At 44.9% G+C, this 115,224-nt stretch overlaps 1 protein-coding gene across 3 annotated transcripts; it reads left to right on the top strand.

The window, feature by feature from the left end:
* The first annotated feature begins 3,086 nt into the window (after positions 1-3,086).
* On the top strand, positions 3,087-85,986 carry GRK6 (G protein-coupled receptor kinase 6). 3 transcript variants are annotated; one of them, XM_030213209.1, is made up of 16 exons: positions 3,087-3,177; positions 13,110-13,205; positions 21,077-21,189; positions 34,860-34,937; positions 36,501-36,601; positions 47,117-47,209; positions 58,651-58,714; positions 68,028-68,168; positions 79,419-79,609; positions 81,074-81,111; positions 81,293-81,382; positions 81,623-81,831; positions 82,028-82,165; positions 82,301-82,438; positions 82,746-82,880; positions 84,895-85,986. In XM_030213209.1, the coding sequence occupies exons 1-16, from the start codon at positions 3,126-3,128 to the stop codon at positions 84,943-84,945; spliced, it is 1,728 nt and encodes a 575-aa protein (XP_030069069.1). In that variant the 5' UTR covers positions 3,087-3,125; the 3' UTR covers positions 84,946-85,986. The 3 variants fall into 3 exon arrangements, with proteins under 3 accessions (XP_030069069.1, XP_030069068.1, XP_030069070.1); XM_030213208.1 differs by having other exon boundaries at positions 21,074-21,189; XM_030213210.1 differs by lacking the exon at positions 21,077-21,189 and having other exon boundaries at positions 3,101-3,177.
* The last annotated feature ends 29,238 nt before the right edge of the window (positions 85,987-115,224 follow it).

Raw genomic sequence — 115,224 nt, 5'->3', positions numbered from 1 at the left:
ATGCAACCCTTTAAGTGTTGTTTCTTATATCATTTATTTTCTAATTAGAGATCCTCTGTGTTTATCCCACACCTTTTTAAATTCCATCACAGTTTTTCTTCCCACCATCTCCTTCAGGAGGTCATTCTGGGCATGCACCACCCTCTCCATGAAAAATAATTTTCTGACATTACTCCTAAGTTTACCACCCTGCAACCTTATTGGTTTCTATATTAATAGCTTTCAAGTATTTAAATGTCTATATCATATCTTCTCTGTCCCTCCTATCCTCTAGGGTATACATATTCAGGTCTTCCAATCTCTTCTCATATGTTTTTAGCGCAAGCCTAATATCATTCTTGTCACCATCCTCTGGACCGCTTCGTCTTCTTACATCTTTAGCAAGATACAACCTCCAAAACTGAACACAATACTTCAGGTGGGGACTCACCAACAAGTTGTACAGGTGCATCAACATCTCCTTTTCTCTGCAGGTTACACTTCTCTCAATTCAGCCTAGCATCCTTCTGGCTACGGTCACCGACTTGTCACACTGTTTTGTCGCCTTCAGATTCTCAGATACTAACACCCCAAGATCCATCTCCCTGTCTGTGCATTTCAGCCTCTCACCACCTAGCACATATGTCTCCCTTGGATTTCTGCTCCTTCAGTGCATCACTTTGCATTTCTTTGCATTGAATTTTAATTGCCAAACATTAGACCAGTCTTCTGCAGATTCTTTTTCATGTTTTCAATTCCCTCTGGAGTGTCAAATCTTTATACCAGGCTTCCTAAGGCAGATTACAACAGTTAAAATGAACCCATCAGTAAACAGGATATGCTCACTGAAATTTGGCCATCTATTACTCTATTGTATAGCACAGGGTAGAAAAATTAGCACAAAATACAGCCTTTATTAGTGCTGTCCCACCAGCTACAATAATTTTTGAAGCTGTTTTAATAATACTCAGTTTTGATTTCATGATATTTATATCTACATATGGGAAGCTTTCAAATAAATTAAAAAGCTGTCAAATAACTTAAAAAAATTATATATATATAGTCCTCCACCTTTTAAGGCACTGCCAATGCAACTGGAACAGGTTCTGACTTTTTACAAATTGACCACACATAAGCAGTCCCTTGTTTCTAATATTATTATTATTATTAGCATTTGTATAGTGCTACCAGACGCACGCAGCGCTGAACACCTGACACAGAGAGACAGTCCTTGCTCAATAGAGGTTATGTTGCAGGAATGGATGCATGAATTTGTGATACTTCAGGAGTCAGACAGCACACACCAGAATAAGAAAGTAATCTTCTTTATTTGCCAGCAAACAAAGCAGGACATCAGCATTAAGTCTCTTCTTCTCTTTGTGTCTTTCTCTCAGCTCTCTGTGTCTTTCTCTCAGCTCTCTGTCTCAGCTCTCTTCTTATGCTGTCTTCTCCTTCTTCTGTCTGTTCCTTCTGTCCTTCTCTTTCTTCTGAGCTCCTTCTGACGTAAACTGCTTCTACTCCTACTTAAATACTGTTCTAAGCCCCCTCCTAGCCTGGCCCCCCCCTTACTCTCCAATTGGTTAAGGAATAGATTGGTTACCTGGCCTCAACCAATCATTACTTTTGAAATATCAGTTACATAGGTTTGGTATTCCTCAAACTGACCTCTAACCTGGGGCCCCTTAAGCCAGACATTTGGTCTCCAGAACTCTTATATTCTCATCATGATTGATTTCTCATCTATAGCTTAACCTGGGTTCACTTAGAGGATAATGGATATTCTTACATTTATTATTCTCATATTCCTAGTACTAACTGCTAACTAAACTCTGGCATTCATTAAAGAGGTCAAAAGCCAATCTTACTTAATGGCATTCGGCTATGGTCTGTTATTACTTTCAGGAGGCCAGTCCTACACTTAGCTATAATTAATCAAGACTTTTCCTGACCTTTTTCACCTATCAGCTTATACATTGAACCAGCCAGAACTATGGCTAAGTCAAACCACATGTTGACCTCTTCACTGCAGTCCTTTGCTTAGAAACATCAGACAAAGAATTAATACAGAATTTAAAAAGGTTTCCTACATATTAACTACACAGAATACATATTCTAAAATAAGCATCCTTATAACACATATTCTAAATATCAAAAACTTGTAAATACTAATCTATTGCCTCTCTCTAAACAGTATTTCTATCTAATCTTAAACTACAATATATCTGGCTCATTCCTTTGTCCATTCATAATAATATCCCCTCAAGATTTAATAGTATACAGATGTGCCAGCTAGCATTGGCAATTCACAAAGGACAGAGTCTCATTTCTCACTGACCTTTCCTAACCCAGCCCGGCAAACGTAAATAACCTAAACCAGATGACATTCCTTCACTTTAGTTGCCAGGTAAAAAGCTAGAATTCAAACTTCAAGCTTTTAATATCATTTCTTATATATATAATTATGCCATGGCTGCCTCAGTTATAATCTAAAAATACAGACAGACAAGACAATTAAGTGCGAGGGAAATACTGGATGAGAAGGAACAAGTGGAGGACAATTGAGTAGTGGCTAGGAGCCACAAGCAGTAGTGAAAAGGTGGGTTTTCTGCATAGATTTGAAAACAGGTAGAGATGGAGCTAGACCTAGAGGCAGGCTCAGGAAGTCTATTCGAGGCATAAGGTGCCGCGGGGTGAAAAAGGAACGAAGTCTGGAGTTAGCAGTGTGGAGGAGAAGGGGGACGACAAGAGAGATTTGTCCAGTGAGCGGAGTTCACGGGGAGGAATGTAGGGAGAGATGAGAGTGGAGAGGTAATGGGGGTGGGGGGCTCCCGGGGCTTTGTTTTTTGCTATTGTTTTGGGTGAACTAAAGCTCTGCCTGCTGGCTTCAGTTCCTACAGTGGAGCAGATAGGCTCACTTCGTCTGCTGATTACTAAAGCTCCTTGGGCTAGATAGCCTCGTACGTACTGTTCTCAATCTAACATCCTTGGGGAATCTGCGCGCTGATTGGCTGCACGGGGTGGCGGGGCGGAGTGTGTCCGTGCGCTCATTGGCTGGGTATGGAGGGGGAGGCGGGCTAGGCGATGTATGTCTCGCCTGGGGACGGACGGTTCGGTTGCTCGGGACGGAGTGAGCGCGCGCGCCGGTCATGGAGCTGGAGAACATCGTGGCAAACACGGTGCTGCTGAAGGCGCGGGAAGGTGAGCGGCCACGCGCGGGAGCGTTTCCTCTTTCTGCGCTTGCGCCGTTCGGCCGTTGGTCTGTAAGTGTGGGACCGGCAGGGGTGGGGTTTCCTGCCTCCCGGAGCTCACGGCAGGAGGAGGAAGCGGTGGGTTCCGCGCATCTTCACTGGTTTCTTGTCACCGTCCAAATGTGGCAGCGCGGCAGACCCGGCACCTGCTATCACACAGCAGGGCTTCTAGTCTGCCTCTCATGCTATCTGCTTTCTGTTGCACTCGTGTCTGTTGTGTATTATCTCAGTTGTTTGTAAACTCTTTTCCAGCTGCTCTGTGGCAAAGGCAGACTAAACCTGTAACTAAATATACAAATATTCTCTAAGCATAAGAACATAAGAATAGGCATACTGGGTCAGTACAGTGGTCCCTGCTTCCAGCAGTGGCCAGTCCAGGTCACAAGTACCTGACAGAAACCCAGTTACTAGCAACATTCCATGCGAAATCCCAAAGAGTAGCAACGTTCCATGCTACCAATCCCTGGGCGAGAAGGGGTTTCTCCCCATGGCTGTCTCAATAGCAGACTATGGACTTTCCTTCCAGGAACTTGTCCAGATCTTTTTTAAACCCAGATATGCTAACTGCTGGTACCACATCCCGCAACGATTTCCAGATCTTAACTATTCATTGAGTGAAAAAAATATTTCCTCCTATTTGTTTTAAAAGTATTTCCATGTAATTTCATTGTCTCGTGTCGCTCCATGGGGTGACCTGACCTTGAGTATTGCGTTCAGTTCTGATCACCGTATCTCAGAAAAGGTTTAGTGGAATTACAAAAGGTTCAAAGAAGAGCGACCAGAATGATAAAGGGGATGGAACTGCTCCAGGATAAGGAAGGCTAGCTCTTTAGCTTGGAAAAGGGATGGCTGAGGGAGGATATAATTGAAGTCTACAAAATCCTGAGTGGTGTAGAATGGGTAAGAGTGAATTGATTTTTCACTTTCATTGTTTCCACATTATGCATCATAGGCATCTGCAAAGAGGAGGCTTCTACCAAATGTTTATCCACTGCAGCATCAGGCCACAAATAAGCTGGAGCAGGCAGGAGAGGAGGCTGATTTATTTGGCCTCTTCTACCCAAAAAAGGTGTTCTGCTGCCCCTGCTATACATATTAACATTGTAAATGACTGGAGATAAAGAGCTGAATAGTTTACCCAGCAGTCACACTCATTATCAAATCATGATTAAACCATCAATGATTGTGATATAAAATGCTTGAACATTGTCTCTCTTTCGCATTTTTGGGACATAGACTGTCAAAGTCCACCCAGTCCTGTCCTTAGTTTCCAACTACTGAACTTGCCGTCAAAGCCCACTCCAACCTATCCAAATCTGTCTTGTTACTTGCATGACACACACCGTAAAAGTCTGCCCTGCACTGTCCTCACGTTCCAAATTACTGGAGTTTCTGTCAAAGCTCTCTCCAGCCCATCCTAAACTGGATTGTCATATATGGAACCCAGACCATACAAACCTGCCCAGCACCAGCTTTAGTTCTTCACAGCCAGAGTCGCTATCTACCCCCACTTGATAATGCAAACAAATTCAACATTTAAGTTTTTTTTTTATACCATTCATTTTCTAATTAGAAATCCTCTGTATTCATCCTATTCCTTTTTGAATTTCATCACTGTTTTTTTCTCCACTACCTCCCTTGGGAGGGTATTCCAGGCATTACTCCTAAGTCTACCACCCCACAACCTCAGTTCATGTCCTCTAGTTTTACCGTTTCCCCTGGAAAATATTTGTTCCTGTATTAATACCTTTCAAATATTTAAACATCTGTATTATATCTTCCCTGTCCCTCCTCTCACATTAATGCTATACTGGCTCCAGTGAGTGTTTCCCTGAGCCCTGGTTTTTGTCTCTGAGCAATGGCTCATCAAATTTAAAAGTCTTCAAGCAGAATACATAAAATACAAGATATAGTATCAAAAAGTAAATATTATGCCTTGTCACAAACACATAATTGTCTACTTCCAGGTCACTCAACAGCCATGAAATTTAGTTTTACTGCTGTAATGTAATGTTGCTGTGTTTGTATTCTGTTTTTGTTGTTTGATAATACTGTGCTTTTTCCATTCTATGGAGTGAAAATATAAATTATTAATCAGATAGGCTTAGGAACTTTAACTTAAGAATTTATGGTGCCTTGACTATACCTCTAGATGACCAGGGATTGTAAGGTAGGGTGGGGGTGGAATGGTACGTCACATTGCTGGAGTATCAAGAGTGAGGGCTGGTCCCGTTCGGGAGTAGAAGAGGGAGAGTTTTGATTATGGCCAAAACTAGTCAATGATTTTTAGGGGGTAATCTTGGTTTGAGCCAAAATTGTTAAAACAGTTTTTGCCACAGTTTCAGTTTTGGCTGAAATTTAGAAAGTTGTTTTAGTTGTTCTCTAGACTGAAATGAATGATTCTGCTAGCATTTAGTGTCTGTGTAGGAATTTCTAACCATCCAGCTTGTTCCAGTTTCCCAGTAACAGGTATGTTGGTCTTCTGTGGCCCAATGTAATATTTATTGCACTGTCCTTTTGTAGATGGATTAGGACTGTTATGGTAAATTTGGTCAGTTACATGAGGTCCACCACCTTTTGTGCCAGGTAGGTATCACCTAGATAAGATTTTGGGGAGCAACCAGCTGACTTGTTACATATGAGAACCAAAGACGCAGGAAAATATGAGAGGGAGATTCTGGAAGCCAAATTTAGACTCTTAGGGAGTCTTTTACTAAAGCTTAGCTCGAGTTATCTGCAGCAAGGCACATAGGAATAAAGTGGGCCCTGCTGCAGATAACTTGAGCAAAGCTTTAGTAAAAGACCCCCTTAGAAAGTTGAAGTCCAGAACTTCCAGGGTAACATTTTCAGGCATGCTCCCCGTTTCACATACAGGACCCAACAGCTGGCAGAATTCTGGAGTTTGAATACACAGATGAGACAATGGTCCAGGGAAGAGGAATTTAGATTTAGGAACTGAGCAACATTCTGGGGAAGGGAGAGGCTCTGTTTTCAGGGTGGAACCAGACTTCTGTTTTTAAAGGAGATAGAGCAGCTTTTAAACTAGAACCTGGGGGGGCAGCTGATAGTTGCTCAGGAATGCATGGTTTGGAGTAAGGTAGCTTTTGAAGGTTGCTATCAAAACAGAGAAGTTAGTGCATCCCAATAGAGAGGTTGAAACAAAGGCAAAAGGAGCCTTTAAGGGAAGAACAGAGTAAAGATTACATATTATCCTTATCAACTGCTAAATAGCTTGTGAATATGAACAGAAACACACTTTGAAATGTCTGTATACAAGTGCTAGAAATCCAAAAACTGATTGGAGAGCTAAGAGTTTAGAAATATAGAAACATGGTGGCCCATCCAGGCTGCCCGTCCTCAGCAACCACTAACTCCTCCTTTTCCTAAAATATTTCATATGCCTGACCCACACTTTTAAACATTCTGACATAGTCCTTGTCTCCATGACCTCCACCGGGAAGCCATTCCTTGCATCCACCACCCTTTCCTTGAAAGAGTATTTTCTTAGATTCTTCCTAAGCCTGTTTCCTCTTAACTTCATCGTATGCCCCCTCAGTCCACAGGTGTCTGAAAAAGGCTTATCTCCTGTACATTAATGGATGTGGCCCTTCCAGCCGTCTAACTCCTCAAAGAGGTCCTGTACTTTAGAGGGATAATTGTAAGTCCCCTAAATTAGCGGTAATATTAACGCCCAAGTACTTAATGTATTTGAGTGCCCAAGCAAAGGAAAAGGCAGTACAGGGCTTTCTCTGCCATAATCTACTGTGTTATATAATATGTCTACAAAATCCTGAATGAGTGGGATGGTAAACATAAATTTACTCTTTTAAAAAGTACAAAGACTGGGAGACATGCTTTGAAGTTATGGTAATACTTTTAAAACCAATAGGAGAAAGTATATATATATTTTTCAGTTTTCTCTGAACTCCTTGCTGGCTGATGTGGTAAAAGTAGTTAGCATAGCTGGGTTTATAAAAAGGTTTGGATGAGTTCCTGGAGGTAACCTCCATAAAGTGTTATTGATAGATCATGGAAAGCCACTGTTTTTATCCCTGCGGGTTGGTAGAATTGAATCTTGCTGCTGCTTCTTGAGATTCTGCCAGGTACTTGTAACCTGTCTTGGCCACGTTGGAAGCAGGATACCGGGCTCGATGGACCTTTTGGTCTGACAGAGTTTGGCAGTTCTTACTCAGGTTTTGCTATATAGGTTTTTGTGTTCATTTCACAAAGTATTTGGCCCTATTTGAAAGCAGGTTCTGATACCCAAAATAAATGTTCAAGACCAGTGGTTTCCACATCCTGTAGAGAAACCACGAAACAAAAACCTGTCTGCTTTAAACAAGTGTCTGGCAGTGGAAGGAGTGTGTGCTGGTCCTGAGGTGATAATCCACAATTTGAATATTAGTTGTCCAATCCTGTGGAGAATCCAGACCACTCCTTAGAAGAATTTGTTCCACGATGCTATTGATTATAATGGCAGTTTTACCACTTAACTGAAACTGGTTTGTCTTTGTGGAGGGGGATGAGGGGCATGATGTGCAGAAATAATGCTTTGGCTTGCCCTGCTATTGCCACCCCAAATACCAACTACTACTAATTACGTCTATAGTGCTACTAGATGTACGCAGCACTAAACACATTATATGCAGGTACTTTCTTTGTCCATAGAGGGCCTCACAATCTAAGTTTGTACCTGGGGCACTGAAGGGTTAAATGACTTGCCCAAGGTCACAAGGAGCTGCAGTGGGAATCGAACCCAGGTCGCCAGTATCAAAGCTTCTGCACCAACCATTAAGCTACTCATTTGTCTAGAGGTGCCACTGGATGGACTTTGTTGGCTGTTTTTGTGTGCTTTCTTTTAATTGAGCTTAGTTTTTAAAGCAATCAGCAAGACAATTTTCAGTTTTTTTTTCTTGTACTCTATATTTTGTACATTACAGAGATTGAAAAGGTGCATCATGCTTGATCCAAGTCATGCTTCCAGACCTTTAAATGGGGGGGGGGGGGGGGGGGGAGAGAGACTGAAAGACTGAGCCCAAAGTAGGTGGCCCAAACTTTGCCCCCTGACCCCTCCAGTACTTGTGCTGGTGGAAACCCCAAGCCCCTGCCACCAGAAAAGGTCCTCCACCAGCGACTCTTTCCATTGACTGCCGCCACATGGAGGTGGAATGTTTTGGGTTGGTGCAGCGCTGCAGTGGCCCATGAAAAGGACTGTCAGGCCACTGGAGGAGGACCTTTCCTGCTGGCAGGCCATGGGGATCCCCATTGGCCATAGCAGTTGGTGCTGCAATTCTGGGTGTGCCTGAACCTAAAGTGAGGGGGACCTAGGCTCACCCCTTTGTTCCTGTTCCCAGTGTTATCTCAAAACCTCCTCCTGCCACCCCCACCATCTCCCATTGTAAGACCCCTTTTTGTCATCAGCCCTAGCTGCTTTCCATCTGCCCCCTTGTTGGTTTCTAGTTCCCGTTTCCTATTCTCGGCATCACACCTATTCCCTTCAGCAGCTTTAAATTACCAGAATGATAGGAGCTTGTCTTTTTGTTGCCACTGCTCAGATTGGTGGCAATTGAAAGAGAAGCTCATGTTGCTGTGCAGGTAAGAGAAAGGGGTCAGCTGGTGGAAACACATGTGCTCAGAAATCTGTCTGCATACTTTCATCTGAGTGGAAGGCAATCAGAGGGGTGGAGAGCCCTATAGGCAAAGCCCCTTGCTGGGAGTTACACAGGAGGTGAAAAGTCATAGAGGAGGGGGGTGGAGGGCATGTATGGGTGGAAGAAAGTGGAGGAGCCCAGGAGAGGATATGCAGGAGATGCACACCAGGGTGGAGAAGGGGTGCATAGGAGGTGAAAGCTGCTGGCTGTGGGCGGGGTAGAAAGTAACATGATATGAAATTGGTCAGGATTGCACAAAATTGTTCTCAGAGTAGATAGTTATCTCTGCAAGCATCCTGCTGCTTAGCAGATCTGGTGTGAATGTCTTGATTAACACCTAGTCTTGCTGCCTTTCTTTCAGTAATATGTGGTTGAAGATGCGATGCAGGGTGGGGCTGCGGTGCATGTGCTTCCTGGCCTACAGGTGCATGTGCTTCCTGGCCTGTAGTTGCTTCTGCTATTCTGTACTCTCCCTGTCTGCCACCTTGTCTCTCCCCCGCCCCCCCCCCCCCCCCCCATGCACAAAAATGCAGCTTCCCTTTGTGTTAGCATTGTCCCACCCAGTGAAAGCAGACTTGTCAGATGGTCAGGCACTGGGCAGGTGCTTCCTCAGCTTGTGGCTGTGCTTGTGATTGACTCATGCTTAGCACTGCCACTTGCGTTTTTAAATCTTTTGGGTGCCCTTAGTTCAGTATGGTCAATATTCAAACAGCTCCTGGCAGGTTAAATTCCATGTGCAAGACTTTCCGCTGACATTCAGTGGCATAACCACCAAACACAAAGCCAAGTGTATTTTACAGGCGATCTGGGCAGAGGCAGCACATATCCACAGAGGGTGACTACATTATAGGACCACGTTCATCGTATGGGTTAAGAGCTGAATATTGCACTTAACTGCATAAGTTTTAGCCGGCCACATGCAACCGGATAGTCAATGCCTAGCATTCGATATCTGGACAAAAAAAGGGCTGACCACCGCCAGCTGAATATCGACCCCCTATGTTGCTTGTGACCTTGAGCAAATTACTTAACCCTCCATTGCATTAGGTACAAACTTGTCCCTCTGTTTACTAAGCTGTGCTAATGCTGACACAGCCCATTCATTTTGAACGGCATTGCAGCACAGCTTAGTAAACGGGGGTGGGGGGGGGGGGGTAGATTTTTGAGCCTTCTCTGCTTGCTGTACCTGAATGTAATTCGCAGCATAAGCTAAATCTAAAGGTCAACAAACAATCTCCATTCCGGTTGTTTGGGCTGATCTTCTCACAGACTGACACTCTTGCCTGCAGCCTGTTCTCTTTGGGCCCCAGTGGTCCAATATCTGTGGCTGTAAGCGTCCTCTCTTCTGGGCCTGGCTGCAGTTTTTTCTCTTCAGGATGTTTAGACCAATAGCATTGCTGCTGCCTCGTAAGTTCATGCAGAATTCACAAAGCAAAGAGTACTGAGCACACACAGGAGGAGAATTCTGCATTGCACAGCTGTGCAGATTTCTCCCGGGAATATTAGCTTTTTCTGTACTGATTTAATGAAGAAACAGGTCTTTGTAATGTTAGTCTAAAGCAGCACTTTTCACACCTGTCTTGTGACTCAGGTTTTCAGGATATCCACAAAGGTGTGCGAGAGAAACTTGACTTGTACTGCCTTTCTAAACAGTGAACATTTATCTAATACAAATTCATAGTGGATGTCCCAGAAATTTATTTGGCTCTGGGGTCCTGAAAACTGAGTTCGTAAGGGCTGGTCTAAAGGTTGACCTTTAAGCCTGTTGCATAATAAAGCAAATGCATTTCTTAGCTATGCCACAGGGCATAGTTTGAACTATTGCTTTTGATTTTTAAAGCACTCTGATTCCGAGCCAGCTTACTTACAGTGCAAGCTGGTACATCCCAGGGTGCACATTGCGTCATCACAGGGTTCACTGAGAGTCCTTGATGAAAGACTTGTTGGCAGGCTAGAGTTTCCTTGGTGGCAGCCCCACTGTGGTGTAGACTTACTTTGGGGTTGCATTCTGAAGCAAATGTTTTGAGTTTTATTCCTGCAGGTTTGTCAGTGTTGAGGATGGGTTTGGCTCAGAAGGCAGAAATGGGTTTTTTTTATAAGTACCTGTTTATAATATGTAAACCACTTTGACTAACCACAGAAAGGTGGTATATGAAGTCTATGTTTGTGCAGCACTGCATACACTTTGTAGCGCTATAGAAATGCTAAATAGTAGTAGTAGTACTCTTCCCCTTAATGTGTTGACTTATTTTATGGTGTCAGTAAGCCACTTTGGCTGAGCTACACTCTATACATTTTTGTAAATGGTTTTTTCACCATTGTCCAGCCTTATACAATGTGTGTGTATGGACCTGCCTACTGCAATTTGTGCTACATGGCCAGTATTTTATTAATGTACTCTCTTCTTGGACAAGTCAGTCAAGATGGTGTACAATAATCATACTTCTACATTACAATCAAATGACTTAATTCTTCTTCCTACGAAACAGGTGATGTATTTAAAAACTTTTCTAAATCCCAATGGTGGGTTTGAAACTACACCTAAGGCAAGAGCAGCTGCTGGCACTCTTCCCTTTGAGCATGGGTGTTCACAGCTTAATTCAAAAGTGCCATGCGACACCTCCTGCTTGAGGCCCAGGGAGGTCGCCCAGTTTGCCCAGTCTTGCAATAGCCAGGGAATGACCCAGCAGATCTGCAGAGGAATCTTGCTCACTGTGCTTTAAGTTATGAAGAAAGTAGAGACTTGCACGGGAACGGGGTTTGCAGGAATCCCGCGGAACCCGCGGGATTCCCGCAGGGACGGAAGCAGTTCTGCGGGGATCCCATGGGGACCGAAGCAGTTCCTGTGGGGTTCCCGTGGGGACGGAAGCAGTTCCTGTGGGGTTCCCGTGGAAGTGTATGCTGCACTTCCGCCAGCCTCTCACCTACCGAGTACCAAGTTCTTTGAGTGCTGTCTCCTCCTCCTCCTTGCTTTAACAGCACAGATGTGGAAAGCCTCCATTAAGGAGGTGGTAGAGATACAAATGGTGGCGAAATTCAAAAAGGCATGGGATGAACACAGAGGATCTCTATTTAGAAACTGGAAGTTATAAAAAAACCTAAACTTAAATGGCTGCATGTGTGTGACTGTGTCGCATAGCATTTACATGGTGATTCTGGCTGTGATGAACTAGGGCCGATACTGGGAGACCTGTACGGTCTATGTCTCATAAATGGCAATCTGGTTTTGGATGGGCTGGAAAGGGTTTAGACAGCAACTTTAGTGGCTGGAACATGAGGACAGTTCTGGACAGACTTTTACGGTCTGTGTCCTGCAAATTCTCATCTCCAGATGAATAGGCTGGAGTGGGCTTTGAGGGCAACTCCAGCAGTTGGAACATAAGGATAGGGCCAGGTGGACTTCTATGGTCTATGCCCCAGAAACGCCACAGCAAGACCATAATCAAGTATATAATATCACATTCATTGTTGATTTAATCATGAATTGATAATGGTTGTGACTATTGGGCAGACTGGATGGACCGATCCGGTTTTTATCTGCTGTCATTTACTATTACTATTAATCCTCACTGCTTCCGGGCTGATGCGCAGACCTCAGCTCTGACATAAGCATGAGCATCAGATGTCACCTGACCTACTGGCGCGTGCATGTGGTGATCTCTTAGCACACAGTGCCAGTGAATCAGAGAAATATGTGCGCACCAGAGTGTTCCAGCTTCCGTTCCTTCCTTGCCTGCAGTGCTGCGGCTCAAACCCAGAGACTGAGAGAGCTGACAGGAATTTTGTTTTTAATGTACCATTAAATTCTTGCGGGGACGGGTTAGATTCTCCACGGGGATGGGCGGGGACGGGTTGGATTCTAGTGGGGATGGGTTGGATTTCTGTCCCCGTGCAACTCTCTAGAAGAGAGATCTGGGTTTTTGCTCTAAAGATGATGTAGGATTTTCTGGGTTTGTATGAGGTTACATAATGTCGCTCTCTTTCTGTCTTACCACTGGGCTTTTTAAACTTGTCCTGGGGGCAGGGCAGCCAGCTGAGCTTTCAGGTTATCCACAGCAAATGTGCATGAGAGAAATTTGCAACACTGATCTCTCTCTTACATATTCACTGGGTAGACTGAAAACCCAACTGGCAGTGATTGCCAGGAAGACCTGCTTCGTCTCGTGTTCTTCCCTATAGCAGTGGATGTGTTAGACCAGATTGCAAAAGTCTGGATTTATTTCTTTTGTAGGTGGTGAAGGGAACAGGAAAGGAAAGAGTAAGAAATGGCGTCAGATGCTGCAGTTTCCCCATGTCAGCCTCTGTGAGGACCTCCGATCTGCCGTGGGTGAGTGCAGGGGAGTTTATCAGTACCACTTGTTACCCAGCTGCTCTTTGACACCCCCCCCCCCCAAATACACATGCAATGTAAAACAAGCTGCGAAAACTGTGTGTAAATGTGCTTCTGCACTTTCTGTAGGGTAATGTTGAAAGGGAGAAGAGTGGTGTAATTTAAACACATCCCTGTTATAAAATTTCCTATATATACATATCATGTGTTACAGAATTGGAGGTTCTACTCCAGACTTCACTTACATGTAAAATAAATGTTTGAATGATGTGTTAGAATAATTATAATGGTAGTTTTACTGGTTGATTCAAATTGGCCCCAGGTTTCTTTAATGCATAGAAAGCCTTTGGGATTTTTTTTTGTGTAGTGTCTTTTGTAATTAGTTACAAGGTGGGTGGGGATTATGCTGTGGCTGTGTCAATTTGGCTTCACACCCTCCATGCCTATCTTCAGTGCCAGTGTAAGGATTTTGAGTACACTCACACTCGTGCACACACACTCTGAAGGCAATTCCTAGACGTCAAATGGGCTGTCTGAAAATTGCCCCCTCGTGGCTCCTTGAGCTTGTGTGGCTGTTGGGATCTATTGTTTTTCTTCAAGTGCGTCTGCTCTTTACTGCTGCCTACAGGAGCTGGTACCTAGGCAGTTGCCTAGTTGTGCCCAGTGTTTGGGCCGGGCCTACCTATTCTACCCCAAATATTCTGTCTAGAAATGCCACTGCATAGGATGGGTCAAAATTCAATTCATCCCAGTAGGTATAGAAAGAACAGAGACCAAAAATAAAACAGCCTTAAGGCATTGGCACTAACAAGTTAACTCGGTTAGGAAGATGAAGACTTAAAGATCTTTTGCCAAACACCATTTCACATAATCTTCGTCAAAGAGCCAAAGAATTTTGGAAGTATCTTAATAGGAAAACTGAGCTAAACAATGTTTAAAGCTAGTAGAGCTGCATCTTTTTTTTATTTTAAATAAACACTGACCATGGTATTTAAAAAAAGAAATGTGTACCTTTTGGTGCTGCTGTACAGCTAGGGAGCATTGCTGAATACACATGTACTTACTTTCTCTTTAAGAACTGGAGCAAAGTCCATGGAAAGTACCCATGAACATGAAACCCAGTCTGCCTAGTGGCAGGGCCAGCCCTGGATATGAGAAAAATACCTGCCCAGCCAAGAGGAGCAGATCTGCTTGCATCTCTTTTCTGACCTATAAAATAATGAGTGGAGTGGAATGGGTAGACATGAAGCGTCTATTTATGCTTTCCAAAAATACTAGGACTAGGGGGCATGCGATGAAGCTACAAAGTAGTAAATTTAAAACGAATCGGAGAAAAGTTTTCTTCACTCAACATGCAATTACTCTGGAATTCGTTGCCAGAGAATGTTGTAAAGGAGGTTAGCTTAGCGGAGTTTTAAAAAGGTTTGGATGGCTTCCTAAAGGAAAAGTCCATAGACCGTTATTAAATTGGTCTTGGGGAAAATCCACTATTTCTGGGATAAGCAGCATAAAATGTTTTGTTCTTTTTGGGGATCTTGCCAGGTATTTGTGACCTGGATTGGCTACTGTTGGAAACAGGATGCTGGGCTTAATGGACCTTTGGTCTGTCCCCATATGGCAATACTTATGTATGTACTTATGACCTAGTGTTTAAAGGAAAATCCGTGGGTGAAATGTTGGCCCCCACATGTATACTGCTGTGATGCTTTCACTTTGCTCTGGTGAAGGTCTTGCATTCAGCTGTCTGTGTGTATTCACGCTTTACATTCAGATGAGACAAATCTGCTTACATTCAGAGTGCAGGGAAGAGCTTCAGAACCCTCAGTCTTTGCTGTATTGTATTAAAGAATTATAGCTTGCTTAATGTTGTTAAATACTTGTCTATTTTTGTGATATTTGGTATCTAATTTTGCAGTTACCATCAGTGACATTATGGCTCCTGCATGCTCCACTGGCATCTTTTTGTTTCCCCAATTTGTAAAAGCCTGTTCCATATCATCAAGCTGATCAATCCATAGACTGGTGGGTTGTGTCCATCTACCAGCAGGTGGAGATAGAGAGCAAACTTTTGCCTCCCTATATGTGGTCATGTGCTGCCGGAAACTCCTCAGTATGTTCTCTATCTCAGCAGGTGGTGGTCACACACAGCAGCAGCTCTGGCTAGGCCTCCAAGCCTAATCCTTAGGTTTTGTTGAGGCCTGGGGTTGAGGGCTCTTTTGAGCAAGTGCAAACCTGGTGGTGCCAGGTCCCTCCTTTTCTCCCCCCTCCCGCTGGCTCCGTTTAAAAAAAAAAAAAAAAAATTTTTAAACGTCTTTAAAGGCGTTTAATTCGACGTTTCTTTAAACGTTCATTGCAGCTACTCACTGGGACACCAGTTCGTTACAGCTCGGAGCGGCAAGCAGGTAATTTTACCTTTTTATAGCGGGCAGGGGGTTCCCCGATTCTTCTCCTCGTGGCATATGGCGTCGGAGGGCGAGGGCGCAAAGGGTCGCTCCCCGGATCGCTGGAGCGCTTCTAGAGGGGATGCGGGGGTTTTACAACCTGATTCGCCCTTGATGGGTGACAGTTTAGTGACCGATGAATGTCCCGGTCGTTCCTCCGGCGTGGCGGTTTTTTCCCGCCATAAACGCCCATCCCCCGCTCCTCGCCTCCGCCATCTTGGCCGGCCACGCGGCTCGGACGGCTTCTTCGTGGGCCGCCCTTGAGGTTGGAGACATTAATGCCATGAACGCCCTTAATTTGGGCGACGGCACAAAGCGGCTAAAGTTAAGCGCCGTTCTTCCCGCGCGGCTCCTTCGCGGAGTTTCGCGCCGGACGCCATTTTGGATGCGCAGCATGTCTCTCCCCCGCTATTGCGAGCGCCGGTTGAGAGTGCGTCTAGGGCTGTTGCCCAGGCTGCGGAAGTGCACAGTCTGGGGGGTTTCTCCCCCGAGTTTGTTTTGCTGCTGCATCAGGCTTTCCTCATGCAAAACGCTGCCCCTGCTCCCTCTTCTGATAAAGAGGTTGAGGTTCCCAGAGGTAAACGCCCTCGGGTTGATTTCCAGGCCTTGGAGGACTTTGTCTCCTCCGATGTAGATGAGGGCAGCGTGTCTGAGGTCTCCCAACGGTCCTTTGCGGATTCCTTGGAGGAGATAGATCCCCGCTCGGATGGAGCGGATGACCCCTCTGCAGCGCGGCTTTTTAGCCCAGAGGATTTGCCCAACCTGTTGTTACAGGCCATGGACACTTTGAAGATTTCCTCTCCGGAGGACGTCTCTCCCTCAGCCCCTGTTGGCTCTGCCATTATGCTGGGGACGAAGCGCCCGCCTAGATCCTTCCACGTGCATGAGCCATGCGGCTCAATGGGATGTCCCGGAAACGAGCCTTAAAGTGGCTAGGGCTATGTCCCGCCTCTATCCTTTGGCTGTGAGTGAACGTGAGGCCTATCTGTGGCCTACCGTGGATTCTTTAATCACTGCGGTGACTAAGAAAACGGCGTTGCCGGTGGAAGGTGGCACGGCCCTAAAGGACGCCCAAGACAGAAGATTGGAGGCGGCCTTAAGGTCGTCCTTTGAGGCAGCTGCTTTAAGTTTGCAGGCCTCAGTTTGCGGCTCCTATGTGGCCAGGGCGTGCCTGACTATGGTGCAGCGGGCTTCCCCCTCGGATCTTTCCTTGAGGGCTGATTGGCCGGCCCTGGAATCGGGCTTAGCCTATTTGGCAGACTTGCTGTATGATGTCTTGAGAGCCTCAGCTAAAGGCATGGCTCAGACAGTCTCTGCGCGGCGGTGGCTTTGGCTGAAACATTGGTCTGCTGACCACGCCTCTAAATCCCGCCTGGCTAGATTGCCTTTTAAAGGCAAGCTGCTCTTTGGGGTCGAGCTGGACAAAATCGTGACCGATCTCGGCACGTCTAAGGGCAAGAAATTACCAGAGGTCAGAGCTCGGGCTAGTACTCGTCCCGGTACCTCCAGAGGACGGTTGCTGGAAGCCCGTCGGTACCCGCCCGGGCAAGTCGGGTTCCTCTGCCCCCTCTTCCTTCAAGAGGAATTTCTCCCCCAAGCAGCATTCCTTTCGCAGAGACCGCCGTCCCGGAGGTGCTCCCTCCAGTCCTCCCCCAGGGTCTCGTACCCAATGACGGGGCCTTGGTCCACGCCCCAGTGCAGATTGGAGGACGGCTGTCCTCGTTTCTGGGCGAGTGGACCACTATAACTTCAGACGCGTGGGTGCTGGAAGTCATCAGAGACGGCTACAAGCTAGAGTTCTGCCAACCCTTAAGAGACGGGTTTGTACTCTCTCCCTGCAAGTCTCCGGTCAAGCTGTGGCAGTGCAGCAGACCTTGGACAACCTGATCCGCCTGGGTGCGGTCGTTCCGGTGCCAAAAAATCAGATTGGCAAGGGACGTTACTCCATTTACTTTGTGGTTCCAAAGAAAGGAGGTTCTGTCCGGCCTATCCTCGACCTCAAAGGGGTCAATCGGGCCTGGAAAGTGAGGCACTTTCGCATGGAGACTCTCCGCTCTGTTATAGCGGCAGTGAAGGCAGGAGAGTTCTTGGCTTCCTTGGACATCAAGGAAGCGTACCTGCATATTCCCATCTGGCCTCCTCTCCAACGCTTTCTGCGTTTTACAGTCCTGAGACGACACTTCCAGTTCAGAGCCCTCCCTTTCGGGTTGGCTACTGCTCCGCGGACCTTTTCCAAAGTAATGGGGGTCATAGCGGCCTTCCTGCTAAAGGAAGGAGTACAAGTCCATCCTTATCTGGACGACTGGTTGATCCGAGCCCCCTCTTATGCAGAGTGCGGCAAAGCTATGGACCGGGTAGTTGCTCTTGTGAGCTCCCTGGGATGGATCATCAACTGGAAGAAGAGCCAGCTGCGCCCGACTCAGTCCCTGGAGTATCTGGGAGTTCGATTCGACACCCAAGTGGGCAGAGTGTTCCTGCCAGACAATCGGATTGTCAAGCTTCAGGCTCAGGTGGACTAGTTCCTAGTAGCCTCTCCTATTCGGGCTTGGGACTACGTGCAGCTGTTGGGCTCTATGACGGCCACGATGGAAGTAGTGCCCTGGGCCAGGGCTCATATGAGACCACTACAGCTATCTCTGCTGCTGCGCTGGACTCCGATGTCGGAGGATTATGCGGTGCGCCTTCCCGTGGACCCAGCAGTGCGCAAGGCGCTGAGCTGGTGGACGCAGACAGACAAGTAGTCTGCAGGATTGCCTCTGGTGACCCCGGAGTGGATTGTCGTCACGACAGACGCCTCTTTGATGGGCTGGGGAGCCCACTGCTTGGGAAGGACAGCGCAGGGGCTCTAGTCTCCTGCAGAGGCAAGTGGTCTATCAACCTCCTGGAACTCAGAGCCATTCGGTTGGTGTTATTGGAGTTCATCCCGGTACTGGTGTTGTAGCCTGTACGGGTCCTGTCGGACAATGCCACGGCTGTGGCCTATATCAACCGCCAGGGAGGTACCAAGAGCGCCCCTCTAGCCAAGGAGGCTATGAGTCTTTGCCAGTGGGCGGAAGCGAACCTGGAGCAGCTTTCAGCGGCCCACATTGCCGGAGTCATGAATGTCAAGGCGGACTTTCTCAGTCGCCATACCTTGGAGTCCGGAGAGTGGCAACTATCTGCTCAGGCGTTCTTGGACATCACGAAGCGCTGGGGCCAGCCGAGCCTAGATCTGATGGCGTCATCGGCCAATTGCCAACTGCCGCGCTTTTTCAGCAGAGGACGGGACCCTCGATCCCTGGGAGTAGATGCTCTTCTTCAACAGTGGCCGACACAAGAGCTCCTCTATGTGTTCCCGCCCTGGCCCATGTTGGGCAGGGTGCTAGACCGGGTGGCAAAGCATCCCGGCAGGGTAATCCTGGTGGGTCCGGATTGGCCCAGACGTCCCTGGTATGCGGACTTGATCAGGCTCTCAGTCGACGATCCTCTGCGGCTGTCAGTGGAGCAGGGCCTGTTACATCAGGGTCCCGTGGTGATGGAGGATCCCTCTCCCTTTGGTCTTACGGCCTGGCTATTGAGCGGCAGCGTCTGAGGAAGAAGGGCTTCTCAGACAAGGTCATCGCCACTATGCTGAGAGCGAGGAAGCGCTCTACTTCTACTGCTTACGCCAGGGTTTGGCGTATCTTTGCAGCATGGTGTGAAGCAGGCTCACTTTCTCCCTTCACTGCTCCAATTTCTTCAGTGTTGGCGTTCCTGCAAGAAGGTCTGGAGAAAGGCCTGTCGCTCAGTTCCCTTAAAGTCCAGGTAGCGGCTCTGGCTTGCTTCAGGGGCCGCCTGAAGGGTGCTTCCCTGGCTTCGCAGCCAGATGTGGTGCGCTTTCTCAAGGGAGTTAATCACCTGCGCCCTCCTCTGCACTCAGTGGTGCCTGCGTGGAATCTCAACCTGGTGCTAAGAGCATTGCAGAAGCCGCCTTTTGAACCCTTGTCGAGGGCCTCTCTGAAAGACCTGACGTTGAAAGCAGTCTTTTTGGTGGCTATCACTTCAGCCAGAAGAGTTTCCGAGCTCCAGGCGCTCTCATGTCGAGAGCCTTTTCTGCAGTTCACTGAGGCAGGAGTGACTATTCGCACAGTGCCTTCCTTCCTGCCCAAGATTGTTTCTCGCTTCCAGGTGAATCAGCAGCTCTGTCTCCCTTCCTTTCGTAGGGAGGACTACCCAGAGGAGTACTCCGCTCTTGAATATCTGGATGTGAGACGAGTCATCATCAGATACTTGGAAGTGACCAATGATTTCCGGAAATCGGATCATCTGTTTGTCCTGTTTGCAGGTCCTCGTAAGGGTCTGCAGGCTGCTAAGCCTACAGTGGCAAGATGGGTCAAGGAAGCCATTGCAGCGGCTTATGTGGCCGCGGGGAAGGTGCCGCCTATCCAGCTGAAGGCTCACTCCACGAGAGCTCAGGTGGCCTCGATGGCAGAGGCCGGATCCGTCTCCTTGGAAGAGATATGCAAGGCGGCAACGGGGGCTTCGGCTCATACATTCTCCAAGCATTACCGTTTGACTGTGGCTGCACGGGCGGAGGCCCGGTTTGGAGCTTCAGTGTTGAGGTCAGGGATTTCTATGTCCCGCCCTGGGTGAGTACTGCTTCGGTACATCCCACCAGTCTATGGATTGATCAGCTTGATGATATGGAAGGTAAAATTATGTATAATCATACCTGATAATTTTCTTTCCATTAATCACAGCTGATCAATCCATAGCCCCTCCCAGATATCTGTACTGTTTATATTCTGGTTGAATTTTAGGTTCAAGTTTAGCCTTCAGTTACTTCAGGAGGACTTCGTGTTCAAGTTCTTCTTTCACTTGGATTCTTCAAGAGTTGAGACGAGTTTGTGTTACAGTGAGCTGCTGCATTCCTCTCCCCTCCGTTTTACGGGGCTGGATTGAGACATAAATTCTGCCGGCACTCCCTCCCGCTTCGTGCGGCTGTAGGGCAGCTTTGTACCCCTCCCGCTTCGGCGGTGTTAGGGTCAGTCAGCTCCTCCCGCGGTTGCGGTTGCAGGATAAGCCAGATCCCCCCGCATCGGCGGGTGTGGTGTCCCTCCCCCGCTCCGCGGGGATGAGCTGGACGGATTCCCCTCCCCCACTTGTGTGGGGATGAGCTGGGTTAATTCCCCTCCCCCGTTTCGGCGGTGGTGAGCTGGGCAGAGTGTCCCTTCGTGGGTGTAATTCTCTAAGTGCTGAGTCCTGCGGATGGAGCTTTGATATCGACATACTGAGGAGTTTCCGGCAGCACATGACCACATATAGGGAGGCAAAAGTTTGCTCTCTATCTCCACCTGCTGGTAGATGGACACAACCCACCAGTCTATGGATTGATCAGCTATGATTAATGGAAAGAAAATTATCAGGTATGATTATACATAATTTTACCTTGTACTTGTAATTTAACAGAGAGAGATTACAAGAACCTGTGTGAACAGCAGCCGATTGGACGAATGCTCTTCCGTCAGTTCTGCGAAACACAGCCTGAGCTATCACGATGTGTAAAGTTCCTGGATGCTGTAGTAAGTAAGAAGTATTTTCGGAAAACAGCCAACTTTCTTTTGACTTTTTCAGTGTTAAGTGTGTGGAGATTCCGACAGTGGTGTGGGTTGAAATTGATAGAAGAAACTGAAGACAGTAATTAAAAATTCAGATATTTTTGTATTTCTCATGTCATAAAAAGAATGATCTACCTGGGGTGCTCTCCCTACCAGCACTGTTCATTATTCAAATATTGCCTTCTCCCCTCTTTGGCCGAGATGCACTAAACCTTAACGACCCTTTAACGAAGAAATTTTCAACCATAGCATGCATTAAAGGCCATTTTCCGACGACGCTAGCAGCTAATGAAAACGGAATGCAAACGAGTAACTACCATTGAAATGTGGACAATTCGGGATGCACTAACCATACTGACGATTGCAACGAATCATTTACCGTGATAAATTTAACGTGAGGTCAGACCTGTCGTTAAGGCCTGAGCTGTCATCTCCCCGCTTCCCCCTGCAGCATAAAAATCCAAGCTGGCAGGTTTAAAAACAAAAGTGAGATAAACAACACAAACACGCTTTCCCCTGCATAAAATTGAAAATCAAAACAAACATCAAAAAAGGATTGGGAGGGGGCAAAGGCGCTCATCAGGAGCGTCCTGTATGGATGGCCTTGCCCCCCTCCCCCCCCCCCCCCCCCCCCGCCCGAGGTCGCCACTGCTCCCCGCTTCTCCCTGTATTAAATAAAAACTCAAAATAAAAATCAAAACTTTTGCAGCACCGGGCCCCCCTCCCTTCCAGTCTCTCTCTTTCTCCTTCTCCCACCACTGCCCCGCCCCCCTGAGGTCGTCTCCACCAGGCCCCCCCTCCGCCTTTTTGGGCCCGCGCAGCGCTTCTCACCTTTTTGTGAAGGCGCTGCATGGGCAAGAAGAACAACAGCTGATCGATGCGAGTCTTCAGGACGTCTCTCCTTCCCTGACATGGGCACACCCCCGTCTGACGTAAGCAACCAACGTAGTTACTACGTCAGACGGGGGCGTGCCCAGGTCAGGGAAGGAGAGATGTCCTGAAGACTTGCGTCAATCAGCTGTTCCATATCATCATGCTGATCAATCCATAGACTGGTGGGTTGTGTCCATCTACCAGCAGGTGGAGATAGAGAGCAAACTTTGCCTCCCTATATGTGGTCATGTGCTGCCGGAAACTCCCCAGTATGTTCTCTATCTCAGCAGGTGGTGGTCACACACAGCAGCAGCTCTGGCTAGGCCTCCAAGCCTAATTTTTAGGTTTTGTTGAGTGCCTGGGGTTGAGGGCTCTTCTTGAGCAAGTGCAAACCTGGTGGCGCCAGGTCCCTCCTTTTCTCCCCCCTCCCGCTGGCTCCGTTGAAAAAAAAAAAAAATTTTTTTTGAACGTCCTTAAAGGCGTTTATTTCGACGTTTGTTTAAACGTTTATTGCAGCTACTCACTGGGACACCAGGTCGTTACAGCTCGGAGCGGAAAGCAGGTAATTTTTACCTTTTATAGCGGGCAGGGGGTTCCCCGATTGGTCTCCACGTGGCCTATGGCGTCGGAGGGCGAGGGCGCAAAGAGTCGCTCCCCGGATCGCGTGTGCGCTTCTAGAGGGGATGCGGGGGTCTTAAAGTCTGATCGCCCTTGTTGGGTGACAGTTTCGTGACCGATGAGTGTCCCGGTCCTTCCTCCGGTGTGGCGGTTTTTCCCGCCATAAACGCCCATCCCCCGCGGCTCGCCTCCGCCATATTGGCCGGCCACGCGGCTCGGACGGCTTCTTCTTGGGCCGCCCTTGAGTTGGGAGACATTGATGCCATGAACGCCCTTAATTTGGGCGACGGCACAAAAGCGGCTAAAGTTAAGCGCCGTTTATCCCGCGCGGCTCCTTCGCAGAGTGTTGCGCCGGACGCCATCTTGGATGCGCAGCATGTCTCTCCCCCGCTCTTGCGAGCGCCGGTTGAGGGTGCGTCTAGGGCTGTAGCCCAGGCTGCGGAAGTGCACAGTCTGGGGGGTTTCTCCCCCGAGTTTGTTTTGCTGCTGCATCAGGCCTTCCTTATGCAAAACGCTGCCCCTGCTCCCTCGTCTGGTAAAGAGGTTGAGGCCCCCGGAGGTAAACGCCCTCGGGTTGATTCCCAGGCCTTGCAGGACTTTGTCTCCTCCGATGTAGATGAGGGCAGCGTATCTGAGTTCTCCCGACGGTCCTTTGCGGATTCCTTGGAGGAGACGGATCCCCGCTCGGATGGAGCGGATGACCCCTCTGCAGCGCGGCTCTTTAGCTCAGAGTATTTGCCCAACCTGTTAATGCAGGCCATGGGCATTTTGAAGATTTCCTCTCCGGAGGACGTCTCTCCCTCAGCCCCTGTTGGCTCTGCCATTATGCTGGGGACGAAGCGCCCGCATAGAACCTTCCACGTGCATGAGGTCATGCACACCTTAATTTCGGCTCAATGGGATGTCCCGGAAGCGAGCCTTAAAGTGGCTAGGGCTATGTCCCGCCTCTATCCTTTGCCTGAAAGTGAACATGAGGCCTATCTGTGGCCTACCGTGGTTTCTTTAATCACTGCGGTGACTAAGAAAACGGCGTTGCCGGTGGAAGGTGGCACGGCCCTAAAGGACGCCCAAGACAGAAGATTGGAGGCGGCCTTAAGGTCGTCCTTTGAGGCGGCTGCTTTAAGTTTGCAGGCCTCAGTTTGCGGCTCCTATGTGGCCAGGGCGTGCCTGTCTATGGTGCAGCGGGCTTCCCCCTCGGATCATTCCTTGAGGGCTGATTGGCCGGCCCTGGAATCGGGCTTAGCCTATTTGGCAGACTTGCTGTATGATGTCTTGAGGGCCTCAGCTAAAGGCATGGCTCAGACAATCTCTGCGCGGCGGTGGCTTTGGCTGAAGCATAGATCTGCTGACCACGCCTCTAAATCCCGCCTGGCTAGATTGCCTTTTAAAGGCAAGCTGCTCTTTGGGGTCGAGCTGGACAAAATCGTGACCGATTTCGGCACGTCTAAGGGCAAGAAGTTACCAGAGGTCGGGGCTCGGGCTAGTGCTCGCCCCGGTACCTCCAGAGGACGGTTTCAGGAAGCCCGTCGGTACCGCCCGGGCAGGTCGGGCTCCTCTGCCCCCTCTTCCTTCAAGAGGAACTTCTCCCCCAAGCAGCATTCCTTTCGCAGAGACCGCCGTCCCGGAGGTGCTCCCTCCGGTCCTCCCCTAGGGTCTTGTACCCAATGACGGGGCCTTGGTCCACGCCCCAGTGCAGATTGGAGGACGGCTGTCCTTGGTTCTGGACGAGTGGACCACAATAACTTCAGACGCTTGGGTGCTGGAAGTCATCAGAGACGGCTACAAGCTAGAGTTCTGCCGACCCTTAAGAGACGGGTTTGTACTCTCTCCCTGCAAGTCTCCGGTCAAAGCTGTGTCAGTGCAGCAGACCTTGGACAATCTGATCCGCCTGGGTGCGGTCTTTCCGGTGCCAGAAAATCAGCTTGGCAAGGGACGTTACTCCCATTTTTGTGGTACCAAAGAAAGGAGGTTCGGTACGGCCTATCCTCGACCTCAAAGGGGTCAATCAGGCACTTTCGCATGGAGACCCTCCGCTCTGTTATAGCGGCAGTGAAGGCAGGAGAGTTCCTGGCATCCTTGGACATCAAGGAAGCGGACTTGCATATTCCCATCTGGCCTCCTCATCAACGCTTTCTGCGTTTTGCAGTACTGGGCCGACACTTCCAGTTCAGAGCCCTCCCGTTCGGGTTGGCTACTGCTCCGCGGACCTTCTCCAAAGTAATGGTGGTCATTGCGGCCTTCCTGAGGAAGGAAGGAGTACAAGTCCATCCTTATCTGGACGACTGGTTGATCTGAGTCCCCTCTTATGCAGAGTGCGGCAAAGCTGTGAACCGGGTGGTTGCTCTTTTGAGCTCCCTGGGGTGGATCATCAACTGGGAGAAAAGCCAGCTGCGCCCAACTCAGTCCCTGGAATATCTGGGAGTTCGATTCGACACCCAAGTGGGCAGAGTGTTCCTGCCAGACAATCGGATTGTCAAGCTTCAGGCTCAGATGGACCAGTTACTAGTAGCCTCTCCTCTTCGGGCTTGGGACTATGTGCAGCTGTTGGGCTATGACGGCCACGATGGAAGTAGTGCCCTGGGCCAGGGCTCATATGAGACCACTACAACACTCTCTGCTGCAGCGCTGGACTCCGATGTCGGAGGATTATGCTGTGCGCCTTCCCTTGGACCCAGCAGTGCGCAAGGCGCTGAGCTGGTGGACGCAGACAGACAAGTTGTCTGCAGGAATGCCTCTGGTGACCCCGGAGTGGATTGTCGTCACGACGGACGCCTCTTTGTCGGGCTGGGGAGCCCACTGCTTGGGAAGGACAGCGCAGGGGCTCTGGTCTCCTGCAGAGGCAAAGTGGTCTATCAACCTCCTGGAACTCAGAGCCATTCGGTTGGCGCTTTTGGAGTTCATCCTGGTACTGGCGTTGAAGCCTGTACGGGTCCTGTCGGACAATGCCACGGCTGTGGCCTATGTCAACCGCCAGGGAGGTACCAAGAGCGCCCCTCTAGCCAAGGAGGCCATGAATCTATGCCAGTGGGCGGAAGCGAACCTGGAACAGCTGTCAGCGGCCCACATTGCCGGAGTCATGAATGTCAAGGCGGACTTTCTCAGTCGCCATACCTTGGAGCCCGGAGAGTGGCAGCTATCTGCTCAGGCGTTCTTGGACATCACGAAGCGCTGGGGCCAGCCGAGCCTAGATCTGATGGCGTCATCGGCCAATTGCCAACTGCCGCGCTTTTTTCAGCAGAGGACGGGACCTTCGCTCCCTGGGAGAGATGCTCTTCTCCAACAGTGGCCGACACAAGAGATTCTCTATGTGTTCCCGCCCTGGCCCATGTTGGGCAGGGTGCTAGACCGGGTGGCAAAGCATCCGGGCCGGATAATCCTGGTGGGTCCGGATTGGCCCAGACGTCCCTGGTATGCGGACTTGATCAGGCTCTCAGTGGACGAACCTCTGCGACTGCCAGTGGAGCAGGGCCTGTTACATCAGGGCCCCGTGGTGATGGAGGATCCCTCCCCCTTTGGTCTTACGGCCTGGCTATTGAGCGGCAGAGTCTGAGGAAGAAGGGCTTCTCAGACAAGGTCATCGCCACTCTGCTGAGAGCGAGGTAGCCCTCTACTTCTACTGCTTACGCCAGGGTTTGGCGTACCTTTGCAGCGTGGTGTGAAGCAGGTTCACTTTCTCCATTTACTGCTCCAATTTCTTCAGTGCTGGCGTTCCTGCAAGAAGGTCTGGAGAAAGGCCTGTCGCTCAGTTCCCTGAAAGTCCAGGTAGCGGCCCTGGCTTGCTTCAGGGGCCGCCTGAAGGGTGCTTCCCTGGCTTTGCAGCCAGATGTGGTGCGTTTCCTCAAGGGAGTTAATCACCTGCGCCCTCCTCTGCACTCAGTGGTGCCTGCGTGGAATCTCAACCTGATGCTAAGAGCCTTGCAAAAGCCGCCTTTTGAACCCTTGTCGAGGGCATCTCTGAAAGACCTGACGTTGAAAGCAGTCTTTTTGGTGGCTATCACTTCAGCCAGAAGAGTTTCCGAGCTCCAGGCACTCTCTTGTCGAGAGCCTCTTCTGCAGTTCACTGAGGCAGGAGTGACTATTCGCACAGTGCCTTCCTTCCTACCCAAGATTGTTTCTCGCTTCCATGTGAGTCAGCAGCTCTGTCTCCCTTCCTTTCGTAGGGAGGACTACCCAGAAGAGTATTCTGCTCTCAAATATCTGGATGTGAGACGGGTCATCATCAGATATTTGGAAGTGACCAATGATTTCCGGAAATCGGATCATCTGTTTGTCCTGTTTGCAGGTCCTCGTAAGGGTCTGCAGGCTGCTAAGCCTACAGTGGCAAGATGGGTCAAGGAAGCCATTGCAGCGGCTTATATGGCCGCGGGGAAGGTGCCGCCTATCCAGCTGAAGGCTCACTCCACTAGAGCTCAGGCGGCCTCGATGGCAGAGGCCGGGTCCGTCTCCTTGGCAGAGATATGCAAGGCGGCAACTTGGGCATCGGCCCATACATTCTCCAAGCATTGCCGCTTGACTGTGGCTGCTCGGGCGGAGGCCCGGTTTGGAGCTTCAGTGTTGAGGTCAGGGATTTCAATGTCCCGCCCTGGGTGAGTACTGCTTCGGTACATCCCACCAGTCTATGGATTGATCAGCATGATGATATGGAAGGTAAAATTATGTATCATACCTGATAATTTTCTTTCTATTAATCATAGCTGATCAATCCATAGCCCCTCCCAGATATCTGTACTGTTTATATTCTGGTTGAATTTTAGGTTCAAGTTTAGTCTTCAGTTCCTTCAGGAGGACTTCGTGTTCAAGTTTTTTCACTTGGATTCTTCAAGAGTTGAGACGAGTTTGTGTTACAGTGAGCTGCTGCATTCCTCTCCCCTCCGTTTTACGGGGCTGGATTGAGACTTAAATTCTGCCGGCACTCCCTCCCGCTTCGTGCGGCTGTAGGGCAGCTTTGTACCCCTCTCGCTTCGGCGGTGTTAGGGTCAGTCAGCTCCTCCCGCGGTTGCGGTTGCAGGATAAGCCAGATCCCCCCGCATCGGCGGGTGTGGTGTCCCTCCCCCGCTCCGCGGGGATGAGCTGGACGGATTCCCCTCCCCCACTTGTGTGGGGATGAGCTGGGTTAATTCCCCTCCCCCGTTTCGGCGGTGGTGAGCTGGGCAGAGTGTCCCTTTGTGGGTGTAATTCTCTAAGTGCTGAGTCCTGCGGATGGAGCTTTGATATCGACATACTGAGGAGTTTCCGGCAGCACATGACCACATATAGGGAGGCAAAGTTTGCTCTCTATCTCCACCTGCTGGTAGATGGACACAACCCACCAGTCTATGGATTGATCAGCTATGATTAATGGAAAGAAAATTATCAGATATGATACATAATTTTACCTTGTTCTTGCCCATGCAGTGCCTTCACACAGAGGTGAGAGGCGCTGCGCGGGCCCGGTTAGGCGGAGGGGGGGCCCGGTGGAGGGGGGGAGCGGTGGTGACGACCTCAGGGGGGCAGGGCACGGGGGCGGAAGATGGCGGGAGGCGGAGCAGTGGTGGGGGAAGGAGAAAGAGAGAGACCGGAAGGGAGAGGGGCCCGGCGCTGCAAAAGTTTTGATTTTTATTTTGAGTTTTTATTTATGTTTAAACGATTTTATTGAGAATACAGCCAAATAAACATTGTCATACAAGCTCTACATTTCACACATTTCGAGTCTTGATATAATTATACAGTGAGTTATTAAACAGCCTTCAATATTTGAACTTTATATTCCAACCTGGTATTATTTTATTTGCTATTAATGATCCACGTTTTTAACAATAATTGAACCACCTTACAGCGTGGATCTAAATATGTCCCCTCTAACTCACCCATACCAGAAATCACCCTATATCCTACTCAATGATCTTCATATATAATACTCTCCTTACAAAGAAGGGCTCGCAAAGTATCAGCTATTATAACTATATTGAATAAAGAACAATATTCCAATATAAGCGGTCTAGAAGAGCCCGAAGATACAAGATCTCTCTCCTCACTCAACCCTTTATCCATCCTGTACCTACCCCCCTCCCCCCCCCCTCAGCTTAACTTCCCTCCCCCCCTCCCTCCTTATTCCCCCCCCCCTGAAGGAACGTTACCCAATCAACCTAGGAAGTTCATCTTGCGTTTAGAAGTAAGCTCCGACCTCTGGGATTTAAGGTGCCTAGATAGGGGCCCCAGATGGCTAAAAACGTAACTCTCCTTCTTTGTGAGTGTCTAATCTCTTCAGCCTCCCAAGAAGCCAGCTGATGTAGCTGGCTTCTCCAGTGCCAATATGCTGGTGGGTCTTTAACCGTCCAATATTGTAATATACATTTTCTTGCCAGTAAGCACATCTTACGAATCAGCAATACTTCAAAACGATTCTGTCCTCGAAAAGCATCGGGGAGGTCTAAGATTACTTGTTCAACTGTCTTTCTGGTTTTAATACCCAATCTCCCTTCCCAAAAGCCCCAAACCTGAGTCCAGAACCTTTTCACTCGAGTGCAACTCCAAAACATATGTAGGAATGTGCCTGGACTCTTTCCGCATTTAATACAATTTGGGCTGCGCCCGCCTCCCATGTGAGCAAGTTGTGAAGTTGTCACATACCCTCTGTGGATACATCGGTATGCACATTCTCTTAAACGAGCATCTGTTACCAACAGGGGTATGCGCGCCACTACCCTCGGCACTTCCCAAGACACTAATTCAAAATTCAATTCTCTTTCCCATGCTTGTTTCAACGGCCCATAATCTCTCGGGGGTTGCCATCTAGTTAGTGCTTTACAAAGCAGGGAGACAGAAATTTCTCCCTCGCCCAGTGATTGAAAAAAATCTCTTAGTTTATCTCCCACTCGCCCGGTCAAAGCAGTCTCTGGCAGTGACGCCACATAATGTTGTATCTGTTTTATCGCAAATCTGTTACCCCAAGAGTCTCCCACCTTGCTCAACAAGTCCCTGGTTGAACGGGGCTGCCCATCTCCATCTAGCAGATCAGCTAAGCATATTAGTCCCCGTCTCGCCCAGTCTACGAAGTGCCGGCTTGACATCCCAGGTAGAAACTCACAGTTCCCACATATTGTAAGCTGGTCTGATGCTGCCGGGTCTCCCCCAAGTTGGCATACGAGCTTTTTCCACGCCTCTCTCAGCGGACGCACCAACACGCTTCTGCGCACTCCCTCTGGTATACTACTTATTTTATGGTGTAGCAATGAGAAAAGTTGACAAGGAGCTAGGTATGCTGTCTATAGTGTAGTAGGGGTGTATCGCTGCAGTTTTAAAAACCAATCCCCTAAGTGACGCAATTGGCATGCCTGATTGTATAATGCTAAGTCCGGCATTCCCACCCCCCCCTGTCTCCAATTACCGATTAAGTAGGGAAATCGGACTCGTGGCTTCTTACCCTTCCAACAAAACTTAGATGCTAGTGCGTAAAAGCTTTGCAAGTCTTTCCGACGTATCCAAATTGGTATCGCTTGTAGAACATAAAGCCACCTAGGGAAAAGAACCATCTTTATTAAATTAATTCTACCCATCAGCGATAGTGGCAAATCCATCCAGCCCTGTAACACATTCCTGGTCTCCCTCAGCAACCAGGAGACATTTAGATCATATAAACGTGAAGTGTCCATAGGTAATAAGAATCCCAAGTATGTAAAAGCATTCTGCGCCTTTCTCAGCGGAAATTCACCCCTCCAATCTCTCCATATCTCCCCCGAGGAGGCCAGGGCTTCCGATTTTTCACGGTTCAATCGAAACCCCGCATAATCTCCATATTCTGAAAAGATTTCCAGCAGCGCTTCCAACGAGTCCTGCGGATTCGTCAGATGAACCAAAATATCGTCGGCGAAGGCGGCCACCTTAAACATCTCCCTCCCTATCTTTATGCCTTCTATTTCCGGTTGCTCCATTATATCTCTCAATAAAGGATCTAACGTTAGTACGAACAAAAGAGGCGATAGAGGACAGCCCTGCCGCGTTCCCCTTCCTATGGCGAAGTCTGATGTTACAAGCCCATTAACCGAGACTCGGGCTCTCGGGTGCGAGTAAAGTGCTTTTATCCCTGAAAGAAATCTGCCCGAAAATCCGTATTTCCGAAGAACCGCATATAGAAAGTCCCAGCGAACCCGATCAAAAGCTTTTTCCGCGTCAAAGCTTATTAATAGGGACTTTTTATTCCCTCTGCTGCTAGTCTCTAAAGAGGCCAGAACTTTGCGGACATTTTTAGCAATTGTACGACCCTTCACGAATCCTGCTTGAGATTCATGTATCAATTTAGGTAGAATTTTTGCTAATCTGTTTGCCATGATTTTAGCTAGTAACTTAATCTCAAAATTTAAGAGCGAAATCGGCCGATACGATGCTGCCAGTTCTGGGTCCTTCCCTTTCTTAGAAATTACAATGATACATGCGGTATTTAAGTTGGGGGGCACTTGCTCTTGTTCTATTAAAGTATTAAACATCGATGTTAGGGGCTCTGCTATCTCTTCCCCCATAAGTTTGTAAAATTCCGCTCTATAGCTGTCCACTCCAGGTGCTTTGAGCAATTGGCTTTGATTAATGGCCAAGAACACCTCCTCTGTTGTGATTAGATCACTAAGTTTCTGCTCATCTTGCATAGTTAGCCGTGGTAAGTTTAACTGCTCCAAATATGAGTCTCCCGACAGACCTTCATCCTGTGGGCTCTCATACAACTTACTATAGTAATTGTAAAAAATGTCACTAATTCCCTGATCTGTGGTAATTCGTCTATTCTGCTCATTTTTCATGGTTATTATCCTAGTTTTCCCTTGCTTCGCCGCAATTAGTCGCGCCATCAACCGCCCCCCTTTATTGCCGTGCTTATAGAGTTGGTATTTATAATAATTCTGTGCCTTCACAGCTTTTTGGTGAAGGAGTTCGTTCAACGCTGTTTGCAAGGAGAGTAATTGTTGTTTACTCTCTAAAGAGGGTTGTCGGCCATATCTCCTCCTCGCCTTACCCACTAATTGACTCAATCGTAAGATTTCCTGGAGTCTCGCTTTACGTTTATGGGCCTTATAACTTATTATTTCCCCCCTAAACACTGCCTTAGCCGTTTCCCAGTAAAGAATTGGGCTTTCCACGTACGGCTCATTATGTCTCTTGTAATCGTTCCAGCTGCGAAGCATAGAGGCCTTAAAAACTGGGTCTCGGTATAGCTCTACAGGGAATGTCCATCTATTGCCTCCTCCCTGTCTCTGCTTTGGCAACCATCTCATTTCCACCCATGCATGGTCTGAGATTACAGTGGCCCCTATTATTGCATTGGACACTGAGCCAAACAACTGTTCCGAAACCAACAAGTAGTCGATGCGTGCCTGTGTACCATGCACTCTAGATAAATGAGTGTAGTCTCTCCCTTGCGGATCGAGAGTCCGCCAAACGTCCACCAGCCCCATCTGTCGACAGAGATTAGGCAGCCCCCGATTCTCCTGCCCAGGAGTATAACCTCTAGGCCCAGTACTATCCATCAGAGGGTCCATTACTGTATTGAAATCCCCCCCTAGTATTATGGGTAGAGGGCTTTGTTGTAACAGCGTCTCCATAATCATTTTGTAAAATTTCCTACTGTATTGATTTGGGGCATATATATTCCCAAACAACACTGTTTGGCGGTCTATGGTAGCCTCAACAATCAAAAACCTCCCCCCTGGGTCAGTGTATCTAACATCCAATTTATCTACTATCCCTTTTCTAAACAAGATGGCAACCCCTCCTTTCTTCCCTTGTGCCGCCGCAGAAGTGCACTCCCCCACCCACCAAGTGCGCAATTTCTTGTGTTCTTCATTTGACAAGTGTGTTTCTTGTAATAATGCTATATCTACTTTATGTCGTTGTAAATGCTGTAGAATTTTGGAACGTTTAACCGGGGATGAAATCCCTCCTACATTCCATGTAACAACCTTCAAAGGACCTTACTTCTATTTGATATCATTCCTTGCAGATTATACCATTCTTGCTTTAAAGGGGAGCGTCCCAGCCTCCGCCCCCCCTCTGTTTCCGTGTTGTCACGTAAGCTTCCCTTCCTTATATCTACATTGCACATCCTCCAGGTCTCAGTTCCTCCCCCCCCAACCCCCCCACCCTCATATTCTCCCCCCCCCCCCTAACTAACCCCAATCCCCTTTGGTAATTCCCCCAACCCCAAAATGGGGTCATCACGTATAACGTCCCTTACCCCCCACCCTCTTGTAAACTCCTTCCCCCCCTCTCTATTACAACAACAGAAAATGAATTATAGGTGCTTCAAACTCTCTGCATATTAACATTTTTATATTCAAATTCAACAACAGTTTCACCCTTCAAACCTTCTCTTTTCTTCAACAAGATGCTGGGTTGAACCTTCTTCATTAGAGTTTTTAGAGAACCAGCAGCTCAACCCAGTATGTGGTCTCTGACGATCCCAAACAGCTTGCACAAAATAAATCCCCACTGCACCTCAGCAAGGCTTCTCGCCTATTCAGCTGTTTTGTCTCCAATTAGTTTCTCGCAGCTAGCCAATAAATCCAGCACTGAACATGTTAATAATCTTCAGAGTTTAAGCTTAATGATTTGTAATCCATGCTTACTAAGACTTCAGCATTGACTTTGACTTTTTTGTCTGATTCAACCTCCCATGTTCGTTTTACAGTCAACGCTCTTCAATGGATCTCAGGAAGGCCTGCGCCTTTTCCACTGAGGTATAAATTGTTGTCTCCGTTTGGTAGGTGACCCGCAGCTTCGCCGGGTATTGCAGGGCAAAACGGATCTTCTTTTCATATAACTTCGTGCAGACCGGGGAAAACTTCCTCCGGCTGCATCGCAACTGCTGCTGAATAATCCTGAAAACATAAAATTTTCTTATTTTCGTAGCGCAGTTCTTGATCTTTTCTTAGTGCCTGCAATATAGCCTCTTTGTGTGCAAAGTTTAATAGTCGACAGATCACCACTCGGGATTTCACAGTATCTGGATGTCTGGGACCCACCCGATGTGCTCTCTCCACATGGAGGGTTCCCAAGTCTGTTGGTAATTGCAGCTGTTTTAAAAGCCAGGTTTCCAGAAAAGCTCTCAGATTAGTAGATTCCAACGCTTCTGGTAGCCCCACGAATCTCAGGTTGTTTCTACGGGATCTATTTTCAAGATCCTCTAGCTTCTCTTCATAAATCTCTAGTTGGTTTTTAAGCTTCGCATTTTCCACCTCCATTCATGAGACTTTTTCCTCCAAGGCCCCCTGGCGCTGTTGGAACTCCGCCAGATCTTTATTTAGTTGCTCCAGGTTTCCCTGGACTAGATCTAATTTGTTGTCAATCGGTCCCAGTCGCCTATCTAACAGCGGCTCCATGGCGCTGGTCACCTCCGCTAGCACCTCTGCCACCCATGCTGAGCTCACCGTGTGCACGGGCGGACTTGGCGGGGCCGCCATTTTGTCTTCGCTGCCTCGTGTTTTGTCTTTGGCGCTACGGACGTTTTTCGCTGCCATAATTAAAGTTTGAATCGTTCTGCTGTTGCGTCTTGATTTCCGATTTCGGAATTGCAAAATTGGGGGGTTCGCTGTCAAATTATTCACCTGATTTTGAGGGTTGAACGGGCAAGCCGGCAGGAGCGGGAAGGCTCAGCAACCGCTCCTGTTCATGACGTCACGTGACCCTCTTGAGTTTTTATTTAATACAGGGAGAAGCGGGGAGCAGCGGCGACCTCGGGCAGGGGGGGGGGCGGGGGGCAAGGCTGTCCATACAGGACGCTCCTGATGAGCGCCTTTGCCCCCTCCCGATCCTTTTTTGATGTTTGTTTATATTTTATGCAGGGGAAAGCGGGGAGCCACGTGTTTGTGTTGGTTTTTTTTGTTTTGTTTTGACGTTTGTGGCATGCGCAGAGCAGCCAGCATAACGCTTGGCTGCTCTGCGCATGCTTTAGGGGCCGATTACCGACGGGGATTACACCAATTTAACGAATCTTTAATGCATTGTACTTTACAATACCGTACCGAACATTAAAGACCTGGTTTTTTTTTGGTGCATTCTTCGTTTTTTAAAATTCGTTAAGGACTTTTACATTTTACATTTTTTTTCGTTTGGTTGATGCATCTGGGCCTTTGTTCCTAGCTCAGTTGTCTTTACCTTTTTCGTTTTCTTCCTTAATACAGGCCGAATATGAAGTGACTCCAGATGAGAAACGGAAGGATTGTGGACATTATCTGATTCGTACATATTTGAACCCCTCGGTAGGTAGTAGATCAGTGAAAGTTTTGCCATGAGAGATGTGGGGGTGAAGGAGTTAATTTTGTAAAGGTTTTTATTTTTTTTCCGCATGTAAGGACAACTTTCACACATGGAAATGGCCTGTTATAAAATTGGGCAAACATTTATGCACTCATGCAAGAAAGCTGTCCTTAGAGGCGTGTCGCATTTTGGCGTTCTGTGGGTGGAGAGTATGTGTGTCTTTATAAAATACACGGGTACATGCACAGTCCATGCATCTAGAACAGGTGTCAATTTGTGCATTTGCACATTAGTAGTCCTATTTATTTTACAAAGGCACATAGGCACTGCCGTTTAATTTTTCGGAACAAATGTGGCATAGTCGGAGAAATTATCCCCCTACACTCAGAACCTGCATAGCATATCACATGGGATTTGCATTCTTTATTCTTATATTTAGGATTACAGGGTACAGGCAGTAAATGACGGCAGATGAAGACCCACACGGTACATCCAGTCTGCCCAATAAAGGCGAAGCTACACCTTCCACTCTGTGCAGGATATACTCAAACATGCTTATTTATTTATTTATTAAACACTTATTTATTTATTAAACACTGGTTGGTAGTTTGCCGTCATGCCAACCACATATAGGTAGTTAAATATGAAATCTTCATCCATTCCGACCCTCCACTTATACCTCATACGATCACTATACAACTTTGTATTTGTTATCCACCGACTGGGCAAGCGCCTTTGATGGTACTATGTAAGCCACATTGAGCCTGCAAATAGGTGGGAAAATGTGGGGTACAAATGCAGCAAATAAAAATAACCAGAAGTATAGCTAACAGTATTTAATTTGCTAATCTCAGTATTAAGATGTTTCCCCTCCCCCTTGAGATGCACAGCACACTCACTCATAGTATTCAAAAATAAAGTGATATACAATACCCAGACTTGCTCTTCATCTGTCTTTTGCAATTGGCGGGACACAGACTATTGAAATCGGTCTGTCTGGCATTGGCCTTAGTTCCCTAATCCACACCTCTTTTGCAGGGACAGAATGATTTGTAGACTGGTGGAGGAGGGCACACTGATGGAAGGGATAGGATAAAGTGGTAGGGATGTGCCGGGATAGAGTGAATGTTAGGGGGATCACTGTGGCGATTAGTTAAAGATAAGGAGTTAGGGTACATGGTGATAAAACATAGAGGATAAGCTAGTAGAGAACGCTGACAGAAAGGTAAGGGATTTGGATTTAGCTCACGCAAGTCACTTTCAGGTGCAGTAGATATTTCCTGTTGGCTCACAATCAAAGTTTATACCTTAAGCAATGGAGGGTTAAATGAGCCGCCCAAGATCACAAAGAGCAGCAGTGGGATTTGAACCCTGGCTTCCCTGACGCTCAGCCTGCTGCTTCAACTCTAGGCTATTGACCCTAATCGGGACACATTGGGGATATAAGAAGGGTTAGAGGTAAAGTAATGGGGTTAGGGATGGTTGAGGCTAAGGTAGCAATGTAAACAGAGATGGAAGGTGTGATGTTGTGTAGAAATGGTATCTAATGTCTGTTTCTCTGGCAGTGTGAAGATTACATCTCTTTAGTGCCTCCTCAGATGTCTGGAGCATGTTCCGAAAGGCTGGATCAGGAGGCCTGCAAGGAACTCTTCAAACAATGTTCTAAGTGAGTAACAGTGAGAGAAAGTGGAAGGGCATTACCCGTGTTACATTGGTATCTTGAGAGTGGACACTCAGGCTCTGCCCTGCTTTACAATAACAAAATGTGGATACATTTCTTGTATGACCTATGCCAAATTTTCAGAGTTAGAGCATGCACATACTTCCCCCTTGAACATTGCTCTAGGAAAACTGTGTACCTTTACCCATGCTTTTTGGATGCACAATGTTTCTGGGTTAATTTACAGAAAAATCCTTGAATTTTCAAAAGGATGTCCATGAATGCAAACCTTACTCTAACTCCACCCTGGGAATGCTTCTGCTCACTCTTTACCCAGAGACTTTCCCTATAGTACTAGCACTTCATGAGAATATAGATGGAGATCTTACACAAGTAGAAAATTATGGACCGGTTGCCAGTATTCCATGGCTGACAAAACTAGTGGAGTTTGCTGTAAATATTCGATTTTCCTTATTTGTAAAAGAATCTAGTTATTTACATTTCTCTCAGCATGGATTTCGATCCATGCACAGTAGAGAAACTATGCAGCTAGTATTAACAACTGAGATAAAGAAATATCTATCTATAGGTGCAGAGGTTTTACCACTGCAGTCTGATATATCTGTGGCGTTGATACCAATCATGAACTGTTACTTTTTAGGCTGAGTGAAATAGGAATTGGAGGGACTGTCCTTGAATGATTCTCATCATTTCTGAGTTCTAAAGAATGGTGAGACATTTCACTAGTTGGAAATCGTATTGTGGAGTTCCTCAGGGTTCTCCCCTGTCGCCTCAACTTTTCAACGTTGATATAAGTCATCTGGGTGAATACTTGCAATCTTTCAATATCTTTTCTTTATCAAATGCTGATGACATCTTTGTTCTTTGAAAACAGCAAGGCAAACGACCTGCAAACTCCAAGATGAAAACCAACGAAGCAGATCAGTAGTAAAATCAAACAAGGTTTATTAGAAGGAGTGGCCTAGTGGTTAGGGTGGTGGACTTTGGTCCTGGGGAACTGAGTTTGATTCCCACTTCAGGCACAGGCAGCTCCTTGTGACTCTGGGCAAGTCACTTAACCCTCCATTGCTCCATGTAAGCCGCATTGAGCCTGCCATGAGTGGTGAAAGCGCGGGGTACAAATGTAAAAAAAAAAAGATCTAAAATATACTGCCCGACACAGGCTGTGTTTCACCCAGCAGGGCTGCATCAGGGGCTATAAAAAATCAAATAAAATATAACAACTAATTTATAACAAATATGTAAATAGATAAAACCAATATCACTAAATTGCACTAAAAATAAAACATTGATACAATATATAAAAGGCAAATAGATAAAAACATCTAGTTTTAAAAAAACTAATTTCACAAAGCAAATAGATAAAACACACAAAATCAATTTTTAAAAAAACGTATTTAAAAAATATATAAAACATATAAAATCAGTTTTACAGAATCCATCTTATTGGACTGCCCATATGATTTACATACACTTTAAGAAGTGATGACCATCTCTTTCACAAATTAAATAATTAAAATAACATATAAGTACACTCAAAAGCCAAAGATAGGACACCTACCTATTTATTGATCCTTACTAGAAATGGTACCGGTAATGTTAGTAAAAATCTAGCAAAGTAAAAAATCTGCAGAAATATATACTAGTAAAAAAGGCCCGTTTCTGATGCAAATGAAACGGGCGCTAGCAAGGTTTTTATCAGAGTGTGCACGTTTGAGAGAGAGTGAATGTGCGAGTGTGTGTGTGACAGAGTGAATGTCTCCCCCCTCCCCTCCCCCCCCTCCCAGTTTCAGAGAGCAGTGTTTGGTAATTATACAGGATTCCTACTGTGTTTTCCTTCACTGTTTATATTTGTCAGGACTCAGGAGCTGTGTTACAGAGAGAGCGAGGGCGGGGCAGACACTCATGGGGAAACTGGATATCTACACCGCTTCACACTTCCGGCTGGAGGCTTCATTTAGAACGTTGGTGGTGCCTTTTATATATAGAGATATGTGTTACATCTGTGCTCACCTCGCCCTCTGGTGGCCAGAACCGGTGGCTGCTATGGACTATCACCTGTTCCAGACTTTAGCCCAGTCCAGTCCGGATCTTCCAGGCTGCTGGATTTCTCTGTCTTGTTTGAACTTGCTCAGCTGGTTACCTGGTGATTGCTGCAGCTGTGAGCCTCAGTTGCTGCTGGGCTTATTAGCCATTTGGAAACTCTCTGCCTTTGCCTTTGCATCGTCTAAGGCCATGGTATGTTGGTGCTTGTTGCACTTCAGCCTGAGTTTGTTTCCTTGTTCTAGTTGCTTGCCTGAAGTTCTTCCCTGTTTCTAGTTAGTCTATGTTTAGTTTAGGGTTTGCTTGTTTCTTAGTCTTGCTCCTTGTTTATAGTTTTGTGTAGTGCTTAGGTTTCTGTGTTGTCTGTCTTCAGTGGCTGCTTGCAGCTTTTAGTTATTTCCCTTGTTTGTCAGTGTTTGTTTCCTGCTTTTGTGTCTGCTTGCAGCTCCCAGTTTTTGTCCCCTAGATTGTCCATTCCCTGCCTTGTGTTGTGTTGTCTTCTCTGTGAGTCCTGGCCCAGTTTCTTGCCCTGCAGCTGTCCCTGTATGTTCCTTTCCCCTCTGACCCTCAGTCCTGGTTCAGCCTAGTGGGTATCCAGTCTTGCCTTGTCCAGTAAGTCCTGCCGGCCACCTGCAGCCAGGAGCTCAACTCCTGGTGAAAAGTGGCCAAGTGCAGGTGAAGTTAAGGGTACCTGCTCTGCTTATTCCTGCTTGTTTGCCTCTGCCGCAACTCCAGTCCGGGGTTCCAGTCCTGTTCTGCCTAGTTTCTGGTGTGGGGTGGTTTTGCCTGCCACTGCCGCTCCTCGGCAGTGGCCCAAGGGCTCACAAACCTAGTTCCAGCTTTGAAAACGTGACAATATGAAAATTTTGCAGTTTAGCTTTTAAGTTGCCATTTTTCACCCAAACCTTCTTGATAATAGCTAATGCATGGTGTACTTTTTTAATTGAATAAATCATCAATGTAGCAGATATAAGTACACACAGGCATGATGTTTTTCATCTTTCCATTTTTCAATTTAGTCAGGAGAAGAGTTGACTTTTCCTGACCTCTTTCACCTAGCTAGGACTGTGGATAATTCAAACCAGATGACCTCTTAAACTGCAGACAAATCTCACTTGAAAAGTCAAGACAAAGATATTTTAAATAGAGAAATAGAAATTATTATTTAAACAGAATAAAACATATTTTAAAATAAGCAGAAATCAGAATTCCTTATAAGACAAAATCTAAATTATCTAGAATTATTTAAATCTACTCTATCTCCTTCTAAACAGCATTCAGCCTAATCTTTAAAAACTGCCTGCTTGCTAATCCCCTCGAGACTGTCAGTATGCCTTACTTAGAATGGCATCCAGATGTGGTAAATAATACCTATGAACCAGCCTTAACAATCCATCACTCAAAAAGGGACAAAGAAAGTTTCATTTCTCTCTGACCTTTCTAACCTCTAGTCTAGCAAAAGCTAGACATTTAAGTAATTAAAACCAGATGGCATTCTACCACTTTACAGGACTGAACCAAAATTAAACAGAATTAACAAATTAATATGATTTCTCTGCCCAGGCTGCCTCAGTATCTACACCCCTTTGCTCTCCAAGTGTGGAATACCGTGGTTCCAAGACCTGCTGGGAAGTCCGAGTTTCCTGTCAAAGTGACAAAAGGACCCGCTCCTCCCCTTGTTCCACCCAGCTCTCTCCACCATTTCCAAGCCCTCCGCAATGCGAGCAAATATGGATTGATTTTTACCCGTCCGAAGCCACTAGCCTGTGCCGTGTCTATAAGTACAAATGGATCTAGAGGAGCACACCAACTCTCCCAGAAATCTTCCGGAGAGAAGGTCGTCCCCCCGGAATGTAACTCATGTATCCAGCGCATCAGCGCTGCCAGATTGTATGCTCTGAGATCAGGCAGCCGAAGGCCCCCCTGTGTTTTATCTAGGACCAGTTTAGCAAATGAAATTCTGGGTCTCTTTGCATGCCATATAAACGAGGTAATTAAACTGCGATATTGACTCTCCTCCCGTTCGCGAACCCATAAGGGCACCATCTGTAAAGGGTATAATACTTTCGGTAGCAGTACCATTTTTACTAGAGCCACTCGCCCCATAAAACTGACTGGGAGATCTTTCCATTTGCAGCATAACTTCTTAATAGCTTCCAATCTTTCCACTACATTTTTCTTATACACCCATTCTACCTTTGCACTTAAGTACACTCCCAGATATTTGATCCCCTCCCTGGCCCATCCCAACGGGAAGTCTGACATCTGTACACATGCACAGGGGTGCGCCTCGGATTTTCCAAAGTTAATGCACAAACCCGAAAATTGACCAAACGTTTTAATAAGGTCCATCACTTGGAAGATACCTGTGGAAGCATTATCCACCAACAGCAACATGTCGTCAGCGAACATATTTATGCGGTATTCCCGACCTCCTACCTGAACCCCTTTCAGAGTCGGCTCTTGTCTGATTTTAGCTGCTAGTGGTTCGAGGGTGAGGATAAACAGAAGAGGCGACAATGGGTACCCATGTCTGGTCCCCCCAAGTGCACAACAGGTGTCAACATATCATTTATTATAATTTGGGCAGTGGGATTACTGTATAGTGCCTGAACCCACTCCAAAAACTCACCCGTAATCCCATATTTTTGGAGCACCCAAAACAAGTATTCCCACACTACCTTGTCGAAAGCCTTTTCGGCATCTAGGCTTGCCATAATCTTGTCCCCTGCTGTTTTACTACCCTCCAACAGGATGCGGCTGACCTTCAATATGTTGGCTGATGCGAATCGACCCTTTACAAAGCCCACTTGATCTTGATGGACCAGATGTGGCACCACTGCGCCCAAACGCGCCGCTAAAACAGCCGCCAAAATCTTAATGTCCTGATTCAACAGGGATATAGGGCGGTAAGAGCCTACAAGCTCCACATCCTTACCAGGTTTTGGTAGTACCGTGATGTGCACATGGTTCAGAACTGTGCCCATGTCACCCGAGACACGTATTTCCTCACACATGGCCACAAATGAGGGGACTATCTCACCCTGCAGTATTTTATAGAACTCTGTCCCCAGGCCATCTGGTCCGGGCGCCTTTGCTAATTTCAATTGTTTTATGACATTCAGCACCTCCCGACCCTCAATCGGCCCATTCAGGCTAGCTACCTGTGTCTCTGTAAGGGTTGGCAATCTCAGCCCTGCAAAAAAGCTCTCGCAGCTGGCCTCCGAAAAGGAACCCTTTGCGTAGAGGGAAGAATAAAACCGGACAAATTCTTGTTGAATCTCTGCCCTCCCCGTTTGTGCTTTACCTTGTGCATCCTTAATTTTTCCTATGTAACTTTTTCCGCTTCTTTGCCGTACCAGGGACGCTAGCAGTTTCCCCGTTTTGTTGCCCCACCTGTGCATGCGGTATTTGTATAAACGGATATCATACAATGCTGTAGCATCTAGCGCTGTCTGCAGCCTCTTTCTCGCCGCCACATACTCTTTCCTATTAGCCTCTGAGGGCGAGAGAACAAGCCCTCTCCTTGCTCCCTGTACCTGGGCTATGAGTGTGTGGAGCTCCTTGTCCCTCTTCTTGTTGAGGGCTGCGGTGTACGCCAATATCTTTCCGCGTATCACTGCCTTCGCTGCTTCCCAAAAGACTCTGTTATTTACTGGCTGCTCTGTATTTTCTTCTACGTATTCTCCCCATACTTGCTTTAGATACTTGCAGAAGGCTTGGTCCTGGTACAGGGCCGGGTTCATGCGCCAACGAATCATCCTTTCCTTCTCACCCCACCTCAATTGGACCCACACTGGGGCATGGTCAGAGACGACCGCCTCGCCAATTTCTGCTTTCTCAGTCATTCTTACTAAGGGTTGACTTAGCACGTAGTCAAGGCGCGCATGGACTCCGTGAGGATGAGAGAAAAATGTAAATTCCCTCTCTTCTAGATGTAGTAGCCTCCAAATATCGATTACTCCCAATTCATTAATAAGAAAGTTCACTCCCTTCCCATCATGGTCCTTACTAACTGTCTTAGCTGGTTTCCGGTCTATTGAGGGATCACTGGTTATATTGAGGTCTCCCCCCAATATAAGTGGATAGTTATCAAATGTGGTGAGCTTCGCAGCTAGTAGGGTAAAGAACTTCTGTGAATATATATTGGGTGCATATATACTACATATAGCCACTTTCTGTCCCTGCAGGAGGCCTGCTATGATTACATATTGGCCGTCCAGGTCCTGATACAATCTGTGCAACTCAAATGCCAAGTTCTTTTTTAATAGGATTGCCACACCTCTCTGCCTGTTATTGTAAGAGGCATAGTATACTTCCCCCACCCACTCTCTGCGTAATTTGACGTGTTCAGCATTCCCCAAGTGTGTTTCCTGCAATAAGGCGATGTCAGCCTGTTGTTTCCGTAGCGCCTGTAGTATTTTAAAGCGTTTGACTGGTGAGTGGACTCCATCCACATTTAGGGATATAACTCTCAAACTAGCCATACAAAAGCAATCTCCACATCCAAATGTTCACAATAGATTTCACGAGATTCACACCTAGGGGGCCTCCCAGCCAAACCCCCCAGGGAATTCTGGTAGCAGCGTAAAATGCTTTAGTAGGCTCCTTCTTTTGTACAGTGGACAACTTCTCTCCCACTCCCTCCCCCTTCCTCTGCCCCCCCTGCCCCCCTCCCCTGGAAGGATACCCCCTCTGCCTTCCAAACTCTCCCAACCATTCAACACATTCAGCCTCCCCCCCCATCCGCATCCACTGCCTCTTCGCCCCACTCATCCCCTTAACACTAACTCTCCCGGTCCCTTGAGCTTACCCTACCCCCCCTTACAAAATAGTTCTCTTATAACCCTCTATGTGCATCTCCTGTTTCTCCCCCCCATGGCACCCTGCCTATGTCTTGCAGTTCATTACTAAACAAAATACCTTTGAACTGGAGTCTCTATACATAAACCATTAACAGGTCTCTCATTAATGATGCTTATAACATTTGAAACATGTAAACATAAACATGTAAACATAAACATAACTGTAAACATAGCGACTGTTCACGCTATCCAAAAATACTAGGACTAGAGGGCATGAGTTGAAGCTACAGTGTGGTAAATTTAAAACGAATCGGAGAAAATTTTTCTTCACCCAACGTGTAATTAGACTCTGGAATTCATTGCCGGAGAACGTGGTACGGGCGGTTAGCTTGACGGAGTTTAAAAAGGGGTTAGATAGATTCCTAAAGGACAAGTCCATAGACCGCTATTAAATGGACTGGAAAAATTCCTCATTTTTAGGTACAACTTGTCTGGAATGTTTTTACGTTTGGGGAGCGTGCCAGGTGCCCTTGACCTGGATTGGCCACTGTCGGTGACAGGATGCTGGGCTAGATGGACCTTTGGTCTTTCCCAGTATGGCACTACTTATGTACTTATGTACTTATGGTCTCATGCAGATATTCAATTACATGTTGAGAGACTCAGAATACTTGCGGACCATATCTGAATGCTATATGCTTCAGTCACTGCAGCTTATCTTGTCTCGCACCCCACAGCTAGGGCATTTAAGGTATAGTAAGGACTTCGAGGAGGCTCCCCTTGCTTCCGGGCCGTTAAAGATGTCAACTCGCTGCTTAGCATGATTCTGCTCATCCCAGCTCCCCGCAAGGTCATCTCTGGCAGGCAGCTCTCATTGGTCTGCTCCACTGATCTGCAGAGGTCCAACACATGCAGTGAGCCTCCTTCGTCTTACTTAGCTAGCTGTGGGGCTTTGCACAATGTCAACTGTTCATTGCCCACCAAGACTGCGGCCACATCTTCTGAATCCCAAAACTAAGGAAGAAATCGTAAGGTGGAAACTGGAAAAAGACATTCAGAGCTGCATGCGTTCACATAGTTCCCTAGTTCTTTAGGTTCTGTGAAGAAAAGTACTTTGTTGTCCTGCATGATCCGTACTTTAGCGGGGAAAAGCAGAGCGAACTTTACTCCTTTCTCATACAGCCTCTTGCAATGCTGCCCCATCTTCCGACGCTGTTCTGTTACTGCCACAGAGTAGTCTTGAAACAGTAGGATTCTGTTCCCTTCATATTCCAACTCCCCTTTCTTCTTCCGGAACACTAGCAGAAGTTTCTCCTTATCAGCGTAGTTAAGGATTCTGGCAATGACCGTCCTGGGGCGTGCGTCTCCCTCTTTCAGTGCACCGAGTCTATGGACCCGCTCAACCTTCAATCCTTTCTCAAGCCCCTGAAAGCCCAGCTGTTCCGGCAGCCACGACTCCATGAAGTACCATAAGTCTTTCTCTTTCACTGTCTCAGGGAGTCCCACGACTCTCACATTATTTCTTCTGCTCCTATTCTCCAAGTCATCTAGTTGTTGTTCCAATTTCCCGCATTTCTGTTCAAGTGCCACCAACCTTGTGTCTGCTGCCTCTGCCCTGTCCTCTTGCCTGGAGATTCTTTCCTCTGCTTGTTGCAGCCTCGCGCCCTGCCGCTCCACTGCCTCTCTGATTTGTTCCACCGATGTTTGAAACTTGGATAGCTTTTCTTCCAGTATTGTGGTAACTTGCTGGATCAAATCTTTAAAGGCATCTGCTGGCTGGTTGATCTCCTCCGCGGCCATATTTACCGTCGCCATTTTGGCGCGCGCTTCCACCTCGCGGGTCTTTTTAGGCCGCTGATTCTTAGCGGGCATACCTGTCTCCCGTCCTCGCTGAGCTGCCGATTAGGGCGCAGATGCGCTGCCCTACTCTTCCGCCGCACTGATCTCCGTTTTTCCTAGCTTGAAAGAGATTTTTTGCGGTTGAATAGCCGATTTTCGGGGGCGTCGGGAGCGGAGCTGGATCGCGTGCGTCCAATCAGCCGCGTTGCATCATGGGACCCCCCCATACACCATTCTTTGTAACACTTTACACAAATCTTCGGTAGTGTGTGTACCGATGATATTAAAAATAGGCGACTTAAAAATTAAATGGCAAAACGCCAATTGGATCAATCTGTGACAATCATGCAAGTACCCATATACCGTGAATGGATAGCAAATCCATCCAGGGACAATACAGCACCAATACGCTAGATGTAACAAGAAGAAATGTGAACTTACATATAGGAGCTGTCATACAGCCTCGCCTCTGAGTAGTAGCTGGAAAAACATAATACCTAATTCTGACCTTTTCATTGATAAAACATGATATGACATTGATTGAGGAATGGGCTTTTGCAAAATTTAAAAAATTTAACATACAAAAAAAACGGTTTGGAGATTATCAAAAAGTTGCTTCAGAAACTATTTCCCTTTCTTCAGGAATTTCTGTAAAAATAGATTCAAGTTCTAGAGTTTTGGGAATAATACTAGATTCTGGCTTTATTTACAATTACCAGGTTAATGTTTTAGTGAGGAAGTTTTTCTTTCATTTACATAAATTACGAATAATAAAATCCTCTTTGAGTCCAGCTAGTTTCAGAATCATAGCACAGGCAATTTTGATTCCTTTACTGAACTATTGCAATTCATTATATCACAATATTAGTTAAAAAAAAAAACAGCTGCATCATTTACAGCTCTTACAGAACACAGCTGCTTGTTTGATATTTGGCTTGGGAAAGTATAATGAGGCTAGTCCCTTATTAAAGCAATTGCATTGGTTAAAAATAGAAGTGTCAAAGACCACATGTTCAGTTTAAAATTGCATGTCAAAGGTTGAATTTGATTATGGTGGGACACTTATTACTGCCTTTGGGTTTGAGACAACATTAAGGAGTTCTAAACTCTTGATGGTTGACATTCCTTTTTTACGGAATTTGAAACTGAAATCAGTCTGAGAACATTCTTTTTTTTTTCAAGGCCCCAAAATTTGGAATATCTTATCAGTTTCAACACAGATGATATCAAATTACAGTCTTTTTTGAAAGGCCTTAAAATCCTATTTGTTCACTTAATGTATATATTTAAGATTGAAATTTACAGAAATTATTGTTGGTCATGTCCAACTAGGATTTTTTCTTGCTTGTAAACCGCCTTGAAGACTTTGTTAAAGGTAGTATAGAAGTAACGTGATAGAATAATACCCAGTGTACCTGAATGTAACTCACCTTGAGCTAGTACTGAAACAGCCAAATAAATAATTGGCTTCCCCCTAAACCTTCAGGTTTGTAAAATGAAGCAGTTTCACATGTAAGTGGTGTAGAAATATCTGGTTTCAGAAGAATGATTGTATATTTTCAAGAAGCAATTACATCCTGTCTACCGCTGTATATTTGACTCCTTTCTTTACTACATGTGGGAGTCCTGTGGTGGTGTCTGGATGACGCTGTCTCCTGCTTTTAGATATAAATTCTTACAGGTGAATAAGAATTATAATTTCTGATGATAGGGCTTCACTTCTAACGGATGCTCTGATTAAGTGAATGGATAGTCCTTGCACTGAACCTGTTTTTTTTCTTTTTTCTCACCCCTCCCTCCCCCACCTCACCAGTATGATCCATGACTACTTGAGTGTGGCCCCCTTTGCAGATTACCTGGACAGCATCTACTTTAATCGCTTCCTGCAGTGGAAATGGCTGGAAAGGTAATGCTTGCTGCGTCAGTGAGAGCTGGTTCTGTGGCATTTGTTGAGCTGTGAAGGTTACTGGGCATATTATCAAAGGCCACGTAGACTTCGTGCTTGGTTAGTGGAGCTGTGCTTGCATATTTTGTCCAGAGTCCAAGCAGATACATCTAGTTGCTGGTTTTGGGGGTAAAAACTATCCATAGGCATGTCCTTGCATAAGGAATGCTAATAATCTGCTCATGGCACTCTGGAATTATATTAAGGTTCGTTAATTTGGGAAAAGCAAAATAATACATTGTATCATCCAAGATAAAGAACCAACTAAACACTAAAATTAATGCTTGTTCCGGAAGACTAATCTTAGTGACTTGTAAAGCTTGGTGAATACTGACCATAGTTATTGCACTTTTGAGTTTAATAATTTGAGGTGCTGCAGTGTGGCTCTTTGCAATGATATTGAGTAATATTTGCAGTTCATCTTTTTGTTGCTGCACTTGATTATATGCAAGATGTCCAGCCAACAGTTAAAATGACAGAAGACAAGTGTGTACTTCATCAAAAGGTGGGAAAATGTACGTGAAGGGGAGATGAAGATGACAACCAATGCCTGCTCTGTACTTTGCAACTATGATGCTTTTATCACTACCATTGCTTTCCAATGCCTGCTCTGTATCCTTTCAGCCATCCAGACATTCCATCTTCTGTGCATTTACCCACCTGAACTGTACCTGACAAAATGGATTCTCTTTCTTAAACTCACACCTTAATTAGTTAATTAGTTTGTCAGGTGTCACCAGTTTCTTTGTTGCTGCAGACAAACACAGCTTTTCTTAGTGTCCCTCCGGTCCGGCCCAGATCATCCTAAGTTACTCTTGGTAATATTTTATATTCGTATAACTGCCGTAGCTTGCAGGGCCAGAGCTCTATCCTGGGATTCTGTATATTGTACCGAGATTTCCACATGGAAATCGAAGCATATTCCATAACAATGCATATAACTTAATTAGTTCACAAGCTAAACAGCGCTGGTAATTGGATGTTAACAAGCAATTATCAGCACTAATTGACATTAACTAGAATTTACACACACTACTCGCTAAGCATATTCTGTAATGTGCTGCGCGTAAATTCTAAGTCACATAGTTGAAAAGTGGGTGTTTCTAGAATACACCCACTCTGTGCCTAGGTTAGGCTTCGGGATTTACACCAGTTTAGTTGATGTAATTCTCTGCCACTAAATTTAGTGCTTGGCATATTCTGTGAAGTATTCCTAAATTAAAGTGTACTTTATAGAATACATTTCGATTTTCACACGGAAATCTCAGCGCGATATATAGAATCTAGTCCTATATGTGCAGTTCTGCTGTCATTTATTTATTTTTCTTTAGCTTCAGCAGCAGATGAATCCAGGAACTGGTGGGTTGTATCCATCTACCAGCAGGTGGCGATAAAGAACACTAAAAAACAGGCAGTGACCCTCTGTGTACTGGTCCTTCTCTCTTTAGTATAACTCTATCTCCAGCAGGTGGTGGACGGAGCTTGCCAGCTCCTGGATTGTCTGTTGAGGGGGCTCCTGGGGTGTGTGCCTGGTGGTGCCCACTTTAAAGGCACACTTGTGTTTCAGGTCTCTACCTTACCTTTGATTCCCCTGCTCCGTCGTTTGCTGGTGTTGTGGATTCTGTGCCTGTCTGATGTTTGGCTCTCAGTAAAAGAAAAAAATAAAATCGGCACTCAGGCAGCAGCAGCATGTTACCAGACCTGAAGCTCTGTTGGACCAGGTGCTGGAGGATTGGGAAGCCGTTTTGCAGCTCCTCCTGGGACGGGCTTTGCCGCCTCATTGGTAGGGTCGGGTGAGTGCTGTTTCTTTCTCTGCTAGTCCCTGCATTCGCACGAGCCGGTCATGGCAGCTGAGACTGCCAAGCGCTGTTCTCGCTGTGGGAAAAGGCGCAGTGTAGCGGGACTCTGCAGCTCTGGCTGCATGGAGGAGTCGGGGGCAGCGGCGATCTCCGATGGGGTTTCCCGTGCTCCACAGCTCGTGGCAGGCGCCATTTTGGATTTGCCGGGGGATGCTCCAACCTGGTTCCGGAGGCAGAGGAGTACACGGTATTGGTGAAGAGGCTAGCAGAGGGCAGCCAGTTGCAGCAGGAGTCTCGGGTGCCAGTAGCTTCGGAGACGGTGGCAACTCAGGGGCAGGGAGACCCATTTCCCCCGAGTTTATTTTGCTTATGCACCAGGCATTTTTATTAAGAAAGGCCTCTCTGGGTCTTTTGGTGTCTCCCCTGTAGTCTTCGCTTCCTTCAGACCAGGTGGGATCAGGATTGGGAGTTGGACCATCGTCGTCAATTCCTGAGGCCCTGCCATCGCTGAAGCGCAGGAGGCTGGGGTCAGGGTCTGAGATGAGCTCAGTGGCTTCGCTGGGGCAGCAGCCTTCTCTGATTGAGGGGTCCGGAGGGTCCACCCGAGGGTCGTCAAACTCGGGACTTGGTGATCTTGAAGAAGGTGAACTTGTTCAGGGGGAACAGGATGACACTAAGGCGATGCAAATTTTTCATAGAGATGAATTGCCTTCCCTCATTTCAGAGTCTTTGTGGGTGTTGAATATTCAAGATTCTGAGGCTGTGGCTGTGGCTGTGGCAGCCGTGAATGTTAAAATGGCTAGCACTAGGAAGCCGACACAAGCTTTTCCTGTCCATGAAGCTATTCAGGAGCTCATTTAGGATCAGTGGTTGGAGCCTCAAGGGAACCTAAAGGTAGCTCGCACTATGGCTCACCTTTATCCGGTGGGAAAGTCTCATTTGAGCCTCTTCGTCTTTCTGAAGGTGGATTCCCTGGTGACGGCGGTTACCAAGAAAACCACTCTTCCAGTTGAGGGGGGCGTTGCCCTCAAAGACATGCAGGATTGCCGTTTGGAGGCCTCCTTAAAGCGCGCCTTTGAGGTGTCAGCCTTGACTCTGCAGGCCTCAATTTGTAGTTCGTATGCAGCTCGGGCTTGCCTCTCTTGGCTTCAACAGGCTGTGCAGCAGGAATTTGAGGTCTCTGCTTCATTGGCAGAGGTTGCTCCTCTTATGGAATCAGGGCTTGCGTATTTGGCTGATGCTCTTTACAATTTGGTTAGGGCCTCAGCTAAGCAGATGTCTCTGGCCGTCTCTGCTCGGCGGCTGCTATGGCTGCGCCACTGGGCGGCTGATATGGCATCAAAGCAGCGGCTCACGAAGTTGCCCTTTAGGGGTAAGCTGCTGTTCGGTGAGGATTTGGAAAAGATTGTTAAAGATTTGGGAGATTCCAAGACTCAGCGTCTGCCGGAGGACAAACCCAAATCCAGGCCTCGAACTTCTTTGACGAGACCGAGGTTTCGGGAGGCGCAGCGTTATCGCCTGGGTAGGGCCTCTGCTCCTTTTCAGCGTTCCAGATTTCAGCAGCGTTCCTTTCGTTCGGACAAAAAGGCCGCTAGTTCTGCTCAGCGACATGGAGGCGTTAACCGAGCTTCCCAATGACAGGGTTCCGGTCCACTCTTCCATTCCTTGCATTGGAGGTCGTTTGACCCTGTTTCTGGGGGAGTGGGCCAAGATCACATCAGACCTTTGGATCCTCGATCTGATAGAGCACGGATACAAGTTGGAATTGCTGGCATTATTATTATTATTATTTGTAGCATTTGTATCCCGCATTTTCCCACCAATTTGCAGGCTCAATGTGACTTACATTTGCCGTAATGGCAGTTGCCATTTCCAGGTAACAGAATTACAAATGGTAATGCTTTAAGTTGCATACATACATGGAACATAACATACGTGGAACAGATCATGGTATAGATATATTTCGTGTGCATATACATGGAGTCCCGCTGCGCTTCATTCAGAAAGCGGAAAGCAGTGGCAGAAATGTTGTGCTCCCTGTTGGAGTTAGGAGCGGTAGTTCCTGTGCCTCAGTCCGAACTTCGGGAAGGTCCCTATTCCATTTATTTTGTGGTACCTCGGAAAGGGGGGTCCTTTCGGCCGGTGTTCGATTTATGGAAGGTGAACGAGTCTCTGACGGTTCGGCACTTCCACATGGAGACTCTGCGGTCGGTGATAGCGGCAGTGCAGCCGGGAGAGTTTCTCACCTCGTTAGATCTCAAGGAGGCCTATCTGCACATCCCAATTTGGCCTCCTCATCAGAGATTCCTGCGGTTTGCGAAATTGGGGCAACATTTTCAGTTCCGCGCCTTGCCATTTGGGCTGGCCATGGCGCCTCGCACCTTTTCCAAGGTGGTGGTGGTGGTGGCAGTGTTTTTGCAGGAAGAGTGCGTCAGAGTCCATCCTTATCTGGACGGTTGGCTGATCCGGGCAGACTCGGAGGTGGAGAGTCGGGCGGCCACGTCTCGAGTGATAGAACTGCTACAATCCCTGGGTTGGGTTGTCAGTTTCCCAAGGAGCCATCTAATTCCCTCTTATTCTCTCGATTATTTGGGAGTTTCTTTCAACACGGACCTGGGGTGCGTTTTTCTGACCGACGGCAGACGTCTAAAGTTACAATCGCAGATCCGAAGATTGTTGGGGCTTCCTCGGGCATGGGATTACATACAGGTGCTGGGGCTCATGGTGGCTAGGCTGGATGTGATTCCGTGGGCAAGGGCTCACATGATTCCGCTGCAGCAAGCCTTGCTCAGTCAGTGGTCTCCGATGTCTGGAGTATCAGTGCCGGTTGCCTTGCCTTGGACTCCGTCGGCCAGGACCAGCTTGGCTTGGTGGCTTTCCGACATCCATCTCAGGCGGGGGATGCCCCTCGCCTTCCCGCAATGGGTGCTAGTGACAACGGATGCCAGTCTTTCGGGATGGGGGGCTCACGGCCTACACCATTGTGCGCAGGGCCGCTGGTCGAAGGAGGAGTCCATGTGGTCCATCAATCGTCTGGAGCTGAGGGCTGTACGGCTAGCCTTTCTAGCGTTTCACGAGACTCTGGAAGGCCAAGCGGTGCAGGTTCTGCCGGACAATACGACAGCGGTGGCTTATATCATTCGTCAGAGCGGCACACAGAGCAGGGCCTTGTCGGTCGAGGCCGCCATCATTCTAGCTTGGGCAGAGATTCATCTTCTGTTATCTGTGGCCCACATCGCCAGTCTGGACAATGTACGCGCAGATGTCGAATGAGTTTTGGTGTTCTGATCACTTGTTCATCCTTTTTGCCGGGCCGCAACGGGGGGTTGCTGGGTCTAAGGCCATGGTGGAGTGGTGGCTTAAAGAGATGATTGTTTCAGCTTATCTTCTGTCAGGGAAGTCTCCTCCAGAGGCTTTGAAAGCACATTCCACTCGGGCTCAGGCTGCTTCTTGGACGGAGACGAGTCTGTTTTCTGTTCTTGAGATCTGTCGGGTGGCAACGTGGACGTCACATCTTTCTTTTGCTAAACATTATCATTTGGATGTGGCAGCAAGGAAAGATGCGCGCTTTGGGGCGACGGTTCTCTCTTGGGGAGCTGCAACTTCCCGCCCAGATTAGGGAGTGCTTGGGTACATCGCACCAGTTCCTGGATTCATCTGCTGCTGAAGCTAAGGAAGGAAAAATTGACATACCTGATCATTTTCTTTCCTTTAGTCGCAGCAGATGAATCCAGGATCCCTCCCTGTTGCAGTCTTGTGTTCATTTTCAGCAGAATCTGTGTTAGGCAATGCCTTTAGTTACTCAGTTTGAGTATTGTTCACTCCGGTTGAGTGTATTTTCTTTTATTGTGAGTTACGTGATGTTCCTGTTCTTTTCTCTGCTTTGAGATTGTGCTATACTAAAGGGAGAACGACCAGTACACAAAGGGTCACTGCCTGTTTTTTAGTGTTCTCTATCTCCACCTGCTGGTAGACAGATACAACCCACCAGTTCCTGGATTCATATGCTGCGACTAAAGGAAAGAAAATTATCAGGCATGTCTTAATTTTTCCATTTATTTATTTGTTACATTTGTATCTCACATTTTCCCACCTATTTACAGGCTCAATGTGGCTTACATAATACCGTAAAGGCATTCGCTAAGTCCGGTAGAGAAACAAATACAAGGTGATGTTGTGGTCGAATAAGGTTCATGTGTTTCAAGCATAGTGGGGATCGAAGAGAGGAAAGGTTATGTAGTGTTCATTACGAGCTTTGGTTTTGCTGTGTTGCAGAGTGTAGGCACTTATTTTGGGTTGGTAGGGTATGCCTTTTTGAACAGGTTGGTTTTTAGTGATTTCCTGAAGTTTAGATGGTCGTAGGTTGTTTTCACAGCTTTTGGCAGTGAGTTCCATAGTTGTATGCTTATATAGGAGAAGCTGGATGTATAGGTTGATTTCTTTTTGAGTCCTTTGCAATTTGGGTAGTGAAGGTTTAGATATGTTCGTGATGATTCGATTATGTTTCTGGTTGGTAGATCTATGAGGTCTGTCATGTATCCTGGGACTTGGCCGTAGGTAATTTTGTGGACCAGGGTGCAGATTTTGAAGGTAATACGTTCTTTGATTGGGAGCCAATGCTGTTTTTCTCGGAGGGGTTTAGCACTTTCGAAACGTGTTTTACCAAATATCAGCCTGGCTGCTGTGTTTGAGCGGTCTGGAGTTTCTTTGTTAGTTGTTCTTTACATCCCGCATAAATTCCGTTGCAGTAGTCTGCATGGCTTAGTACCATTGATTGTATTAGGTTACGAAATATTTCCCTCGGGTAGAAAGGTTTTACTTGTTTAAGTTTCCACATTGAGTGGAACATTTTCTTAGTTGTGGAGTTCACTTGGTTCTCAAGTGTAAGGTCGCGGTCGATTGTAACGCCGAGTATTTTGAGGCTATCTGAGATAGGGAGGGTGTGGTCTGGGGTGTTTATGGTTGTGGGTTTGTACATATTGTATTGAGATGAGAGGATGAGGCAGTGTGTTTTTTCAGTATTCAGTTTCAGTTGAAATGAATTTGCCCATGAGTCCATGGTGTTCAAACCGAGCTTGATTTCATTGGTGATTTCTGTCAGGTCATGTCTGAAGGGAATGTATATTGTGACATCATCTGCGTAGATGAACGGGTTGAGGCCTTGATTGGATAAGGACTTGGCCAGTGGGATCATCATTATGTTGAAAAGTATTGGTGATAGTGGTGATCCTTGAGGTACTCCGCAGTCTGCTTTCCACGGTGGTGATATGCTTGAATTTGATTTCACTTGGTATGTTCTGGTGGTTAGGAAACCCTTGATCCAGCTAAGTATATTTGCACCAATCCCGAAGTAATCTAGGAGTCTTTTTAGTATATTGTGGTGTACCATGTTGAATGCGCTCGACATGTCGAATTGGAGGAGAAGTATGCTTTTACCTGTAGCTATTTCCTGCTTGAATTTGGCCAGGAGAGTGACTAGCACAGTTTCGGTGCTATGGAGGGGGCGAAATCCTGATTGTGATTCATGTAGTATTGAGAACTTGTCTATGTAGTCAGTAAGCTGTTTGGTCACCATGCTCTCCATCAGTTTGACTGCTAGTAGGATAGATGCAACTGGGCGGTAATTGGCGAGTTTGTTTGTTTTTTTTCTTGGTGTCTTTTGGTATTGGGGTGAGTAGGATGTTGCCATATTCTTCAGGGAAGAGACTTTGTTGGAGCATGTAATTTAGGTGGGATGTGAGGTCTGCTATGAAGCGGTTGGGAGCGGATTTAAGTATGTAGCTGGGGCAAGTGTCCAATTTGCAGTGGGTATTGGAGAACCTATGAGTCACCTGGGTAACTGATTTGACAGTGAGAAGAGCACAGTTTGACCAGGTTCGATCTGCTGGGTATTCTCCAGAGGTTGGGTCCAGGCCATTGATGAAGTTTTCGATGTCGGTGGTGTGCTAAGGAAGTGTATTGCGTAGCTTTATTATTTTTTCATTGAAGTATTTGGCAAGCTTGTCTGTGGGTAGGATGTCTGTGTCGGTTGTGGTGACTGGGGTGGTGTTTAGTAGTTTATTTACGAGTTGGAATAGTTTCTTCAAGTCTTTGTAATCCGGTCCTATTTTAGTTTTGTAATGAGACCTTTTGGTCTGTCTTATTGCATATTTGTATTTTCTTTGTATTTGTTTCCATGCGTTGAGTGTGTGTTCATCTTTTATTTTTTTCCATGCTCTTTCGAGTTTCCTGGATTGTGTAGCTGTAGCTATTTTTCTGGGTTGGGTGTCTAATAAAAGCTTTACAACAGTTGGTAGTAATGCCTGGAACCCAGCCATTGTAGTCCGTAACCATATGTCAGAGAGAAATATTATAGAAGGGAGAAAAGCAGGAGGAGAGACTGTTAAAACCAGTTCAGCAAACATCATGGCTCCTGGAGCTGCATCTGATGCTGGGGATACATTGACATCAAGTGGTCTCAAATCGAGCATTGATAGAGACCATTAGGACTGATCATTGCTCAATTCCCAATCAAAGAAAAGGAAGGACTTGTCCATGTCTTCGTCATTCTGTCCTGGTGGAGGTGGTAGGGATGAAGGACTGTCTGAATTCAAGAAAGCATGGGACAAGCACATAGGATTTCAAAGGGAGAGGACGGGCTTAGTAGATGGTATAACAGGCAGACTGGATAGGCCATGTGTTCTTTATCTGCCAACGTATTTTCTCTGTTTCTGTGATCCTCCGTTGGCCGAGACAGGTTTAGTTCCCTCTTCTGCTGGATCTCTTCATTGGAAATTCAGTGAGGCTGGAATGTTAATTATGCAAGAGCATGGAAAGTGGTTGCAACCCAGCATCCAGTCCCTGGCCTTTGCAGTTTAGATTTTGAGGTTAACATTGGCTTATCTGAAATTGCTTGACAGTGTCTCTCAGGTTTTGCTGGTTTCCAGGAAAGTTTAGACTAGGAGGGCCTATGATTTTGCATAGAAGAGCTTTGCTGTCTGGTGTGATGGTAGGGCCCTACATCCCTTGTCTTGCCTCACAGAAAAACTGCTTGAATACCTTTTATACCAGCTCTAATAGACTTTGTCTCAGATGGAAGGTAAACCCATCTCTGTACAGCCTTTAGTTTGATGTGGGATTGCTTCTATAGAAGCCTCCCATTCAGCTGCCTGCAGTGTCATGGGATCTCAATATTCTTAACTAGCTGATGAAAGCTCCATTTGAGCTACTGGATACGTGACATGGAGTGTCTTGTTTTTGTTGGTGATAGTTTTCTGCTTGGAGGGCAAGTAAGCTCGAAGCTCTAGTAATAGATTCGCTTTACACTGCATTTTTCAACAGAAGTGGTTCTCAGTTCCTCATCAAGGTAGTGCCAGAATTCCATCTTCACCAGTCAAATGTCCTGCCCACCTTTTTCCTAAACCTCATGCCCACAAAGGTGAAAGCACACTGCACTCTTTGGACTTCAAGAGAGTCTTGGCTGCCTATCTGGAGTGGACTAAAGCCCATAGAAAGCCTTCCCAGCTTTTTGTTTCTTTTGTCCCTAATAAGATGACTTGACTCTAGAGGGAGATGTCATGGTTCATAATGTCAGAGCTATGGCAGCATCTGTATCCCACTTGAGGTCAGCCTCCATAGAAGAGATTTTGCAGGAGGGCAACATGGACTTCACTCCAAACATTCACCTTGCATTATTGCCTAGAACAGGATTCCTGACACAATAACCTTATAAGTTACAGCTTGTTGCCACCTATAAACGTTAGGTCACTGCCTGTTGCATCACCAGTTATGTTTCTTTTTTGTTGTTGTTGTTTTTTGTTTTTTTTTCCTGTTGAAGGCAGCCTATAAGTAGAGAGTCCCAGGAGTGGTTACTGTCCTGCTTGTCTTCAAAGAAAATGAAGATACTTTACCTGTAGCAGGTCATCAGGGTTCTCGCAACTCTCCCACTTCTCCAAGGAGTTGTCTTCTATCATGCTTGTAATGGACTGATGCGGTTCAGTGTAACAGTGGTGGGTTGGAACAGGTGCATATGCATAGTGAGCCGGTTCAGAAGTTTCTAGAAATTCTAAGCTGGAGTATAGTTTCTTCTGCCAGGCTCACTGCAACGTCACGCATGAGTGAGGGTATGTCCTGCTATTCTTGAACAAGAATACAGTTACATAACTTTGTTTTATTCTCGTAGGCATAAAATCCACTAGGCACAGGACATTTTATTTTATTCCACCTCGCACCTACCTCTTCGAAGTAGCTCATCATTTAAGAGTTTCAAGTCGGACTTGAAAACCTGATTATCTAACAAAGCGTGTGGAGCATCAGGCTAACTGGGATTACCTGAGACCTCCTGTTACTCCCTAGTTTCCCTTCCCTAATTTAATTGTGAATTTTTTAGGTTCCTAAAAAGTGGGTGGCAACAGGTAAATTTAGGGTGGGGTGGGGATTTAGGAGCTTAGCACTGATTTTTGGCACTAGATATCTAAATTTTTGCTCATAAATCTAGGCAAATGAATGGCAATCCTAAATTAAGAGCATAGCTTTGACTCGTAAGTTTGTCTGAAAATAAGCAACAAATTTAGGTACCTAACTTAAGTGGCTAAATTTGCAAGGTAAAGGTTTTATATGATAATGGACCTTTTATTGTTCTACAGCTCTTTGCAAGGTAGAACCTAATTTCTTCCTCACTAGGGTTCATTCTATAGTTTTTGGTTTGTTTTTGTAACTGATGTTCCTTTTTCTGTTGAAAAGATGAAAGGCCCTTAAAAAAAAAAAAAAAAAACTAGAGGTTCCCTCCATAAAAGTTTTTGGGTTCACTCAGTAGTGGCACCTGGTGGCCAGAGCAGTGGTGTTTGAAGAAGTTCTGGTGCACTGCTCCCAGCCAAGAATTGTCGTCAGGGCTGTCCCAAGCGGTATCTGGCTTCAGCCATGTGTTCTTTCTCTCCCCACCCCCAACCCCGCATCTCCCTCCTTTTTCCTTCTTTGGCCCTGCCTCCCTCATCCTGGCCAAGACTGCAGAAACTCGGCATGAAGTCTGAGCACAGGCTAGCGTTGAAGCATTGCTGCATCTCTCCCCCCTTCCTTGATGTAAACTTCCTGTTGGTGGGCTGCAGCAACGCTTGAGCATCAGCCTGTACTGCACTCCCGCCACCATCCCCCCCACCTCACACCACACCACTGAACTCTGCTGTCTAGGCAGAACCAGGGGACCTTCAGGTGGCCCACCCCAAACCCAGATATCCGTGCTGGTACTTGGATTCAGGCCAGTTCTGAATATCTGAGTCTGATTCAGCCGGCATTTTAAAAAACAAAGCAAAAGCAAACCTCCATGGGGTGAATATTGCCCCCGGCCTGTTTTATTTGAAGGCAGTCCTTAGTCATGTCTAACGGGGTTTGGTTCAATTAAATCTGCTTCTCAGAGGAAATTTGTTTATCCTTTTGAGAAGTTGTTCTATTGGTAAACTGAGTGAAAATACTGTGCATTCCTAGAAAACATTCCTGGGAAGATGTATAAACATCCTCTTTGAAGACATGAGAGAGCCACATGACCCATGTATGTGATCAGAGAATATTTAAGTAATCAATTTTGCTTTGATCAGTCTTTTGTTGAGCCTCCGTTTGTTTTGCTCATAGGCAACCAGTGTCTAAGAACAACTTCCGACAGTACCGAGTCTTGGGAAAAGGAGGCTTCGGCGAGGTGAGGAGCTCATCATTCTTCCCCCCCTCCCCCTTTACTGGTTTCTTTTGAGGGGTTAGGTTTGTACATACCCTAAAAGGCAATGATACTATTTTAACTGGTAGGTGAGGGACACAGAAGGGAATTTGTATGTACATTTAGCAAAAGTGGACAAATTGCTGCTGGGACATTTTATGCTGTCTGCCTCACTTCTGGGGTAGGTTTGGTAGGATCTGTCTCAAATGTACTTGTATTGTGCTTTCTGAAGTTCATAGGATATCATTTGTAAAGGTAACATATCAAGGTGCATTTGGAAATTCTTTAATTAGGCTGTGGACACCCAAAATAATTTGGATTGGTTCTGTATCTTCCTGCTACATTGTCTTGGTTTCTGATTGTATTTCTTGATACTTGAGGACTGTGCAAAATAGTCTCATGGCAATGACGCTTGTATTAGCAATACTATTCATGTTGGTTGGAATGGAAATGTCACAGATGATTTCTTATTCTCGCTTGATCCCAATGGTTTCTTTTTATATCTGTATTAAGTGTTTTTACGTTTCCAGTGTCCTCTATGTGCACATTTCTTCTGATAACAGCACTTCACACCCAGCAATGAGCTCCTATAACTGTTTCAAGATCTTTTTTCACAGAATCTGAATTTCTCTGTTTTACTATTATTTTTCTGTACTTTTGTGAACAGTCTTGCCTGTAGTCCACTGTCCTGTGCTGGGATTAAGTTCTCGTCTTCACCTGTCCTTAACCATTCATGTGTTCAGTTCTGATCTACTTGTGGTTTTAAATGTAACTATGTGTTTCCTGCTCTATTTGTGCATTAGCCTTTTGTTTTTCCTTGTTTCATGGTCTGGGCTTTTTCCCCCCCATTTAAAAAAACTTTATGCTTATTTCCTTATGTGTACTGGTAGGTTCTTTTTATTGCTGCTGTTCACTGGAATGCTCATCCAAGTTTTAAGAAAGGAGACTAATTTATGGTTGTTTACAATCGCACCCCAGCACATCACATTTAAATCTGCTGATGTTGTTAAATACGCCTAGCGAGACCTCTGGTATTAAAGCTCTGCACCTAATAATCTCTTTCTAAGATCTAGCTCTTTTTCAGTTTTCAGCATTCACTAATTCTTAGATTAGCTTTTGGGGGATGGTTAATGTTTCTTGTTCATATATCCAATGTTTTTAAGATCTTTCTCCGAGGACAAGCAGGCTGCTTGTTCTCACTGATGGGTGACGTCCACGGCAGCCCCTCCAATCGGAATCTTCACTAGCAAAGGCCTTTGCTAGTCCTCGCGCGCCCATGCGCACCGCGCATGCGCGGCCGTCTTCCCGCCCAAACCGGCTCGTGTTCGTCAGTCTTCTTTTCTCCGCGCTCGGGACGGTTGTGTTTCCGTTTCGTGCCCCGTAAAAGTCGACCTCGCGCGTCGTTTTCGACTCGTTTCGCTTCAAAAGTGTTGGAAAAAACCTCTTTTGGCTTTTTCCCTTCCTCTAGTTCGAGTTTTTCACCCCGGTAAGTTTTCTTTCGTCGTCGGGGTAGGCCTTAGTTAGGCCCCGGTCGAAATTTCCTTCCCGCTTTTTCTGCTGGTGCTAAATTTCGCCATTTTGTCTTTTGATCTCGCCGGCGTGATTTTTCCGCCCATGACATCGAAGCCTTCCAGCGGCTTCAAGAAGTGCACCCAGTGCGCCCGGGTAATCTCGCTCACTGACAGGCACGCTTTGTGTCTTCGGTGTCTGGGGGCCGGGCACCGCCCTCAGGCCTGTAGTCTGTGTTCCCTTTTACAGAAGCGGACTCAGGTAGCGAGGTTGGCCCAGTGGAGCTTTTTGTTCTTGGGCTCTTCGTCGGCATCGGCACCGGGGGTATCGAGTGCATCGACGTCTGCAGCGTCCAGACCTTCATCCTCGGCGGCCAGTGCATCGTGCATCGAGGCATCGACCCTCTGCATCGGCGCCGAGACATCGGGTGACTGCATCGACGTCGGTGGTACCGGGACCTCGTCTGCTGATGTCGTCGGACGGTGGTGCTTCGTCTGGAGTGCAGGTGAGGGCTGTCCACTCCCCTGCTGGTGGCGGTGAGCCTTCGGGTGGGTCTCCCCCTACCCTGAGGGCTCCTGCGGTACAGCCCCCCCGAGATCGACCCTCTTCGGTCTCGGCCCCGAGGAAGAGACGGCTGGATTCTACGTCCTCGTCGGTGCCGGGAAGCGCCGGTGCCGTGCTTCGCAAAAAATCTAAGAAGCATCGACACCGGTCCCCTTCCCGTGTCGGCACCGAGAGCTCTGGGTCGCCGAGGGAGTCGGCACCCAGCAGGCATCGGCACCGAGAGGACCGCTCACCCTCTGTTCAGGAGGTGTCGATGCGCTCCACTCTGGACAGCCCGGAACAGCCTCCACGCCCGGAACAGGTTCTGACGTCGACGCCTGCATCGACCTCCATGCCTTTCTCTGCAGCCGCTCTGAACGAGAGCCTCCGGGCCGTTCTCCCAGAGATTCTGGGAGAGCTGCTGCGCCCTACCCCTCCGGTACCGGCGGTGCTTGCGCCACCGGTACCGTCGAGCGTGGCGCCGGCTGGCCCATTGCCCGAGGTGAGGTCTCCGGCGTCGGTGCCGCGTGCGGTACCGGCTGCCGTCGCCTCCCAGGAAGGCTCCCCGACTACGTCGGCGGAGGGAGCTTCGCCGATGCGGGCGAGGGAGTTTACCTCTCGACGCCCCCATCGTGGACGTGGCTCCACGGAGTCGAGTCGGGCACGGTTGCAGACACAGGTCCGTGAACTTGTGTCTGACACCGAGGGTGAGGCCTCGTGGGAAGAGGAAGAAGACCCCAGATATTTCTCTGACGAGGAGTCTGAGGGTCTTCCTTCCGATCCCACTCCCTCTCCTGAAAGACAGCTTTCCCCTCCTGAGAGTCTGTCTTTTGCTTCCTTTGTCCGGGAGATGTCTACGGCCATCCCCTTCCCGGTGGTTGTGGAGGACGAGCCCAGGGCTGAAATGTTTGAGCTCCTGGACTATCCTTCTCCACCTAAGGAAGCGTCCACTGTTCCCTTGCACCATGTCCTAAAAAAGACATTGCTTGCGAACTGGACCAAGCCTTTAACTAATCCCCACATCCCCAAGAAGATCGAGTCCCAGTACCGGATCCATGGGGACCCAGATCTGATGCGCACCCAGTTGCCTCATGATTCTGGAGTTGTGGATCTGGCCCTAAAGAAGGCTAAGAGTTCTAGGGAGCATGCTTCGGCGCCCCCGGGCAAGGACTCTAGAACCTTAGACTCCTTTGGGAGGAAGGCCTACCATTCTTCTATGCTCGTGGCCAAAATTCAGTCTTACCAGCTCTACACGAGCATACACATGCGGAACAATGTGCGGCAGTTGGCGGGCTTGGTTGATGCGCTCCCCCCTGAGCAAGCCAAGCCATTTCAGGAGGTGGTCAGGCAGCTGAAGGCGTGCAGAAAATTCCTGGCCAGAGGGGTGTATGACACCTTTGATGTTGCGTCCAGGGCCGCTGCTCAAGGTGTGGTGATGCGCAGGCTCTCATGGCTGCGTGCCTCCGACCTGGAGAATAGAATCCAGCAGCGGATTGCGGACTCGCCTTGCCGTGCGGACAACATTTTTGGAGAGAAAGTCGAACAGGTGGTAGAGCAGCTCCACCAGCGGGACACCGCATTCGACAAGTTCTCCCGCCGGCAGCCTTCAGCCTCTACCTCTACAGGTAGAAGATTTTTTGGGGGAAGGAAGACTGTTCCCTACTCTTCTGGCAAGCGTAGGTACAATCCTCCTTCTCGACAGCCTGCGGCCCAGGCTAAGCCCCAGCGCGCTCGCTCTCGTCAGCAGCGTGCGCCTCAGCAAGGCCCCTCGGCTCCCCAGCAAAAGCAAGGGACGAGCTTTTGACTGGCTCCAGCAGAGCATAGCCGACATCCAAGTGTCAGTGCCGGGCGACCTGCCAGTCGGAGGGAGGTTGAAAGCTTTTCACCAAAGGTGGCCTCTCATAACCTCCGATCAGTGGGTTCTCCAAATAGTCCGGCAAGGATACACCCTCAATTTGGCCTCAAAACCTCCAAATTGTCCACCGGGAGCTCAGTCTTACAGCTTCCAGCACAAGCAGGTACTTGCAGAGGAACTCTTCGCCCTTCTCAGCGCCAATGCGGTCGAGCCCGTGCCATCCGGGCAAGAAGGGCTGGGATTCTATTCCAGGTACTTCCTTGTGGAAAAGAAAACAGGGGGGGATGCGTCCCATCCTAGACCTAAGGGCCCTGAACAAATATCTGGTCAAAGAAAAGTTCAGGATGCTTTCCCTGGGCACCCTCCTTCCCATGATTCAGGAAAACGATTGGCTATGCTCTCTGGACTTGAAGGATGCCTACACACACATCCCGATACTGCCAGCTCACAGACAGTATCTGCGATTTCAGCTGGGCACACGTCACTTCCAGTACTGTGTGCTACCCTTTGGGCTCGCCTCTGCGCCCAGGGTGTTCACAAAGTGCTTGGCTGTAGTAGCAGTGGCACTTCGCAGGCTGGGGGTGCACGTGTTCCCATATCTCGACGATTGGCTGGTGAAGAACACATCCGAGGCAGGAGCCCTGCAGTCCATGCAGATGACTATTCGCCTCCTGGAGCTACTGGGGTTTGTGATAAATTATCCAAAGTCCCATCTTCTCCCAGTGCAGAGACTCGAATTCATAGGAGCTCTGCTGGATTCTCGGACGGCTCGCGCCTATCTCCCAGAGACGAGAGCCAACAACTTGTTGTCCCTCGTCTCGCGGGTGCGAGCGTCCCAGCAGATCACAGCTCGGCAGATGTTGAGATTGCTGGGCCACATGGCCTCCACAGTTCATGTGACTCCCATGGCCCGCCTTCACATGAGATCTGCTCAATGGACCCTAGCTTCCCAGTGGTTTCAGGCTGCTGGGGATCTAGAAGACGTGATCCACCTGTCCACGAGTTTTCTCGAATCCCTGTATTGGTGGACGATTTGGTCCAATTTGACTCTGGGACGTCCTTTCCAAATTCCTCAGCCACAAAAAGTGCTGACCACGGATGCGTCTCTCCTGGGATGGGGAGCTCATGTCGATGGGCTTCACACCCAAGGAAGCTGGTCCCTCCAGGAACGCGATCTACAGATCAATCTTCTGGAGTTACGAGCGATCTGGAACGCTCTGAAGGCTTTCAGAGATCGGCTGTCCCACCAAATTATCCAAATTCAGACAGACAACCAGGTTGCCATGTACTACGTCAACAAGCAGGGGGGCACCGGATCTCGCCCCCTGTGTCAGGAAGCCGTCAGCATGTGGCTCTGGGCTCGCCGGCACGGCATGGTGCTCCAAGCCACATATCTGGCAGGCGTAAACAACAGTCTGGCCGACAGACTGAGCAGGATTATGCAACCTCACGAGTGGTCGCTCAACCCCCGAGTGGTGCGCCAGATCTTCCAAGCGTGGGGCACCCTCTTGGTGGATCTTTTCGCATCTCGAGCCAACCACAAAGTCCCTCAGTTCTGTTCCAGGCTTCAGGCCCACGGCAGACTGGCATCGGATGCCTTCCTCCTGGATTGGGGGGAGGGTCTGCTGTATGCTTATCCTCCCATTCCTCTGGTGGGGAAGACTTTGTTGAAACTCAAGCAAGACCGAGGCACCATGATTCTGATTGCTCCTTTTTGGCCGCGTCAGATCTGGTTCCCTCTTCTTCTGGAGTTGTCCTCCGAAGAACCCTGGAGATTGGAGTGTTTTCCGACCCTCATCACGCAGGACGAAGGGGCGCTTCTGCATCCCGGCCTCCGGTCCCTGGCTCTCACGGCCTGGATGTTGAGAGCGTAGACTTTGCCTCTTTGGGCCTGTCAGAGGGTGTCTCCCGCATCTTGCTTGCTTCCAGGAAAGATTCCACTAAGAGGAGTTACTTCTTTCTGTGGAGGAGCTTTGCCGTCTGGTGTGACAGCAAGGCCCTAGATCCTCGCTCTTGTCCTACACAGACCCTGCTTGAATACCTTCTGCACTTGTCTGAGTCTGGTCTCAAGACCAACTCTGTAAGAGTTCACCTTAGTGCAATCAGTGCATACCATTACCATGTGGAAGGTAAGCCGATCTCAGGACAGCCTTTAGTTGTTCGCTTCATGAGAGGTTTGCTTTTGTCAAAGCCCCCTGTCAAGCCTCCTACAGTGTCATGGGATCTCAATGTCGTTCTCACCCAGCTGATGAAACCTCCTTTTGAGCCACTGAATTCATGCCATCTGAAGTACTTGACCTGGAAGGTCATTTTCTTGGTGGCAGTTACTTCAGCTCGTAGAGTCAGTGAGCTTCAGGCCCTGGTAGCCCAGGCTCCTTACACCAAATTTCATCATAACAGAGTAGTCCTCCGCACTCACCCTAAGTTCCTGCCAAAGGTTGTGTCGGAGTTCCATCTGAACCAGTCAATTGTCTTGCCAACATTCTTTCCCCGTCCTCATTCCTGCCCTGCTGAACGTCAGCTGCACACATTGGACTGCAAGAGAGCATTGGCCTTCTATCTGGAGCGGACACAGCCCAACAGACAGTCCGCCCAATTGTTTGTTTCTTTTGATCCCAATAGGAGGGGAGTGGCTGTGGGGAAACGCACCATATCCAATTGGCTAGCAGATTGCATTTCCTTCACTTACGCCCAGGCGGGGCTGGCTCTTGAGGGTCATGTCACGGCTCATAATGTTAGAGCCATGGCTGCGTCGGTAGCCCACTTGAAGTCAGCCTCTATTGAAGAAATTTGCAAAGCTGCGACGTGGTCATCTGTCCACACATTCACATCTCATTACTGCCTGAAGCAGGATACCCGACGTGACAGTCGGTTCGGGCAGTCAGTTCTTCAGAACCTGTTTGGGCTTTAGGATCCAACTCCACCCCCCGAGGGCCCTGTTTGTTCTGTTCCAGGCTGCACTCTCAGTTAGTTGGTAAATTTTTTAGGTCAATCTCAGTTATGTCCTCGCCGTTGCGAGGCCCAATTGACCATGGTTGTTGTTTTGAGTGAGCCTGGGGGCTAGGGATACCCCATCAGTGAGAACAAGCAGCCTGCTTGTCCTCGGAGAAAGCGAATGCTACATACCTGTAGAAGGTATTCTCCGAGGACAGCAGGCTGATTGTTCTCACAAACCCGCCCGCCTCCCCTTTGGAGTTGTGTCTTCCCTTGTCTTTGTCTTGCTACATACGGGACTGACGAACACGAGCCGGTTCGTGCGGGAAGACGGCCGCGCATGCGCGGTGCGCATGGGCGCGCGAGGACTAGCAAAGGCCTTTGCTAGTGAAGATTCCGATTGGAGGGGCTGCCTTGGACGTCACCCATCAGTGAGAACAATCAGCCTGCTGTCCTCGGAGAATACCTTCTACAGGTATGTAGCATTCGCTTTATGGGTCCAGTGTATCAGAACAGGAAATTGCAGGCTAATTCATGGTTTGTATATTATTCCACATTGTTTCAAGCTCTTTTCAATTTCAGTGTTGTCTCGGAGGAAATTTCCCCAAATGGGTTGTTTTGTGCATACAACGAGAGGAATGAACCTCACCCCTAAGCTAGGGTTTGTGGTGTAGATCTGTGCATCTCCAGTTGATTACTAATGTTTGCCATAGAACTTTCTGTAGGAGTTGGTTATTGATCTTTCCTCGTAGTCATTTGTGTTGGATTGTTGCCCCACCGTCTCCTAGATATTTGTATACTCCTTACTGCTAATGTCCTAGAGATGTTAAGTTTTACTTGGCTTTCCTTTAAATAAGGTTGCCTTAGTACATTTGTCTAAGTCGTCCTGAAGAAACTTTTTACTACATATGTAGAGTTCTGCTAAGTGATGTTCGCAGGAGCTGTAAAGCTTCAAGGCATCTGCAAACCTTGGCAAAATGTCAATCTGTAGGTTATTCATATCTCTTAGGATTAAGGCACAAAGATTTAATAAGAATACTCTGTTGATTTAGTAGCAGACACAGCAAGAATGACGATGATGCTCCCTGAACTATTCTTTGCTGGATCTTGATGTTGAGGATGACAAATTATATCCATCTTTATAATTTAAATGGAGTTTTCTCTCTCTGTCTCTCTCGTGCTCCTTTCCAGATCTCTGTTTTCTTTGATTGTCTTCATCTTCTCTCGGCTTTTATAAAGTGGCATCACTCAGATACTACTTTGATTGTTTTCTAACAGAAACATAACCAGATCATCTCGAACATACCTAAACCTCCACTATCCAAACTGCAAAGGTCTTAAATACAAAGCAACCTATGCATCCAGCCTCTCCTATATAAGCACACAACTATGGAACACACTGCCAAAAGTTGTGAAAACAACCTACGACCATCTAAACTTCAGGAAATCACTAAAAACCTACCTGTTCAAAAAGGCATATGCCACCGACCCAACAAAAATACCCACACTCTGCAACATAGCAAAATCAAAGCTCGTAATGGACACTATATAACCTTCCCTCTCCTTGACTCCTGTATCTGAAATACAGGTACCTTACTCGACCCCAATATCACCTTGTATTTGTTTCTCTACCGGACTTGGCGCACGCCTTCACGGTATTATGTAAGCCACATTGAGCCTGCAAATAGGTGGGAAAATGTGGTATACAAATGTAACAAATAAATAAGTAATTAGGTATCTTAAATATCCATCAATTGCTTTTTGTGCAACTTTCCCTTTGATACTTTTGCTCAGTCTTCCAGTTTTTGCCACGTTCTTCGTATACTGTCTAGATCTAAAAAGTAATAATATGTTATCTCCTTTTTATCTTCAAGTCCAGCCTATAGTAGTTAGTCCTCTTAATCTTTTCATTTTCTGTGGTCTGTCTCCTGCACTGGGTCCAAGAACAGGCTCGTAACTGCAGAAGGAGGTGTCTCTCTGTACCTGAAGCATCTGCATTACTGTTACCACTGTCTTTAGCTTTATTGCTGAAGCTAAGGGTGGGCTTCTTTTCATTCTGGGCAGCGTGTTGCCAGTCTGAATTTTTCTTGCTCCTCCTTGCCATACTTCAGTTGTAGTGGTCACCCTGCTGAGAACTAGTACAGAGGTTAAACAGCTATGTTAAGGTACTTGGCAAGACTTCAGAGGAATATATTTTTCCCTCGCAGAATTGAACAGTAATTTGCCAACATCTTTACAGACTTGGAAAAATTGCTGCTCATTTGCGCCTGAGAAAAATATTTACTTATTAATTTATGAACTTGATATACTGCAAATAGAGCCAATACTGTTGCCGGGAGGTGGATGGTCTGTGTGTTATTTCCCAGTGTAATCCCTGACCTGGATCATACCATACCATTGGTGTCTATTTACTTCAGTTATTTTTGACCCTGGATTGTTTTTGCCTCTGTTCCACAGGTGTGCGCCTGCCAGGTGCGAGCAACAGGTAAGATGTATGCTTGTAAGAAGCTGGAGAAGAAACGGATCAAGAAACGGAAAGGAGAATCCATGACGCTGAATGAGAAACGCATCCTGGAGAAGGTGAACAGCAGGTTTGTAGTAAGTACATCTTAACTGTTTTCATTGTGCAAAGAATCTTTTTAAGGATGCAGACTGCGTTTTGGGAGCAGTGGTGCTGGAGCTGTATCACTTTGGCATCTTGTTTTGAATTGGTGTATGCAGGTGGGAGATTAAATAAAGATGTAGGAAACTCGGAGCTTGAAGAATCCATATAAGAGAGACAGAAAACATAATAGCAGATAAGGACTGCCAGTTAGCTAGTGCAGCTGCTTCTTCAGCTCAGAGGTAGTCCCTGCAGTGAATCCACGTGGTTATTGGTTCACATCCCAAGGCCCCTCATTGAAAAATTAGGCTGTGCAATTGCAATGTGCTGCAGTAGAAATGAAACTCTCACACTACAGAGTGCACGATATTCACCTGCTGCAAGCATAAGGGTGTCTTTATCCAAGTGCAAGTTCTTTTTATTGCATCCTTATTTCTACAAACTGTTTTTGAGCCACTTCTGGAAAATCCTTTGATTTTCATTACAGAGGGAGCTTTTTTTCCCACTTTGTAGGTTCAGGTGATACTTTTTCATATAAACACATACAGATCTTTTTGCAAATATTTGTCCATATGGGACTACATTCTATATATGATGCCTTAAAAAAATATGCCTAGGCATATTCTCCTCCTTATAATCGAACGAGAAAAATGCCCAAGTTCAGACCTAAATCGGGAGATGGACGTTTATTGCACAAAAACGAATAACACAGTATAATTGAAAGCCGAACTTGGACGTTTTCAACTGCACTCCATCGCGGAAGCGTACAAAGTTGACGGGGGCGTGTCGGAGGCGTGGTGAAGGCGGGACTGGGGCATGGTTATCACCCGAACAGAGATGGGCGCCTTTCGCCGATAATGGAAAAAAAGTATGCGTTTGTAGGTAGAATTTAGGGCACTTTTCCTGGACCCTGTTTTTTCACGAATAAGGCCCCAAAAAGTGCCCTAAATGACCAGATTACCCCCAGAGGGAATCGGGGATGACCTCCCCTGACTCCCCCAGTGGTCACTAACCCCCTCCCACCACAAAAAATGATGTTTCACAACTTTTATTTTCACCCTCAAATGTCATACCCACCTCCCTGGCAGCAGTATGCAGGTCCCTGGAGCAGTTGTTAGGGGGTGCAGTGGACTTCAGGCAGGTGGACCCAGGCCCTTCCCCCCCCTACCTGTTACAATTGTGCTGCTTAATGCTTAGTCGTCCAACCCCCCCAAACCCACTGTACCCACATGTAGGTGCCCCCCTTCACCTCTTAGGGCTATAGTAATGGTGTAGACTTGTGGGCAGTGGGTTTTGAGGGGGATTTGGGGGGCTCAACACACAAGGGAAGGGTGCTATGCACCTGGGAGCTCTTTTACCTTTTTTTTTGTTTTTGTAAAAGTGCCCCCTAGGGTGCCCGGTTGGTGTCCTGGCATGTGAGGGGGACCAGTGCACTACGAATCCTGGCCCCTCCCATGAACAAATGCCTTGGATTTATTCGTTTTTGAGCTGGGCGCTTTCATTTTCCATTATCGCTGAAAAGTAAAAACGCCCAGCTCACAAATTGTCGAATAAAACATGGATGTCTATTTTTTTTGCGAAAATACGGTTCGGTCCGCCCCTTCACGGACCCATTCTCGGAGATAAACGCCCATGGAGATAGATGTTTTCATTCGATTATGCCCCTCTCTATAAACTAAGCCTAAAGTTAGGCACGGTTTATAAAATGCACCTAGCGCTGGTCCGCGCAACTAAATTTTATCGCAGCTATTTACGCCAAGTAAAACTTGGTGTAAATGCTGGCGACTAAGGCGCAGACCGGGTGTGTTCTATAATGGTGTGAATAGATTTTTGAACTGGCCATGACCACGCCCCCTTTTCAGTTCTGCATCTAGAATTTACACGCATCACTTTACAGAATATGCTTAGCAAATGATGCGTGTAAATTCTAATTAATACCAATTAGTGTTAATTGCTTATTAAGTGGCAATTATTGGAGCCGATTGGCTTGTTAAGATAATTAGGTTGTGATGCAAATAGAATATGACCTAATTTGTGCGTTGAACTCCGGTCGCATTATATAGAATCCGGGGGAAAACACCTTTGTACTTATGTGGACTAATGCTGGAAAGGAGATGCCCCCTAACTAAGCAATACAGTGCTGCGGGAGTAGGAACCGTCTGGGAAGGCTAATGTTTATATTCCCCTGGTTTAAGCTTTAGTTCATGGTTCAGTTTTATTTGGCATACCACAAATCAATTTTTAAAAAAAACTCAGACAAGACAGCTAAAAGTGAGGGAGGGGAAAAGGAAAACACAACAAGAGGTAAAGGATCATGGACTTGATAACCTCCTTATCTAATAATTTTCTCAACAGATCATATTTCATTTATTTTAAAATTTTCTATACCACCTATAACTAGGTGGTTTACAAAAGAACAGTCACATTATTCACATCATAAAACATAAAACAGACCGATCACGTGACGCCATGCTGGAAAGTGGTAGCACCTGAACGCTTCTCCAGCGCCTGACCTCTCCCCCACGCGAGGTGAAACACGATTCTGTCTAGCTGAAATCCATTCCTGGAAGGGGAAACGGAGCTGATTATGGACACGAAATTATTAGAACGATAGCGAGGGGAGATGGCGTCTAAAACGATGCAGAAAGATAAGCTGCGCCAAAAGACAACGGACCCTAAGATGGCCGCCGCACCCAACAGCGCAGACCCGACAGTTGCTTCGATCTGGGTCTCAGAAATTACAACAGAGATGACCGCGGTCCTAGAAGATCTATTAGAACGGCGCCTTACACCAATTGATACGAAATTGGAAAAATTACAGACGAGAATGGAAGATCTCACACGAGAATGTGTTGCCTTCCAGACTAGAACCGGCGAGGTGGAGGATCGGGTAACAGAAGTGGAAGAGACACAGAATACACTTTTACGAACAGTAGAGACATTGGAACAAAAGATAGAGGACTTGGAAAATAGGTCCCGTAGAAACAACCTCCGATTAGTGGGCCTCCCTGAAAAGCTGGGGGGCAGGGATTTAACATCAGCTCTGGAACGCTGGCTAATGGAGCAAGTGAGATTTCCCCCTGATTTAGGCCCTCTAAGGGTAGAAGGGCACATCGTCTGGGAACACGCAGAGATACGGATTCCCGACCTCGAGTGGTCATCCTGAAAGTATTAAACTTTGCTCATAAGCATTGGATTTTGCCGGCCTCACGAGGAGAGAAAAATCTAACATTTGAAAACAAACGGATTATCTGTTTCCAGGATTACTCAGTGGGAGTGGCGGGAAAAAGGAAAGCTTTCTCGCCAATTTGCTCCAAATTATTTGCAATGAAGAAACGCTTCACCTTGATGTACCCAGCGATTTTAAAGATAACGCACGAGGGCACGACTCGCACTTTTGAAAAGCCAGAAGAAGCCAAGGAGTTTGTGGAGCAGATGGAACAAGAGGAGAGGAGCAACCGGTGCGGAGGTTTACCGGATTGAGAAATGCAGAAGGACAACAAGAGACAGTGGAAGGAGTCAACATGGAATATATTGACACTTATGTTTGGTAATTACCGGTACATGGGATATCGGCAAGTCTAATAGAAGACGGTACCACAGTTGTTATAGAGTTAACAGGTTTGAGAGAATGAGGTAGCTGGGGTTCAAGTATATGGACTGGCAGGGGAAAGGAGGACTGTAAAATGGAGTGAGTAAGGAATGTGTGTGAACATGGGTTGGCTATAAGACCGTCTGGGTATGTTAATGTATTAATATGTTGGAATTACTGTTTCCCCACTTCTCTTAAGATAAGGAGACACAAAACAGACATTGGAAGGAAGGAGGGACCCTGGGTTCAAAACGGCAAGAAGGGTATAGGAATAGGGGGAGAGAGGTTGGGGGGCGCCTATACGTGATGATTCCCTATCAGGGAACGGCCAAAAGAGGGGGGGAGGGGATAAGGGGGCGGGTGGGAGCAGAGGGGAGGAGGGACACGGATAGGGGAGGGAGGAGGGGAATGGGAAGGGAGCTGGACACATTAAAAGAGAGACAAGGGGATACAGTAGGAGATGGGGCTCAAGTAAAAGGGAGGGAAGAAGTAACACTAGATGAGGCTTTGGGTACAACACAATCTTTGTCCCGGGAGGGCAGTGGCTGGGATGCCCCCCGGGTAGGTTTAGGAGCAAGGAATCATGCAATATTAGACGAAGACCAACTAAGTTTTAATGGTTAAGTTGATCACGTGGAACATAGGCGGGATCAACTCACCCATTAAAAGATCCAAAATTCTACAGCAATTACAAAGATATAAAATAGACGTGGCACTGTTACAAGAGACACACTTAAGCCAGGAGGAACACGCTAAGCTGCGCACCTGGTAGGTACAAGAGTGCATAGCTGCAAATGCGCTGGGAAAAAGAGGGGGAGTGGCGATATTAGTCCGCAAAGGAGTGGCGACAACAGTGAGACCCCTCATGATAGACCCCGGAGGGAGATATGTTATAGTAGAGCTTGAAGTAGCCGGACATAAGAATGTGATCTGCAATGTATACGCACCTAATCAGTATGATAAAAAATTTTATAACTCAATAATAGGACACCTGATGAAATATGCTGGGTCACCTATAATAGTTGGCGGAGACTTTAATACAGTATGGTATACAACGATAGATAGCACCCAAGGACAGAGGAGGGATGTGGTAGCGTCTAATCAGGGATTAAAAAGACTGGGGAAAATGGTAGATTTGATAGATATATGGAGGATGCTTCACCCCTCCGAGAGAGATTTTACGCATCATTCCCGAGCTCATGCATCACAAGCCAGAATAGATTATTTCCTTATCACTAGAGACCTATTTGGACAGGTGGTCACAACAAACATAGGACCTTACACGATATCGGATCATGCCTGGGTATATATGGAGTGGGAGGTGCCTACTAGAAGTACCAAACAAAGATTCTGGCAGTTCCCCCTGGAACTATTTACAGATAGACAGTTGGGTGAAAAGCTTCTGAAGAGTTGGGAGGAGTATAAAACCTTAAACCAGGAACACGAGACTGACCCTTTACTGTTCTGGGATGCCGCCAAGGCGGTACTTCGAGGCGAAATTATTAGGCACACACATCATGTCCGAAAGGCCCGAAATAGAGAAATAATAAGATTGAGTTCTATGATCTGCAGGGCGAGACAGACATATGGGAAGACAAATCAGCCTGAGCAACGCACTAAGTTATTGGAGTTGCAGGTGGCTCTTAATGAGCTACTGCACAAGCGTGCGACTAAATCGCAAACTTATTTTAGATTCCAATTACATAGATATGGTAATAAATCAGGTCGCATGCTGGCCCGCTTGGCTAGGCCTAAGCCACAAAATGAGAGATAGCCAGGGACAGTTGGTACGGCAGGATGAGATGATAGGAAAAATCTTTGCCAGATTCTATGAACAATTATATGAAACACCAGTAGATCAAGGTCTCCAGGGCTCTCTTTACCTAGATACAATACAACTCCCAGGCATAACTCAAAGGGAAAGAGATAAGCTGAATAGTCCAATTCAAGAGGAGGAAGTAGATTTGGAAATAATGAGAGGGAAACTGTTGAAGGCCCCAGGACCAGATGGGATGCGCATGGAATTTTATAAACTTATGAGAGAGAACATTACTCCCACGCTTACTAAGTACTTTAATAAGATAATAGATACAGAGCGCTTGCCGGTAAATCTTTCTAGGGCACAAATTACAGTTATACCAAAACCTGGCAGGGATCCACTGATTCCGGAATCATATAGGCCGATATCATTGTTAAACGTGGAGGTGAAATTGTGAGCAAAAATAATGGCAAATCGGTTAGCGAAAGTGCTGCCAAACCTAATACACGAGACACAAGTAGGGTTTGTAAAAGGGAGGACGTCTGCTAAGAATCTAAGACGAATTCTAGGGGCATTAGAGATGAGAAAAAGAAATAACACACCAGCGCTACTTATCAGCTTTGACGCAGAAAAAGCGTTTGATAGAGTGCATTGGGAGTTTCTCTTCGCCACGTTAGAAGGATATGGGATCACGGGACGTTTTACATCAGCAATTAAAGCTTTATATCACGCTCCGAGGGCCACAATACGGGTCAATGGGTTGGAGACAGAGTCTTTCCCGATAAGGCGAGGTACCAGACAGGGGTGCCCATTATCTCCTTTACTCTTTGTGCTGACATTGGATCCCTTGATCCGTACCATCATAGAAAACCCTTTGATAAAAGGGATGCCCATTGGTAAATATCAATTTAAGGTAGCAGCTTTTGCAGACGACCTACTAGTGATGATTACTGAGCCGCATAACTCCCTTCCTAATTTAATGGAAACGTTTGAGGAATATGGAGACTATGCAGGTTTTAGATTGAACCTCCTAAAATCGGAGGCATTAGCCTCCTCAGAAGAAGTAAAGCAGGGATGGAGACAGGAATTTCCCCTGAGTTGGGCGAAGGATTCATTCAAATATCTAGGGATTAGACTGACTATGGACACCACGCAGCTATACACACTTAATATAAATAGCCTATTAACAGACACGAAGAAACATCTTGGTAATTGGGCAGGGCTACCCATATCCTTGAGAGGCAGAATAAATTTAATTCGTATGATGATTTTTCCCAAATGGCTCTATGCCATGCAAACACTGCCTCTCCGTCTTTTGCAGAAAGATTTGAAGAAGGTTAATAGGGCTTTTAGCCAATTTTGCTGGGCAAAGAAAAAACCCAGATTGCAAATGCACTTCTTGATGGGGAGATGGCAGAGTGGAGGATTAGGTTTACCTGACCTTCGCAGCTACAATTATGCCTGTTTATTGAGGCATATAGGAGACTGGGTGAACCAGGCAGGGGAATATACCCCATTAGAGATGGAACAAGAATACTTCGCTCCTTACGACCCTTTAACACTACTGCATCAAGAGCGGCGAAACCTGCCTATAAGTCTCAAACATTGTGTGTTATTACAGCCATTGAGGGAGACATGGAGAGGGTTCGTGAAACTTATGGGGGGAAAGGCCACAGTTACCGGATTACTATCAATAAGGGGTAATTTGAACTTTGATCCGGGACGTGAGAATGTGGCGTTTCTTAGGTGGGAAGCTCAGGGGATTTCAAGGATAGAACATATGCTGGATGGGGAAGGGAAGATGATGGAATTTGAGGTGATACAAAATAGCTTAGGCACACATTGGGGAGATAGGTTTGCATACGCCCAGATTAAACATTACATTCTAAGTTTGGACCAACCAGCTTTGCAGATGAAAGTGGAGGAGAAAGTGCGAGATTTTTTCCAAAAGATGGAGTTTACTGGGGCGACAGTGTCGGCTATACACAGGGCATTAACACTAATCTCCACGCCCAAGAATTTTCAGTCCATCAAACAACAGTGGGAAAGGGAATCAGGAGGGAAATTAGGGAATTGGGATGTAAGAGCCACTTTGAGAAGCATTCCTGCCCTTACGGTAGATGAGAGGTTGAGAGAATGCGGATTCCGAGGAGTTGTGAGAGCTTACTTCTCCAGACAACAACTTGCACATATAAACCCCAGAAGTAGTGACAGTTGTGTTAAATGTAATGCTACAGTACACACGTTGTATCATGCTTTTTGGGGCTGTGTAAAGATTAGAGCCTTCTGGAGTCAAATCCAGACGTATATGTCCACAATAGCGGGAAGAGTAATACGAGGATCCTGGGACCACTATATACTAGATACACATTCAGGGTTTCGGATGAAAGATAAGGGGATAAGGACTTGGTGTCGAAAAGTATGTTTAGTGGCCAAGAAAACTATATTACAACACTGGGTCTCCCCGGATCCCCCGTCCTACTGGCAATGGAGGAATCAAATTCATTTGCTAGCCACATGGGAGGCCAGAGAGGCGCGGGGATCCCCTAAGAAGAAAAAGGCCTTTATGCAAATTTGGAATGGGTACATAGATACGTTGAGCCCGCGAGGTCGCAGTCTGCTCTTGAATTTGACATGTTAGTCACAAGATTATATATTTGTACCTATGGTTCTTCTTTTTTGATATAGAGTGGTGATCAAGTTCCCTTGAATGGCCCCTTTTCTTGGGGGGGGGGGGAAGGAGGGGAGGGGAAGGGGAGAGATACCAACCGAGCCTATAAGAATCCAGGGCTCGATTGGGAGATTCATGGGGGGATTGGGAGGGAGGGAAGGGGGAGAAAATATGTTTAAAAGATTGATGATGGATGTTATCACTGTTTTGTAAGTTTGGAAGCATTTGGGGCGACATGTTGTGAACCCCGGACTATGGTTGTGATAATATGTGTATATTATCAATAAAAATGTTGAAACATAAATTAACATTTACTGATACTATATTGTCATATATATGGTTATATTTTATGTAATATATAAGGCTATATTGCTTTACAATAGATTGATTGTATTTAATCAATAAAAATAAGCTTTGGGGAAGAAAAGTAAAAAAAAAAAAACATAAAACAGACCATAATAATTCAATCTTCAAAATTAAAAAACTGCCAAGACAAACAATTTTGTCTTCAACAATTTTCTAAACTGTGTTGCACTACTACAGTGCCGAAAGTGGCCTGACAACACATTTCACAATGTGATCCCTGCAGGAACAAAGGCTGTAGCTCGTGTTAATACATACCGAAGTTGAGTTACAAAATGCTACAAAATGGACTCTTCCCAAAGGAAAAAGGAAATATCCTACTCACCCCCATACCCAAAGACGCAAAGAAAAGTGCTAGCGAATTATCCAACTATAGACCAGTAGCATCCATCCCCCTAATAACCAGACTAACGGAAAGGATGGTGACCAAACAACTCACAAACTATTTAAACAAATTCTCAATATTACATGACTCCCAATCAGGATTCCAATCTAACCACAGTACTGAAAAAGTACTAGTAACTCTCATGACTAAATTCAAACAAACGATAGCCACTGGCAAGAACATACTACTTCTGCAATTTGTCATGTCTAGCGCCTTCGATATGGTCGATCATGGAATTCTACTACGCATCCTCGAGTACTTTGGAATAGGAGGTAACGTTCTTAACTGGTTCAAGGGGTTCTTAACCACACGCTCATATCAAGTGATATCTAACTCAATCACATCAGCCACATGGACACCTGAATGCGGAGTTCCACAGGGATCCCCCCTCTCATCGACCTTATTCAACTTAATGATGATACCGTTGGCCAAACTACTATCAAATCAAAACCTTAACCCATACATATACGCAGATGACGTAACGATCTACATCCCATTCAAACAAGATCTAAACGAAATTTCAAATGACATCAACCAAAGTCTACATATCATGCACTCGTGGGCGGATGCATTTCAGTTGAAACTCAACGCAGAAAAAACCCAATGTCTAATACTCACATCTCAACACAACATGAACAAATTCACCACCATTAACACACCAAAACTGAACCTCCCAATTTCGGACACCCTAAAAATTCTTGGCGTTACTATTGATCGACACCTAACACTCGAGAGTCACGCGAAAAACACAACCAAAAAGATGTTCTACTCAGTGTGGAAATTAAAAAGAGTAAGACCTTACTTCCCAAGGACCATTTTTCGCAACCTGGTACAATCAATGATTCTCAGTCATCTAGACTACTGCAATGCATTCTACGATGGCTGCAAAGAGTATATAATCAAGAAACTTCAGACAGCCCAGAACACTGCAGCTAGACTCATATTCGGTAAAACAAAATATGAAAGCGCCAAACCCCTACGAGAAAAGTTACATTGGCTCCCACTCAAAGAACGCATCACGTTCAAAATATGCACTCTAGTTCACAAAATCATCCACGGTGACACTGCAGCCTACATGACAGATCTGATAGACCTACCACCCAGGAATGCTAAAAAAAACATCCCGCACATTCCTTAATCTTCACTTCCCTAATTGCAAAGGTCTAAAATACAAACTAATACATGCGTCAACCTTTTCCTACTTGAGCACACAATTCTGGAACGCATTACCACGCAACTTAAAAACGGTCTATGAACTGACTAACTTGCGCAAACTACTGAAGACCCACCTCTTTGACAGAACATACCACAATGACATGTGAAATCTTCCACATGGAACCAGAACTGTCCTACTCTATTACTTGCTAAGATATTATCATGTTTTATTATTATCACCTTACCCTTAGATCCTTTTGCTATACTAAATGTATTTTTTCAGACAGATTTCCACAACTCATGATGTATTGTAAGCCACATTGAGCCTGCAAAAAGGTGGGAAAATCTGGGATACAAATGCAATAAATAAATAAAATAAATTACTATGGGGCTCATTTTCAAAGCACTTAGACTTACAAAGTTCCATACTGTTCTAAATCAGTTGAAAGTCTCATAGCAGCCTCTGACTGCAATTCACTTCTTGGATAGTAAACAGTCAACATATGCTTCAGATAGAATGGAGCAACTGCAAACAAAGTCTGGTGTATAACTGTCAAATTTAATTCTTTGAAAAACAGGCAGCCAGTGTAACTGTTTAAGCATTGATGTTACATGAGAAACTTTGTCACCCCCATAATTGTTCTCACTGCTGCATTTTGAACCACTTTGCAATGGCCTGACACTCAAAGACGACATACCAATGTACAGGGCATTGCAGTAGTCCAAATATGCCATAACCAAATTTTGAACAACACATCGGAAATCATCAACAGAAAGCATAGGCTTCAATCGATACAACATATGCAAATATTTAAATGCCACCTGAACTACATTTGCAACCTGTGATCTCATTGCCAATTTACTGTCCAAGGTAATCCCCAGCAATTTCATCTCCTTTCTTACTGGTACAGACATATCCCACAGACATACACATATCCCCCAGGCAAACAATTCCTCCTTACCCACAATCATAACTTCTGTTTTTGCAACATTCAGGACCAATCCATGTGTAAACATCCATGTCGTCACTGCCTCCATACAGTCACTTAATTGACTACCAAATTGACTACCAAATCCTGCTTCCTGGGATAAGCAAATAGTGCATCATCTGCATAGAATCAATGTGAAACACCTAAAGATCAAAACGCATTGCCTAGTGGTGCCAAAAATGGTTCATTAACAGTGTGAAGCTTTAGCGTATTGACTGTTTTATCTGGATTGTTTTTCTTCCGTGCTGTTGAACTTTGGAAGTTATTAAGAGAAGTGATGTGTTGCTCTCTGGTGCCATTTCATGATGAATGATACGGTCGCCTGTCTGCAGGTTAGTTTGGCATATGCCTACGAAAGTAAAGACGCACTATACCTAGTTTTGACGCTGATGAATGGAGGAGACCTCAAATTCCACATTTACCACATGGGGGAAGAAGGCTTTGATATGAACCGAGCAGTATTCTATGCTGCTGAGATCTGCTGTGGCCTGCAAGACCTTCATCGGGAAAGGATTGTGTACAGGTAACGGAGTCTCCCATTGCATACTGGATGCTAAAACCACCATTTCCATCAGAACAGGAGGTACAGTGGAGACACTGCTTTCTTGGCTTTTGTCATAACACGAGCAGGGAGGTGTTCCCAGGTTTATGACAACTTGGGCATTCTGTAAACTTAGTACTGTCTGCATAAGTATGTTTGCATGTTTTTAGGCCCATTTCATATGTCTGAAGTAGTCTATAGGTTTTGGTAATTTTGTTCATAGGTATATGTTCTCTGCTTCAGCAGATCCACACTCTGAAACTCTTAGGGTCATGGAAATCCAAATAATACCCTTTGTGTACAGAAAATATATATAAAATAATTGCCTGTTTATATTTTGCATTTGTAGAATATGTCATACAATAGTCCTTGTACAATTCACTGATGCTCAAGGCTGCTTATATCCTGCTGAGACCAGAGACTCCGTTCACACCATATACTGTGCTGTTTGAGCTTATGGGTTCTAATTTTTTCCCCCTTAAGTTATGTATGTGAGAAGTCCAAAAAAGTGCCTGTATCTCATTCTATAAAAATAACATAAAGGCCTGTGTACCATTTTATAAAATAAGTTCTCGTATCCGGTCCCCATAGTGCTCAAATGCAGAGTACAAATTGTACGCTTGTTCCAAAAATGGTGTACTGTACATGTAAGATTAATCAATTCCTAGGCTTCTAACTTGCTATTGAGAACCAATCACTGTTCCACCAGTTGAAAACCACAATACTAAGTCCATCTAATCGTGAAGATTTCAATATGGAGGCAAAGGTTTTTTTTTTAAATGTAGTGTACAGTTTACGCCTTATACTGGTGTCGCTCCTGAAGAAGCTTAAAAAGTGAAACGGCATCAAGACAAGTGCCTGCTGTATTCTTTATCTACAGAAAGTTTGGATGTGTAGTTTCTTTTGTGTATATCTAAAATTGTTTAAAAATGGAAATAAGAATTCTGTTGAATGCACATGAAGATAAAAAAAAAAAAGAAAGGAAGTGTTTTATCACTCATGAGGAAGCTGCTCAGTTGTTAGGTCCAGCCTGTTAGGCAGCAGGACAGAATCTTGAGCTTCTGAATTCTTTTTTCCTCTGTATTGAAATCTTCATGATTAAATGGACTTAGTATTGTGTTTTTCAACTTGCACTGGTGGAACAGTGATTAGCACGCTATTTTATAAAATACATATATACATCCCATCTATACCTCTTGGACACACACTTTCCATGAGTGTACTTTTTGTATGCGGTTGTGCAATCTTTTTAAAAGCCCTTTTTTGTATGTAAAACAGTCTTCAGAATTAACCGTCATAATGCGACCTCCACCACCATATGCAGTACTGTTTGAGCATGGTGGAAAAGAATGAAAGAAAATACATTCTGTAGCCTTGTGTTTCAGTATTTCCACTGTTATGCTGGAAACATACACTTTTTTTTTCCACCTTGTTTTCTTTGCCCAGGGATCTGAAGCCAGAAAACATTTTGCTGGATGACCATGGTGAGCTCCTGATATTGAGTGTCTTCAATGGTGAACAAGAATGTCCAGCATACAGGGTCTCGTAAAGAGCGAGCCCAGCAAACGGCAGGCTTTGCATGAGCATATATGCAGTGTGTAAACAGATGTCTGATGAAACGTGAGATAACTGATTACTTAAATCTTCTTGTGACTCTTTCCACAGGTCACATCCGTATCTCTGATCTTGGACTGGCTGTACACATTCCAGAAGGACGAAGTATCAAAGGCAGGGTGGGCACAGTGGGATATATGGGTGAGTGCAAAACCCTTTCAGACCTTTCTTTTGATGCTCGCATTGCAGCATGAATGTTCAGCTTAGTCTGTTGCTCCTCAGTATGTCCCCTTCTGCTTCTTGAGAACCTGCCATTCTGCAGCACAGCCCCTTCCCATTGCCACTGGGAGTGTGCTGGAAGAGCAGTGAATGGGGCTGATGATCTTCAGTTTTTAACTTTCTTTTTTCCTGTTCGCTGACCCTGGCGTTTCTCTCCTGCAGCTCCAGAGGTGATTAAGAATGAAAGGTATACATTTAGCCCTGACTGGTGGGCACTTGGCTGTCTGCTGTATGAAATGATTGAGGGGCAGTCCCCCTTTCAGCAAAGGAAGAAGAAGATGAAGCGAGAGGAGGTGGAGCGCCTGGTGAAGGAGGTGCAAGAGGAATACTCTGCCAAATTCTGCACAAACTCCCGCTGTCTTTGTACCATGGTAGGACCTGGCACCTCCCCAACCTTCCTGTTAGAAAACTGGCAGCTGAGGGTTGAAAAGGATTAGGGGACCTGTATGTCTCTGCATGATTTTAGAGCAGTACAACTGTTAGCCAGTGGGTCAGAGATTTATAGCGTGATTCTAATTAATCCTGCAGGGTATGCGTCAGGGCTATTAATATCTCTTGTGTTCACAGCTCTTGTGCAAAGACCCAAAGGAGCGTCTGGGATGTAGAGGACGAGGTGCCCAGGAAGTGAAGGAGCACCCTCTCTTCAGACACTTGAACTTCAAGAGACTGGAAGTAGGACTGCTGGATCCTCCCTTCAAGCCTGATGTAAGTCCTGGATCTGCTCTGAGCACCCTTCTTTGGAAGGCTGAAATGGCCTCTGTCAGACCAGATGCTGATGGACCTTTGCTGTGACCTAGTATGGCACATCTTATGTTCTTATGACACGTCTCCTCTGCACAGCCACAGGCCATATACTGTAAGGATGTACTGGACATTGAGCAGTTCTCCACAGTGAAGGGGGTGGAACTGGAGGCCACAGACAATGACTTCTACCAGAAGTTTGCTACGGGAAGTGTATCTATTCCATGGCAGAATGAGGTAAGTGGGCTTTGGCCAATATAGAAAAAGCAGAGTTTCACCAGTGCTTCTCTCACCACACAGTGCCTGCCTTCAATGCTGTGCTATTGCAGCATCTCCCCCAGCACAAGGCTAGGTTGCATCTCAGCAGACAGTCCAGAAAGCGTTCTGATTACTTATTCTGTATTTTGAAAGCCAGTAACTGTAGGAAGCTGCTGAAAACAGTCAGGCTGCCTTCGACATTGGAAAGAATCAGGGTGCATGGAAATTGTAGGATTAGAGAGAGAGAGTAACACATTTGTTTTTGGGTATTTTTTTTTCCGGCTAGATGATTGAAACAGAATGTTTCAAAGAACTGAATGTTTTGACTGCAGATGGTAGTGTGCCACCAGATCTGGACTGGAGAGGTCAGCCACCTCCACAGCCAAAGAAGGGACTGTTGCAGCGACTCTTCAGCCGACAGGTATCATCAGCCTTTTGTAGATCTGTACGTGTACCTTAATTACCAGAGTGCTGTCCTATCCTGATGTCATGCTGCCTGGGCGGGTCCTGGCTTGAATGTGTAGTACAGTGTCTCAGCACGAGTGAATACTGTTGAAGGAGAGCTGCTGTCACACCAAGCAGAGATACAGCCTTGCCTGGATAGCAGGTGACACCAGAAGAAAAGTTTCTCCATTCTAATAAACTCTTTTTAGTTTAGTCCAGTCCTACTCAACCATTCTGCTGTTCTGAGACCAAAGCCAGTATAGGTAGGAGCTAATTGGTATCGCTTCTTCCATAAAGACCTGCTAGACCACCAGGGAATGAGACGGTATGCCAGTGGGGGGAGAGGGTGTTTCTAGAGAAGGCATTGCTCCTAGAGGGAATCCAGGAGGGGCTTCTGTTCTTGAGCGGGAGGCACTTCCAGAGGCAGTGCTGCTCTGGCAAGGGGTGGAGGGAGGCAAAAATTGAACATCCCCTTATGCAAGATATGTAGTGGGGACCCACATAAGTGCTTGTGGCCAACACATGCCCACTCAGACCTGGATATTCTCAGTGCTGGTCCCAGATGTGGCTCAGCAATGAATAACCAGGCCTAACTTATCTGGAAAAAAACTATTCACTGCTGCTGGCTGAATAGCAGTTGGGGGGGGGGGGGGGGGGTCGCGTGCATTTAGAGGTCCTCACACTATCTACACAGACTGGGGGTTCACATGTTTCCCTACTTAAATTGGCTGGTCAGGCACAGCTCAGGAAGGTATAAAAAGATCTGTTAATTCAACCATTCAGGTGCTAGAGTAGTTACCAGGGTTTGTCATAAATTATCCCAAGACATATCTAAAGCCAGCACAAAAATTGGAATTCACAGGAGCCTTAGTAGACATGGCTCAAGCAACTGCCTTTCTTCCACACCAAAGGATAACCTACTTGATTTCCACTATGGAGGAGATGTGGTAAAGTCAGCAAGTGTTTCAGCTGGTCAAATGTTGAGTTGCTGGGCCGTGTGGCATCAACAGTTCATTAAGCTCTGAGGAGTACGGTCCTTGTAGAGTGCAAATCACTCTTTACCCCAGGAGGATCTAGATAAACTATTTCAGTTTCCCTAAATGGATGACTGATAACAGTGGTGACTAAGAAAACCACCATCCTAGTGGAGGGAGCATTGGCCTTGAAGGACTCTCAAAACAAGAAGGTGGAAGTGTCTTCCATGCTGGGGATCCATATGGCAATTTGTGGAGGCTGCTTGGCCCGGGCATTTCTCAGGTGGACCCAACAGCTTCCGCAGAGTTGTAAGGTGACAGTGGCTGGCATCTTCTGCAGCCTTTCTGGCAGATACTGTGTATGATCTAATCCAGATTGGAGCTGGGTTGATGACTTGGTGCCATGCCCATTGTGCAATCACCGTATCTCAAAAATACTAGCCTAGGTGTAAGGGAATGCATGTCCACGTAGCTACAAGACTTTCACCAGCTCTGTGCTTGAGGTGTAGTATCCACATGTAGGAAATGTTACTACCTACACTCACCCCACCCATGCTTCACCCAGACTCTGCCCCTGTGCGTGAAATTATAAGGGCTTATTTATGCAAGTAAATGACTAAGATATGTATTGAGAGCACGACATACAAGAATGAACTGAAAATGGTATTTGCGTACTCTTGTAATGCCTAAAACTAGGTAGGCTCTGTATAAAACTACCCTCTTTGTACGCAGGCTTTCGCGTTATTTTTTAAACTGCCTAGTGCATTAGCGTGTGCTTATCTTACTGCTTTGAGCATTAATGTGGTGTGTATTATTATTATTATTTTAATGCACAAGTTAATAAATGCTTTAAGCCATGCTGTTACATTGGGACCTAAATGCATCACCATATGCAGAAGTAATGTTTCTCCAAAAACTTGCGACTCAACTCACTTTGCTCCTCATATTGTCTTGCTCCCTCTATCCTCTCTCTCCATCTGTTCCCTGTCATCCACATCTCCTCCAAACTTTTTTCAGGATTGTTGTGGGAACTGCAGTGAGAGCGAAGAGGAGCCAACTCGACTGTAGAGTGAATGTGACGCAACTGCTTGAGACTGGAGGATATGGGAGCAGCATTGTTTACACTTTTTGCACATTTCTAGTTTTTAAATGTGTTTTTAAATGTTACTGTATATATAAATTCAAATGTATAAATATAGGAATGTTTTCCAGCTTCTACCTATGTGAATTCAGTCAGAAGGAGTCAGAAGAATCCTGTGTAGATAATGTTACTTTTCATAAGAAAAATATACGTAGATAAAACAAGATTGTGTTAACTGTTCTTATTAATATTGTGCCGTTGTTTATATCTTTCTGTCTATAAGAGAGAGTTTGTGCCCTTCTCCAGTTCACACTCAGTGCTTTTTATAGGTGTCTTGGAGATTTTTAATATACTATGATTTCTCTTTGTGAATTAGACAGACATACATGCACCTGTTTATACTTGTGTATGCATTTGGGTAGATTCAAGAAAGGTTTCAAAGCTTCTGCGCAGAACTTCCATTCTAGGATTACTAGCTTAAGGCTGCGTTTACACACCAAACTTTAGGTGCGAACTCTTATGCAGTGAGCTGGCAACTAACTGCTTCTATGTGTGCACAAGTCCTGGGCATTCCCCCCGTGCACTTACGCACTGTGGATTTTGGGCCCACATTTTGTAGGAGACTGACTACGGTCAGTTGTAAAAGAAACCTGATGAGTTTGCACAAGGTTTTCAACAGAAATAGTGATGATACGCAGTAGTATGCAGGGAATAATGCTAAATTGGCTACTTTTAAGGACCAAAATCTGTCCTTGGAGACCAGCTGTGAAGTAGGTAGGCCACTTTGCTTTCAGTTCTCTGTTCCTTTTGTAAATATGACATAGGCTAAGTGGAATGTTGCATCAGATAAAGGATGCATTCTCTTTGCTTCCGATACACACAAAATAGTGGACTTCTTAACTGGCCAGAGCAAAGACCGTTCTGTCCTCTCAGTAAGTCACTTAGGTCTTCTAAATGTGATTTATTTGACCCTGGTGACCAGTGAATCAGATAAAGGGAGAGCACTAGATATGGTGTACTTAGATTTAAGCAGTGCTGGTCAAAGCACTTAAGTTTTAAAAGTAAAAAATAAATGCATATTTTAATACTAAAATAAAAGTACAGTGAAGAACACATTTTAAAAAATTACAAGTGAAAGTAAAAAAGTTATTGCCTAATACAATACTTTTAGAGTAAAAAGTAAAGTTCTGTAACTACAATGAATGCAACTATTGCTAATGTTTTTTTTATCTCAACAACTTTATTGCTCTACAATTCAATCCAGCATTGTTTTTAGAAAAACTAAAATTTTGAAAATAAGTGTCGCTCATGCGAGTGCACTTGTGAGTTGTGAGTCATGAGTCCAGCACAGCTAAAAAGGTCCAACAACTGCACTATTAGAAAGTGGATTGTTCAGGCTAATAAAAAAGTTCCTTTAAATCATGCCAGGTTGCAATATTACTCATGTCTTCTGACTAGGTCTGCAGGTTTTGATCAATGGCATCTTAAACACTTGGGTTCTATATAGCAAAGAATATTTTATCATCTGCATTAGACATGGTGCTGTCTAATTCATCACTTGCATCTTCATCTTTATCTTCATAATCATTATCATGATGTGCAATTACACAGAAGTTTTTCACAAAGTTGGAATTATTCTAACAATTTTTATATCTGATGGCAAACTTTGAATATCTTTGAGAACTGATGCAAGGACATCAAATGTGTGAGCACCCTTCAGTCTTAAGGCCAGACAAGCAGGCTTCCTTTCTAAAGACTTTCATCAATCCAGTGGACTGTCATCCCAATGAAAAATTCCCATGAGATGACCAGCCGTCTGTTGTGATAGAGACATGGGTCTGTTCACCAAGAATTGCCACCAGCTTCCGCTTCATCTCCGCTTTAAAGTGACCCAACTCATCACTGTTCTGTTTGACTGGAGACCAGTAACCAGTTCAACAAAGACAAGCAACTCCGCTGTTTGTATAGGCCAGATTCACTGAACAGCAATATTTAAGATGAGGTGATCCACTGTTTGTGTGATGAGGTTTGCAATTTGGTTTACTAAGGAATCATTTATTTACATCTTGCTTCTGATTTTACTTTTTATTTTTAACTGCAAGCATCAGCTGTAACTGAGTAAAAGTAGTAAAAATTGGCAAAATTATTACTTCAGTAAAAGTAACAAATGTTATCCTGTACTTCTTTACAAGTAAAAGTGTCAAAACTTTTACTTAAGTACAGTAACTAGTTTCATTTACTTTATACAACACTGGATTTCAGCAAAGCCTTTGACATAGTTCTGCATTGGTGCCTTATAAATAAACTGAGCTCCCTTGGTGTGCACAAAAGCGACTGACTGGGTTAGTGGGACGCAAGAAAGTGTAGTGGCAATTGCCGTTCACTCTGAGAATCAGGACATTCCAGTGGTGTGCTGCAGGGATCAGTTCTTAAATTTTGTGAGTGATATTGTGGATGGGTTGCCAGGAAAGGTTTGCCTCATGGATGATACCAAAATATGAAATATAATAGAATCCTGCAAGGCGTGGATATGTAAGGAGGAAGCCAGCAAAACTTGAAGAATAGTCTAGAATTTGGTAGTTAAGATTTAATGCTAAGAAATGTAAGGTCATGCATTTTGGCTGCAATAACCCCAAGGGACTGGTACAGTATAGGGGGTTTAAAGTACTTCTCTGAATGAAAGAATAGGCCCTTGTGGTGATCATAGCTGATGATCATAAGGCAGTCAAACAGGTAGAAAAGGCCATGACAAAAGCCAGTAGAATGTTGGGTGAATAGGGAGAGGAACAGCCAGCAGGAAAAAGATATCCAGTCTTTCTGAAACCTCTTCCAACCCTGGTGGTGTACCTCTTACTGAAACCCCTTCCTGCCAAGAACATTTTGCCTCACCCAAACATCCACTCACTCGAACAGCTTGAATGTTGAAGGAACAGTAGTTTCTCCATTTGGTTATTTAGATCAAAAAAATAATTGGTTCTCTATCTCCACCTGTTGATTGATGGACACAACTATCCCACAGGTTCTGGAATAGTGGGAAGAATTATTGGAAAGAAAATGATCAGGTAAGACCTAATGTCTCCTTCTGAGGAACCAGTTTGTTGGCATTGACTGGAGGAAAGTGTTTAGTGGTTCTGCCACTTCAGATATATCAACATAGATGGGAAAGGGGTGAGGCAAACTCCCCAAATCTTCTCTTGTTTTTCTTTCAGAGGGACCCCTTGGAAGCAGGTGATTCAGCATTTATCTGATAAAAGCTCTTACAGCACTAGGGTTATTTCAACTGAATACTGTACAGTGAGTTTTTGCGATTAACACATTTTCCATAAAGCCAACCAGTCAACATTCAATCAATTAGATTTAGATCTGCTGTTCATGCAGCTGGGGTTGTCTGTGCAATAGCAAGCTAAAACTGAAAATCAGCACATGGAGGGTAATACTATGTTACACATGTATCGCTAGAACTTTGGCACATATTTTCGCTAGCTTTATGGCTGGCGTAAGTGCCTGTATTTTTGCTATTACGTTGGTATTCTGTAAAGGAAAGTAGGTTTCTGGTTAGGATAAGCTGCTACTGGGTGCCCACTTGTTAGCACCTATCTTCTAGAATTCTACATTTATGTATTTTTGTATTATTTATTAAGATTTATTTACTGCCTTTTTGAAAGAATTCACTCAAGGCGGTGGCAGTTGTGCACGTAAATATTTAGAATAACAGTATTTACATGCCTAAAAGTGCTATTCTGTAAATACCTGCTGAACTTGCCTGCTGTGAATTTGCAGCGGGTGTGCATGTGGGTGGAGCTTTGGCAGGGCTCAAACTTCCACAGAAATTGCATGCATGTCTGTACCACACACCAGTTCTATAACTGGCTTAAATGTTAAGCGTGTATATACCTAAATGGGCAGAGTGGGCACCTATGTGCCTTTTATAGATAGGCTGCTACCAGGTGCCCTGTAATAATTCAGAAAAACTCACTGCATACTAAATGTGAATTAAACATCAGCCATTATGTGTATAATTGCCCTTAAAATACTAAGTCAGCATTTATGCACTTTCCCCCTAGAAGAACTTTCTGCTTTTATTTCTGAAACCAGTACCCTTTTTGACCCATTACTCATTCTAGGCAACTTTAATATTCCCGTGACTAGCCATCACACCTCTTTCTTCTCCTTCTTGGAACACCTGGATCTCACCCAACATGTTTTTGTGCCCACTCGTACGGCTAGTAATATTCTGGATTTTATAATTGCATGCTCTTCCTCTTCAAGCCCCGGTGATTAGATCTCACTCGGATTCCATGGACTGATCATGCATTACTTTGCTTCTCTGTACCTTTTCTTATCCCTTCACTTTCCGACCTTCCACCCCACTTCCCCGACATATCATTACTGATGACACCCTTTACTCTCTTTGGCCTCTGCTCCTTTCCCCTCACGTGGACTCTCCGACCCTCCTTCCGCTTTCTCCCTTAATTCATAACTTGACAAATTCTCATCATCAGGCCCTTGACACTGTTGCTGCTGTCCAATTATTTGTGCATCAATGTAAGAATACTACTCCATGGTTTTCTGCTTAAAACACAACTCTGAAGTGCAGAACATGCCTGGTGTGAATCTTGTTCTCCAGTTGCCTTAAAGACTTTGTGTAGACTATCATCATTATTGTACCCTTTTGATTCAAACTAAAAGAGATTTTATTGCTCCACATATTTCCAATGCAGCTTCCAAACTCCGTGCTCTATTTCAACTCATTGAGTCAGTTGCTCCCTTTGGTTCCTCTCCATCTTCCTGTGATCCTACCATTCTCTCCCCGACTACCTTAGGATCCTTCTGGAATCAAAAAAAATTCAAACTTCGCTCCTCTTTCAACACTTCCTCTTCACCGAGTTCCACTGGTGCATCCCCCTCTTCCCCAAACTGCCTTCCCTCGACAACATCCTTTCTCGTTCCTTCATCTACTTGGTCTGCTTTCACAGCACCTACTCTGACTTCACCCAAACATGCAATTATCGCTACCAATCCTTCTGGCTCTGCACTTGACCTATGGCCAGCATCTCTCTTTAAATGTGCCTCATCTCAGATTCTCCCTCTTCTTTTACACCGGATACTCTGCCTGGTGATTTCGCTTAAATCCTCATCGCTGTCTCCCTTTTAAACTTTATGTACAAACTTTTAAAATACTTGTGTCATTCATATACTTTATAAAGCTCTTGAAGTCTTTTAAGTATTTAAAAAGTTTGAATATAAAGTTTAAAAGGAGAGACCAATGAGGATTTAAGTGAGTCACTGGGCAGAGTATCTGGTGTGAAACGAGTTGTTACTAAGGAAAACTAGTACTGTCCGTTGGGATGGTTGAGATCATTATTGGCTATAGCCCCCGCTCTGTGGAAATCAATTTGTGACTATACAAAGTATTGATTTATCAAGTTTGATCATGGCCCTCCCCCCCCTTACACTTATGCATTATAGCCTTTGTGTTCTAAGGGGGTCTTTTACAAAGGCACAGTAACATTTCTAGCACATGCTTATTTATAGTGTGTGCTAAAAAACACTAGCACACCTTAGTAAAAGGACCCCAAAGTTTTATTGCAAATAGGTTTTTATTGATGATGGTATCAATCATTAGGCATATAATACAGTACAGTATCCATTGCAGATAAGTCTTGAATCAAACTTCACACATCATACTATCACATCATCATTTTATGCAATCTTAAAACTATACCTAACCTCCTCCCTCCCTCCTACCCCCCCCCCCCCCCCGGGGAGAACATTCCTCTTTCTCCTCATTGTCTATGGTGCCTAAACATCTGTGCATTTACTCTACTTACACAACGCAAACTCTTATTTATATGATTGTGTACATCAAAAATTTAGTATAGGACCTTTCACCGCTGGAGGCAATGTCAACCAAAATGGAGTCCATATCTTACAAAAATCTGTTTCTTTAAAGGTTTCTTTCTGATCCACCAGCCGTCTCTCAAACCTCATGAGACAAACCATTTGGCATCTCCATTGATGAACTGTGGGAATTTTATTTGTAATCCACTCGGTTAGTATTACTTTCTTCGCTACAGTTGTTGCCCGAATTGCAAATCCTCTATAACCAGCTGGGGTCGGGGACACCAATCCCGGATTGCCAAACAATAATTGTGGCTCATAACACCATGTTGCCTTCCACATTAGGGATACGTGTTTTAGGAGACTCCTCCAGAACTTTGCTATTTTTGCACAATGCCAAAACATATGTCCTAACTGTACTCCCATCTCGCCACATTTCAGACAGGCCCCATCCGTCGAGGCTCCCATATGGAAAGCCCTTCTTGGTGGAATATGTGCACGCATAGCAAACTTAAATTGTAATTCCCAATGTGACATCATCCTGCAAGAGCCTCGCAAAGACAAAACATATGCTTTAAGAATTTGATAGGAAATTTCTGTTCCTAAGTCTACGGTCCAGGCCTGTGCCAGACTCTTGTAATCAGGTTCTGGTATTGTGTCTCTGATGTGCCTATGGTGCATCCGAAGCGGAACTTTATTTTGTGCCTGTAGGGAGAATGCATCAGACAGTTCCTCCTGTACGTCCTCCGTCAGGTCTTGCCACTCCAGAGCAGAAATGTAATGTTTTAATTGCATGTAGTGGAAGTACTCTGATTGCCGACAAGAATATTTAGACTTCAGCTCTTCAAATGGTTGAATTTGCCCCTCCTCAGTCAACACTTGCGTTATATAAATTAACCCTTTGCTTTTCCAACGGCGGAACACACCGTATATCTGTCCCGGCGGGAAGTCTGGATTGTCACAAATGGTCAAATATGGTGTGGTCCGTGATGAGAATTGGTGAAGTCGACAGATCCATCTCCAAACTGCTTTCGCTGTTGGCATTATATGAGAGTCCTGTAGTATCGGCGGGATCCGACCTCCTCCTGTATGTAGCATGTTACTAAAGTGGATCCCAGCAGTGAGCTGTGTCTCCAATTCCGTGGCAGAAAACTCCGCTGTGTTACGAAACCAATCTGAGACGTGTCTCATACCACATGCTACAGTAAGATGTCTCACACTCAAAAGTCCCAGGCCTCCATGTTCCACCGACATCTGGAGCATTGCAATCGGTATCCGAGCCTTCCGCCCTTTCCACAAAAATTTGTTCAGTTGCTTAGTCAATTTCTGTTCATCTTCCAAGCGTAAAAACAGTGGCAGGGTTTGGAAGACATATAGCCACTTGGGCACAATAACCATATTATATAAGGCTATCCTCCCTGTTATTGATAATGGATAACCATATACAATAATGGAGAAGAAAGGTAAAGAATCAACTGGCAATAAATCTGACCATACAATAAATTTATAGATACAAGAGGTGACACCTCAAGAAGCCCCCGGCTAAATAATTTAAAAGCTCGCAGGGGCTGGGCTGCTTCATCATCGGCAACCACCTCTACAAATTTTTCTCTTATTGCTTTTCCTTTACTTAGAAATTTCACTATACAAATCACTTAGCTTTCATTCCATCTGAGCTCTCAGGACGCTGAATATGACCATGACCAACGGTGGCCAGCGTTTCGTCACCTGCCTCAGGGTCAAATGGTCTGCGTCAATCTGTAAAGGAAAAATAATAATGAGAACAGTAAACTAAATAATATGGCACTAATCTCATCCTAAAAATTTTTTTTAAAGACCTTAGCTCAAAGAATACTCAGCTTCAGCGGGCCAGCAAAAGAAAATGGCCTCTCTAGCTTAAATACTGAGTTATGTCAGACGCCAGGATACAACCTGACCAATCAGCTTGTAGACAGTCCGTTAGATCATCCGAACAAAGCTCATGATCTGTTTTATTAAAGTGACCCAGCCTCTCAAACTAGAAAAAATGACCCCATTCAATTTTACCGTTCAAACCCACTGGAACCAGTGAGTTCAAGCGGTGTATCCACTTCTGTTCATACTGGAACAAAATACGCTTCCTGTTAACTCCTATCCTTACTGGAGAGACCTCAATCTGTTGTAAAACAAAGCATTTTAATTCAGAGAAGGAGTGCTGCATTACATCGCAATGGTGAGCAAATGGAGTGGCAACTTTGTTGGTGTTAAGCACGCTACGGTGTTCAATCAGACGAACATATAGCGTGCGTGAAGTTTGCCCCACGTAAAGCATCTTACAGGGGCAAACCAAACAATACACTACATAGTCTGATTTACAGTTGGTATTTACTTTTAAAACAAACTCTTGTGAAGTAACCGGGTGTATAAACACCGTAATTTCCAACATAATGTCACACATACAGCAACCCCCACAACATTTATGTCCTTCAAAGGTGGGGGATATGTCCCTATGCATTGGTAGCAAGGAAAGGAAGTAAAGGAAAAGCAATAAGAGAAAAATTTGTAGAGGTGGTTGCCGATGATGAAGCAGCCCAGCCCCTGCGAGCTTTTAAATTATTTAGCCGGGGGCTTCTTGAGGCGTCACCTCTTGTATCTATAAATTTATTGTATGGTCAGATTTATTGCCAGTTGATTCTTTACCTTTCTTCTCCATTATTGTATATGGTTGTTCAGACAGAAGTATTTGGAGGGGACTGCCTTCATAATTTGCTTTAATTGATAATGGATAATCATGCCACAGTCTCAACTGCGTACAAGTCTGAGTTAGTAATGGTTGCACATTTTTAAAGTATAGAGTAGTCAAATCCTGTGGTATATAAGTGCCCAAGTATTTGATTTTTTCTTTTTCCCATATCAAATTCCTCTCACCCACACTCATGCCTCCTGCCTGTGGGTATATCATCAATCCCTTGGACTTCTGCAATTTTAGCGAGAAGCCTGACAAGTTCCCATATTCCGTAATTATAGTCAACATAACCTCCAATGCCTCCTGCGGTCTGGATGTGATCACGGCCAAGTCATCAGCAAACGCTAATACTTTAACTTGTCCCTCTCCCACCATCACTCCCGGTATATCCTGCTCGGATTTCAAAGCCCTCAGCAGTGGTTCCAATGCTAGCACAAAAAGTAAAGGTGAGAGGGGGCACCCCTGTCTAGTACCCCTCTCTATCCTAAATGGTGCAGCTTTGACCCCATTAACCAAAATCACAGCTTCTGGGTCTTTATATAGAGCTATTATGGCTTGATAGAACCAGCCCTGGATTCCCATATATTTAAGAGTTGTGAATAGGTATTCCCAGCCCACTAGGTCAAAAGCTTTTTCAGCGTCCAAACTGTACAGGCAAGTCGGCACACCCCGCTGCTGACTCGATGCCATTGCCAACAGTAGTCGGCGCACATTTCCAACTGCCTGCCTAGTTCTGACAAAGCCTACCTGCTCCTGTCCTGTTACCCTAGGTAATATCGTGGCCAACCTATTGGCAAGAATTTTGGACAGGATTTTAATGTCCACATTTATGAGTGAGATTGGTCTATAGGAGGCAGCCTGATCTTCTGGGCGTCCTGGTTTGGGAAGAAGTGAAATCAATGCCGTATTAGAGTACTGGGGAAATTTACCTTCTGTTATGACCTGAGTATAATAGTCACAGAGAGGTCCCACGAAAGAGGTTGGTAGTAATTTATAAAATTCCCCTGTATATCCGTCAGGCCCTGGCGCGGAACCCAAGGGTAGGGATTTAATCACCTCCTGGATCTCTTTCCCCTGTAATGGACCTTCCAGCGTGTTTAATTCTATTTCTGTTAGTTTGGGTACCCCCCACACATTCCAAAAAACTGTTAAGTACTTGGCAATCTGGTTTTTGGGTTGCCTGATATAGAGCCTTAAAGTGCCTTGTGAATATTCGTGCAATGTCTTCACTATTATTGCACTGCACTCCTTTCTCATCTCTCAAAGTCGTTATTGGTTGGCGATTTCCCCAAGCCCTTACTAATCTCATTAACATTGATCCCGACCTATTCCCAAATCTTTGCAGTTTAAATTTTTGATATGCCAGGGATCTGCACATGCGTTCGTGCAACAATGAATTAAGTGTAACCTGCATTGCCTGCAATTGTTCTTTTGTTGTGGCATTAGGGCTACGTATATAACGGGCTTTCGCCTTCTGCAGTTTGGCTTCCAGCCTCAAGATTGCTATGGAATGTTTTTTGTTCCTTGCATGGGCATAGGCTATCACCTCCCCTCGCAATACAGCTTTTGCAGCCGACCAGAACAAAGTTGGTTGAGTCATATGCCTTCTATTATTCTGCTTGTAATCTTCCCATTTCTGATGGAGAAAGTCCCGGAATTCCCTGTTATGGTAAAGATATGCCGGGAATCTCCATCCCCCCGATGTCTGATAGAACCTCGTAGTCTCCACATCTATCCACACTATAGAATGGTCAGACAACCCCCCCCCCCCCCCCCCGGGCCTATTTGTGCTCTAGCTACCCATGAAAATGCTGTTCGACTTATCAGTATGTAGTCTAGTCTAGAAAGCGTGCCATGTGCTCGAGAAACATGAGTATAATCACGCTCTCCAGGGTGTGGTACCCTCCATGTATCCACCAAGTCTAGAGAGCGCATGAAGGACCCCATGGCCCGTGATTTAGGCCCTCCCCGAGATGTCACATTTGGATCAGAGCAATCTACATGGTAGTCTGAGACCAGATTAAAATCGCCCATGACTATAAGTTGTGAATCTTTATATGGCATGCATATTTCCATTAACTTCACATTGAATTTTGCATCATAGACATTGGGTCCATATAATCCCAGCACCAGGAATTCTCTGTTTTGTATCCATAACTTAACCACTACGTAATCACCCTGTGGACCAACCTGCACTACTTCGGATTTGGCTGCTAACCCCTTACGTATTAATAGGGCCACTCCGCCTTTCCGCCCTTCTGCTGAAGTATAGTGGACCTCCCCCACCCATCTAGTTCTCAATTTCCTATGCTCTTCCGGGGAGAGTCTAGTTTCTTGTAAACACCCGACATCTACTTTATGTCTCTTTAGGGCCTCCAGAATTTTTGCTCTTTTAATTGGGGTTGCTATCCCTCCCACATTCCATGTAGCAAACCTTAAAGTTTTAATCTTCCTCTCCGTAAAGCTTTGTCGTCTTTAGCTACTTCCAAACACATCTCCCGGGCGCCCAGCCTCACCCGAGAGATCCAAAATGTCAAGATTCTCCAGTCTGATCCCCAGCTGACATCCCTCCTATCACATCCAGCCCACTTTTTTCTCTGATTGCTTTTACATTGTGGATTACACAAACATTTATCACCTTCTTCCCTTCTTCCCAACATTGCCATTATTCCCCCTTTCCTCCCTCTCCTAACCCCCCTCCCCCCCCTAACCCCCCCTGTTACAACCCAAAACAACTTAACTCCCATCCTTATTCACCCAACGGAGATCAGATGAGATTGGAACCCCCCCCCCCAAACACACACACGTTAGCATATCATATCAATCCCACCACCTACTGTTCCTTTCACCGTAAATTACATAAGCATCTCTGCATATAAAATACAACACACAACCACTTTAACTTGTCATAATCATACACTTGAACTTAGACCTTATTAAATGTTCTCTGCTTCTTAGAAGCCTTCTCTTGTCTCTCATGTCGGATCCAGTCCAGCAATAAATTTTGTGGCCTCTTGCGGTGTTTTAAAGAGATGCCATTTTCCCTGGTGTTGGAGTTTTAATGTCGCTGGATAGATTAAGGCAAATTTCTTTTGACTTTCTGCTAGAGTTTTACAGACCGGCTGGAATGCCCATCGCTTCTCCTGTAAGCATAGTGAAAAATCCTGAAATATCTTGACGGAGCTGCCGTTATAAAACAACTTATCGCGCTTCAGCCGAGCCCCTCTCAGGATCTCCATCTTGTGCACAAAATTGTGCACCTTTACAATCACCACTCTTGGCCTTTGATTTTGCTCTGGCTTACGCCCTAACCTGTGGGCCCTTTCCAGGCACAAGGATTCTGTATTATCTGAGAGCGCCATTTCTTCAGACAGCCATTTTTCCAGTACTGATTGTAACATGTGCTCCGGAATTGTTTCTGGAATGCCTACCAAGCGTAAATTATCACGTCGCGAACGATTCTCCAACTCATCGATCTGTTGAGATTGCAGGTGCACTAACTTTTTAAGCTCTTCCAGCTGTTTGACTTGCCCAACCTCGCCGTCTTCTATGGCCGACACTCTGTGCTCTAACTCTCCCATTTGACGGGTAGTGTCATCCAAACACGTTTCCATCGAGGTGAGCTGATTAGAGAGCTGCTGTAATTGAGGCTCTAATGCCGACTTTACCGCTTCGGTTAATTGTACTAGTTGTTGTTCTGTGAAAGTTACCTCTTTCGGGCTTGGTGCCATTTTGGGATCCATCCCCCGCGCGCGTCTTTTTTGACGCTTTTCGCTGGCATCCCCGCTTCAATTTTTATAACAAAAGGGTCCATATAAGCTAACTTGCTGCTTTATGTGTTTTTCGTGGTTCCCTATCGCCCGGCAAGCAGTGTGTTGTGTCCGAGGGGAGGCAGGGTCTGAGAGAGGAGCTACTGCACGTCTGCTCCACTCAGCTCATCACGTGATCTCGGACCCCAAAGTTTTAAAATAGCAACTAAGTGCAAATTAGTGCTGGTTAACTATCGCTAATAATTGGCTGTTAGCACCAATTGGTATCTAGTTACCAATTAACTTTTGTGCATAACCAACATTCTGTAACCTAGTTACCAATTAACTAATGTGCTTAACTAGCATTCTGTAACCTAGTTACTAAATAACTTAACATGCATAACCGACAATATTCTGTAACCTAGTTACCAATTAAACTTATATGCATAACTAACAGCATTCTGTAACCTAGTTACCAATTAAACTTGTGCATCACCGACAGCATTCTGTACCTAGCTAACAATTAACTTATGTGCACAACAGATAATATTCTGTAACCTAGTTACCAATTAACTAATGTGCATAGCTAGCATTCTGCCAACAATATTCTGTAACCTAGTTACCAATTAAATTTGTGCATAACCGACAGCATTCTGTACCTAGCTACCAATTAACTTATGTGCACAACAGACAATATTCTTTAACCTAGTTACCAATTAGCTAATGTGCATAGCTAGCATTCTGTAACCTATATTCAATTCTGCACATTTAAAAACTTGAGTGTAAGTGGCTAAGTCAAAGCCTGTCTCCAGACCTACCCATTTTTATTTCTGGGTAAATGTGGCCTGCTTCTGAATTTATGGTCCTATATTCTGAAGCTTGTGGAGGGGCAGTTTGTAAACACAGACTGAATAGTTAAGAGGGAATTTTCAAAGCCATTATGTCCTAGCTTCTGTGCTAAAGGATAGCAATCTGTTCTCCATGCACAGTTATAATTTATGATCTGTTTAAAAATAATTTTAAAAGCCTGTCTGCTGGACTGGTTTCTCCTGCTCAGAAAAGTCTAACAGATGCCTCTCTCCCATAGGAAGAGCAACTGGAGTCCACTATCTTATATAATTTTCCCATAAGCTGTTTCATACTATTTTGTACATTTCAAAGGGACAGCTTAGGGCCTATTTCTGCACAGCTCTTTTAAAACACTTTTTGTTAGTTTGTTTTGAAGACTTGTTCTCTCTCTGTTTCTGCCTTTTACACAAAGGCATGTTTCATTACACTGCGCTGTCTCTCTGCACATACTCTGTATGGTCTTCCCCATAGCTACTTGTGAATCCCACACACTGACAGCGCAAAAATCTGCATCCATCCCCATTGCTGGAGCCAATGTTGTGCAGGAAATAGCAACTTGCAAACTGAACTGTGAGTGCACCTCTACTACTTCCAGTCTTTCTCATATATCTGCATGAATCCGAGCCAAGAGTCCCTTCTAGCTCGCCTCTAGAACTGGTAGTAGGAGAAGCCTGTCCTGCAGGACCTGTATAGTGTGGGAGTAGGTGAGTACCGTGTTCATTCTGCATTTTCTAAAGACTGCAACCTTCTGACTGTCTGTCTTCTGAATATGAAGTCTTGTATACTACATATGTGTTGTGAATCCATGACTCTGTTGTGTACGTAGCTCTCGCCATAAACGTTGGCTACATGGGTGATGGTTGCTTGCATGTATATATGTATGTTATAGATATGCAGAGATGTTGCATGATTTTCTCCCTAATCACAAGCTGTGGTATTACAGGCTCTCTGTTCTCAATGCCTTTAGTGAATATCTTTTCTGTGCAGTATATTGCCAGTGCATGTGTGTGGGAGAACCTGCCGGAGGGAGGATGTGTGGGTGCTCAGCTCTTGTTTTTGAATTGCGGATAATGCCTCAGTAAGAGTCGCTTTTCCTGGTTACGGTTGCCATGACAGCCTGCTGAGACAGGAATTCTGGTACCAGGACAATCTGTCTTAAGCTGAAATTCCAGGACTTTTTCATTCACAGAAGCAGTAAGATAGGGTAACCTGCCTCTTTCAAGCTCTATCGGCAACCGAATGTGCTTAACCAAAAGGCAGAACTGTAACAAAGGACAAGGAGTTGGCTTCCTGAATACTCACCCTCCAGTCTTCACATATGCATAGTTTTGGGTGTGCTTACTGCCATTTTGAGGTTCCTACATTTTGAAAGTGGATTTTCTCATTTTCCTGTGTATTTGCTGGATGCTTCCAATGCAAGATATTTCAATGTTTAATATATGTCCTCTTTCACATTTATAGCTGCCCCTCTTTCATGATGCTTAAAGCAGTGTTCAAATTGTGTTGATAATCTCCTCTATCACTGATTACTTGAACAACATTGAAACCTGGTGCCATGTAGATGACCCTACTGTCTTTTGAGTATTGGATTTTTGGATTACTTGTCTTTCCAAACCTGAACTCAAGGCAAATTATATTTCAGGGGCAGTAGCTATTTCTTATCCCCAGAAAGTGTGCAGTCCAAGTTTGTACTTGAGGCATCCAGGGTGAATAATTTACCCAATGTCACAAGGAGAATGAGTGTGAAAAGTGGGACTTGAACCTTGGCTTGCTTGGTTTTCAACTCATTGCTCTGACCAGGGTAGTATAAAAAAGTAATTTTCATCCAGGTTCAGGCTAGAAAGTCAGTTGTCAAACTATCAGAAAATGTACCTATATCCCTGTACTCTATGGCCTATAAATAGATAAATGAATAAAACCATTAAACTGTACATTTTAGCACATGCTAAGACCACAAAGCTGAAAGCAACTTATGCTTTACAGAGTAAAAACAAAATACATCAGATTTCATTATCTCATCCCTCACCCTCACATCTTACCCATAACACCCAAAAACCCACCGACCATACACTCCAACTCCCAACCCACAGCTGGATGAGGCACTGTTCCTCACACAGACTTTTGCCTCTGGTATCATGGCTGCTATGCTAAAGTTTGTATTTTTCCTTTTTTTGTTTTTAATTCTTCATGTCAAATCAAATATACATATTGTGTGTATATGTCTGTACATAGTAGATGATGGCAGATAAAAACCTGTACGGTCCTTCTAGTCTGCCTAGCAAGATGGATAGATTATATCTATCTCTCTAAGAGCTCTGTGTTTACCCATGATATGAAGCCAAAGAGAGAAAACATGAGAAATCACTACTTTATATGAAGGTTTGTGCATTAAGAAGAATTACAATTCATGAACTACTTGAGTGTTTCCCAAGTGAGTCCTGGAGGACCCCCTTACCAGTCAGGTTTTCAAGGTATCCACAATGAATGAGATTGTTTTGCATACACTGCCTCCATTGTATGCAAATCTCATTCATGCATATTCATTGTGGAGATCCTGAAAACCTGACTGGCAAGAATGTACTGGACCGACTTGGGAAACTATTTGTTTCAATAAGCTTTTTAAATTGCTGGTGTCGTACTTTAAAAAGATATTTTATAAGGCACAATAATTTTTTTTTATTTAATTTTTTATTGTTTTTAAAATGTGTTTTATGTAACTGTTTTTTCTTATTTTTATTATGATTGTTAAATTGTAAACTGCCTAGTGCCATGAATAATGCAGGATAGAAGCTGTGGAAAATAAATCTAAGCTACCAGCCAGGGGTGGGCACCAGATCTGTGATGGAATTCAACATGTCTTGGGCAGATATAGAGGATGTTGGCAGGGTATAGTGTTTTAAATAGCCTAGTTTTCATTTCCTTCAGAACAGCTATGATTTGGAGAAATGAAGGAACAGAGAGAGCTTGATTGGAACTAGCAGGTTTCAATTCTCTAGAAACCGACTGACTTGGTGCTGGCAACATAGTGGTAGATCACTATGTTCCAGTAAGCCCACAAGGACATAGGGAGCTTAATGGTTGGTGGCCATGTCATGTAGAGTATTAAAACGCTTGCTGCTAAGACATATAGGGTGAGGAGACTAGGTGTTAAGAGTAAAAATTCCCATCTTTAATCTACCTTGGATGGAGAAGCATCTGTGGCTACTGCATTATCTATAATACAGTTTTCTCAAAATATGACTGGAAGAGACCTTGAGTGACCTTTCAAAACCATCACAATGTCTCTAAATTGAATTTGCGATATGGAAAATGCCCGACATAAATTTATTTTTTACTTTTTATATTTATAACCTGCCTGCAACCAAGCAGGGAACAATAATAACATCCATAAAATTATAAAAACATACACCACTCGTAGACAGTTGCATGCTAGCATCCAAGAAATTCTACCTTTGCATTAAGACACCAGGCACCAGCAAAGGCCTCAACAAACAAATGTGCCTTCAGAAATCTTTTAAACTTCTTTATATTTGCATACAGCAACGAGTCAGGCAAATGGTTCCACATCAGAGGTCCAGCTATTGACAAAGCAGAGGCTTTTGTATCCATGTAGTGGACCTCAGAGTTGCTTCACAGATTTGTGATCACAAGGAGTGGTTGAGTTGATAGGGTACATGTATTATGACCTTATCTTTGCAAACTTCCAATAACAAAACTTTTTCAATCATTACCAATCCTTATAGATAGCAGTATTAACAAATCTGTGTTTGTTGTTTTTAAATTGTAACTTGCCCTGCTTGTATAGTTGAAGTGTGATACTAGGTTCTGTAAATTAATGGAATGAGCTTTTCCTAGAGGTCAGAGCTAAATCCATCTTGCTTTAATGGAAGCCTGCTGATTCTTTTTCTTTCTTTATACACATGGCAAATGTGCTTCATTGTAAACCCCTCCCCCATTCTCTATCCAGTCGCACCTCAGGCTTCCCTTTCCAGGCTAAGTAAACCCACTCCATCCTTTTCTCATAGGCTTCTTACCATTTTTTGCTCAAGATTAAAGGAACTTTCTTAATATTATTTTTTGTATATGTATTGCCAAAGTAGTTGATTAGGCTACTGTTAATTTTTCAGTGCACATCACAAAACGTACTTTGTGCAATGGGGTAACAGTCAAACAGCAACTTTTGAAAGAGATGGATGAGAACCTTAAGGGGGAAAATTATCAATGTGGGCTGCCGTTGTTAAGGTGTTTTATTTACTGTTAACCTAGGTTATTAGTAACTAGGTTTCACTTCATAAATGGGACCTGTGCTAAAATAGCAGAATTAGTGGTAAAATAACCCAACAGTAGTCCATGTTGATAAATTCGCCCTTAGGGTGAAGAGTTTCAGTCTCTGATAACCAGAGCTGATATTGTGATGTCATAATACCTCATTCCACCAATAAGAGCCAACCTCATCACTGATGTCAGAATGGCTTGATTGTCCTAGACTTAGCTCACTTTTATTACATACAGCAGTGATTCCCATTTTTAGAAGCATTTCTTTTTTTTTTCTTTAATTAAGGAGAGAAATTATCAATGTAGGCTACCATTAAAATTTATTTTACTGTTAATCCCAGTTATTAGTAATTAAATCTCATTGCATAAAATGGGACCTATGCTAAAATAGCAGAGTTAGTGGTAAAATAACACATCTTAACAGTAGTCCATGTTGATAAGTTTCCCCCCTAAGTGTGAAGAATTTCAGTCTCTAGTAACCAGAGCTGATTTTGTGATGATGTAATGCCTCATTCCACCAATAAGAGCCAACCTCATCAGTGATGTCTCAATGGCTTGATTGTCCTCTATTTGGCTCACCTTTATTACATACAGCAGTGATTTCCATTTCTAGAAACAGTTCTTTCTTCTTTAATTAAGGGGAGAAGTTATTAATGTGGCTACCATTGAGATTTGTTATTTTACTGTTAATCTCAGTTATTAGTAACTAGGCCTCATTGCATAAAATGGGACCTGAGGTAAAAGAGCACATCTTAACTGTAGCCCATTGGTAACTATACCATTTAGTAGTAACAAAAATAAAAGACTTATGAAACAGGGAGAGAAATACAGTAGCAAGTATAATTATAAGATTTTGGTAGATGTTTGTTGCTGTCCTCTCTGTTTTCTCTGATTCCTCCATATCCTCTTGATGTGCAGGACCCAGAGTTAAACATTGTAATCCAAATTCAACAATGAGCTCACCAATTCTGCACTGCATGCAATACTTGTGTTACTAGTTTCAAGTTTGTTGGTATTTGATGTGCTGCCCATTGCTGAAGCCAAACCAAAATTAATAGAGAGAGAGTAGAAAGGGAGAAAGAAATGAGAGCAAGAGGAAAAGGATTATGTCCATTTACATAGTTTCTCCACCTCACCCCATCTGCAGAGAGGGTACAATATCACTCCGCAGAAAAGAGCACACTGCAAAGACAGTATTCTGTATTGCACAGCCGTGTAGGGCCCCTGTTGATCTTTGCAGATGTCATCAGCTGGAATATGTTGGAAGAAAAGATACGTTTTAAGATTGTACTTACAAAGATTCCTGTCTTAGCGATGAGGACAGCCCTTGGTGGACCAAGTAGGCGCTGTAACAGTAAAGCTGGAAAGCCTGTGAATGTCCAGTCCTCTGTGGTGGAAGGAGGTTTTGCTGTGATCTAAGCACTGTACAGGTGGTATATGGAATCAGTATGGAGAAAGAGAGGGAGACCACTGTAAAATATTTTATGCACCAAGATAATGTTCTTAACGGCAACCCACACAGAGATTGGCAGCTAGTGTTCCTTCTTCAGAAGTGGGATGCCACAGTCATATTTACGGGCTGCAGAAATGAGTTTAATAACCTTGTATTGAATGAGCTGTAAATGTTTAAAGTCTGTAAGCTTGATCCTTGAATAAGGCACTGAAAGAGTCCATTATAGTACCAGTGCATGAGTTCGTGTTCGAAAAGAGCCCGGACTGAGCTAATTAATTTCATTTAAAGGAAACATTTCCTTGTCAAAAGAAATGTGAGGTTGATGTCTAATGTGACCCGTAACACTTTAATCATGTCAGCTAAAGAAACTAAAAGAAGAGGGACTGTGGGAACTCTGTCAGTTTCCTTGAAAACAGTAAAGCCTTAGTTTTATTAGTTTCAATTTTAGCTTTGAATATGGCCAGTGTGCAGTAGTCAGAAGTTTTCCGTTCAGAAGGGATACATCAGATGGGTGGATAGATCGACTGTGGCAAGAATTTGAATATCTTCTGCATATAGTAATGATTTCATGTGTATGCCCAGATATATATATAGAGAGAGATTATTAGATACTGTAAATGTAGCAGCAGAGATGGTGTGATAAAAGCTTAATCATGTTTGGACAGATAGAACAGTGCAAGGACAAAAGTGTGAATGACTGAATATTTATTTTGTGGCCCATTAGTTTCTCTGTTTTGTTCCAGCTTGATTGGAACCAGTCCTTGGATTCTGGAGCCGTGAACTTTTGTTCACAAGTAAGCACAAATTTCCCCCCTATTGTAATAGGGTTACCCTGCCACTGTTCCTAGTCTGATCATTACAGCAATGGTCCTGAGACAGGACCAACATCAGGGCTCCTCCTGCAACCTTCTACCACAGGCTCTAATGGAGAGTGAGGTGTTGCCAACCACACTCCATCTGTAGCATCCCATGTGGGGGTTTGAACCAGGGGCTTTCTATGTGGCAGTGCAAAGCATTCCCATTGAGCTTATAGGATTTTGAAGAATCCATCCTTCACCTCTTCAAGAGCAGAGACAACAGAAAAGATGTCCTTAAGGGTGATTTTCAAAGGATGCTAGCTGGGTAGCTAAGGCCTAAGATCCCTCAGTAAGAAATGAACCGGCAGTGGGTGATTTTAAGTCTGACTTCACCAAGGGTTAGATTTAACCACTCAATAAGAGTTGTAACATGGTGGGTGGAAATAGCTGTTGGCTCCTGGCCAGTTAACTTGCCCGTTCGGGTTATTGCTGATGTTCAGCGACATTTAACTGGTTAGTACCACTGAAAATGTCAGTATTCATCCCTTAACCGGCCAGGGTAATTGCATAACTAGGACCAGATAAAAGTCGATCCTATCTTTATGCAGTGCTGAATATTGCACTTAGCTGGCTATGCATTAGCCGGCTCTGGAAACCCATAAATTCAATGCCAATGCCTGCACATGGCCTAGCATTTGAATTTTTGGGTTTAATGGCAGCAGCAGCAGTGACCAAAATGCTAATCGCCACTGACTGAATATCGGGCTCTGTGTGTCCATTGTATGTTTTAACAAATTTACATAGTTTCTCCACCTAACATCATCTACAGAAATAGTGACAAAGTACAGGGACCCTTTCATGCCTGCATATGTGTTAGTGAATTTTCAAAGTAATTGCAGGTGTCTTTATGAAAATTATCCCCATGGGTACTACATTATGGAGCAGTCATTCTCAACCCAGTCCTTGAAACACACTTAGCCTGTCAGCTGCTCAGGATACCCATAATGAATATGCATAAGGTAAATCTGCATGCACTACCTCCAATGTATGCAGATCTATCGGCTGCATATTCATTGTGGGTATTCTGAAAACCTGTCTGCATCCTAGCTATGCATTTTACGTTCTGCCTGTTTGCACGATTCTCTTCCTAAGCGTAGTCCTTTGCTTTTGTCATTATTGCATTTTTGTCTATTTATTTGAAGGTCATTTTGTCTCTGAAACCTCTACTGCAAAGGTGCTCAATTTCTCTGAACTCACTGTAGTGTGAAATTTACATGGACTCTTGACTCCTTCATCCAAATAAGCACTAAAGGATTGAATACTACTGAAGCCATGATATATGTTTGTGAACACAAGGCCGCTACCACCTGTCTAACCTGAGAAGATCTGACCTTTCTGCTAATAATAAGTGAATATATATCTGGATAAGGGGGCATTGAGAGGAGAGAAAAGCAGAGCAGGGACCTAGGTAAGACCACACTACATATGCAGCTCTTAGAAAATGGTGCCTGACACCATATAGATAGCATAAATACGTCCAGGGTACTCTCCCATCTGCTGGACAGGTTGCCATGGTAGAGACACTCATTACACATATGTTGAAGCTGTCCAGAAATCATGACAATTGGGAGAAATAGAAATAACTAAGTGAACCCTCGACAGATGTGTCACAACAGCTATTATATCCATAGAAATATAGAAAGATGAACACAACATTACCAGGCCTCAGAAAAAGTGAGTGTGAAGCAGGACCTTGGTTACTGTAAAAATGACAGAGCATGTCAACTTCAACTATTAACTTGATAGGGTTAGGGCAGGGGTTCTCAATCCAATCCACATGACACACCAAACCAGCCTGGTTTTCAAGATACCTAAAGTGAATATACATGAGATAGATTTGCATATATTACTCTTGGTGGCAAAAGCAATGTGCTACTACCCGGGGAAACCCCTTTTTTGCCACTGGCTCTCCTTGAGACCTTAGACAAGTCATTTCGTCTCCCCTCACCTCAGGTACCCACTTTAGACTATAAGTTCTCTGGGACAGGTAGATACTGAACCTGAATACTTACAACCATTGTACAGTGCTGAGCACAACCAGTAGCACTATAATAATGATGAATATTATTATTATGTTAATTATCATTTTTTGTATTATATTTCATGGATTGGGGAAGGTGGCAGTGGGAGAATGTAGGAGATGTTTGAAATACATGTATTTGCACTTATTGAATGAATTGGTCATCTCACAGTGTGCAAGATATTTGTTATTCAAAACTTTAATTAAAAATGTAAAACAAAAAATGGAGAAGTGAGTAAGGTGATCACATTTGAAGATGACAGTGATTTAAAATACTAAAACAACAAAAAAAAAAAGACTTGAGTTATTGAAGGAGGATCCTGGGTGATGCATATAAAATGTTAACATGGGCAAAGTGATGCACATGAGGAAAAATAGTCCAAATGGTTGGTTAATGAAATGATCAAGAGGAGGCAAGAAGACAACATCAGGGGCCCAGAAGAAAGAAGGTTAAGAAATCTTTATAAACACCATATTTATAAAAACAATATCCAGGAAACTGATGGACTGAGCTTGGCTCAGTTAAACATGCTGATGTAAGTCTTGTTCTTGGTTGATCTGGAGGCTCATTTTCAAAGCAAATAGACTTACAAAGTTACATAGAGGGCATTTTCCATACGACATCTAAGTCAGACTTTGGACGTTTTGCACTAAACGTCCGAGATCCAAACAGCAAATATAACCATTTTCAAAAAAGCAAAATGTCTTTTTTCTTTTTTCAAAAATATTGTTTGTAACAAGGTTTTGTGCTCTGTGCATTTATCTTTTCAGGCCATTTTCAGAAAAAAAAAAAAAAAAACACCACCGCACAAGTGAAAACATAGAAACTCAAGCTATTGGGATGTAGGAGGGGCCAGCATTTTAGCAGACCAGTCCTCCAGACATCTCAGGAGAGCAATGGGCACCCTAGGGAGCACTGCTGTGGACTTCATAACATGCTCCCAGGTACACATCTCACCATTACTCCCATGTCTTGTCTGCTGAGCCCTCCAAAACCCACTATCCCTAACTGTACACCACTACAATAGCCAAAATGGGTGAAGGGGGCACCTAGATGTAGGTACAGTGGGTTTCTGGTGAGTTTTGGAGGGTTCACAGTTTCCACCACAAGTGTAACAGGTCTATAGTGCACTGTAACCAACACTACACTACTCCAGGGGCTAGGCATGATGCTCTAATGGACCTGCGTATAACATCTGAGGCTGTCATAGAGGCTGGTGAGTACTATTTTTTTCACATTTTGGGGAGGTGGGAGGAGGTCAGTGACCACTGTGGGAGTAAGGGAGGTCATCCTTGAATCCCTCAAGTAGTCATCTGGTCATTTAAGGTACCGTTTTGTGTCTTATTCATTAGAAAAACAGGTCTAGACCAAAATGTTGAAGTTTTAACCCTAGATGGTTTGGTTTTGTTCCATTATGGCTGTAAAATGTCCAAATGTTAGGCACACCCTAAGCCCGACCTAATCCTGCCTTCAAAAAGCCCCCAACATGCCCCCTTATGATTTGGACACACTGCAGATGAAATTCATAGATAGACAAATGCACAACAGGTTTTGAAAATACTGCTTTGGACGTTTTGAGAATAAATCTGTCCAAATGATGCTTTATGAAACTTTTTGGATGTTTTTCTCTTTTGAAAATGAGCCCCATAACAATCTATATAACTTTGTAAGTCTATGTGCTTTGAAAATGAGCACCATGGTGTTCATGGCCATTTCTCCTCGAATTACCCACACAATGAAGGCCAGATTCTCTTCCTCAGGCTTCAGCTAGAATGTAGATGAAATTTTGTTTTCAGTGCTCAGCCAGACCTACAACTTTCAAAATTTGAGAGTACCAGAACTCAATGAACAACTAAAAATGATCTCCCCATCTGAGTTATGGGACTGCCTAGCCCACCCAGTCTTGAAGGCCTGCCATTAGGAAAACCAAACCCAACAGCACGCATGCCTTGAGATTCTGCTCAAGAGAACAGCTGCAGTGAAAGCTAAGGTGGCTTCAGCAGGATTTAAGTGAGCAGAAGCCTCTTGTGCCCACTTAAATCATTAAAGGGGTCTTTTACTAAAGCTTAGATGGAGTTTATTCCTATGGGCCCTGCTGTAGATAACTTGAGCTAAGCTTTAGTAAAAGGCTCCCTTTGAATACTGGGTCCTAAAAATATAACAGATAACCTAACAGCAGCAGCAATTCAAGGAAGGACAAACACAGCAAGAGTATATCCAAATGCCAATTTTAATGGAAACAGGACCCAACCTGGCCAAGTATTGGAAAAACCTTCATCAAGGGTCTACAAACAATAAATATAATAAAATCAATAAAAGTATAAGAAAGATCATCGTAAAAATGGATTATACAAAAATGAAAATAATAGAATGCAAACTTTACCAGATAGGTTTCCACAATGCATTCACAGATTCAAAGCATGCACTGTAATATCCTGTCAACATCTTAAAAATAACATAAATATTATTATTACTGCCCATAATGTATAGCTTCAAATAGATACATATAGGGCCTTTAAATACAATTCTCAATAATAATATTCATATTATATGGCTCATAGGTGTAAACAATGCTAAGCATATGGACAGTAACTATAATTTTAACTTAACACACAAGTGTATAATCCAGCAGATTAGCACAGTCCAAAAATAGGTGAAGGAAGGACTCCAAAATAAAAATAAAAAGTCGATGCAATTCAAAATAAAACATGAGACCAAGGGATATATTATAAATGTATAAATAATAAAGATCCTCCATATAAAATAATTAATCATACTGAGCAGAAGAGAGTTTCAACATATCATCAACAATGACACTTAGGTTCTGTTCCTGGTCAGGGACTCCTAATGTGGAACCTTGCATTACGTAGCTATAGTTTGTGTTTCTCTTTCCCACATGCATCACTTTGCACTTGCTCACATTAAATGTCATCTGCCATTTGTATGTCCAGTCTCATACAGTGTAGGTTCTCTTGCAAGTTTTCACAATCCTCTTGCGATTTAACAACTTTGAATAACTTTGTGTCATCAGCAAATTTTATTACTTCACTAGTTATTCCCATCTCTAGATCATTTATAAATATGTGAAAAAGCAACGGTCCCAGCAGAGACTCCTGGGTAACCCCACTATCTACCCTTCTCCATTGAGAATACTGACCATTTAACCCTACTCTCTGTTTTCTTTTAACCAGTTTTTAATCCACAATACAACGCTACCTCCTATCCCATGACTCTCCAATTTCCTCTGGAGTCTTTCATGAGGTACTTTGTCAAACGCCTTTTGAAAATCCAGATATACAATATCGACCGGCTCACCTTTATCCACATGTTTATTCACCCCTTCAAAGAAATGTAGTAGATTGGTGAGGCAACATTTCTCTTCACTAAATCCATGTTGGTTTTGTATGATTAATCCATGATTATATATGTGCTCTGTAATTTTGTTCTTTATAATAGTGTCTACCATTTTGCCTGGCTCCACATCAAGTTCACCAGTCTATAATTTCCCGGATCACACAAATTGGTGTTACATTGGCCTTGGTATGCAACATTCTGCAAGTTCTGCCCTTTATTTCTTTTATTTGTTACATTTGTATCCCACATTTTCCCACCTATTTGCAGGCTCAATGTGGCTTACATAGTACCATAACGGCATTCGCCAGTTCCGGTATGAACAAATACAAGCCTTTCTGAACAGGTTTGTTTTTAGTTCTTTCCGGAAATTTTGGTGGTCGTAAGTTGTTTTTACTATTTTTGGCAATGTGTTCCATAGTTATGTGCTTAAATAGGAGAAGCTGGATGCATACGTTGATTTGTATTTGAGTCCTTTGCTGCTTGGGTAGTGGAGATTTAGGTAAGTAAGTATCTGCTCGTTTGTTTGTTTGTTTGTTTATTAATTTATTTATTGGTATTTATTGATTGCGTTTATGAGGCCATATCTCAGTATGGATAAAGAGGCTGGAGGACTTGGTATGCAAGATTCTTCAAGGTTCTGCCCTTTATCTTCTCTTATTTATTTATTTATTTATTGTATTATTTATTTATTGGGATTTATTGATCGTCGTTATGAGGCTATGGGGATAAAGAGCCTGGAGGGTCTGGTATGCAACATTCTGCAAGTTCAGCTCTTCCTTGTGACTCTGGGCAAGTCACTTAACCCTTCATTGCCCCAGAAGCAAAATAAGTACCTGAATATAATATGTAAACAGCTTTGATTGTAACCACAGAAAGGAGATATATCATATCCCATCACCTTTCCCTTTATCTGATCTTGTTTGTTTATTTTATTTAGATTTATTGACCACCTTTATGAAGCCATATCTCAGTAAGGATAAAGAGGATGTAGGACTTGATATACAACATTCTGCAAGGTTCTATTTAACATCTACTTCAGCCCATTCGCCTATTATGGAGGATTTGAGATAAGATGGTTACCTTATGCATCTGATATTCAGCTTCGTTCCTCTGTGCAGAAAGATCAATATACTGTGATTACCTAGCTTAATGAGTGCTTATTAGTTGTGATGGGGTTGGTCGGGGGCACTCATTGGCAGAAAACTGGGGTGAGCTATTGGGAAAATGGCCCAACCAACTTTTTGACTGAAGTCAATGGTGAGCAGACCACAAAAAGACCGCGGAAATCCAGAATAAAACAAAAACACCTTTATTATGCAACAAGAGTGGAGGGTCTTCAACACAGAGCTCGGTTTGGCCAAGTTTTGCCAAATGGCTACTTCAGGGGCTAAAATAACCAGATCAGTATGTAAACAAACATGTATCAGATCTGGCTCAATTGTATGACAATGACTCGAATGTTTGAGTTGTGTTGAAAACCCTCCACTCTTGTTGCATAATAAAGGTGCTTTTGTATTGTTTTGGACTTCTGCGGTCTTTATGTGGTCTGCTCACCATTTTATTTATTTATTTATTTTTATTTTATTTATTTTATTGCATTTGTAGCCCACCTTATCCCACCTATTTGCAGGCTCAAAGAGGCTTACATAGTATTATTAACATGGTTTTTCCAGTGTATCAAGTATTGTTAGTATTGTGTAAAGATTAATTAAGGGACAAAAGAGAAGGAAGGGATTTATTAGGGTATTTATAGAAGGTGGGCTTTCATAACTGAATGGTTGGTGAAGTCTGTATTTTGCAGACTGCCTGCCCATTTTGGGGGGGGGGGATCAACCAACTTTTTGCCCCACACAGCATCAGAAAGTAAGAAGCTTGGAAGTTGTTTGGCCCCATGGGCACTCAAGCTCAAGCTTATTCAGAAGATAGAGAATATGTGTGGGCAAGAGGTTGAGGAGGAGATTTATTTATTTATTTTCAGCACTTGATATACTGCAAGTGATCCCTGAGACAAATATGCGGTTTACAATTTCTCTTACAGGTACTTTGCTAATGGACTCACAATCTAAGTTATATGTTGTGAGTCCATTATAAGTTATACCTGGGGCAATAGAGAGCTAAGCGACTTGCCCGGGGTCACATGGAGCTACAGAAGGAATTGAACCCGGTTCCCCAGATCTGCAACCCACTGCACTAACCACTAGGTCACTTGCTCCTCTGCTGTTATGTTCAGAGGGTACAATTGTGCTCCAATCAGCCCATAAATAAAAATAAAAATAAACACATCGAACCCTCCCACAGAACCACACCGCTTAATCCAACTAGGATACATCAACGCAAGATCAGCAGTAAGCAACTCAGTAGATATACTAGACTGGATTACCACAGATAAGTTAGACCTTCTTTTCATCACAGAAACCTGGTTCCACAGCCCTACAGACCCCGCCATATTAGAGACATGCCCACCAGAATACAAAATCACCCACTGGACAAGAAAAGGAAAAAGAGGGGGTGGAATAGCCATAATTTATAAACCCGAATTCACCATCACAACCACGGGTGAATCCACTTCTCCACAACTTGAAATTGCCTCGACAAGAATCACTCACCCAAACCTACTAGGACACCTCAACGCAATCCTATTTTACAGACCACCAGGAAAATGGCAAGACTCCCAAATGCAACTCATGGACTTCATCTCGAACACATGTGTCTCTGCCTCAAACATCCTCATCATAGGAGACATCAACCTACACCTTGAAGACGACACCTCTAGAGGCACACGAGAATGCAAAGAATTCTTAAAACTTTGGGATCTGCACGCACCTAACACGCAACCAACACACACAAAAGGACATACACTAGACATCATTACACACAAATTTGACCCAGACTCAAACATACTACTTACTGACACAAGATGGACACCTACACTATGGTCAGACCACCATAAAGCATATGTCTCCCTCAACTGGCGAAAAAACACACATAAACACAATCAACAAACATGAACGAACAACATACACCATGAGAGGAAAAATAGACCCCACAACATTCTGGCAACAGATCTACCAGAACGAATGGTTAACAAATGCTGACACCATCCAATTCCTCCAAGAATGGGACGATATATGCACAACAACATTAGACAAAATCGCCCCAATCCAAACCAGAACATCACATAGGAAAAAATCAAATCTATGGTTCACCGAAGAGCTGAAAAAACTTAAAACACAAGTCAGGAAATTAGAACGCGCATGGAACAAAAAGAAAGATGAACAAACACTAAATGCCTGGAAACTACTTCGGAGGAAATACAAATACACCATATAACAGACTAAAAGACTACATTACAAAACAATGATAGGACCCAACTACAAAGACACACACAACTCTTCTACCTTGTGAATAAATTGCTAGACACCTCACCAGCTACAAACAACAGCAAAGACATACCAGATGTCGACAACCTTGCGAAATACTTAAGGAGAAAATTATACGACTTAAAATACCCGCCAGCACTATTGAATACGCCACACTTCTAGACTGTCTAGACCCAGAAGACGGAATTTACCCAGCAGACAGAACCTGGACCGAATTCGAATTATTATCAGAAGACCTCATCTCTGAAACACTTAAACGATTTGCTAAATCCTACTGCAAACTAGACAAATGCCCAAACAACCTCATGAAATCAGCTCCTCGACAATTGTAATAGACCTAACGAACCACGTAAACTTCATGCTACAAAATGGACTCTTCCCAAAGGAAAAAGGAAAATTCTTACTCACCCCAAACCCCAAAGATACAAAGAAAAGCGCAAGCGAAATAATCAATCACAGACCAGTAGCATCCATACCACTAATAACCAAAATAACCGAAGGGATGGTAACAAAACAACTTACAAACTATTTAAACAAGTTCTCAATACTGCATGATGCCCAATCAGGATTCCGATCGAACCACAGCACAGAAACAGTACTAATTACCCTAATGACTAAATCCAAACAATAATCGCAACCGGCAACACTACTTCTCCTACAATTCGACATTTCAAGTGCAGGTTGATTTGGTCGACCACGGAATTCTATTGCACATACTTGAATACTTTGGGCATCGGAGGAAAGGTCCTAAACTGGTTCAAGGGGTTCCTAACCTGCGTTCATATCAAGTCACATCAAACTCAAATACGTCCGCTTCATGGACACCTGAATGTGGAAGTACCGCAAGGATCACCCCTCTCACCAAACCATTTTCACATAATGATGATCCCATTGGCAAAACTCCTATCAAATCATACCTCAACCCGTATATATAAGCCGACGATGTAACAATATACATCCCTTTCAAACAAGAGATCAAAGAAATAATCCAACGAAATCACCAAAGTTTACACATCATGAACACCTGGGCAGATGCATTTCGACTGAAACTAAACGCGGAAAAAACTCAATGCCTAATACTCACCTCCCAATACAACACGAATGAATTTACCACCTTAACACCACCAAAACTAACCTTCCAATCTCAGAAACTTTAAAAAAATCCTTGGAGTCACTATCGATCGCCACCTAACACTCGAAACCCATGCAAACAACACAACCAAAAGATGTTCTGACTGCATGTGGAAACTGAAAAGAATTAGACCATTCTTCCCAAGATCCGTCTTTCGCATCCTAGTGCAATCCCTCGTACTCAGCCATCTGGATTACTGCAATTCACTATACGCAGGCGGTAAAGATGCAAATACTGAGGAGACTTCAAACAGCCCAGAACACAGCAGCCAGACTCATCGTTGGAAAACCAAATACGAAAGTGCAAAACACTTACGAGAGAAGCTACACTGGCTCCCACTTAAGGAACGCATTACTTTTAAAGTATGCACATTAGTCCACAAAATTATTCACGGTGAAGCTCCAGCCTACATGTCTGACTTAATAGACCTACCACCCAGGAACGCTAAAAAATCATCTCGACACTTTCCTTAACCTCCACTTCCCTAATTGCAAAGGTATAAAATACATGGCGCTGCACGCATCAACCTTTTCTTACATAAGCACGCAATTCTGGAATATACTACCGCGCAACTTGAAAACAATCCACGAACTAACCAACTTCCGCAAAGTACTGAAGACTCATCTCTTC

This window comes from Microcaecilia unicolor, chromosome 8, assembly GCF_901765095.1.
Source record: "Microcaecilia unicolor chromosome 8, aMicUni1.1, whole genome shotgun sequence".
Taxonomy (NCBI): domain Eukaryota; kingdom Metazoa; phylum Chordata; class Amphibia; order Gymnophiona; family Siphonopidae; genus Microcaecilia; species Microcaecilia unicolor.
Note: the sequence above shows the minus strand (reverse complement) of the source record. Positions and strands in the feature narration are given on the sequence as shown.

Bases quoted from the DNA above. Each gene is read 5' to 3' on its own strand.
- GRK6 (XM_030213208.1), top strand. From the start codon at position 3,126: ATGGAGCTGGAGAACATCGTGGCAAACACGGTGCTGCTGAAGGCGCGG. The intron at 3,178-13,109 runs GTGAGCGGCCAC...TTTCTTTTGTAG, and splicing joins GCTGCTGAAGGCGCGGGAAG to GTGGTGAAGGGAACAGGAAA. The intron at 82,166-82,300 runs GTAAGTCCTGGA...TCCTCTGCACAG, and splicing joins ATCCTCCCTTCAAGCCTGAT to CCACAGGCCATATACTGTAA.